The sequence below is a fragment of the Myiozetetes cayanensis genome, unplaced genomic scaffold, assembly GCF_022539395.1.
Source record: "Myiozetetes cayanensis isolate MyiCay16 unplaced genomic scaffold, myiCay2020 scf1, whole genome shotgun sequence".
NCBI classification, from domain to species: domain Eukaryota; kingdom Metazoa; phylum Chordata; class Aves; order Passeriformes; family Tyrannidae; genus Myiozetetes; species Myiozetetes cayanensis.
The window spans coordinates 135,938,041-136,045,982 of NW_026086604.1; the positions used below are offsets into that span (position 1 = coordinate 135,938,041).

Consider the following 107,942-nt stretch of genomic DNA (forward strand, 5'->3'; position numbering starts at 1 on the left):
GCACAAGCTTCATTTGTAAATGGTTATAGATGTTCAATCTGCTTAGTATTCCTTAAAAGGCAGGGCAGAACACCATTACTGTATAGGCAATGCCTTTCAGCATCACTTTTCTGTTTAGACTGTCTGTCCCTTTTGGGAATGGTTCTGAACCCTTGTCAGGGCCGCAGGCCAATTTCTGAAAAGAGGAGAAAGAAGCCAAAAGCAGTGTTGTAGCAATGGAATGCACAGGTGATTTTTTTTCAGATGTCTGCAAGTCCAGGGGGCTGAAGACCAGGGAGCTGCTGACTGAAACCTAGAGGCTTTAAGGATCAGCTCTCATTGATGATGTCAATAAGCCCAGTGGGCAGCTTTCATAGAGGAGGCTGGAGATGGAGGGCTGACCATGAGCTTCCCTAAAACATGAACTGTGTCTGGGAGAAGAGCTGAGTGATACTGGAGCAACTGAAACCACCTATGGAAGAGAACTAGACAAGAGAATGAAGATTTCAGGGAACGTATTTATCAAATCAAGAGAGATGGTGTGAATATAATTTCCTAAGGGCACCAGTCTTGAAGATAGAAAAAATCAATATGGTTCTGTCAGTGAAAACAAGGGTTGGATATTTGTCAAGAAAGGACTGTGGTTATGGTCTGCATTTGAGAGCTTGTTCTTATGGTCCAAAAGCATGTAAACAATGTCTCTGTGAGAGCGAGGCAGTAAGTTTTAGTTACTTCTCAAAGTTGGTGCTGATATGCTGTATTGTGTGGTGGGGCTGTTAGGGAGGTCACATGTAAGGAACATGAGTGAATTAAACACATTTTTGCCCCTCTGCCCCTTTCTCCTGCTGGGAATACTTTTGAGTGCAGTCTCACATTTCCTGGCTCTTAAATGGTTAGGGAAACTGAATATATTCAGAAGTTCCATGCCCTGAGAAAATACACTGCAAGACATTAACTTCAAGTTAACATTTACTGCCAGAGATTTTTATTTCCGTAGATGTTTGATGCTCGCAAGTGTTGCAGTCATAAGTTCTGCTGCAACTGCCACTGCTCCATCATTCCTCTGTAACTTCCTGGGAATCTGAAGCCTTGGCCTACAGTTGACTGCTGGGTGAGCATCTCTGTGTCATGCTTGTGGTGAAGACACAGTTGCCAAAACAGACTTCTTGGCTGGTAACAGATGCTCAATTCCTCTCCCTCAATTTCAAAGTACAGTTCCTGTCTGGGTTTCTGTCCTTTAGACTTGGAATCATAGCATAATTCAGGCTGGGAGAGAACTCTGGACCTAGTCCAGCTGCCTTTTTAAGCTGTATCAGCTCTGAGATTAGACCAGGACTTGAAAAACTCCAAGGATGGAGACTGCACAGCCTTTCCAGACAACCTGTTCCAGTGCTCAACTGTCCCTGTCACCCTGGTGGGCTGGGCTGTAACAGACTACCATATCCTTGTCGCTCTTCCTGGCTTCTTTTCTGATCCTGACAAATGTTTTCAATTAGACTACCATCCATTACAAATATTCAAGCTGCTCCTTTGTGTAGGAAGGCCCCTGAGTCTTCCCTTCTTTCCTTGACTTTCCAGAGGAACTTGTATCCATCCATCCCAGTGCTGCCATCAAATGCAAACCTTCCCACCGTAGCTGTTACTCCAACAGTGCTGTAGTAACAACACAAGGAGCTCTAGTTCCTCTTGCTTGTTCCCCAGGCTGCTACACATTTGTATCTGTAAATTAGAGGTGGGTACCTGTTAATAATTTTTTATTATTCTTGAGGTCCCTTTTGTTCCTGTCACCCTGTATCCCTTTCTCTCAATCCACGTCCACAAAGCTGGCGTAAGTGGAGGTTATCACTGCCCTCCCTTACTGTTATGACTGGATGCCTTGATATGGCCACTGCGCAAATCCTGCTTACAAAGTCCTCATGACATTCAAATCCTGACTAAAAATTAATTTCTAAGAGGCTCTGCAGGAAAATAAGAGTCTGTCAGTACCAGACTGGTATACTATAATGGCAGAAAAGCCCCAGAAAATACATTTATGCTGCTGTAGGGGAGCATGATGGAAACACCCAAGGTAGCCTCATCTGTGCTGGTGCAGCTGCAGAAAAGCACATAACACCATGCAGAGATACTGGTGCAGGTGTGGAATCACCTTAGGACACAGTGCTACATCTATAGGACCTCGTTGCTTCCACAGCTGCACTAGTGTGGTACAGGGTGCTGCTGCCTGGCAGCTTGTCCACTTGGATTTGGCACATTTGTGGTGCTGTGTGCCCTCTGCATCTAGAGCAGTCAGGCTCTCAGCTGCAGCCTCACTGCTCTGTGCTCATGCTGGGTTTGTGGTCATTGAGGAATTGTGTTCTTAGAACACCTAGTCTTCCAGGTTTGCTTTTAAGTTTAGTTTCTTTTATGTTCTCTAGCGGTACAGGCTATATTGTTTCTTAAAATTCTGTACCTTTGGGAAAAGGAAAGGTAGACAAACAGCCTTTATTGGAATGATTTTGCTAACAAACTAGTTAAAGGTCCATGCCAAGTTCAGCTGAAGCAAGTTTAGGATTTCCAGCCTTGGCTGCTTTGAAGATATGATGAATTAACAATTAGGAAGTTTTTAAAATTGAAATCATCCTGTTCATTGGAAAGTTCTCTCTTCCAAATGCTTTGCCTTGCTTATCACAAAATTACTGCCAAGGTTTTCTTCTAGTACAAAATTCTTCTGAACGTCATGGGTGATTTGGGGTCAGTTTGTTTAAAACAAGGGTTAGGATTTATACAAGGCTAACCTGTGCCTGGAGATAAAATCTCCTTCTCCATAAATCCTCTTAGTTGAAAGTCTTGATCCACTGCTTTTGCAGACCTGTTTCTCATACTTTCTTTAAGCAAAGGATTGGTTTGTTTTCTTTTGCAGGACCTCCCTGCTTCTTTTCCCTTTCTCCGTTGTCTTTTCATCATATCTCATCTGATCTGATCTGTAAAGAATAGTGTTTCACTTGGCCCCTAGTATTTGTCGAGCAATAGTGAATACAGCTGCATTCAAGAAACTGGTAGTTTTTAAAATGTGGCTCTCACATTGCAAAGTAATTTTTTTTTATTATTTTTAATTTTTTTACTGCTTCACTTTTGTAGACTGAGTCTCCATACTGCATTTCCCATGGCTCATAGAGGGATCAATTAGCTGGATTAGATGGGCCTCACCTATATTGACCATATATTTTTGGGAAGTCTTCTCATTTAAGAAATTTGTTTAACACAGTCTGTAGTATTAGAAAGCAGAAGTTCCCTGCAAATTTTTTGAGAGGTGCTTTATCCTTCAAGATTATTTCTGTTTTCCCTTGTTGTTATGGTGAAAACTAGGTTCAATTTGTTTCACAGAAGGACTTCAGAGATAGGTTTTTGTTCCCATGCTGAGCTCTCTTGTGCATACAGATTTGTAGTCAATGTAAACAGTGCAGCCCTGTACAGGAATTTTTGCATGGAACAACTCCCAGAATATGTCTTCTAGGTATTATCCTCCCAGCCCAACAGGGGAGGTAAAAGCCCCACAAATTACTAAGGCATAGCCTCTCATTTGTGGTGCTGACTGCATGGGATGGAACAATTCCCGTAATTCTGTATTGCTTTTCTCATGTTGGACAGAGGAAAAACTGTTTTCCTGCAGAGAAAAGGTACATATGTTAGAAGCTGGATTTTTTTGAGTGAAAAGTAATATTATTTAAATTCTTTCTGAATATTTCCATCTTAAGTTTGGTTTTTTAAGTCCTTCTCTAGCAGCTATTAGTAGAGATTTTCAGGATGAGAGCAAGAACTGGGAGCATATACAAAGGCTTCGTATTTCAGGTAATCAGATAAGTAGTACTTAGATTATCAAAAATAGTTATATAGGCAAAAACAATGCATATAACAATCTGGCAATAAACAAGACTGCCTTGTCTCCTTGCACCTCCTTGTCTCCTTGCACCTGCCTTGATTTTCTATAGTCCTTCCAGTGGTGCACTACTTTTATAAAAGGATGGGATTTGGGAGAGCATACTGAATGGAAACTACAGTATCCAATATGTGGGAGGGTGAGTATTTAGCCACTTTAGTAAATAAAAAAGTATTACTGACTCCATCATGAAATGAAATTCAGAGATTTTGTGACTTCAAAAATACAATATATAGAATTGTTCTGTGGATCTTTAGGTGATTCATAATTCTTCCTTTTGAAAATTATCTTTGGACACCAATCAAAAGAGGGTTTGCTGTAATTACTTGTTTTCTGAGCTTTCAAAGTAAGGTCTCATTTGAAACGACCATGATCTGTTTTGTTGAAACAGTAAAGATCTTAGTGATTACAGTTCTGCTCTAAAACCCATGTTTAAGAGGGTTTGCATTGCAGTTGATTTAGTAATCTGGAATATTATAATTTTCAGTTATCCTAAAAATGCAAACGCATTTAGCAACAGACTTTCACACTTCTACCACTTAGGCTGTTATGATTTTAGTTCCCCTTTTTTCCTGTAGACAGTATTTTCAATCCTTGAAATGTTTTGCAGTAATTAATTTTATATGTCTTCTATGAGATAAATAATAAATAAAAGCTGTCCTCTGTATTTGTTCAGTAAGTTGCTGTTCCATTGTGCTGTTGAAGTCCTCGATGAGGTAAAGAGTAACATGTCTGGTGCTCTCCTTCCTCAGATGAGGGCAGCGATCTGTTGCATACTGAAATGAGGATGCATTTCACAGAGGTGGTTTTGAACTGTTGACCTCTGAATGCCCCAGTGTCCAGGGAACTATGCCTACAGAGCTCACCAAAGAAGCAAGGACACAAAACCCTGAGAAAGCCAACCTCATTGTCAGCCAGCTTCGACCCACCCAATAGACATTTGTAACTTTGGGGATTTTCCAAGCAAAACAAAGGTCAAACCAAATGCTGTGGGGTCATGGTTGGAGATGGAGCAGTTCTTGCCTTCCATCATCACCTTATGATTAATAATTTGTTTAAGTAAATGGTGGTCTGTGAAGAGTACATCTCTGTCACTTACAAAACGTGGTTTCTAATGAAGAGAGCAGAAATAACATTTTGGATGTCTGACAAACTCTAAGAGATATCTCTTAATGGGGAGAGAAGAAATTTTTTCTAACTAGATATCTAAAGTTCCTGAACCCTGCCCTGGCAAAAAAATGTGCCTTTTATGCTTATAAATTATAAAGGGGGAATACGGGTGTCTCCATTTGTCTTGATTTAATTTTATCCCACATGTATAGGGTTACAAGTATGTGGCAGTTAGGCATAAGTGATAGGATTTTATGCTCCAAATGCTGGTAAGAGAGAAGCTTCAGATCACATAGGTTAATGCAGGCTTGATTCAAAGACACCTAGTCCAAATCTCCTACATTTTTTTCAGACCCCACCCACCATTGCTGCAGAAGACCATAAATATTAACCACTGCCAGCTGCTCGCTCCTGGTAGGGTGACTTCCCCTGGAGTGAGTCAGTGGGGACCTTTAATTGCCAAACCAGCCTAGGGATTTCTGAACCTGAGAAGGCAAAGAGCAGTTTGTCATCTCCATGCCCCATTCCTAGCAAGTTTTTTTCCTCCTGACTCCAGTAACTGCCGGACCTACCCCTAAAATTCTTCTCAAATACAGAAAAAGAGAACAATGATCCTATGGCTGTTTCTGTTCCTTAGGTTTGTGCAATTTATATATGTGTGGGAGATTATGTGTGCACATTTTTATCTAGCATCTTTATTCTGTTTTTCAAAAAAGATTGATGAAATTTTTTTGTTGTTGTTGTCCCTGGAGCTTAATAAGCTTGAGCTTTCAGAGCTGTGCTTCACTGGTTCCCATGTTTGTCCTGGCAAAGAGCAAAATTCAAAGCTGAGCCTTTTTCTGCTGGGTGTTTTTCTTTTCTGCGATAAACACAAAATATGCAGTTGGTGTCATGAGAGCAGTAGGTGCAGGATTCAGCTGACACTTCCCAGCAGAAAAGTCTCCATCTTGCCAGGCCTTTGAGAAGACATGATAATGATTCATTTTGGTGATAACACAGCAGGAACACAAGTCCAATTGTTTGCTATGTAGGTCAGAATAGGGTATGTTGGCATCTCTGTTTGCAGACTTTACAAAGATGTCTGGGAATGGGAAGCATGACAGGAAAAAACCTATTCTGATATAACTTAAATTGTTTCCCTGATGGAAGTAGGCTATGAACAGTTTTCTGTCAAAGACTTGCTGTCTAACTGGCAGAGCTGAACACTGTCTATATATGAGGAGGTTTAATTTTTCACATTAAACAGCTCGTTTACTCTTTATCCAAGCTCTGCAATTAAAGTCTGTGTCTGTGCCAAGGAGAAGGCCCTTAGAAATACTCAGTCATGCTGTTCCAGTATGAGTTCCTGACAGTAGTTGATGTACATATATATATTTAATGTACTTAAAAATCAGGGGAAATTGGCAGATAACTCGGTTAGCTCAGGACTTTTTTTACAGCCTTGTGCCTTTTAATTATTTGCTTCAGAAATGTTTTCACCCATCAGTGTGGGTTTTGCCTGTTCGGTCAAAACAGGCTTTGGGGACATAATTTTTTGTAACACATTACAACATTTTGCTGTACACCCCCTTGCACATCATGCATGAAGATGACATGTCTTCTTGTGGGACTCACCCAACTCTCCCCTGATGTCTCTTCCTTCCAGGAAAGCCTCTGGTTATTGAAGATGAAGAACCAAACTTTTACTCTTTCCCTATGTGAGTGCTCCAAGGGGGAGGGCCCTGGATCTGCTTTTGATTGGTACATTTGGGTGGTATCACTCACTCTTTGGGCCAAACATGTCTTTCTGCACGAGCCATTGCCAGCACCTCAGGTTCTTGCTTCAAGGTTTGTCCCTCTGATCCTCCGTTGCCATCATCTACATAAACAGCAGCATTGCTGCTAATACTGCTCTATAGCTAGGAGAAGCTGAGATACCTTCCTATTTTGGGGAGAAAAGCTCTTTCCTAAGTGATGAATCTCCTTTAAACTGACTGTCAGCTTCTTCTCATACCAGTGGGAGCAATGTGCAATACCTTACAGCATTTCTTGAATATATGTTATGACAAACACTACAGACAAACCCATACTTTTTTAGATTCCACACCACACACATCAAGGAAATGTATTCTCTCTTTCTCACGTATCTTGAGAGATGAATAGATTTTTGAAGAAGCTGGAAGCAGTGTTCTAAGATCAGATCATGTACCCTATTTTTTCTTCTGGAAAGAAGGAAATAAATCCTGAAGGCTGGACATGATGTTGTCTAATGATCATACCTTTTACTTGGCATGTTTATTAGCATAGTGTGGCCTTTTATGAGACTGTTCTTCTCCCTCTCAGTCCTAACCATTTACAGCAATTACCTTCTCTAGAGTTCTGTAGATTATCTTATGAAAATCTTTCTCATACAAGAAAGGTGTTAATAAGTTTGAAATAACTCTATGTGCAAAGATTTTAAGTTGCAACACAATTCAGAAGGGAAGTGGGTGGTAACTGATATTTTTATTTCAGTCTCATCATGAGAATTTTATTGAATATATTTTTTATTGCAGGTGAGGCTTAATTAAAAAACAAAGCAAGCAAACAAGCAAACAAACCCCAAAAAAACAAAACCAGGGAAATTCTGTCTACCTGCCCAAAGGTGAGATTTCTAGTAGGGCTAAAGCCCTAGATAATGTTTGTTTAAGTATCTGTAGCTTAATAGTTTTCAACAGTAGTCCCTAGCTGAGGATCTTGATTGTTCTTGATTATGAAGGAAGGCAAAAAGAATAATTATTGGAGGGCATTTTGATTTCTGCTACTGCAGTCATACGTGAAATGCATGCCAACACAGAGCAGAGCACCATGATCTGACACAGAGGAGCATCTGTATGGAAACGAACTTGAATTTTCAAAGGACTCCAGTGTTGAATCTCAAATCTTTTCGGCATCTTTGAAAATTCACTGAAAAAATCCATTACAGAGCAGCTTATGCTGGGAAGAGGAAACGGAGCATATCTTCTGCTGAAGCATCACGCTGTGATGAATGGCCAGTGGGTCTGGTGAGCCAGTTGTCCATTCCAGTCCTGCCTTTGTGCCTGTAAATGAGCCAGTGTATATCTGAAAGAATGGGAAGTCGTCTGGAAACTTGATCCAACTGACCCAACAAATAGCTCAGTTGTTGCTGTGATAAAAGCATAGATGACTATTTCAAATGCTAAAATAATGGTGATATTTTTAATTAAACAAGTTATTATAACCTTGTTTAATACTGCCACTGTTTGTTGCTGAAAGAAGTGGGGAAAAAAAGGGGTACAGATCATGGGCTACATTCTAATCTTCCCATTTAAATATCTCTAACACCAGAATAAGAGGCAGCATAATAGGATGAAAAAACCTCTATTGCTAAGCCTTTACCACAGACTGTCAAGCTTAAAGATTGTATTTAGATTTGGATGGTGTAATAATTGCTTTTATATTAGGCTATTTTTATATGGATCTATTTAATGCACTAATTTAAATAAGGCTACTTTTTAAAAGTTAAGCTTGGTCCGATTACTATAAAAATTAAGAGAAATGGGGTCCCCCTTGATTTGCTCCACTGGCACTAAGGGTGCAGCTGAGAAGATGTTCAAAATCCCCACAACGTTCAAAGCTGGATTTCTCTGTTGCTCGTGAAAGTTTTCTTGTTCCTCTTTCAAAATTCTAAGGTATTTTATGCACATCTACGGGAAAGACTTTTTTGCCATAATTAATCAGTGGAGGTAGAGTAGGGGAATTTTACCATAATCGGTAAAAGTAAAAATATTTGGATTAAATTCTGCTATAGTCTAACACCACGCAATTCTCGTGCTACCAGAGTGTACCTATGGCTATACCACTTCATCCTCGAGTAAACTGTCAACAGCAGAGGCTAAGACGAGAGAACATTGGAGACATGAGATTTCCCCCGTGCCTGTGGGGAGAAACTTGTGCTGCACCTTCATGAGCGACTTCTGGTTTTGCACACTCTTTAGTTGAGTTTTTACACACCCTTTAGCTCAGTTTGGCACCCTTTCAGCTGCGGCGGCTGCCGAGGGAGCTGCGCTCCCCGTGTCCCTGCTCCCACATTGCCCTGTGGAGCGGGCGGACGCGCCTGCAAGAGGGGCCACAAAAGTGTCCCGCACACAGCCCACATTCCCCTGCTCCTCCGTCTGCTTAATGAACACAGGAAGCTACAAACTTGGTTTTCTTCTGCTTTTTTGAGCTCTTGAAGCCTGTCAGCAGTAAATATCAGACCAGTTGCTAGTAACTTATGTTCCCTTTATGTTTTAGTCAGCAAAAGACTGACGTGGGCTTTATTCCTAAGGCAACCGCCCCCACCACGGCTGCACCATGCCTCATGCCCCCACAGCATCCCGTGACGCAGAGAACTTCTTGCAGGTTGGGCTTGGCCAGCTGCACTCCTCCAAGGGAAATCCCCCTGCGTAAGAGGGCCCTTCTTGTGCAATAGCACCGACCTTGCAGCTTTCGCTTTTCTGGCTGTAGAAGAGGTAGCATGGAAAGCTCTGTACTCATCCAACATGTCTTTGGAGCTGGTAATAATTCTGCTTCAATGCTTGAACAAGCTGCAGCTCTTATTGGGGAGTTTTAAAACTACTTGTGCTCTATCAGGAAGATTTAGAGTGCTGTGTCTTACACTGACCTTCCCAGCATCCTCCCCCACTGCTCTTCCCCAGGGCATCCCCTGAGAAGCTGCATTCCCCAGATTATCTGAAGTCCCCAGGGATGGAAGAGCTGGTTGCTATGCTTTGTATTGGCAGGGCAAATCACCCCAGCTTTACAAAAAGAGAGAGAGGAAATACTGATTACTGTCATACTCCTGGGTTTTGCTTCAATTCTGAAACCCTGGGCAAAGTGCTCCATTTGTACCTACAAATGGAAATTCCAGCCCAGAGAAGTTAATAAATCTGTTAACATGGAAAGGGCCCAATCCCCTCCTTTGCCTATCTCCTCTGCAAAGTCCATGAGTGTTTCTGTGCTGCTCCACATTATTAGGGATACAATACCCAGCATGTTTTCCCTGGGTATAACACTGGAAAGAGAAGTCCCTTCCTACATGGACAGTGTAAAAAGTGTGCTAACTCTGTTTTCTCCCTTTTAAGGCATTTACAGAGCTTGAAGAAATTCTCTTGTATTTCACAACGAGTGAGCAAAGGCAGGCGGGTGGTTGCTGTCAGCATGAGTTGCTCCGTACTGCACCAAGCCTGAGAGCTGTATGCCTGAGAGCAGGCATGGCTGATGGACTTGGGCTGAGAACCAGCTTGCTACAAGCACCTGGATTCCGAAACAGGTTGCAGTGAGTTAATTTTCTCACCATCCACTTCAGTTCAAAACAGGAAAACTTTTCATCCTGGAAAGTGATTGCTTCTTGAATGCATTGTGGGAGAGCCCACAAGAGAAGCCCCCTCTGCCTTTCAGAGAGGTGCTTTTTTGATATGTGAGATTTGGGGCAGTTTGTGAGATTGTGGTGTGTAAATGTGAAGCTTAATATTTGTAAGTAATCACCCTCACACTGGATAAACACAGGCCTTTTATCCTTTTTCATTCCTCTGTAGTCAGGCACAGAGCATCCTGCTCTGAGCGCTCTGCAGAATGTGCTCCCCTGGAACTCCAGTGCCCAGCAGTAGCTCAGGGCAGGCACTGCCCTGTGACCTCTTGTGCTTCTCTGGCTTTTGCATCACATCTATTCATCGTAATAAAATTGCACAAATCAGGGTCTGGGCTGTGTGCCATCCCCCCTTCTTCTGTCCTGCTCACACCTACCTCTGGACCTTACTCTTTTCTCTCCCTTGTGCTGGGAAAAGCCCTGGGTAAGCTCTTTATCGAGAAAAAAAAAATCCTACTCTCTGTCTTATTCTCCCTTACCTGCCAGTTTATTCAGTGCTGGATGGCTGCACCACTTCCACCTTTTTAGTGTTGAGTTCCCATCCTGGACAAATGTTGCCTCTCTTCTGCACATTCAGTAACTGGGAGAAGGGCAGATCCTGACAGTCAGAAGGCAGCAAAACACCCTCTCCTCTCTTGATTTTGAGTATATCCCCAGCATTAATAGAAAAAATCTTTTATCTGCATGGACTTTCAACATAACCAGTCCTTGATGATGGCAAATAGAATGTTGGAAAGCTCTCCATCTCATAGTGAATAGGGACAACATGGACTTGGCCTTGCAGTAGCCTGCAGTGCACTGAGGGAGAATTTGGGTGGTCTGGTCCCAGGAGTAGCAACTCAGTGGGTGGGGAGGTGCTGCAGATCATAATTTTGGAACGACTTCAGCACAGCACAGAAGACTAAACTTCACACTGCTGTTCCTTGTCAAAAAACATTTACTGCTTAGCTGAACCACAGCCGAGCCTCCTCATCGCTGCTTCGTGGAGTTACACGTGGCACCAGGGCGTGCAGGGCGTCCTGCTGGCAGGGTACAGGCAGTGCACCAGCGGAGCTGCAAGTGGCTGACGAAGCTGAGCACATCTCCCCGCCGGGCGTGCGCTCCAGCCAAGCCGTGACTGTGCTGATGGGCTCCACTGGAGGGTGTTTAGAAACGTTTCGCCACAAGTGCTTGGAAAACTTCGAAAAGCAAAAAAGGTGTGTGGCTCTGCCAGCAAAAACATCTCCTAAAAGGAGAAGATAAATTGCTTTTTCTATGTGGTAGGCCTCACTTTCCAGAAAGACAAATGCCACCAATGGTGGTGGGAGGAATAATGGAGGCAGTTTGTATAAGGAGGTGATTTCTTTCAGCATGAAATTATGCATCTGTTCCGCCTGCCACAGACCTTGCGGCATCAGCCCTCCCTCCCTTGGCTCAGCTTCTTTCTCTCAGCATGAGGCTGCAAGCTGCTGTGCTAAAAATACATATTTTTAACATGGAATAGCTGCTTCTGCAGGAGCACACGTCAAAGGCCCCACAGCACTCCTTGCAAGCTCCGAACCAACCTGCCTGGCCTTCTCTCCTGAGGCTGGAGCATGAGGCTATTGATTAGAAAGGGCTTTGCTGACGTCCCAGGCAAGCTGGGAAACCTTTCTCAATCTCTTCAGATTTCTCTAAAACTGAATTTGAAAAAGAGTCTTCCCAGAAGGTTTGTTCGCACTCTTGTAAGCATTAGCCAGAGTAATGATACCATTTGTTCTGTGACATTTTCCTACAATTTCTCATTAGTCCAGGGTTATTCTTTCAAGACCTGTTGGGTACATGTAATAGCTGCATTGTTTAATCCCTGTGAAAATCCCTGTACACTTTTCTTTTTGGGCTGAGAGCTGATAAAGTCTGATCAGATGCTTCTTACCAACTAAAAGCTATCATTCACTAAAAAAAGCCTTTCTATCAATCATTGAATGAAAAGATAAAATCGTAACAAATTGAAGATGGTAACGTTGGAATCATAGACTGATAAGGCTGGGTAAGACTGGTGGGGCCTCTGGAGATCATCTGGTCCAATCTCCTCCTCAAAGTAGGTCAGATAGAGCAGGTTGCCCAGGAACTCAGAACTGGATACAGAACTCCAGGTCCAATGCTGAGGAGAGGGGAAAGGCCATCTCCTCTGACCTGCTGGCAAACTTTGTCTCATGCAGCTCATTACATCAGTGGTCTTCTTTGCTGAAGCTACACAGATCTTATTGTTGCCTTTCATGAAGGAGGAGAAATATTTTCTTTCTTCTGGTCTTCAGGAATCTCTTCTGATTGCCAAGATTGGAGAGTGGCCTCACAATGACATTGGCCAGCCCTTTAGGACTCCTGGGTGCATCCCATGAGATCCCATGGGCCTGCATATGTCCAATTTGTTTAAATATTCCCTAACATGACCACTTGCACTGAAGGTAATTCTCTCTTGCTCCAGATTTCCCCCTGATCTCAGGATAGTCCATAGCATTTTAGAACAAGGATGCAATTTTCTATTAATTCTCTGCAGTGCTCACAGCCTGTTAGGTTTTTTTCCCATTCAGTTCTACAGCATTCTCCAGAATAAAATTACCTCAACAGCATGTTTTCGTGTAATTATAACCTCTATATCTACCTTCATTCCCTCCCTTTTCCTCCCACTCACCTCCAGCACCTTATTTCTAAATCATCCTCCTCCCTCATGCCTACAGAGGTCCATAGGCAGTGCAGGATGTCTCTGGACTCACATTTCCTGCTCTGAGGGGCACATGAGTTGCATGCTTAAGTCCTTGTAGTGCATGCTTAAAAATTTCAGCTTCACTTTGCAGAGGAAGTGAGCTCTGGTGAAGCTTTTCCATTAACCTCATCGCATCCCCAGCACTGACATCATCAAATCCCCAGCAAGGGGTATCGTTGCCGCATCTTCACAGTGAAAAGGTGATCAGACTCTGTTTAAACATACAAATTTAACTTGCTGCCCAGGGTGTGCTTTAGAATACTGCAGAATTTTCCTGAAAAATTAATGATGATAAAATGTGCTAATGGCAGCTGAGAGCAGCTTTTAGCTGTACATCTGTCAGAGGTGGCATGGGCTGCAGAACTGCTCCCTGTGCTGCTCCCCACTGGGGTTGGGGATCCTCACCTTGGCTGTCCCATGCTTGGAATAGCAAGACATGACATGGGAGCCCAGCGGCCCCACCCCTGTGAGCCCAGCATGAGTTGGTTATGCTCTTGACAAGCCTTGGACAGGCTCAGGGAAGTGTTCCTGGTGGTTGCTGTCAAGCGTGCCAGTCCTCACGCTTCCACAGAGCAGGCGTACCCTGAAATGACAGGGTTTTTTCCAAAGTGCTCGTCTGTCTTTTATATTTGCCTCCTCAAGCAGAAGAACACTCTCTGCATTAATATACCACTGCAGCCTTTTCAGAAATATTGGCCTGGCCTTTCCCTGTCCCTCTGCAGAGCCCCTCAGCTGGACAGTGGAAAGGATGAACCCCCCTTTCCATTTCTTTCTGTCTGTGCCCACATCACCCCAGCAACCTGCCGCAGCCCCAGCCTGCTCCCCCATCTTCCTGTCTGGTCTGGATGCCAAACCCTGCTTCTTTGCCCCACACTGACACTTTTTTCCTTCTTAGCTCTTTCAGTCAGACGGGATCCTTCTGTAGCTTCAGCCATGGTGTGCCAGTTGGATTTTGGACATTGCTAGCTGAAAAAATCTTCTATCCAAGAAAATATTACCCATGCTGTAGGACAAAAAAAAGGACAAAAAATTTAGCAGCTTACACTCCCACCTTGAGAGACCTGTTGATAGTGAGCATGGAGAGCCAGGCTTCATCTCCAGCTTGTTCCTGCACACCCAGATGATGTTTGCAAACCCAGAGGAAGTTGCATTTGGCATAAACCAGATGTCTAAAGCCAAGTACACAGTCAACACGATGGGCACATTGAACCCCTAAACAGACATAAGTGAGGGTCTCTGATTCCAAGTCCATGCCCCTGCCAGTTTGGGATTCTTCCGAAAAGATTGCAATTAAATTTCATGTTCTGTATCATATAGTTTTAACTTGGAGAGAGGGTAAGTCCTACTTATAGGCTTGGTTAGAAAATGAGATGCATCCCATAAAGTACTTTCTCTTTTGGTTTGTAACAGAAAATGAATTACCTAGTGTCATTCTCTATTAATCTGCCTACGACCAATGAATGATTTCTACAGAACCCAGTGGGTTAATCCCACTGCCAAGGCCCACCCTGCTATACACCTGTCCAACAGGGCACAAGAAACTGTTGGTAGGTCACTGATGGGGCAGAAACCAAACTAACTATGCAAGGGCCTGCTACTGAAGCCCAACCATGATAAGCCAGGCTGTTCTGTGGCACTGCTTCCAGAGGAATGGACTGGATCCACACACAGCCTCTGTTTTGCCCCTGACATGATAAAGGAGAAGCACTGCAGCAATCACTTGTGCTCTGAGGTTGATCACATCTGACTTTCTGCAACCACACTCACTGGATAGAGATGATTAGAGTAAATTCTGGTGCTCTTTGGCTCTCTGCAGTGCCAGGATGCTGATGAGCAGTGACAGTTGCATGACTGCTGTCCTTTTCCATGGTGGATATTGGAGATGGAAGAGTAGAGACACGGTGGTACATGCTGCTTCTTGCAGTCCTGTTCTGGGAGGCTTTTGCCCCTGAACATCCTCACTGTCATGGAGGAGAGATAAGGACTGCAGTGGAAGATGCCTGGACAAGCAGAATATTTGTGTGGATCCATAGACCTATATATCAGTATATTTATCTGTATTTCTCCAAGGAGATGTGACAGATTAATCATTTGCTTTGGAAGGGTAGGGAAGGTCAGGCTGGACACCTTGTCTGGCTGCACCAGGAACCAGGCTGTGTCTTCTCTGTGATACTCTCTCTTCAGACCTGTATTACCCTCCTAATGCCACCAGAGCCAAACTGCCCCCTGGTAACTTGCATTCTCCCAGTTCTGCCCTGCCAGATCTTCTACCTGTGCAATCCCTTTGTTTATCTAATGATACAGCACAAACCATGATCCATACACCCATAACCACACACCATTCTTCCGGAGCCCAGTGGGAAATAATCACCCCTCAGGAATGCAAAAAAATTATAGCAGCCTGCAAACAGTTGTGAAATCAAAGAGTGTGCATGTGTTAGAACCGTTTGTGAAGGATGCTGTGGGCAGGCAGTGTGCCTGTGTGGTTCCTGCTACCGGAGAGCTGCCTGGAGACTTGTAGCACATGCTGCTCAAGGTGAACAGAGGCCCCCAGCAGTGCTGTCAGCGTGGTGGTGTTTGGGCTGAGGTAACAGGTAACTGCAGGTGATGTCAGTGCTGGCAGCAGAAAGGCAGTTTCCCCAACTACTTGGGTTTTGTTTACAGAGCATTAGTCTCAGTCAGGGACAACCATGTTGACATGACCAGTGGGAAGGTGGCTGTATTGCAGGCTTCAAAAAACTAAGATGCCATTTTCCTGTCTTCAGAGCCACTGAGCTGTATAATAGCAGCTGTGTTTGCAGGACACTCTCCTCTTTAGAGGAGAGAGCTGTTAGCACTATAGGTCGGTGTCATACAGGACACTAAGCAGCAAAAGATGGGACCAAAATAAAGGACATGACATTTTGGTTTGAAGTTTTCAGTAACTGGTTTCAAAGAAAAAATAGTTTTAATGTAAAGTCCAGCATGTCCAGATTTGACAGTGGAAACTGTCTAGTGGAGTTTTACCTGGTTTACATATTTAAGAACAGATGTGAAACCGAAGTTCTGTTATTCCTGGGCATTTCTCAACAATTCTTTGTCATGAGACATTTCATATGTTTTATACCTCAATGCACTTCCCCTCCCATTGCTATAGTCCTGAAGCATTTACATTATAACTTCATTTTGCAGAAGTGGAAAAAGATAATACATTATTGCCTCTCCCACGCGAAGTTATTGTCCCAAAGGCTTTTCTGGGCTCTCTCTTGGTCTTTGTCTTGCACAAGGTGGAAGTTCGGTGCTGAACTTTTTTGTTCCAGCAGAGATCGTGGTTATTCCCACTGTCCACTTCAGCTGTGCCAATGCAACTGTTTTTGAGTGCTGTAGCATAAACTATAGCAACAGCATGATTTGGACTAAGAAACAGCAAACCAAAGGGGGAAAGCTGCATCTGTTTAATATATGTTCAAGCAGAGCATATAGTTTACTTTTCTTACCCATTTTAAGAAGTGAAGTGACTGCTGGCAAATGAGGCGAGACAATGGACTAGCTGTGGCCAACAGTTGTGCAGTCCTGAGCACAGAGGTTCCATTCTGGAGGCCACTGAGACCTCTAGGCACACCTTGGGATAGGGACAGGTTCTGCTAATGTGGTAATGAACTGATGCCCCAGTACATGCTGGCACCTACAGCTAACGAGGAATGGGTTAGAGGTCACCAGTTCCAGGAAACCCTCTAGTAACACAGTCTTGGGAAATGTGTCACCCCCAGTGTGGCAAAATACAGAGTAAAGGCATGAAAATAAATGCCTCTAAGGAATAGGGGCATTATGGGGTGTCATGGTTCCTTTTTGCTCCTTCCAGTGTACTCCATTCACAGGCTGAGACTATATCCTGCACTCAGCTCCTTTCTTGTGTATCACCAAAGGGTTCTGTGCCTGGCCACACCATCAGCCAGTGCCACAGCAGTGCCTTTATACTGCCTCTTTCTTTCCCCTGATCTAAACTTCTCTTCAAATGTTGCCAGCTACTTGATCCCACTGTCATGAACAAAACCGACAAAAAATGTATTTTCTAACAGCCAGGAAGCTGGCATATTTCTAGTTAGAACAAAAAAGTGGCCATAGCCTGTTTTGTACAGATGACTTCCTTTAGTTAGTCCCAAAAATGTGACTATTTCAAAGCTGATTTATGTTTCTAACTGAAGTCCAGGATCTTAATCTCTCTTACTGTTTCCCCTGTCTGAACTGTGCTTGGCTGTGTGCAGAGCGAGGAATTAGGGTTAGAGGTGGAAGTCAGAAGGAAGAAGGATCAATTGTTCCTATTGCAAAAGTAAATAGCAGTAAGTGCTTAATTGTTTCTGTATTTTCTAATCAAGTGGATATTTCAGACCACTCCTAAGAGCCCTTGGTGTGTGCAAGGAGCACTGACTGAAACCAAATCAATCACATCCTCCTCCCCTCTTCAGGCTCTTGTTTTCCTTGTCATCAGTCCAGGATAAGGACAAGCTCCTCCAGTGCTCCAGGCCTCTGCACAGGAGAGGACAGCAAGAATCACACTTCTCAGTGGATCAAAGTGGTGATATCCAGCCCCAAACTGGGACAGGTCTGGAGAAATGCCCTGGTCCTGGTGCTAGCCATGGGGATGTCTGGATGGAGGCAAAACATGCAGCTTTGCACTACATGTCAAGAGTGCACACTGTCTGTGGCAGCTGTCCATCATGGGAAGCATCACGCATTTTGGAACAAGTTCTCATCCCAAATTAAGCCACAGGCTAGGCTCCTCGCTGCCCACAGGTTTACTTGTCTTTCTGTTACCCTCAGGCTGCCCAGCAGTTTCCCCTCCAGTGGGATTTTTAACTGTTCCCTCCTTGCCCTCCTGGAAATATGCTATTTATTTTAGCCCTAGCATGTGTCCTTCAGGAAAAAATCTTCAAGGAACCAAAGGCCAAACTGGGTTTTGCTTCAATCTGATTTTTAGAAGATTGGCTGCCTTCAGCAGGAATGAGCCCCTGCTGCCCACACCAGCCCTCACTTCATCCCCTCCTGAAGAAGCTGAAGGGTGCAGTTCCACACAGGGATGTTTGATGCTCTGGGACTGAACTGGGCTGTCATGTTAATGATATTCCTGTACTTGAAATGGCTTTGTGAATAGTGAAATGGAGATGGGCAAGATGTGTTTCCCGAGACTGGCTGCCCTGTAGGTGCTACAGATGATTTTTTCTCCCTTTTGTACTTTTTTTCCCAAGGTTTCATGTGTTTTGACAAACAAATGTAAGCAGGATGCTGAAGGATTAATCAGGATTGGAAAGACTTTCTTGTCTTGGTGATTTGGACTGTTAATTTTTGGTCTGCGTTTCTCTGAGTCACTGGAAGGCTGCAGTGTTCCTGTATGGGACACAGTGGGCATTGCCCTAAACCCAGGCTGCTACACTGCAGGTTAACTGTGAACAGAGCAGAGATGAAGGAAGGAATTTAGCGTGGGCAAGAGGCACACCCTCTATTTTGGCAAGAAGCAGTTCAAATTCCTACTCTGATTTACGCTAGTTTATAGAAAAGGCTGTACTGAGTTCTTCAAGCATGTGGTAGTGTTTAACTGTATAAAACTTGGAATCAGCATCAAGTACTGCATGTGGGGAGATCAAAGCTATTAAACTATATATTCTGTATAGGGAATATCTATGATGAAGAAATAAATTCATTTCAGCAATAGCCAACGGGGAGAACTCTCTTTGAAAACAAAGGCTGGCGCGGTGACATCCCTCTGTTTACTTGTTTTGCAGGGAGATTGATTATTAGAGCTCCCATTTTAACATAAACTCTGCAAAAGCTTATGGACTTTGCACGAAGGCGCTCATGCTCCTGAGTCTGAGGCCAAGGCATGCAGCAGATATGGAGCTGGGCTCTCCAGACTCACAGCTCCTGGGCAGCAGCTCTGCCTTCCTGGCCAGGGAAAGAACGGGGGCTGCACCTTCTTCTCAGACAGTTACACTGAAAATACTTTCCTCCTGGTGTACTCATGCTGATATAACTGCCTCTGGCCATGTTCTTCCAAAAGGCAAAGAGGGAGTACAAAACCTTTGCTTGGCTTTATTTTTTGGCACATCCAACGACCAGTTGCCTAGTCCCAGATCAAGAGGAACCAAAGATGAACTGCAGTGGCTGTACTAGAGAGCCTGGGAAAGGTCTGGGTCCTTCTGTGCTCCGCGGCACTGCTGCTGATCTTCCAGCTGTTGCCATTGACCTTCCAGTTGACCTTCCAGTCCTTTGCCATTGAGGATGGCAGCAATTCCCTCCATCATCCTCTTCTGAGACCTCCCCTCACCCCCTCCCTGCTTGCTCTTCCTCACCTTGTGCAGTTCAGCTTTCATGTTCTGGTTATTTATCTGAAGCCTGCTCTCCAGGGCTGCCCCACGTGGCTATTTTAGTCATTTCCTCCAGCAAGTTCCTGCAATTGTTGGGCTGGCATTATGTGAGTCACCCCCCATGCTTCCTCCCACGCTCCCTCCCTGATGGGAAAAGCCTCCTTCTGCTAGTTTTCCTTTGTTAACCAAAGCATCCTGAAGCAATTCCATCTTTAACAGCATGAAGACCATGCTTGGCTATGGCAACCTGATGTTTTGCAGGTACCTGCATTGTCAAGCAGAGCAGAGGACATCTGAGCAGAGGACATTATGAGAGCAGAGGACATCACCTGCCTGTTGAGTGGCACAGGGAGGGAAATCCAGCTGGGCTGACTTGCCCCTTCCTTTTATTGCTGCAGGTCCATGTGGTCACTTGGTCCCTGGGGCTCTTGACTGGGAGTGAAGCCAGATTTCAACCAGAGAGGGACCCAGACCTGTGGCTTCACTCCTGCTCAAAGGCACAAGTGTCTGTAAGCAGAGCCCTTTTGGTGACAGGGATGCTCGGTGCTGACTGTCACCACTCTGTGATGGAGAGCAGGGCTGGCAGGAGGGTATCCTAACACATCCTAGCCCACCCTGCATTTGCACAGGCAGCAAAAGGCTGCAATGGGTACCTGGGCACCACATGGCCCTGGGAAATTGCAGCTCACACCTGGCCAGGAATGGTGACCTGGCTTCTCCACAAATGAGCTGCTAGCATGTGCACACTGAAAGTTTCAAAATATATGTAGGGCAGGTATATAAATACATGAAGGAAGCAGCCCAGCATATTTCTTTACATTCTGTCATGTTTATTTTTGCCTGTTTGTTTTGCTTTGCGCTTTTTGATGTTGTCGTCCAAGACAATAACACATTTTCCACCTCTAAGAACCAAACTGGTATGGGACTAACATTTCTGTTCCCATAAGAGTGGCAAATGTTGGCAAGTTTGAGTCTAGCAATTCCTTCTTTTTGTTAAATGGAGACATAATGGTTTTCACCTCGTGCTGTGCTGGACAGACTAATCCTCAGGAATGCCCCTTGCCCACATTCAAAGAAGTCTGGCATTATGTTTGTGGGAATGTTACCTTTGACCAACGGTCCCCAGTGGAGGTGCCCAAGGACACACTCACCCCAGTGTTGCTGTCTTGCACTGTGGGTGAGATGCAGCAACACTGCATCACTTACTCCTTTGGAGTAAGCCTGTGTGTGCCCATGGGTGGGTGCTGAGCAGACAAGCTCCACAGCAGCCAAACAGACAGCTACCCAGGTAAATGCTCTTCTGAAACTATCCCTGAAAGATTAGGGACTGTGTGTAGGCTTTATACAGCCCTTCCTTTATACAGGAGGAAATCTGACATTTCTCCCTCGTTAGTAGCTGAGGACATTGGCTCAGCTGATGTTATTTCTGCTGCTTGTTAGGTTTGTTCTTCAGTAACCAGTGACACGTTTCCCACTGGGAAGATACCAAAATCATCATCCAACTGCAGGTGATAATTATCATTTCTGCTGGAGCAACTCTGATGTTTCTTATTAGCACCAGAGGTATTTATGCAAACCTTCAGAGGGAGCAGATGGTGAAAAGGTGCCCTAAGAGCACTGGGAGAGGAGGGAGGCTGGACTGCCACCACCAGAAACATCTGCCAGCTCTGTGACTGGACAGCATAGCCCTGGACATTGCTAGTCTGAGGCTTTTCTAGTACACAGAGACCCGTCAGAAGGTGGGAAGAAAAGGAAAGGACTAGAAGGAAAGCTCTGAAAAAATGCCTTGTGAACAAAATCTTAGGACTTCTCTTCATGGCTTCACTCCAGATGCACTGATACAGTAGTGATGTAGGAGGAAGGTCCAAGCTGGTGTCATCTGGAGGGATACCATGAGCCATGGGTTGGGCTTGGCCTGTCCTTCAGCATCTCACAGGACAGGGCCATGGAGAACAACTGGTTTAGGTCTGAGGGAAGGTGCATGGGTTCTTTTTCAGTGCAAGTTCCAGGGCCCAAATTTCCTCTCCTAAACACTGTATCCTTGCCCTGCAAGGAACACAGAGCTACCCTGCACATATGAAAAGGCAGGCAGCACATCCAAATTACTCTGTTCATATCCGGAGACATTACTCTATTCATTCGCCCTCTACCAGACAGCTGCAAGGAAGCTCTTGGCTCTGAGCCTGGTGCAACAGTGCAGCAACACAGAGGTAATATACCCAGACCTTTCCTTCCTTTGTCATTTCTCAAAGCATCTGGGATCTTATTTCCTAAAAAAACAAACCAAAATCTGAAAATTACCCAAAGCTCATCAAAATCAGGAGATTGGGACGGCTGAAAGTGCCACCTCACAGGTGTTTTGCTACACCTGTGGGCTATCCCACTTTTTAATTCATTTCTCTAAAGCCTGTTGGAATAGTCATTGTTGCAATAGGCTCCTGTGAGGCCCCAGAACCACTCCCCTGAATTTGGTGCCACACAGGACCAGCTGATTCTTGCTGAACTTCTCTCTGCTCTCTTTCAGTAGGGCTACTGGACTGTCACAGGAGCAAGGGCATTAAGGAGTCTGTTTCCTTCTAAATTTAATAGGCTTGGAAACCCTGAAACCCTGGGGTTTGAGGTAAAGAGATTGGCAAGCTGGAAAATGTTTGTTTTACTCCTAGTCCTGCTTCCTCTGACACTTGAAACAGCAGAGAGAGACAGTGAAAGTTTCATTGCCTTTATATTCCCTACACCCACAACCTCATATCCTTGTCTTCCCCAGGGCTATGGAGAACATGATCCCTAGAAAACTTTTTTTTTTTCCCCAAGATGAGCTTCTCCAGTGCAGCCAGCTGTTACCATGAGTTAAAGACCAGAATATCCAAGAATCTGAGAAGTCATATGCCACGCCTACCTCATACAAAACGCTAGTTTTGGCCTGATCCACACCTACTACCCAGGTCAGTAGAGCAGGTGTCTTAACTGCTCAGGTAGTCACATTTACTGTAAGACCAGAGCATCTCGCAGTGCTGAAAGTGGTTCTCACAAAAGCTCCCTTCTACAGACATGAGTGAAAAAATCATAAGGGTAAGTGACTTGATGAGTTCAAGCAAATGTTTGAAGCAAATTGGCGTCTCCTGAGCTAACTGTCACCAAAGACACTACAAGACCTCAGCAGCACTGCACTTGCTAGGACCAGGATGCTCAGGGGTGACTTAGACCCCTTACAAATTCTGTGCATTTTGAAATATGTGACCCTGCTCTGCTTTAAAGTCAACCCTTTGAGCTTTAAGATTTTCTGGCACTGGCACAGGGATGCTCAACCTGACCTAATTTTACTGATCTTTCTCATCTATAACCTCCATGGTTCATTGACTACAGGATTGCTGGGTTTCTCATTAGTGGTTAGAAAGTATTTTTATGCTCTCGTTCACTCAGCACAGAACACAAAGCAAAATCTTCCAGGTTATTCCTCTCCGTTGGTCATGGCTGCAGTCCACGGAGAAGCAGAATCCTGCTGCAAAATCACCCCTTTTCCCTAAAAAAGATGCAACAAAGCAAACTTGAACCAGACCTACAGTATTCACATATAAAATTCTCCCTGTGTTGATATCTTGTTTTTTATGTAGGCTGCTCAGACTTAGGACTTCTTTAGGAAGGCAGGTTCTCTGAGCACGTAGCCCTGAATGTTCCATCTCTTGTTGCACTTTCAGGTGGTGGAGCTGCCTCTCACAGGTTGGCCGTGGAGCTCTTACTGACATGTGTGATAGTTCAGGGGCTCCAGGGTGTTTTTCCACCACCTCACCCTCCTTATCGATTGTGGCAATCCTTTCCAGGCCCCTTGGCACCGGCACGGGTGAGGATGTGCACTGCAGAGGGAGCAGGCAGTGTGTCCTTCTCCCCAGCCGTCCCAGGTGTCCCACTGACGCCTTTCCAGGCTTGCACTGGAGCAGCGTTGGGATCCTGCTATCTCTGCAAGGGAGTGAACGCCCAGGCGGCAGCGAGGTAAGCGGTGGGGCTGAGGTTACCACGGACCTCCCTCTCCAAGCAGCCAGCAGGCAGCAAGGTAATGTCCCATCTCTGGGACAGCGCTATTCCCAGCACGCCCACACCTGCGGTCCGCTTTCCAGCCAGGGGCTGAACCCTGTTGCTTCTTGTTAGTCGATTTTTCGGCTTCCTTGCTGCCCCTTTTGATGTCCCGTGGCTACCCATAGGCAGGGGCTCTGCTGGGCACTCTCACCCACCAGCTGCCAGTGCGGTTCCAGGCACCACGTCGCAGATCCCACAGGGGAGTGATGAACAGAAAACACTCACCTACAGCCAAGACGCCCTGTGGGGTATTTCCATTCTTCATACACCACAGTGCTTCTCTTAATTTGCTTCCTCTTGAACACTGACTTGGTATTTCTTAAAGCGAAAGAAAAGGAAAAGGGAAAAGAAGAAAAAGAAAAAGGAAAAGGAAAAGGAAAAGGAAAAGAAAAAGAAAAAGAAAAAGAAAAAGAAAAAGAAAAAGAAAAAGAAAAAGAAAAAGAAAAAGAAAAAGAAAAAGAAAAAGAAAAAGAAAAAGAAGAAGAAAAAGAAGAAGAAAAAGAAAAAGAAAAGGAAAAGGGAAAAGAAGAAAAGATAAACGAAAAAGGAAAAGAAAAAGAAAAAGAAAAAAATGAAAAGAAAAAGAGAGACGGAAAAAAAGGAAAACAAAAAAAAGGGATGACTATTAATTAAGCCTAGGATTTCACAAATACCTTCTCAGAGGCTTTTGGTGAAGATCAAGTGTAATATAATATTAAATATTTAATGTGTCCTCTCAAAAGGGATTTGATCTTTACATATGAAAAAGGGATGAGACGTAAAGATTAAACAGATCTTTTTAATATCCAGCTTCAGTGACTCAAAATAACAATGCAAGCTGCAGTGACTGAAGAATTTGCATGTGGGGGATTAGGCACAGTGATTAGACATTAGGGACAGAACACAGGTCTAGGGAAGCTGTGCCATATTGAGGGTGTCACTGAGGGAGACACAGAGATACCTGGGAGTAGAAACAGTGACAACCAAAAGGAGATGGGCAGGAAAAAAAGTGACCACATACATGAGAAAGGGATGTGTAGCATTCAGCTGTGGTGGTGTCATAGTTTCCAAGTTGGCCATCGAGTGAACAACCTGTCCTACTACACTACTGTGGGATCTCTCTGTATACAATGAAGCTCAGAAGTCTTCCCAAAGGACTCTGAGGAATCCCTCCTGCTAGACACTGGATCAAAACTACCACTTCTGCCTCAGATAGTATATTCAAACAGAAGGCACAATGTCATAGGTATGTATATTTATATATACACTTGCATGTGTATTAAAAAAGAGAACGAGTGAAATGTGCTTCTAAAGTAGACAAAAAAAATATTTCAAAAGGCAGAACCATAGAATGGTTTGGGTTGGAAAGGACCTTTAAAAGTCATCTAGTCCAATCCCCCTGCAGTGAGTAGGATCAACTTCAACTAGATCAGGTTGCTCAGAGCCCTGTCCAACCTGGTCCTGAATGTTTCCAGGGTAGGGGCATCCACCAGCGCTCTGGCAATCTGTTCCAGTGTTTCACCATCCTCATCAGAAAACACTTCTTCCTTATATCTGATCTCAGTCTACCCTCATTACTTTAAAACGATTGACCCTTGTCCTATCACAACAGGCCCTGCTAAAATGTCTGTCCCCATCTTTCTTATAGACCTCCTTCAAGTACTGAAAGGTCACAAGAAGATCTCCTTGGATCCTTCTCTTCTACAGGCTGAATAACCCCAGCTCTCTTTCCACACAGGAGAGGTGTTCCACCCCTGTGGATGAAGAAAGGGAAAATCACAACATGCACAGATTGATGAAATTAAGGGTTAAAAGAGAGAGATGCCCCTGCTGCCACAAACCCTTCTCTTTTTGTGTTTTTAAGCAAGTAAACCGTGAGATGACGACAGCTCATGTTAGAGCTGGCAGTTTGTTTCTCTAAATGTCTTTAGGAGAGCTTAACTAATGTGATGTGGCAGTGGCACGAGGCACAACACAGAGCTCTGCCTTGGTAGAGACCAGCCAAACACAGCCAGAGCTGCACTTCACTGCTGCCCTGGCTCAAGCCCCTTTTTCACTTCAGTCTTTCCTAAACAATGCATTTACAGTGTTTGGCCTGTAAAAACATGCTTGTCTGTGAATCAACTTCTTTGAAGTTGATTTCAGCCTTTTTCCCAAGTACAGCTCTGTGCCATTTTCATGTCTGAATGAGCAGTAACTACCTACATGGGAAAAAGGTGGGGGTGGCTCAGTCAAGAAAATAAGCATTCCCCAATCTTTCCACAACATCCCAGTTTCAATTGTGTTGCTTTTTTGTTCTGTGGAGCAAAACCCTGAATGATTTCAGACATTTCCCTTTCAAAATAATTGCTTTCCTGATGCAGCCTTGGACAGCCCAAGCAAAGAAGTATTTTTCTTTCTAGCAGACCTGGTGAAGGAGTGACAGATACTGCGAATGGAGCCCTGGTGAGCTCAGCATTACTAATGCCCATCAGATCCAGTTCTCATCACTGTACTGCAGCAACTTGTAAATCTTTAAATGTACTAAAGCTGGTGAAACCTGTCTTCAGTTTGCCATTTAGATTTGCCAAATACAGAATCAGAAGACACTGTTATACACATTGACTTACCAGGCAGCTCAAGCCAGAGGTTCTCTAAATTAATTTGCCTTTGAACTAGAATATTTCTGTTTAAAAATACATTGTAGGAAAATTTCTGGGGTTTGAAAATCCACCCCAGCCTATGGTAAACCTTTACCATGTTTGGTTAATGTCATTCCTAAAATGCATTCCCTTTGATCTAAAAGCCCCGTACTCTGACATCCAGCTCCAGATTTTGCTGCACTTTGTGGTCCCTGGTCATATTTTTATTCTCTTTAACATCACTTATAGTGGGGTTCTTTCTCATTGCCTTCCTTTGGATAACTGCAATGAGGATGTCTCCAGTAGAGCAAGTCACCACAGGCTTTTTATACTCATTTGAGGGAAACAGGTACTTTGAGGATACGTCTTTGTCACCTGTTTTTGACCTCTCCTTTAGCAGAAGGAGAATTGCACCCTTAAAGTGCTTATTCCTCTGCATTGACTTCAAAGTGAGTCTAAAGGATAGGTTTAAATATATCTGTGCTTAGTCAGATGAGAACCACCCAAGCAGGCAGTGATCCCAGCCCTCAGAACTCATCTCTGACAAATTCCAAAACCACTCGGAGAGCCTCAAACACTGTTTTACAAAGCACAGTTATCACTCCTTCTAGATACACCCATCATACTTCCTCAATCCCTCAGAGTTTCCCAAACCCTTCCTGCAGTGGTTGCTACTGTTATTCATAAGATTCCACTACATCCCACTAGCCCAGCATTCCAAGCTGGGGAGTAAGCTCCCTACCCATGACAAGGGTATGGCATTGTCACCTTTTGGGGTGAGAGAAAATTGGCCCAGAGCAAACCCACGACAATTTTTACTGCCTTGCCTCTGTCTGTGGAGAGCTTCAGGGTCCATTTGGCATCTCCATATTGCAATGAGGCTGACACCTAAATAAGGCATGGCGTGTCCCTTCTTCCCGTGCAAGACAGCTCTGCTGTGCCACCCCTAGCACCTAATCCAAAACACTGGGATGCACTGAAGACATGGAATAAAAAGGGAGACGTTGTTGACTCAAGGCCAGAATGGAGTTTCCTCATCTGTCAGAGAGAATAGTCTCATTAAATGGAAAGCCTTCTTCGTTTGGCCAGGAGAGCCCCGAGGAAGGATTAACTGCTGTGAAAGAGTTTCTGCAGGAAAATGCTGTTTTCTTGCTGGCAGAGAGGGTGCACATTTGGCTTCCTCCGTGGCCCATGGCAGAGGCAGACAGTTCTGCAGCTACAGTGACACCAGTGCTGGCTCTGGCCACTCTTTCTGCCCTCAGGGACAGGCACTGGAGCTGCTGGGCAGTGGTGGTGTCTCCCTCCCTCCCTGGTTTCCCCAGACTGCCATATCCCCATACTCTCTGTTCCGGATCTTTATTTTGGAGAGCCTTTTTCCTGGACACCCTTCACCTGCACCATTTATGTGTACTTTCACCTCATCCAAAAATGCCTGTTCTCTCTTTGACCTTTCTCAAGGACACTGAGGACAAGAAGCAAGCAAGCAGACTGACAGAGACCAAAAAAGAGGGGGCCGTTTTCCTTTCCCTCGTCAGCTCTTGGAACTACTTGCTGCTTCTGCAAATTAAGAGAAGTCCTTGCTTGCTGTGGGGCTGTGTCTAGGTCTCTGCTGGGTCCCCAAAGTGCCTGGCATTCCCCTGGCAGCCAATGGAAGGAAGACAAGTTCTCTTCTTTCCCAAGCAAAAGTATTTGCCTACACCTTACCCAGCCTGCAGGAAAACATCCAGTCTCTAAATGAGGGAGTTGCCACTACTGCAAAGCAGTGGAGAAATGTGCAGAGCAGAAGGGAGCACAAAAAAAGACAATGTTCCATAAGTGGATGGTTTGCATATTTGGAATGATCACCTGGAGAGATGGCTGACACACCATCTATCCAGGCAGCTTCAGGCTCTTCAGAGCAAACAGCACAGATCCAGCACAGAGATAGCTGCTTTCCTATCCTGGAAAGCCAACCCTGTCCCTGCCAGTCCTCTCCCCTCTAGCCCTGACCTGATAACTGCTTGGGCTTAGCATTCATACCTCGGAAAGGGGGCTTGGCTGAGCCTGACTCACAGCCAGCTCATGCTCTGCAGCCCAGGAGGAGACAGGCTGAGAGCACCTGCTGTGCCAGGGACCTCGTCTGGGCTGGCCCACCCAGCCCCCAGGCCCACAGCACTGCAATGGGGACAAGGCACTCACAGTCCTGCTGTCTTGTCTCCCTACCACTCGTGTTCATGTGGGCAAGGAGAAACTTCATTCTGTTTGCATATTCATATTGCTTCACAAGTAGTAGTGAATTATACTAATATTAATATAAGATGATATTACTGTCACAGAACTGTTTTTTTATTTTCTTCCTGGCTTGGTTTTGACAGAGATCCATGTGTTTAAATTGAACTTTTTCTCCATTTGGTTTACTACCAATTCATCCCACACTGATTTTCCCTCAGCTGTGTCTTAGCTTTTGCTTCTACGCAGTTCATCAATAGCAGAGAATTTCCTTAAGAGGTAAACAAACCCTTCGTTGTCTGCAATTATTGTTGCTATTTTTTACCATGTATTATTCATCACTGGTCCACGCAAAAGTGGGTTGTTTTGTTTTTAAACATGTCTACTGAAGTAAATCTAAAAGGAAATCAAACAACCTACTAGGTAGAACTCTTAGAGGCAATGAAGGTTCCCAACCATTGATGCTTCTTTCCTTGCTAAGGAAATCTCCACCAGTTCTACAGCTGTTGAGCACAAGTCTGGGGAAATGCATTATTCCAGACACATCAAAATACAGATCTGGTAGGTTTGAGCCTTTGGTCTTCCAGCCATTTCCTTGTGTGTGTAATTAGCATTGATCCTGAAATATAAAGCAGTCCTTAAGACGGACAATACCTGATAACCAAATTGCATTGTTACACACAATTATGTATGTCTTTCTCAAGGATATACCTTAAGGATTAATTTATGCTTATATAAAGACATCATACCTTCTTGAATAACTGGGGAAAATATTGGTAATGAAACTGTTACTAAAAGACAACTAATTTAAAAAAGTCTATCTTTGTTCTGATGCCTGGTGCAGAGCACAAACACGCTCATTGCAGGCACTGAGACATTGAGACAAGGCTTTGGGTGAGGGCTGTTAAGTGTGGCACAGACAGAAAAGCATGGGTCAAGGGAATTATGAGCAAACATCAAATATCAATATGGGTAATATGTCGCTTTGCAAGAAGTGTGTCTGCCTGTTTCTAAGGCAGAGTCCACAGAGGTGAAGAAAATGCTCTTTCTTATCTCCATTGAACTGCATATACTGAAGGGCCATTCAAATCCATCTCGATTGTCAAAGGCATTTTCTTTTCAGATAACCCAAGCTAATATAATGCAGCAGCCTTAGGCTGAATCCAAGCCAAGAGCACAGTCAGGTCAGTTATGTTACTTCAGCTTGTGATCGTCCTCGTAAGTCCTTCATAAAATAATACTACTGTATCTAAGGTGTCATTGTAGGTGACAATGCATGCTGATTTGTGAGAAAGGATTTTCATGCTAAATGGATTATATAGAAATCCTATCAGCAGAGAGACGGTGAGAGCTCATCATTACAATGTCCCTGCAACCAGTGGGTCAGGTAAAGCTCGTTAGATATTGGCCCTTCATTATGGCTTGAGGCTGTTTCTTATACACCAGCTTTTATCTTACTCTGTCCAGAGTGACCCACAGTGGCACATTTCTCAAGAGATCCCCTGCCTGATGTGACCAGCTTGGGGTGGTGGCTCCTGGCTCACAGGCAGTGAGCCCTGTGGCCACACTGACAGGGAGAGCAGGATTTCTGCAGCATTGCATACATGCAGCACTGATGCCAGGCAGCTTAGGGCAAGACAATCAGTATCTTTGGTTTAAGGCTCTCAATGATCTGGGCTTCTCTCTAATTAATTGTCTATTTAATAATGACAATAATAATTAATAGTGGACTCTTATCCATTCTTTTCATTAGTAGAACAGAAAGCACAATACAGAAATGTTAATTATGCTTATTTTACATATGGTGAAACTGAAGCAAAGATGAGTGGATTGGCTTCCTCAATGTAACATATCAGTTTACCCTCAGATCTCTGAATAAAATCTCTGTTTTCCAGGCTTTGGTCCATCTTAAGCGGCCAGGTCTCTTGATAGGGTTTTCTGAGTGGCCATGACTGCTTCAATGATTTTTCCAACTGCAGCACTTCCAGAAACTGGAGGAAATGACTTCTGAACCAGGGTTCACACACTTCAGTTCAAGGTCACACTGAAAATTGGCTACTTGATAAGGATTTTCTCTGGGGGAGCTGATCAACTGTCTCTCATGGCAGTACACAGAGCAAACCTGGCTCTCTGGATGGTTCACAGGCTCTCCAAGGGATGTGTTTTCTATTTTGAAATGAACTTCATTTCTGTCTCTTCTTTCCCTGTGTGTGCCCTGTGCCACTGCCCAAACACAAACCACAACATATATTTTTTTTCTTTCATGACCCCTTTTGCTGTTGTAGGCTTGATACCCTCCCACTCTGGCCCCTCATTTTATGTCAAGATCCACTTCTTTCTTTTCAGCCTCTTCACACTTTCCCTGGATCTTTCTTTATGAATTTGCAGTGTATCCTCAGGTGCATGTCCTGCAACACCTCTCCAGTGAGTGTTTATATTCATCCCGAGGCCATGAGCAGAGGGTGCCTTTATGGAACCACTCTCCTCCATCCACTTGTACACCATGAGACACTTGTTAAAGTGTGTCTGACACCTTGTACACCATTTCTGTAGCACTCAATATCACTGTCCCTGACATGGGCGTTATGGGTTTTGTTGAGCTTGTGTAATGATGGCAAGACCTGCAAGAAGCCTGTTACCCCAAAAGGATTCAAGGTTGATTAATTGCAAAGCTATATTTGCATTTAGTTTTTTTCCAGATAAGATTTCCTGTATTTCTCAGATTTGAATAGCTGAATTATTATTTTATAGAGGGGCCCAACTTTACATTCCAGTGAAATACTACTTCCATCCTCTCAATCAATGAGTGAGATCCCACTTATCTGTTCTCCAGAACCAAAATTTTTGCAAAAACTCTTTCAGACAAGGCTGTAGTGTCCTGAAATACAAAAGGTTTAAGCAATCATTTTGTACCTGGATATTCCTCAGTTTCCCTTGCATTCTACAACTTCCTCGTGAGAAGAAGAGGGGGACAGACAGTGATCTCTTCTCTGTGTTGACCAGTGACAGGACCCAAGCCTTGTTGTTTCAGGGGAGGTTTAGGTTGGATATTAAGAAAAGGTTCTTCATCCAGGGAGTGGTTGGGTGCTGGAACAGGCTCCCCAGGGAAGTGGTCACAGCACCAAACCTGACAGAGTTCAAGAAGCATTTTGATGATACTCTCAGGCAGATGGTGTGACTCTTGGAGCTGTCCTGTGTAGGGCTGGGAGTTGGACTCGATGATCCTTGTGGATTCCTTTCAATTTGTCATATTCTGTGGTTCTGTGATTCTATGACCTAACTAGAAAGGAGAGGTGAGGAACAGCTTTAAAAAACTGGGAGAAAGTGGAGCATTTCTGTATTAGCTATTAGCAGGTCAAAGGCTTTTCCTAAGGCAACCTGCCCATTTAAACAGAAAGCTGAGAGCACACAGAGTTTTTTCCTTCATCTTCCACTGAGAGTGACATGCAATCTAGGCATTAGTGCTAAATTGTTTTCAATTTTTGTAATGGCTTTACATAAGTAGCTTTTTCTACTCCATGTCAGTACATTTGACAGCTGTTAAATGCCACTCTTGTCAAAATGGGTCCTTGTCCCTTCAGTCCTTATCCTGGTAAAACTCCCAGTTCCCAGCTGAAATCATGAATCTTATGCTGCAGGTGGGCTGTTGCACTGATCTCTGTGGTTCCTGTGTGTGGGCAGGCAATGAAGCATCTGCAGGGTGTCAGGGATAGCCATGGCCAGCCTGCCCAGCCCAGCCAGAGGCACTCTGAGCCCTTTCTAGAAACCCCATCTTGCTCTTGTTCTCCAGAGAGTCTATTGAAAAAAAAAAAAACCAAACAAAACCCCATGCTGTTTCATACTCTTTGTGTGCCTGAAGACAATAACCAAAATAACTCTCTGCTCCATTATAGCAACCAGGGCCTCTAATGGTGCAGTGCTACAGGCTGTTCAACAACCAAACTCTCAACAAGAGCAGCTCCGAACTGATAGGTTCAGAAAGACATATTGAAAGTATAAAGGGTTGAATCCAGTTGCTTTCATTATCTCACATCTTCTGAGCACTTCATAAATAACCTTTCATTCCTGTTTGAAATGCTAAAGGACCCTAATGCATGTCAGGCCCCTCCCAGGGTCTGAAGGGTCCCCTGAACATGCCAGGGGAGAGTCCCTAGGCAGAAGTCAACACGGGGAACCCAGGGTCAGCCCCCAAACCTTAGGGATAGACACCAGGTTCATCTACAGCAAGGACACAAGCAGTGTGTTTGAATGTAGCATTTGTGAGGAAAGGAGTGGAGGCAGGTGAGTGCTCACCTGCTGCAGTGTTGGCAGCACATTTCAGCTGACTGAGCATCTGACTGCTGGGCTGCCCTCCACTAAACCCACCTTTGACCCCACCAGGCTTTGACACCATTTGGTGTCCATTCAAAAGAGGAAATGCACTCGGGGGAGGTAGTTCTTGGTCCCACAGGACTGGCTTTCTGATGCTGAGACCAAGCACCTTCCCCCTCTCATTGGCAAGGGTTAACTATGGTGACAACCAGTTGTACCAGTCTCCTTGTGCCCAGGCAAGGGGCACAAACAAGCTACGAGCAACCAGGTTTATCACCGTCAGCTGCTGCTGCTGCTCCCTCCCATTGCTACCATCAGGACTTAGATGCCAGCAGAGCTGTGGCATCTCTGGAAAGAGGAGCACAAAGGGCACCTGCAGTCCACTACTGTCCTTCAGCTATTGAATAACAAAGCATAAAACCATACTATACTTATGGAAGTGTCTGCCAACATGCAGACATCGTGTCCTCATAGTGGGAAGGAGTCCTGTAAAGCACATAAGAAAGACCCTCTCCAGCGTGTCCTGAATTTCTGGGGTTGCTGCAGTCCCCTTGCAGGAGGAGTAGGTAACCCTGCCTCTCTGGGTTCTTCTCATTTCTGTGGCACCAGGCCTCCTTCCAAAACTTCTCACTTCTCCAGGGGGTGAGATTACCAGCCTGGCTGGACGGAGCTATTCTATCTCCAAAAGCCTTATCAACAGCAATTTCGCTAATTTGCCCATTACACCAGCAGCAAAAGGAAAATGTTGCTTGCCATTGTCTCCTGGTGTTCTTTCTCCATTATTTTCTTCTTTTTCCTCACTGTAGTCATTTAAACAATTTCCAGTCTTCTGTTGAGTTGAAGTCATTTTAAGACGGCTTCCTCCTGTTTAAATTAGGAGAAGAAAGAAGGGAAAAAGGAAATCTTTCTTTGCTTTGCTGTCAGCCCTCCAATAAAAGCTAGTAAAAATGATGTTCACTGGAGGTAAGTCCCTTCACCATTCTGGCAGGAACACTTTGCCTATAAAGGTACTGTCACACTGCAAATCTGAGATACAGACTTGCAAGGCAGTCCCATGAGCGTAAGTGCCAGGCCAAAAATATCTACCAGCTGTTCTTTCACCAAAGTTGTGGTGGTGGTTATAAGCTTTCAAACTCAATATTTTCATTATATTGATATTTTCTAATCCTATGTTGAAATATATTGGTAGTTAGAAATGCTGATATTGGTAAGAGAAACTATACTTTTCAAAACTATTAATGTTTTCCTGAAAGATCAAGAAATAAAATATCGAAGGAAACACATTAGTTTATCAATGTGGGACAATAACCATCAAATCAGAAACAGTCACCCCACAGCTGCAGCAGCAGACACCAGCCAGGACACACTCCCCAGAGGGCTAGGACCCACAGGAGGGGATGCCCCTGCAGTGCCCAACACTCTTTTGTTTGTCAGCTACAGGTGTGGCCAGTGGGACTACTTGTCTTTTTGGCCCTCTTCCTCTGGCTGATCAGCCCGGCCACGTCTGCTTCTAAACTGGTAAAACTTCTTGGGTCAAATTTCTGGAGATTCTTTTTTTTTTTTTTCTTTTTTTTTCTTTTTTTTTCTTTTTTTTTTTTTTTTTTTTTTTTTAATATCACTGTTAATTGATTCCTCGAAGAGATGGGAGAGTGAAAGGATTTACACTGCTAATGCTCCAAGTAAGCAGGAGAGAGTAAAGATGGTTTTGGAAGGTGCAGCATTCCAGTGCTCCTCCATAGCTTCAAGCACTACCACAGCAACTAATTAGTATTGTTTATTAGTGCTGCATTCCCCTAGCAGGGCATGTTGCAAACTGCCTCTGTTATGCCCCAGGAAAAGCCCTGGAAGCAAATGTGCCTTGCAGCATGCCCTGCAGGTCAGCTAATCCTGTCCCTGTGGCTTCAGACAAGGAAACCTCATGCAAAAATGCATCTGTGCAAGGAATTGATCAAGGCTTTTCACCTTCTCTGCAGTGAGATATTTCCTGCTGTCTGATGACACCAGCCTCGCTGGGGATGCTGAAGAGGTAGAAGCTCAGTGATGCAGCAAAGTCCCCTTGCTGGCATAGCCTGAGCAGGAGCTGGTGGTGTGAGCCCGTCCTACACCCTTCTGAGCCCATTCCTGCCTGCAGCACAGACTCCCCTGCATGGCCAGCAGCTCACAGGGCAGCCTGACTTCACACCACATGGCTGGGAGCCCAGCAGGCACCGCTCAACAGAGATACCCAGGAGTGAACCTGATGAGAAACACCACATGCCACCAGTGCACCATGAGCATCACGCTGCTCCAAAGATGAACAGCATATCAATGGCAACATCTGCTTACACCACATCTAGTGCCAGCTCTTCTCTGCAGTGACCACCAGCTGAGCATGCAGAATTAAATGCTCCAGGGGGAAATTAAAGAGCAATTTGGTTTTGTCTGGCTGAAATGGGATAAAAGAAGATCCAGCAGACATCCTCCTGTGTCAGAGACTCCTCTCACAGGTGGGAAGATGGGACTTTGGCTGTGTCTAAGGCTGAACTGACATTCTGGAGACACCTCTACAGGGTAGTTGGGAGAGTATAACCCTGCTGTCTCTCCTGTGTAGCCTGTGCTTCAGCACCCTCCTGTGCCATGTCCACTGTCCTCACCAAGTGGACTCCTGCTGAGGTCACTGCGGTGCTCCTGCTGCACACCTTACTCCTCGTGCTTCACTCCTGGTGCAGCACCTCCCCTCGGCTCAGCCTGTGTGTGCCCCTTCCAGCACAGCCGGTCCTGCAGCAGGGTGCCAGTCTAGCCTGATGACGACTTGTGAATTACACATTGTGTTAATTGGAGTTCACAGGAGAAGTGCACATGAACTGTGGTTCAGAGAGCTTCCTAACAGGCAGATGAAGCACTCACAAGTGAGAGACCACCTCATGAGCAAGGGCACCCTGAGGGGGAAGCTGAAAGACATCATCCAACAGCTCTTTAATTTACCTCCTGGATTTTGATCTCCTTAGTTTCATATTTTTGAGCTTTTCTCTTCAAACAAGAGAGCTGCTAATATTTTCCTTAAATAAACTTTTGCATACGGCATTTTCACATAATCAGATTATTGCAGGAGCTGGAGTATTAAAGAAAAGCCAAAGCCTGTTACAAGAGGTGCGAACACAGAATCCCCCAAACATCACAGTGCTGTCACTTGGATGGGTGGGAGGCACATTTTTGCAGGGGGGATGGTTATCCTTTATTTTCAAGATTCTCTCTGTGATCCAGTTAGCCTCTTGAACATTCAGCAGCCCCTCCCAAATTTTCTTAGAGCCTCAAGGGACCAGTGGTGAGAGCACAGTGCAGGAGGAGGAGAACACACCACGACAGCACAAGACTGCAGCAGATGGAGAGGAGAAGCTGTGAAAAGAGCAGGGTCACAGAAAGGACAGTGTTCAGATCCTGGATGTGGCAGGGATTCTCTTTAGTTTGATGCTAAATTCTGTGAACTTGGTTTTTGCCAGTGATTTTGAGCAGGTATGGATAAGACCACCAGCACCAAACGTATCACCCACATTATTCTGCTGTGAAATTCTGAGGTAGCAAAGTCAGTTGAATCAGGCACAGGTCAAGGGTTGCTCTTTGAGTTATCAGTCTGACAATGACCCACAGTGTGTCTTAAAGCCAGCACAAATTGCATAAAACCTCTCATGTTTCTGACCCTCTAAGTGTAAAAGGGAGCAAACAAAGTATTTCACTCATAAAACCTGAAACTCATGTTTGGGTGACATTCTGTAAAGCAATGTTATGATTAATCTCATATCTGTGGATGCTTAGGAAATGAAAATAAAAAAATGCTCTGGTCTCTGGTTTCCTAAGTTCAGAATGATTTTATCTTCAGAATGGTGCAAGCAGCATTATCTTCCCTTTCTTTAAGAGGCATGAAGGAGCAGTAGAAAGGGAGATTGGGATGTGAGTGTTCAATTCATGCAATTTTTTCTCTGCTGTTTTGCTCAGCAGTTGAGTCTAAATGGGAGGAGAAGGAGCAGGTTTACTTTCAGGAAGCTTGGTTTCCATGGGACTTTGAGTTATCGATCATCATCACCATAACAGCTGATGTGGACTCGCTGCAGTCACATTCATGGCACCGCCTGGGTTTGCTAACGCACAAGAGTTTTCTGCCTTAGTATTCCAACACTGGCTGTGGTTCATTGTTAAGTTTCCTCTTGGATTAATTTACTTGGGAAAGCTATGCCAGCCTCCAGTGCGTAAACAGTGTGTCAGTGCAGCGCACTGTGAGGACTAGATCCAGTTGGATATTTTCCAGCTGAATATTTTTTTTCTATTTGAAGATACCAGTTGGTCAAAATGGGAATGTTCTGTGGGAATGTGTCGATTTTGATAGATTGCGGCCGCTAGGGGAGTTAAAACCCATTAGTTCTGTCATGGGAGCTCTCAGTACAAAGCCCCTCCTCACCAAAGGGCCCCAGAACGCTACAGCAGCTCACAGAGTTGCAGGGCTGAAAACAAAAACTGGTTTCACCTAAGGACCCCCTCCCCAGTTTCCTCCAAGCAGCCTTCCTAGGGAAGCTAGGCTTGTGCAGGCAAACCAGGCAGGCATCTCTGTTTCCTCACAGCAGAGCTTTTCTAAGCTTTTTAAATCACGAGTTTTCCCAGAGTGGAAGTTTGTTTTGCTGCTCTGCCTCAAATAAGAATCCTTAAAAAAACCCTGTTTATAGGCCATTCTGGAATACCAGCACACAGAAATGCATTGGAATAATTGACAGTTAACTACTTAGCTTCTGAGAATTCATAACAAGTGCAGCCATATCTCCTTCAAAGGAAGACGTAAACAAAATGGAAAAGAAATATGTAATGAGACCAAGGAGACAAATCTGAACAATAATGGAAAATGCTGTGTGGGCCTGAATTTTGGCAGCACACCACCTTGCCTTTCTCTCACTGGACATCCTTTGGCCACAGCTCGCTCACACCTGGGCCGGGGAGCCACCAAACAGCAGTGGGGCACAGCCTGGCTTTGGGCCCAGAGAGCTAGTGGTGCTCTGAGACTGAAGCACCTGTGATATCTCACTCATCTCCTCCTATGAGGACAGAGTGCAGAGGGTTTCTCGCCCCATCTGCAAATAGGGATCAGGATGCTGGCTAGTGCTGCTGCTGATCCTGCTGTGACAACGTCACATCTTCTGGAGCCTGGCCTAATTCATTTAATTTGAGCTGCCAAGTAGTTCTGAGAAAGTAAGAGCTTCAAACTGCTCTTGTCTTAAATAGATTTGAAGAGATTTGCTAAAAGCAAAAGACTCTGTATCCAGGCTACTCCCTGCATACAGCCCAGAATGGTCCAGCAAGAGTTTTTTTGTAGAGAACTGAAATGCTTTGCAAAGGGGGTGGTAAGGAATGAAACCCACATGGTTTGTTACTCAAAGTTTAACAAAACCAGCTTCAAACTCAGGAGCATCTGTATAAAGGGGTAACAGATGAAATTAAGATATTTGGACTTCGGTTTTGCTCAGGTAAATGTTCCCATTCCTGTCTTCATAAACACTTTTATTTGGTGGGAAATTTCACTGGATCAGTGTCCCTTCCCAGGAGTCCTCCCTGACTACATCCAGAATGGCAATTCAGCACTGAAAACTTGTATCTGTCAGCCGCTGCATTATTTTCTGTAATTTTACCATGCTTTCTTGTTACTTTTGTTACTGTGTACTGTTTGGTATAAATGCAAATCCAAGTCGGATTATCAGAATTTTGTCAAAAATATCCTTATTTTTTTCCATTGTCTCTAAACACTTGTGCACTGCCAATCAGTGCACATCCCCAGTGTGAGGCTTGGCTTTCTGGAACATGAACATGTAGGAATGAGTTTTGATCTGCTAGGGGAAGTGTATAATTTGAATACAACTACCTTTGCAGCTTTGCTTGTGAGTAAACTTCCACAGGACAAAGGAGCAGTTCCAGCACTTGAGAAATCCTATGCTAAACACAAATTTCAGAAAAAAAAAAATCAGGAATTGCTGTGGTCATAAAATTGAGGAAAGTTCAGCTTCCTCTGACCTTAAGTGCAGTTTCTTTATCTTTCCTGGGAACTCCTGGTGTTTTGCTCCTTCTGATGCTTACCCTAGAGAGAGTAGGCTCATCCTTGTTCATCTTCCTCACTAAAAATGCAAAGAGGATTTACACTGTCTTTTGCAAAAAATGTGCCTTCTAATCCTCCAAGTGTACACAGCAGAAATAGGTGCCAAACATCCAGCATCCTACAGGAGAAAACAGATTAAAGTGCATCAAAGAGGAATCTAACATGATGTTTTATTTCCCTTTCCGTTGTCCTTCCTCTGTGCAGTTTACTTCTTTAAGTTCAACTTCTGTTATCAATGGCATGTATTTGTCTAACAGGGGTAGGTAGATATGTGCCAGAGGTTTGTGCCCTACCATGAAAGACAGGTCAGGACACCTCACATAATGGAGGTCTCACCTCCAGGAACTCATGCTTGGAACAGAAAAACCAGACAAAGGGCTCCAAGGAAGGATAGTTTCTTCCAACATGCCTGTAGGAATAGAAACAGAGGTGTGGGGATAAAATTTCTTAGGAATTTGAGGCTGCCAAGTACAGGCAGGTTTTCAGAAGAGCTGAGCTCCCATTAGCAAGTAAAATAATGGGCTAGTTCATCCAAAGAACTCTGGACAAGGGAAAATGAGCTCTTCTGGGGATCTTGCCTCATATAGCTATTATAACGACCCAGTCTTAGTGCCAAGTGTATAAAAATCCATCACAAGGTGATTTGCCAAAGTGATGCAGGGAGTCTGTGATAGATGTGGGGATCAAATCCTCATCTCTGACACAAAGTACATTATTCAGGCCTCTTACTTGTTTGGAAAGCACAAGATTTAGCCTTGGCTTAGCTGTCTTGCTTTAGACCAAAAAAAAAAAAAACCAGAGCTAAAAGCAAATCTTGCAGATTCTTAGGACCCTTTGGCGTGTTTCCCCGGGTGAGCTCTGTGGCCAGCTTGGATGGGGCCTTGAGCAACCTGGTCTAGTGAAAGGTGTCCTCTGCCCATAGCAAGGAGGTTGGGACTAGATGATCTTTAAGGTCCCTTCCAGCCCAAACCATCCTATGGTTCTATGATTCTCTGTAAGAGGAAATGTCCTCAGGGCTGATATGACTATGATGAGGTAGAGACAGCCCCACATGGTATTACCCATCCTGGACAGTGCAAAGGGCTTTGAGCCTCAGTACAATTTTAGGTACTGAGGTCTTCCATGCACACTTCATAATTTTTGACAAATTCCTCTGGGGCTGCTAAGTGAGATGAAGGCTTTGAGAATGCCTGTGAGCAGGTTGGTGAAAGATCTTACCTCTTTTCTTTTAATATTATGTGCAGGAGTTCTCTATGGGCTGCAGGTGGATATTTGCTCCACTGTGGAGCTGCAGGGGCCTGTAATAGAGCTTCACACACTTCATTTAAGGGGAAGTTCTTTGGTGGAATTCCCTGGATTAACCTGCATTTATCTGTAAACTCGTTCACTTTTAGCTTGTCAAATCATTTGGTGGTTTATGTTCACCGATGGTAGCGATTGATGTAATCTTACAAATAGAACAGAAACAAGCACTGCAATCTCAAAAGAAAATGATTCAGATGCATGAGATTAAATTCCATTTTATTTTTTTAGTTTTGTTTTGTGCTTTTTTTGTTGTTTTTTGTTGGTTGGTTGGGGTTTTTTTTAGTTTTTGACAACTATCACAATTTTGTTTCCTATAGTCCTTGATACTGGGGAGCAGCTGGTTCAGGGCCTCAGTTTCCTGGTGCACTTTGACTAAAGAAAACATTTGCTTTCTTTTACAACAGAATTAACTACCAGATGTCAAAACTGAAGAGTAGAAGTATGAAAATGTGGTCTGCTACCATTCCCAATGGGCTTTTTTTCCAAAAAGCTTGTGTTTTCTAGATCAATCATGAGGTTTTGTGTGAATCCTAATGGAAGATCTTTTAATAGTGTGGGTTGCAATATCACTTCAAGAAGCAGTTCCCTAATTCAAAAGAAATAGAAACTTTTTATTTCTAGTTCTCAGTTCACTTCATTAAAAAAGGGAGAAAAAATGCAAAATAGAAACTATTTGAGTTTATATAACATGTAATCTCCCATCTACCATGTCTATTATGAATTTTTCATCCCATTATCTCACAATGACTGGCCAGTGTAGGAGTTCTGGATGCTGCAAAATTGTACTTCATTGTACAGTTCATTGTGCTTCACATTTCCTTTCATTTGTTGCCCAATTCATATGAATGCTGACTAAAGAGCAAAATTGAATCCCTAAATAGTTCTAGTATGGGCTGTGTTTTGTTCTGCAGGCTTTAATGAGAGGCAGGTGAGCACCACAGTTTACAGACCTCAGCCTGTGTGATTACAGTGCAGAAATATCCAGCATCGCACAGAGGGTGCTGAAAGGGGATGCTCCTCTCACAGATCAGGAATAGTTTGTTGCTGTTTACACTTGGAAAACAGCCATTTCAGCTAAGAACCATCATGTTTGGATGGGATGAAGAGGGAAGGAGCTCTAGGAACCTATGTGAAGCTGACTTTGTTTTGGAGGCAGTGGGCATGTTTGTGGTCTGTACTGCAGCAGGACACATAAGGCAGGGAGCAGATCTGAGCTGCCTCAAAGCATGAGAGAAGAAAAAAAAACAAACTTCATCAATAGGCAGGCGTTCAACTTCCAAATACAGGATGCTATCTCAGACCCTAACTCTGGCAAAGGTTTCAGACCGAATGTTTTTTGTTTTTATTTCCTAAATAATACAAGGTTGAGGGAACAGGTGGTAAATTTGGGTCCAATTTGTTGACATGTCTAGAAGGAGAAAGGAAACAAACACTAAACCCATCCCTCTGTTATAACTTTTCTGCACATCCCAAAAAACAGGAGCAATGTGGAACACTGAAATGTCTTGCCTTGACATTTTAGAAACAAACCTCTAAATTTCCTTTATGTTTGTTTTTAAAGTGCTGGTTCTTTGTAAATTGAGTACAATCTGACCTAAGAGATAAGCTAGAGGAACCAAACCATGCATTAGGATCAAAAGCTTTCACTTAATGCAAAATTATTTTTGCTTTCCCCTCTCCCACCTTTTTGTTTTCAGTTTCTCTGGAAAAATGGTCTTTTTTTCAGGTCAACCTGCAGAGCAACATCTGCTGGCCTCTCTTCCTCCTGCTGTTTCCTATTGAACCAGCTAAGCAAAAATGAAAAATATACCCGTCTGCAGCACAGAGACTTCCCTTGTGCATGCAAAGATTCCACATCCAGGTGCAGCAGGGAGCACAAGAGAAGCCCTTTCTGGCAGTGTCGGTGCACAGGTCTGGTGCAGATACCAGTATTTGCAATCTGGGAGACCTGGGCTCTTCCAGCTGGGCCTTCCCCCAGAAGGGCTGTAGCAACACCTGTCCCTGCCCTAGGAGCATTTCTCATGCCTGCTTTCTTTGTGGGGTCCCACGCAAGGGTGAGGTAGAACCTGTAGTTGGAAACTATCAGTGGAATTGATGTTATGACAATTACAGCAATGCCAAGGAAAGCCCACTTGAGTGGAGTGAGCTGCTTGATTGGGGGAAGGAGAAGTTTTTGGTGAGCCAAGGGTATGTTGATGGGAGGTTTGGGAACTTTTTTGGGACATTTTCCTTCTAGCTCAGGCGCACATCCCTGCCTGTGGCACAGATATTTGGGATCTGTCCTGATTTCAGCTGGGATAGAGTTAATTTTCCTCCTAGTTACAGTGCTGTGTTTTGGATTTAGTATGAGAATAATGTTGATAACATTGATGTTATAGTTGTTGCTGAGCAGTGTCAAGGACTTTTCAGTTTCTTATGTGCAAGAAGCTGGGAGGAACCATAGCTGAGACAGCTGGCCTAAACTGGCCAAAGGGATGTTCCATGACCTAGAATGTCAGGCTCCATATATGAACTGTGGAGAGTTGGCTGGGAGGGGCCAGGCTGCTCAGGACCAGGCTAGGCACTGGTCAGTGGTTGGTGAGCAATTGTATTGTCTGTTTTTCCTATTATTATCATTATCATCATCATTGTCATTGTTGTTAACTTTATTTAAATTATTAAACTGGTCTTATCTCAACCCACAGGTTTTGCCTTTTTTCAGTTCTCCTCCCCCTCCCACTGGGGAGGCTGGAGAGAGGGAGTGAGCAGCTGCTTGGTACTTACTCATGGGCTGGGGCTAAACCACAACAGGTTACCTACTGCCTACCCCACAAAAACGAAGCACCCAAGATTAGGTGAGCTAGGCTGAGCCAAGCATTGGGGGTAACTTAGAGAGCTCGGTCTGAGCACTGGGAAGCAGGCTGATGACATCTCTGGAGACGCCCCAGTCAACTCAAGGAACTGCAGGCTGAACTGGGTGACAGGCTCTGAACCACTGCTGGTTGTTAAAGACACCAGACCTGTTCACCAGAGTGAGCTCTCTCAGCCATACCTGGGTGACCCAAAAAACTGCCTCCCCGTGCTCCTGGTCAGCACCCCAAGAGCAGAGCAATGGCTGTGATGCCCCAGCCAGCTGTCAGCTCCTGCCGAGGAACAGGAGTTGGCCAGACTGCCACGGGATGCTCTGCTGCTTTCCTCCTGCCCAGCACGGCCCCCGATCCGCCCCGATCCTCCCCTCCAGGGCGGGAGCTCTGCCCGCGTTTTTCAGAAAGGATGATTACATCTGCAAAGCACTCGGGAGCGCTTTGGGATGAAGAGTGTTATGTAAGTGTAAGATAATGTTATTTATAGATCCAGGTTTTATCCAAAATGGAATTAAACTTGTGTTCCTGAAACCTCTGCTATCAAAGACAAATTGGAATTTGTCCACTAGCTTCCACTACTTTGCATTCAAATTTTTTTTTCTTAGCTTAGCCCAAAGTTTAAGAATGAGTTTTATTTACAAATCACACCTCTCAAAAAGTGAAGGGATCTCTTTCCCATCAGCTGTGAGGTGACTGTGGAAGCCTGGGACTGTAGATGTGCTTTGCAACCACTTCAGCTGTGGCACCGAAGTGTCATAAATGAGGAAAGGAAAGCAGAGTTTGAGCTGGATTAAACAAGAAAACCACAAACAAATGTCCTAGGCACGATATTTTGCCTGCATTTAACACTGTCCATGTCAATCCATGAGCTGCAGGGAGGGTATCCAGCTTACATCACTGTTGGAGGTGGCACTTGTTCAGTGGACTAATGTTTGTGCTCCCTCAGAACTACAGACCCCGTGACCTTTTAAAGTCTTGTATTATTAACTTAGAGAGCTTTATTTGCTCTTTTGAAATATTAGATTCAAATCTCTCATATCTGTACTTTTTACAAGCCATGGAAACCCATGTTGCTGGGATGCCTGATGAAATCCAGCCTAACAGGTGTTAGGAATATGGTTTTATGAGGTACAGCACCTTGCATAGGTTAGTTTGTGCAGTTCATCTGCTGCCCCTCAGTTGTCATAGTATCTAGCATGAAATTCCACACATGCCTTTTATTTAGGAAAGAACACAAAAGTATGTTATCTTATTCCTCTGGAATTTTCCACAGTTATTTAGCATGTTAGTTTAAGCATAATTGGTTAGTGGGCTCTTGAAATTTATAACTTAGCAGTACTTATTTACATCAGGCTAAAAGTAGTTCATTTCTGTTGAGGTAAATGTGAAGCATTAGATTGCAAACGTACCTAATCCATCTCTCCTCCCCCATGACTAGAAATCCTGTGGTTAAAATAACACAGCCTCTATTCAGAGCACAAACTTAGAGCTGCTAGCAGGAGCAGGCTTGGGATTTAAACAACTCTCAGCAGATGAGTCTGTTCAAGGGTCTTTTTCGGGTTTGTTTTTCATCCTACTTCTGATCCATGAAAGGAAACCAGGCTCTTTCCTCTGGGCAAGCAAGGTAAAGATTTTCTGCATTCTGTATATGGTTGCATGTGCTTGTAAAGGAGCTTATACATGTGAGTGCAAAAATGCTGTTGCAAATGCAATTGTAAAAATGTTGCTGTTATAAAGCAAGAAGTGTTTGGCAAATGCCTTCACAACCTTTAACTGTTCTTTTGGTCTGGCTATTTTCACATAACGGTGAAGTGATGAAATGATAAATCTTGCACAGAGAAGCAAAGAGCAGTGATTCTTCCTCACACATTAGAGAGGCTGAGCATGTAGGCAACATAGGAAATAGCAAATCCAGGTGCTATTGCAATCAAGCCAGACTAAAGCAAAACTGGCATTTTGCTAACTGCCAGGTATAGTCCCTCCTGGGTTTGTCCAGCTGCTCTAATCCCTTTTGGGAGGCTGAGGCTGTGCAGGAGGATGGCACTGAGTCTGTTTACAGAGTGTATGCTAATGCTGCTCCAGTGTGACTCGTACAGTAACAGCAGAACCGTGCTTTCAGAAATGTTTGGATGCAGTGTGCCAGATAATTAACTGCCTTTATTTGCTCTTATTGCTTTCCAAGTCATAGGGGATGTAGAAAAGCATCATCTTTTCCTTGAATCCTTATTTTATTTGAAATCCAGGAAACAAGCGTGATGTCTGTGCTAATGCCCGTGGAACTGTACTCCCAGTGCCAGAGTCTGTTAACTCTCCCAGCCCTGTGCTGTGATTCACAGGGGATCCCAAGTACCAAATCAGTCCTCCTGCACCACGGTGTTCAAACAGAGCAGGTCGAGCTGCTGGGTAACATGGAAACACTGTTACTCAGATTTTTGCTTGATTTAAAAAAATGCTGCCCCTCTGTGCTCCGAGGCATGGGGCAGTGTGGGTGCGGTGGCAGAACTGAAGCACCGAACAAACGCTGCTCCAGGTGCTACCTTTCCAGGGCTGGAGAAAGCCTTGTTTCCCAACCAGAGATGCTCACTTTCCTCTTTCCCTACTTTCCTCTCCCTTTACCCTTCCCTGAGTGAGACAGGATGGTTTCACACTGTCCTGTCTGCAGCCACTGTCCTCCCACCTAGTCCCTGCTGTCCCACAGCCATGTCACCCTGACAGCAGGCACTCCACTCCTCTGCTCAGCCAGAGAAAAGAGGAGGACTCTGCTTAGCACACCGGGTCCCTCATAGCACGGAGCTGCCACACTGAGGGGAAGCCTTTCGGCTGGCAAAGGTGCCCTCGTCCCTTGAGCCAACAGTGCTGCTTTGTCCTGAAGGGAGAAATGCAGCTTTATCACTTGGGTGCCCGGCACAGAGAGTGACAAGCAGGGCTGTAAGGAATACAAACACTCTGCTTTTCCCAATACTCGTGTAAGAGCACGCCGTGGCAGAGAGGCAGCTCAGAGGAGAGAGAATCTGTGCAGAACAAAGAAATGCGGTCAGGCAGGAACTATAAAATTCCAACATAGAAAGTGGAGCTGATGTCATTTTAACGTCCTGAGCAGTGCCAAGAATTCTAAGCTCCGTATCAAGATTCAGTGCAAAACCCCCACAAACTCACAACTTGTTCTTGTGGAAAAATTAACTTTTATGGAAAATATGCATGGGAACATGCCAGAGGAGTGTGTTGCTTTATTTCTTTTATTAATTTTGAATACATTAGTTCAGAGAGCAATCTCATTTTAGCATCAGCTGCCTCTATCCAAGAAGCTGAAGCTGACATATCCTGCTCGGAAATACTGGAGGCGAGGGAACTGTGGTTTTTCGAAGGATCAGTTGTTAGTTGGGAAGAGCTGTTCGAGTAGGAAGGGGTGTGGGAAGGCTCAGTGGGATGACTGAGTTAACGCTTTTTTACTGGTGACAAATCTGAATCGTAATCAGATGCACCTGAATGGAACAGCATCATCAGCTATTATAACTCCGAATGCGTCAGCGGTGGGATCGCATGCGGCTCCTGTGATAAAGGTTACTCATGTCTGTCCTGCTATAGGACTGTCTTTGCTTATAACTTTGTCAGACTTGAACAGTTTAGACTGAGTTCTTCCAACTTGATTGTCTGCCTTGGGCTAAGTTCTTTTCTGGAAAATTTCAGCCAAAACTGTCCAGCCAGTTTTGTCCCTTCCAAGAATGAGCACAGGGAAAAAGGAATTGTTGTCCAACTTGAAAAAAAAGAAAGGAAGAAATGGGAGGGGGGAACCTGGTGATCCTTTCCTTGGATAGTTCTTATCCCTCTGCACTTTGGAAGTAAGATCTGAAATTTGGCAGCTCTGTATTAGGAATGTGATTTTTTTTTTTTTTACTTTGTAAATCTCCTCCAATTTGGCTTAGTGATAGCCTTTGAAGGAAAAAATAGCAACTTATTAGGGACGTGCTAGGGCTGAGTAGTCAAAATCCACTGAGATTCCTTCCTGCATGAGCGAGCTCAGCCCAGCATCCCAGCAGCTCCCAGTGCCGACCCTAGTGCTCCTGTGCAAGCAGCCAGTGCTACCAAGTTTCTACTGATCCTGCTGCTTCCCCGCAGATCTGCAGGGACCAGGCTACCTGTGTTCCCTCTCTGCAGTCCAAGAACTATCCCCAGCTCCAGAAGCAGAATGAAGATGGGCTGTCCATGTAATGCTGCTCAGGGCAGAGGTGTTGGTCAATGCAAAGGCAGGCAGGGAACAATACTCTCTGATTCTTTCCTGGCACAGCCAGGAGGCAGACAGGGACCCTGGGGACACTGGACTAAGCAAACCTCTGGTACTAGGATGCTAAAGCTGAAGGATTGCATACGACTGGGATGGGGTCACATGGGACTGGGATGGTACCTCACATGGTACAAGTGAGGAGTCAGGGGGCTTGGGAGCAGTGTAGGAAGGTGTATTTTCAAGGTGTGAGCCCTAGGGAGAGTCTGGACATGCCAGAGCCTGACATGAAACCTGAGATGCTCTATCCATGGTCTGTTTTCGGGACTGTGACTGCTGCCTCTCAGAATTGTCTTCAGTCCCACTCTCCCTGCAAGGTCTTCTGTGCCAGGTCTTGCTGAGGCTTTCCCCAGCCTGCTGTCAGTAGCTGCAGGGTGTGCCCCCCTGTCTGCACATGCCATAAGACCCTGCTACCTGATGTCCACTTCCATGATGGGAGCTGATGGAAGCTCTGCCTCAAGCAAGTCCAGTGTGCCTGATGCTGAACACTTTGGCACAGCCCCAGCCCCAGCTGTGGCTGTTGGTCACCCCTTGGTCTCAGCTCACGGCCTTGAAGCGCTGCCCTGTGGGACCCATGAAGCCTGAAAGGGTGGATGTGGGCATGGGTCTTGCTGCAGCACCGTGGTGGGATGAGCGACCAAGGCTCTGATAAAATGATGCCTGGTGCAACCAAGCTGTTTGCTTACATGCCTGTCTCTGTTTCCATTCTGTTCAAGTGGCTAAAGAACCACCACACACTTGCTGGAGGTACCAGAGCATCCAGATACTACAGGTAGGTGTGTCATTGTAAGTCCCAGTGTTGGGAAAATCAGTAATTCTTACTAAGAGGAGGACTTGGGAAGAAAATAAAGCCTAGGACCGCACTGAACTCTAAGGAAAAAGAAAAATAATTCTATATAACATTGCCAGTGAAGACAGTCCATGCTGTACCATGGGATAAAGTTAAGGCCTCTGGCAAAACACTGTGTGATCATGTAATAAAGGTATCATAACAGATAGCACAAAGGAGGCCTAATTCTGGCATTTCTTCCCTCATGGATTTTTTCAGTCCTAACTGTACTCTTATAGCCTATTTTTATATGCAATGCATATGCAACATTTGGGGACAGATGGTGAAATCTCAGTGTTCATTGTGCCTCTTGACGTGATTTCCACATCGGAAGGTAGGGATCTGCAATCTGCTTGTTTCCGCTCCTGCTGAAGTGTCAGGGAAAGGTGATTTCCTTCACTTCTTGTATGACTGTAGACTGTGGAGCATCCTGGACAGCCTCTCCTTCCACAGAGACAGACAGTGAAGTTTCAGTATCCTGGAGCCCCATGCACACACCAAGACTCAGCTCTGTAAAACTGTGTAAAAACAAAGATCAGAAGAACAGGAGCTGACAATGTGAGAAGACCAGAGCTGCCTACAGACAGCTACTGGGAGAGGAAGGAGTTCTAGGAAGCTGTGAGACAGTGCTGGCCAGCATGTCAGGCAGTGCTTGCTTCACACCAGCAGCCTCTCCTTTGTCAAGGATATCACAAACAGGAGTTTTAAGCAGGGATTTGCAGGAGAACTGAAACAGAAAATGAAAAGGAGTGGTGGATACTTATGGGCTTCTGCTCCAAGTGCCATGGAAGAAAATGTATATCCGTAACCTTTGATACTGGAGGAATGCGGATGGGTGGAGTGGAGGCTGACAAAGGACCAGAGATGTTTATGGGGGATGTCATTGTGGAAGCTGTCACAGAAGTAATAAATGCAGGAGGATGTTGCTGTTACAACTTTGATGAGATGATTACAAGTGGGGAACAACATCATGAATGAAGCAGACAGGTCTGTTCATAAAATTTCTCACACAGATCCAAAAGAGCTACATCCTCCTCATCTGCACCCTGGATGGTCCTACTTCATACAGGGGATCTGCCATGTCTTCAGATGCAACCATGAAATACATGGCACCTGGCCTGCATGACCTTTACAGAATCCTTCAAGTTCAGGGACACTTTGGAAAATGTGATTTTTTTGGTGCTCTGTTGTCTTTCATCTCAAATGTAGAAGGGGATTGAATATGCAGTCATATCAGGGAAAAAAAGCTCATTTCTGATAAGGCAAAGGCCTTACCTTTTTCACAAAAATGTGATGGGTCATGCATGCCCAGCCATACCCACCTTTTTCCCCCTTCTCCTTGGGCACACAGTCCTGCTGCTGCATGTTGGGTTGCAGCAACCTGCAGCTAAACCTGCACTTCCATCCCCAGCCATCTCAACAGGCAAAATGCAGAATGGCTTTCTTACACAGCACATCCAGTGCTGGGACTGCCAGGGTTTGCATCCCTGTTGCACCTCGGCACTAGGCGGAAATGGTGTTGTCAATAACCTATTTCAGAGAAAGAGAATCAAAGGAAGTTGCATTCTCCTCCTCTGACGCCTTTGCTTGTAATGAATTGTTTGGCCTCTTGCATATGTGTAATCAAACGCTGCTGCTTTTCACATGCTACAGCTCACTGTGTTTAAACTGAGAGGAATCTCCCTTAAATATTTATTTAAACAATAACATCCCCTGAGCTCTTTATAAATTGGTCTGCAAGATTGACCCCAAATGCTTTTCTAAAAATTTATTATAACTGCTTTTCTGCCTGCCCACTGTGCTGTGGGCCAGCACCTCCTTCTTCCAGAGCTCCAGATCAGAAAGCCAGTGCCTGCTCCACAGGACTTAGGAACCCATCCCTCAAATAGTGTCAGCAGCTCCCAGAGTCATAGGGCAGAGTTTCAGCAGTCATATTGTTTCTGGACTATGAACTTAACAATCCTGTAACTTCCAGGAATAGGCTCCTTTCAGGCACAGATACTCCTTTTCAGGTGCTCTGAGAGCCATTTCTTCCTACTGGTACCCACACACAACAGCTGAGGCTGGAAACACAGTGATGCCAACCCTCTGTGGCTTGCAACAGCCGGAGAAGTGGGGGAAAGCTGAGGCTACTGACACCTTTCAATATCATTTAAATTATAACTTCATAACCTGCAGTTCTGGGAACTTTCTGAGCAAAAGGCCCTAAAGACACCTAAAACACACAATGTGCTCTGTACTATTCAAATCTGCAAAGGAAGGACTCACCATCCAAAATAAAAATATTTTTATATTGTACATAAAAGAGAGGATTCAAACTCTTCACTTATAGACCATTTTTTTGTATTTAATTTTAGCTAAGTTACTTTCACCAAATAAACACTTTCACCAAAGTGTTGGTTGTATTAATGTTATTTGTTAAAAAGTTTGCCCTAGATTATCAGTGTTTAAGAAAAAGTGGTAGAGAGCTACAGTCCTTCTTCTGCATTTCTAATTCCACATTCTTCCAGCATCTTGATTAATCAGTTACAGGCAAAATCTTCATAGCCAACATGGGTAGGAACTGTATTACTCACAAGCTAAAGTAAGTGCAAAGAAGATAATTCATTATGCTGCTATTTAGCTATAATTGAGGCTCATCTCCTCATTCTAGGCTCTGTGTGGGTTTAGTCACAGGAGCTAAACTGGGGAGAAGCACCAAAGCTTCTCTGAATAATTTGTATTCTTGCCCCCGTTCTTTCTTATTAATTACATCAAGGCATATCTCCAAGGAGACCAAGGGTGATGCCATCAGTCTCTTAGGTCCCCCCTAAACCTGCACTTGCTTTGCTAAGTGCACCACTCTTTGGCTGGTCCCTTGGGAGGAAGAGGAAGGCTGCATTTTGCTTCAGATTTTTCTTGTTCTGAGTGCAGATTTCAACAGACTAAATGAAAAGGTACAGCATTTTGAGAGTGAATGGTACTGGTGAAGCTGGGAGATAATCAGAATTTTCTAGTGGCTGAAGATGATTGCAGAAACAGTTTTGAACATCAGGAGGACACAGTGTTACTTTTCTCCCATAGTGAATGCAATATGTGGAACATTTGCCTCAGACATAATTTTCCTTTTTCCAGGCTGAACTGGAAAGATCTCCTTGTACTTTTTTCTCCATTAGACAAGGCCATCGTCAGCAACATGGATGAAGTATCACAGTTCAATAGTTTCAAATCAATACTTCATTACTTTGTTCTGTTCAGAGAAAGCACATTTTTCTCTGCATGGGTATATAGAGCCTTTATCCAGCTCGCATCCAACCAGCCATCTTGTGTCAGTGTTAGGGTCAATTCCCTCCTTTTAATTTCCTCTCATTCTTTATTCACAGCATCTGGAATGAATGTGTCTGAAAGCGGATTTCCAGAATAAAGTGAAGTTGTTTTTTTTTTTTAATTTCTTGTCTGTACCAGTCAATCTGAACAGGTATTTAGTAGCAAGAAAGGGATCTTTCTTCCTCTCCTTCCAAACTTCTGCCTTGCATAGCCACTGGTCCTGGTATTTCCATTTCATGGGAACTTCTGAAAGTCATACCTTTGTTCACAATCAGATCAGAAAGTCAGATTGCAGAAAATTTGAGGGAACTGCTTCGTCCTGCAACTGTTGTTTCAGACATGTCCAGGTCACTTAATTCCAGAAGCAAAACATTTTGATGGTCCAGAACTGAAACAACTTGTTTGCAATTTGATCTGAATGAAAAACTCTGACTTCCTCTCAGTTTGACACTAGTCCATACCCTCTCTTTTTGGCTTTGGCATCTCATGTGGGCTTATGCTTGTCTACAGCTATTTCTCACCAGCTGAGCTGCAGGCACCTATAAGCCACAGCAATCATACTCCTGTGTCATCCCACTGGAGATGGGAATACCTTTTTCACCAAGGATGAGGCTTCTCTCATGATCATACACAGCTGTAATGGAATGTATTCACCCCGAAGAGGGACTTTGGTGGTGTGACCCAAAGCACTGCAGCAGAACTCCCATCTCCTTATGGAAACCCCTGGAGAGCTGCAGGAAGGCACTGAAAAATGCAAGACTGAGGAAACCATTCATGTACCGTGACCTGGAGCTGTGCCAGAAGAACCATAAACAGCCATGTACCATGACCTGAAGCTGTGCCAGAAGAAGCAAGCCCACTGCTTTCGCTGTACTCTTGTAAGGACTGGAGCTGCCTCCTCGACATGGTGATACTCACTTCCCAACATCCATCCTCCTAGATTTGCAGAAGGAGCTTGAAGTGTGATGCCCCGCATTTGTGTTGGCTGTCCTACCCACGAAACCAGCTGTTTCCTTCTGCCCAGTAAGTGCTGGAGGGTTGTGGACAGCCTAGGCATAAGTCAAAAGCAGAATCGGGAACTGTGACCACTGTACCAGGCACCCCTGTAGGGGTCTCAGATGTTTGCACGGCCAAGGTCTGCTCAAAGAAGCATTGCTTTAATCCAGCCATGTTCGTGTGGCTTTGTGAGCAATGAAACAGCACTGTTGTTATTTATTAGGTAGAATACTGCCCAGTCCTGGGCCTGAACTCTCCAGAACAAAGCCCAGTATATACAATCAGTCTTGCCTCTCTCCAAACAGCATTCAGCATCAATCACAGCACTGTAAATTGTTTACACAAAACTGGAGACATCATAACTTATGAAATAGCTCTCTTGTCAGTCAGATAAGTAAATATTTCGAAAGACTGTGAACATCATGGCAAGCTCGAACTGCCCAGACCAGCTCCAAATGGATCCAAGTTAACAGGCGACCAGATTTGCCTTGTCTTTGATGTCCCTGCTCCAAATCAGCTTGAGAAGGGATCTGAAAACAAGCCTCCCTAAGGGAGGCTAATGCAGTTTTAAAGATGCTCAACCTTCTGTAGAGATAACAGAAGGAAAAAAATCATGAGAAGTGTTTGCAAAGAGAATGCCTTCTTGAAGCTGTAAATTTGAACTTGAGGGAGTCAGACCCTCCCCCTCCTTCTCCATGTCCTCCTCTCTTAACCCAAACAAACAAAGTGAATGCCAGCAAGTTTCTTCTGCAGAAATGATCCAGCATTCATTCCTTGGGCCATAGCTAGAGGCTGCTGGGGTGGGTCCCACTCTGTTGGTGAAATGGATCCTGGAAGCACCTTCACACAACCATCTCTTGTTTCAGGCAGCCATCCCATGGGTTTTGGGCATGAGAAAGGGAATAGTGTTTGCATCGACTCCCATAATTCCATTACCTGCCCGTGGTAACTCTCCCTGCTTTTGGAAATAGACTATTTCACAGCTAACCGCTTTGGAAACACTTGGAAATATGTTGTTTTATGAGATATTTGTTTCCAATCATTTCCAACAATTATTTGGGATCTTTTTCCTTTCGAGTTCACTGAGTTGTACCAGTTCATCTCCTTTTCAAAGGGATCGTGTTACAGGCAGGAATGCAGAGTTGAAAGGACCTGAGTCTTTGCAATAGGAATTTGTTTTGGAAGCAAGCGAGTTGGAAGGAGAGGAAACGGGCAGCCCACCAAGGGCTTCGGCAGGATTATCCTACCCTTTCAGCAAGCCACAATCAGGGCGACTCATGAACTGAGGCTGAGCCTGCTTCAAGTTGGGGGTAGGGACAGACAGACTGCTCCTACCAGCAGTTTAATACAGCAGAGGATCTAGTCATGTTTTTTGATACCTCGTCTGAAAAATCACTCAGGCACAGACCTCACTAAGGCAAATCATAGAATTGTAGAATAACCTGAGTTGGAAGGGCCCCCCAAAGATCACTGAGTCCAACTGTGGCAGCCACTACAAGTGCTGAAAATATTCACGTAGGTGAAGGTGGCTGTAGGGTACTGCTGTTGGGTCACTGAGGTGCTGAGGAGGGCACTCTTCTGCACAGAGCCCCACTGAAGGCCAGGCACAAAATTCACTATCAGCTGGAGACTCATAGACTTGATGTTATCCTGATGCTGAGTCATTGGCTCAACTGCATGTTTGGCATTTATTCACTTGGTACCTGGCTGCCACCTCCTGTCCTGCATTTTCTTTAATAAGATTTTAGTTCTTAGTCTTTTAAGTTACTTCAACACCTCCTGTTGCTGGTGCACTAGGGTAGTTGTCTTAAAATATGTGTTTCCTTGCAGTGTTTGTATTGCTTATTTAATGTCAGAGGCATGTGTGAGGCTGTCCATGTTTGCAAAAAGACAGGGTTTTCATCCCAGGACTAAATCAAATGCTACCAAGACAGCACAGGACAGACATAAATAAAACATAGGTTGTAGAGACCAACTGTCAGTGGTTCTCAGCTCCTTAAATATCTGTTTCTGATTGTGCACAACTGTATTTACTGGCATGCCTCAATGTATTCAGTATAAACTGATGACTGATTGAGAAAACAAGTTTACCCCCCCCCAGAAAACAAACCAAAAAAAGAGTAACTTCTTACTGTGGTAGCACAAATGGGTAGATGCAGAGGGGAGATGGGAAAAGGCTGCAGAACTAACACTGACTTGGTGGCACACAGGCCAGTGCAAAATACTATCAATATGTTCATGTACCACAGATGCAGAGAGGGTTCACACAGTGGAGTAAATGTTTCCCAGTTCCTAGATATACATGATAGAAAACGACAGTATGCAGAAGGAAATATATTCCAGGAATCTGCCAGAAAGAAAGGTGCTACTTTTCAAAAAAGAGCTGGAAACACTCCAGCTCTGGATCCATATCCAGCTCTACCCTCCAGCCACGATTATTAAACTGCACTAATGCAGACACCACACCACCATAAGTGCCACAGCTCTTATGGGCTACATACCTGAATAGCATTGCTTATGTGGCTGTCACTGAACGGGGTGTCCCAATATGCTGGAAGTACCTGTGGACATTCCAGGAGGAATAGCCTCCCACCACCTGGAGCCTTAAAGCCCCAGGACTCCTATACTGTGCAGGACCCCACAGCAGACACAGCCCATCGCAGTTGTGTCCCTTCCCCCATTCTGGGGCAAGGGGTGGACCATCTTTTCCATCAATCACTGGATACATACTCCGCTGTCTTCTTTCTGAGCAGGTGATGTGTTGGTAACTGCTACTTTAGGCTTTGTTGTAAGACGAAGGTACTATGGAGCTGTCTCTGTGTTACTGTTCCTATTGACCAGCACCTACAACAGGAAGTTTGCAGTGGGGGTAGATTTGCCCTTAACTAAGTGCATTTCTTTTCCCATCTTCATTGCAACATGTCACTGTTTTTTCAAGCATTAGTGATTTTTTCCCCCCCTCTTAACATTGTCTCTGATTTCTGTGTCATGAGGGGGAGTATTGTCAGATTGCATTCTCATGATGGGAGAGGCAGAAAATCCGTTCTGTATATCATGTGACCTTGGCTTCCAACACCACAAAGGATTTCTTCAAGCCCTGCTCATTATCTCGTTTTATACTTTAAAAGAAAAATGAAAATGCTGGTGACAAATGGCCTCGTTTATCACATTTAATTGACTGACTGTTCTTTTAAGCCTCTGAAACACACACTTTGCGCCAAAGCACTGGAAAAAGAACATACCATTTACCCTGGACTGCTGCCAGGTCACATTAAAAAATGGTCAGGAGGTTTTTTCTAGATCAGTACATGGAGCAGGAGTGAGTGGGTGCACTCTCACCCCAGAATCCTTTCCTCCTGGTTTCAACCAGCTCTGGCAGTGTCAATCCTTTCACAAGCAAGCAGCAGAAGTGGGGTTGCAGTGAAACTGTCATGGGAAGGGCAAAGCCATTTCAGAGTTGTATGTGAAAGGTATCAGTACTTCCCTGTTTGACTAAAGGAGTGCCTAGAATGGACTCTGGGGGTCTCCCTTCATCCCAGAACTAACAGAACTAACCAACAACTTCAGTGACAGCTTGGGCAATGGGAAAATGAAGCAATGAGCTTGTTTCAACTGTGGCAGGTCTTATGCTGGCTGTAGGTTGCAGGAATGACAAAATGGAGAAAAGGATTGAAAACCCCAAAGATACAGTTTGGAGGGATGAATGCACACCTCTCCCCAGTGTCGCTGAGCCATGCTGGGGCTGACTGCCCCAGGCTGCTGGTCAGCTCTGAGGACCTGCAGATTGTGATGGGTTATGGGCTGCCTGAGTACCTGTAATGTCATGCTATTGCAAACAAAAAACCTAAACACCATTTTGGAGTACATAAATAGAAATGCAGTGTATAAGACATCTCCCTTCCCTCAGTTCAGCTCCCCTTCCTACTGGGAGACTGCACCTAAAGATTTTTTTTATGGATGGAGATGTTATTCCTCAAGAAAAGTTTATACAGGTATGAGTAGGAAGGTAGGCTAAAGAAAATGGATTTCATTAAAAAAGAGATGTCTAAAGGGAGAAAAAATTGCTTTCAAGCATATAAGCTCACAAGCTGAGCAACAAGAAAATTAATAAACTGTTCTCTGTCCCTGCTGTAGATATCAGCCACATGCTAAATTTTGAGTAAGAGTGTGTACTGTGTCTGGCTGGGAGGGAGTTAAGAAAAATTTAAGACAGATTTAAGAAACGTTCCTAATAGTAAGTGTAGTAAAACACTGAAATACATTGTCTCAGGAGACTGCGGAGGTTCTGTTATTAAGGATTTTTAAGAATAGGTTATCCAGACACCTGTAAGGACTGACCTAGGCATGTGGTGGAAGGATGGACTGGAGCCAGCCGGAGTCCCTTGGGTCTGTTTACATGACATTTTCATCACAGTAATGTGAACACAAGACTCTTCTTATAAAGTACTAAAACAATCACCCCGATTTCTAAACAGCCCCCAGGAAAGGCGTCAGTCTCAACTTAGACTAGCCACAGTTTGAAGATGGAAACCTTTTGACTTCTTTCCTCAACCCACCCTCAGACAAACCTGTTCAAAAGGGCCAATGAACCTGAAAATCACAGAAACCTCTCCCTTCCTGTTCTCTGCTGGCCTGGGATCCCCAAGCTGGACAGTACAGTGACAGGACCTTTGTCCCAGGACACACTGGGGTCCCATGCCTTGGGAGAGCTGTTCCCACATTCCTGCTCCTTGCCATGGCAGCACACACAGGGTACTCCAAAGCCCAGTGCCATCCTCCAAGGCTGCTCACCCCTGAGGAGATCTGGTCCCTCTGCAGCCCCAGCCGCCCCACACTGACCACCAGGGGACTCAGCCTTGCATCCAAAGTAAAAGATTGGCACAAATCCTGCTGTCCCAATTAGCCACTCATCTAATCCTTGTGATGTCAGCTGGGCTTCTGTGGCAGGATCTGGCCCACTGCCGAAGAGTTCTGGGTTTTATTCTCCTGCCTCTGGCCGGTGGTGGCAGTAGGAGCCTCCAGGTGTGAGCCTGTAGTAGGAGCCTGCTCTGGCATTGTAGGCACCCAACAAAATTCACTGCCAAGTTTTGTTCATCTTGGTGGGAAAATGCAATAGAAAGGTGTTCCCTGAAGAATGAAGAAGAATCCCACCATGCAGTTCCTCTTTGACTCCACAGCACATACATATATATGTGTATGGGTTTGATTATACCTATGTATATAGATGCAGATATAGATATATACTGCAATTATACTGTTGATATGTTTTCTACAAGCACAGTCTCTGTAGCTAAGACATGTTACATGTGTGGAATGGGGAGGAAAGGAAGAGAAGGAAGGAGAGGAAACCGCTGCTGCACACAGCAGCTCTCCTCTAACCCCCATTTTTTACACTGATGGAATGCACCCAGCGACTGTTTCTACTATTTAAGGAAAAAGGTTCCTATACAAAATCCTGTGGTTTTGAAGTGATCCTTTTATAGGCATAAAAAGATTTTTCCACATCCCTCTATTTGATTTCTTTTTTTTACTCAGACCTGGCTACTCCAATAGATATTTGCAGAATTTCATGCACTGGAATAAGACACTTCATTCCTATTCTTGGTACTAGAGATCAAATATCCCACCAATTTACCACATAAAGCCATGGGGATGAAAACTGAAGTCAGTTTAGCTGTAGGGCAGTGCAAGAGAGTTGAATTTGGTCCCACACCCATCCCCAGGGATTTTGAGCTGGCAATGACCCATCACAGAATTGAACATGCTGTATGTCCTGCAGAGGATTCGCCTACTCCTGGGCTTTTCAGTGGTGGTGAATATTAATGGCATTTGTAATTTGGAGTAACTATATGTTAACCTTGAGTTAATAATACAGGGTTTTAGGGAGCTTATCCTAAACAGAAGTTGGATGCAATTCACAGCCTGCACCTGGAACAGGACCTGAACAGTCATCTCTCCTGTCCCAGAAGTGGGAGATGTGGCATTCACATCTGTTCAGGCTCAGAAAGCAGTGAGCACATCCAGCATCCTGGACAGTGGGTTGCTGGCAATGGTCTGGGACAGGGCAGTGATGTCTGGGGTGTAGTTTTGGGCTCTCCTGCAGGAAGACTTGTGCAGGCAGCACACATCATGTGCAGGATCTTGGGTGGGACATGTACAGCCCAAGGGCAGATGCTGAGCTTCTTGGTCCAGGTAAAATATTGGGATATGACAAAGCAAAGCAAAGCTTAGGGATTTAGAAGCAAGTCCATAGACACCTGAGAGTTCCCTGTCTCCCTCTTCAGGCAACAGCATCCCTGAGGGCATCTGGGTACAAGTGCTAAGATGGGGATCCAAAAGCAGTGTTACACAGCTCAGTGCTTTGTAAGGACCAACACAATCTTTAATTTATTCTTCCAGACTATACAGTCATATACTGTGCAGGAGGTAGCTTTTCTGCACAAAACTACAAGCCAAGGGATTTACAGAGCTCCAGTAGCCACTCAGTGCCAGATGTCTATTATCTCATCACATACATATGCTGCACAACGATGCTGGTGCTAATACCTTCCTTCACCACTGCAGACACATGCCTGGTACCACCAGTTTGTGCTGACATAAATAACAACCTGTCCAAGCATCTCCTCTACAAATGTTGGGGGAAGGGGAAAGAACGTACATTCCAGATGGAAATACAACCAGAGGTTGTACCCTTGGTGGCTTCAAGTTATGTAATTTTATCTCAATGCAACCTGAGAGAGAGTGATTCCTCCACAAACTGCATTGTATTTGGCTGCTTACACTTACTTTTTTATGACTTTAGTGGGACTGGTAATAGGGATGATGAAAAAAGTACTGCAAAGCAGCTGAGACCCCTGTATATTGTAAAAAATTAACCTGCTAGGTGGTTTCCCCTTGACAGATGAGGTTTGTTCACTTATTCCTGCTTGAAAGTTATGTAAATCTCTCACTTCAGAGGAATAAATTTTGATTTACTCCCACACTGAATGAGTGGGCAATTCTGAAGCTGAATTTTGGATCAGTGGTACAGATCTCAACTCTACAGGTTTTCAGGATTAGCAGTTTGAAATCATCTTTTAACTGTATATGCGGCCACCACAGAAAATTGTGTGATCCACATATGATTCCAACCAATCTAGCGGGAATGAGTAAGCCCAGGCTGAAGATATACTAACAGAATGGGGATGAAAAACTAAATGGTGCCTGCTCATAGAGGGACAAACTCATAGCACCCTCCCAAATCGTGGGTGGTCTATTGTGCATTGCTCTAGTCAATGAGAACATTGCACTCATACACGCAAACGTAATTTGAAAAACCATTATATAAACGAACAAAGATTGCATTGTAACCTCATCATTTGCACACACTGAGCCTTGGCCCTCCATTCCTCTTGAGTACATAGTAGCCTCTTCAAAACCCTGAAATTTGATTTTAAAAAAAGAATGCTGTGGGTGTTGAGTTAGCATAGAAGTACACAAGACCATTGATGACTCTGTTTTCATCGACACAGAGCATAAGGCAACCAGATGATTTATTTTTATTGGCACTGCTGGTAGATAAGCTTCCACTATTATGAGGGAGAGAAGTGTGGGTTGGCCCAGGCTGTCAGTCAGAGCGTGCCCAGCAAAACACCCAATTCAGTAAGTACATCCTCCCTAAGGACATGCTGTGGAGGAAGGCTAGGATCCCTGCTTCTCCCATGGCACTCAGAAATAACCAGAAGTGCTCTGACTCAACAAAGGGCTTGGACCGTTGTTGATTTTTGCAAATGTTGTGGCATTTCACAGGACATCGTGGCTATGCTACAACTGAATGAAAAATATTCAAATTAAAATAACAACTAAACTCTGAGACTGAAAAATAGAAATTCTCTATCAGCGTTCTGAGACCTGGTGCCACCAACCCCTTCCCAGACTTCAGTGGAGTGAAGGAAAGCACAAGGTGGAGTATCTTCTCTTGGAGAGTTGCAGCCTGAAGAGACTCACCAGCTCCCAGGGAAGCCCACCGGCTTCTCCCCCTCCCAGGCAGACACAGCTCCATGTGCCCCCTCCCCCAGTGGCTATCAAAACTGTTTGCAAATGCCAAAATCTGCCCTGCCCTTCCTTCCCCCCACCCCCAACTACCTCACTGCATCACTTCCCCTCTTGCCTGGGAGAGCTACTGTGGTTATTCTCATTTCTCCCCTGTGCCCACTTCAGCAAGGGTTTCTGGTGTACAGCAATGAACTTTGACTGTTCCTCTCCTGGTTTCTACAAAACTAACACTTTGGGATCACCTGGACTCCAGAATTAAGAGGACAAACTTTTGACAGATATTCCCACTCTTGCCAAGTTGCGGCTAATTTATCCTTTCTTTGAAGGAGACCTTGACTATCATGCAAATTACATTTTTACCCCGTTCATCTGAGATCTCAAGTGGGAAAGGAATTTTTTTTTATTAAGACTGATAGAGAATTCTATCAAGTAAAAAGACCATGAATACAAATGAATGATCAGGGAAGAATATTAAATGATATTAACAGCCCTGCAGAATTCCTCCATAGCTTTAAATTTCTGTGCTGTGGGTTTGTGTGCCTCCACAGTAGCTGAGTAGTACTCACACTTCCTGGACAATAGCAGCATACTTTGAATTCACTTCTGCTTGGAAACAAGGCAACTCTTCTGCAGCTTCAAGGACAACAACAAAGAAATCTCAAAAAAGAGCAACTCGCAGTTCCATATGCACAAGCACATGCTTTGGGCAAGTCTGAAAGCATCTGCAGTGGGGAGCAGAGCTACTTGGACTTCTGAGACTTAAAAATGTTCTTCCCAAAACTAAGATTTTGTCACTGTTTTTTTTAAAGTCAATTGTTGCAGGAAAACGTTGCTTTTGAACAAGTGTTCTGCAGTGTATTAAAAAAAGTTGTAATTTAAGTCTGCAAGTTTTAGAAAACAAAATACCTTAAGAAATTTGAATGTCTTTTGTCCAGCTCTGGTACCAAGTACATAACAATTCAAAAAATATCAAATGGTATTCCTTATATTTGGGGTTCTTTTTCATCTTGTTTGTCCGTCTCTCTTGTACCCCCAAAGGCTGGGGGTACCTCCTGCCTTTTCTGCATGCCTTACTGAATCATCTCATCTTAGTGGCCCCAGCACCTCAACACCAACATCACTCTGGTGCAAATTGCATTTTGGAGAGGGGTGAACATCCCCTCATGCCTGCCGGGAAGGAGGGGAGCTGGACCACACAGAGGCCCTGATGGGACACCCCAGGTCAGACCCCCCTGTGTGCAGGGATGCTCCTGTGCTCCTTCTCCTTCCTGTTTCACAGCCAGAGCTTTGCAAAGGTCTGACTTTCCTCTACCTGGCAGCTGGGCACGCTCAGTGCTTTCTGCTGCTGGCATTGCAGAGCAGGCTTCAGAGGACAATGTGCTTTCCCTGATGAAATCTGTTTGGAAACGGTAAAGATCTGAGGGCTCCCTCAGCCAGAAAATCAAATTTGGCTTACCTGAATGTCAGGTCATCTGGGATGGAGTTAATAAACAGATGGGGATGCACAGGGACAAACAGTGATGCAGTGGCTTGTGGGAGCCTGTGAGGTCCCAGCAGGGTCAGGCCCTTTGAGCTGCCTCAGCACTGCCTTGTGTGCCCCACTGCCCTCCCAGCAGCCAGGACTCACCTGGGCAAAGGGCAGATGGTGCCAGGGACAGACCCAGCTCGTCACATGTCCTAAACCCATGGGGATTTCATGGCCTTGAAACACCACCCCCATCAGCACTGGGTGACAGTGGCCAGCAGCACCACATGCTGCCCAGTGCAAATGGACAGACAGCACAACCTCACAAGCCTCCTCCTGCTGGGAAGCACAGCTAAAACATCTCACTGGTCACTTGTACCTGTCAGTCAGTGGGTCAGGCCCCACTGCTGCTGGGCTTCCAGTTCTGGGGACAGCAAAATGGACTGTCTTGTGATCCTGGTCTCATCCAACCTGCATCCCTAACCACATAGCCAAAGTCCTTGTCTTTTTTCACCCTCTGAAAATATCTGTAGAGGTAGAAAAAAGTGGATTAGGCAAGGAAACCTTCATGTATAGTAGTTCTTAATATGCTGAACTGCTTGAGGAGAGATTCCTGCTCTGTTTGCCTACCCCCCACAGTGAATCCCACACATCCTCTCTCCCTGGGCACATCCTGCCCAGTCTGGAATCTGAGCATCCCATGCTGAGCTCAGAGTTTTCTTCCAGCATGGGAGAGGAAGGCAGACCCCCCCATAAGCAGTGGGTTTGGCCTAGGACTGCTTGCACAGGCAAGGCTGTGCCCACACTGTCAGGAAGACGTGCAGTGAAATACCTTGCTTTACAAGAGGGGACAGGGATGAAGACGAAAAACGAAAAACTGCTGAAAATGTGACTCCTGGTTGCTGTGGCTGTAATTCTTCTCATAGCACCACAACACTGCAGCTGAAAGAGAAAGAGAAGTCAGGGAGTCTGCCATGGGAATTTCAGAGGACACCTGGGGTGACGGCAGGAGTTGCAAGGTGGTCGTCCAGGCAGGCATGGGTTACAACAATGCTCCTTTCCATGGAGGTTTTGGGGTCCTGGAAAGCCTAGGTTTGGACTCCTGCTGCTGCCAAGGCATGAGTGCCCCCAGAGACCCCACCACTGCATCCTCCACCTCTCTCCTTTGGGGCATCACACCCCAATGGACCTCTGGAAGTCCTCTTGGGATTCATGTCACCAGCTCTCACCCTGTTTGCCCATCTCCTTCTAGTAAAAAATTATATTATTCCCTTCATCTGCCAGAGGCGGAAAAAAAATATGACTCAGATCTGATTTTGTGTCACTGCAGTCAGATTTTCTGTGCTGTGCAGGGGAAACAATGAAAGGTGAAATCCCTGTAGGGAAGGATTTGCAAAATTCTGCGGGAAATTGGTATTACAGATAATTGTTTCCTGCTGAGGGGATCTAACAGAACTTTGCAGAAAAGCTGCCCTTTTCAGCAATATCCACTGCAGCACAGCCAGGCACAAGCATAAATACCTGTCTCTAACATAAATATGCTCTGCTGCACATTTTCCTCCTGCACCTGAAATTTAGTATTGGTTAATTCCACGGGGATTTCCTTTAAAAGAGACACCTTAGTGTAAATGATAAACCTGTTATATTGCAAATGAGGTGAGATGGTGGGTGCTTTGGCCTCTGGAGCACCAAGGCTTTGATTCTTAATGGCATCTGTTGAGACTTAACTTGTTGAAAATGTGCATGGATAATTATTGACTATTGGAACAACATCAGCAGGTTCATGATGCCAGAAGGTACTTTTTTCCCCGAAGTTTGGCTGGGCATAAAAAAGGACACTTATGAACAGCTTCTTTTTTGTATTTGATTCCCAGTATTTTGAGAGTATGTCCTTTATTTCTCTTTTTTGATGATACCCCTTAAACAAGTCAGTATTAGTAGAATATGACCATTAATGTGACTCTAGCTTTTACCGTTGTATACAGGGATGGATATGCTTGCACATAGCCAAAAAAAAATCCTTTTTTTTTTTTTTCTCTAAGCCAAGACACCCTTGTTGGGCTACTCTGAACTGCAATAGTGTTAACAGGGTATGGGAGAGTAGGTCCTCAGACAAACTCTCCTCTTCACTCTTCCACTGACCTTACCAAAGCAGATTGATGGCACTTGCTGGATCAGATACTGCTGTCCACTGCACGAAGCCTTCTTGCTCAGCTGTCTCTGACAGCCCTAAGTTTGAAGCAGCAGAAACTTTGACCAGACAAAAAAAAAAACCTTCTGCTTATAATTATCACAACAAGAATTAAACCAAGAGTACTGTGACTGTTTTATTACTAGTGTGCTTTGCTGCTCCCAACCTTTGCAAAATCTGTGTATCTAGCTCTCCAAGAATATTACTACTTGGACCTCTTTCATATGGATCATGAAGGATAAAGACATTCCTGAAAACTCACTTGCCAGCTCTACTGCTCTGCCAGCAGTAATAATTTGAGAAGGAATCATGGTCCCTTTGAGATATGGATCACAACATGGCTGAAGGATGGGGCCCAGCCAGACATAAATGTATGGACAGATCTACAGGAGATTCATTTTCTGTCCCACAGTAGTCCTCATCTTCCTTCTTCTGCTGTTCTGCAGTTTTCCTGCTGAGGACACATGTAGGCAGAAAAGACACAAAATCTCATCTTTGAAATCATTTCAGAAACATGCCTCCACATCGGGCTCTGCTCCTGATTGTGGGAAGAGACGCCAACAGCAGAAGGCTGGAGCAGGAAGTGGCTCAGATCTCATGTTTTCCTTACATGTCTCAGTAATAGCTTTATGAAGAACTAGAGCACTTTTGCAGAACTGAAGGGTGCTGATGGCATCTGGTTTAACATGATAAACCATGCTTATCATCCTACATTTTCTGGCTATCAGCTCAGCTCATCTGTTAGATGGGTATAGTGGCTCCCTGACATCATCAGGAGTGAACGTGTTACATCGATTAAGCCTTTTACAGTCCAGCTTGGAATTAGGTAAACTGCAGTAACTGAAGGGCTTAATGAGGAAAACAGCTTGTGCATGTAGAGCCCTACCTGAGATATGTATTTGAAAATCTCAAGTGTCTGTCACACTTAACTGCTTTATCAGACAAGAGGAGAAATCTGGCAAAGCTTAATGGTCTCATGGCAAGACGTGAATGTGGTTGAAAGATGTCTATCAGAGCACCCAAATGTGGTCAGGCTGCCGGAAGGGGTGCTGCCATGCCAAATAACCAGTTCCCAGCACGTGTGCCTCAGCTTTTCATCCACCCAAGGAGCTTATTTGGAAGTAATTGCTTTTTCAGGAGCAGGGTGAATAACCTGTAGTAGAAGAGCAACTATGCTCTCTCTCACTCCCTGTAAGTCACTGCTGTTTGATCACTAGATTTCTGTAACTAAAAATAGATACAGAAGTTACATTTTTGAGCTCTATCTTGAGTAAAGAGGCACATGGACAGATATGGTCTGCAATATAGTAGAAGAGTTGGTTATTGGAGAAATTTTATACCTTGTTAGGAATGCCTTTAAGTTGTTCATGCATAGATTTTTATGAGTGGATTTGAGCCTGGCACACCATGACCCATCCAGCTTCTACAAACGCAGCAGGTGCCAGACCTGAATTCACCATTCCTTGTCAGGCCATCAGTCGCAAGGGCAGTGGAAGAGAGATCATCCATCTTTTGTGAAGGATATGTTAATCACTTCTATTCTGGACCCCTGCTAGGAAGCAGGAGAAGGAGAGTGCTACATGGGGGAAAACGTACTCCAGCCAGGCTAGTGGCAGGCTCTTCCCTCATCAGCATAAAGTCACCTTTGTGCCGTGCTCTTTGTGACTCTTTGGCTGTGAAGAGTCAGTCAGCACCACCCTCCTCCATGGTAGATAAGCCAAAGGGGAGGACCAGCATCAGCCACAGTCTGAGCAAGAGCACCTGTGGTTGCTCAGTGCAGAGCTCAGAGCACAGCCACAGAGCATCTGAGCGATCCCAAACACAGCCACTTCATCTTCAGGGCTGGACAGCCGAGACACAGGAGGCAGGCTCTGTTGGCCAAACTCAGTCAAATGGCAGCACCTGGAGTCAACCCACTGCAGGTTTTTAAGGAGGTTCGGGGAAGGGGCATACAAAAGGAGGAACCTAAGTCCTTAGGCAGCTGTGAATCGCTGTCTTGGATTTAGGCACCTAAGTGCTTTTTTGGACCTCATCCCAAACACTTCATTGAGTGAGTGTTGCATTAACAACAGCCCAGTCAGAGGATAAGCAGCAACAGAAATGCTCCAAGCTGCTCTTTTAATGCATCCTAGAATGTGAACAAATGATCACTGCAGAAACAGCTGTACTAGGTTACGGTGTCATTGCCCCAAGCTATTTCCTTCATCACTTGTACAAGGAAACACCCTTCAGCAGAACTTCCCTCACTGGCTTCACCGCAAAACCATCAGCCTAGTGAAGTCCAGAAATCTATCCAGGCTCATACCACTGACTTGGTGTTCTTGGTGTTGAAATGGGTGTGCAGCTCCCACTATCCATGCATCTGATCCTGTTAAAGGGGAAGGTGCCTTCTGACAGGTAGAGGAGGACAGCATCTTAAAGTAGTATTGTTATTTTTGTAGGGATTGTTTGCCTCTATTATTAAATATAGCAACTTGTAAGGACCTGAGCCGTGCGCTGAGATTTGCAACTCACTCTTCAGCTTCCCTTCTGAGATATGTCAAGTACTTACATGGTTAGTGGTGCTGTGCATGAGCACCAAGTTTATGTTGAATAGAAGAACAGAGGCTCTTCTAGAAATGAAGGGAATTAAAAGATAAGGCTGTGTGCCATTTTTTGACTTTAGGTAAGTACACTCTGACTTTGGAGGATACATGTTCAGGTGAACACTGCCTGCAGGGCACAACAAAAAGCAGAGCTGAAGTAAGAAGGCTCAGTTCTATTTTAACTTTCTCCTTGGAGTGGATGCAGCTTGACTTCTCTGATGCAGTCTGCCTGGCTGTGGGTTGCACATACAGAGGAGGGTTTAATCTCCTTTCAACAGCCATTCATTCGAAGGCTGCCTGGCTGCTTTTCTCCCAGAGCATTCCAAAAAAGCTTGTACAAAGGACCTCCTTCTAGGTTCAGGTCTTCGTCAGGTGAAGGGAGATCTTGTGAGGTCTCAGTCCATCTAAGCAGGGGGATGTGGGACCTCCAGAATAGGGACTTGCCTGTGGGAGTGACTGGGTTTGGGCACAGTGGCGATGAGATTAAAGAGTGTGTGTGGTGTAAATGTCCCACAGCACCCCGGTCTTTTAAACAGCCTGTCTCCTAAGGGGAGCCTGCATGATGCTTCTGTATCACAGTGCTGCAATATGCCCAAATATCAGGGGTGAAGCCTGAGCCAAGGGAAGAAAGGATGTGATAAATTATGGTTTCAATTGTGCCTGTTTCTGATCTGAAGTACAGAAAATATAGTGAGATACAGGTGTAAATTTCATTGATAAGTCTGGAAGCCCTGTAGCGAATTGGGGGCTGTATAAATTGTGCAGAAGGTGACCACAGAACTAAACCACTTAGTAAAATACACATGGATGCCTTTTGATTAATCTGAATAAGGTTTTGAGTATAAAAAATCTTCTATTATTTGGTGCTTGGTTCCATTTTCTCTCTGGTCCTGGACAGGAGCGAAATGGAAGAATTCAGCTCGACAAGGAAAGTGTTTTGGTATGAGAGTTTGAACTTCTCTGCCTTACAAGCAAGATTTTTTTTCTATTATCAGTACCAATTTCTACAAGATAATTAATACATTCCAATGACTTTCAAATCCAAATACAGTCCCTAGAGACCTGCAAACCTTTAAGGTGCAGGCTGAGTTTCCGGTGTTGGTGCTGCAATCCTTTGCACGGTTGCTGTAACTTAAAAAACTTTTGAGCAAAACTTGTGTTCCCATAATGCTGTTCCGGTAAGTTCTTAGTAAAAGTACTTTCCAAAAAAAGTGTCTTTTATCTCTCCAAAAAGCAATTTCAGTGGACAGCAGGTAAGAAGTGGGGATGACATCAGCATCTGCAGAAGTGCATACCCTGCTATAAAAGAATAAGAGAGCAAATGAGAGTTAAATTCAAGACTAAAATATGCACGCACAAAGCAAGTTTATTACTGTGGGGTTAAAACATATTCCCAGTCACTCCTGAAAACCTGTCCACCAGTAAGTGGGAAGGAGGGAAAGCAGCTTGGCAAGGTGAGTCTGTACAACAGGGATGTTCTGCACAGCTGTATTTTTCTTTTTTTGGTTTCCCGCATGAAGCAGAGGTGGGTCTGTACCACCCCCACATATAACAGCACACTCCCTGTGTGATTTCATAGTATAGTCAGGCATTTGGAAAAGATTTTTCTATGAAGAATGGATTTGAGTCATAATCCTTTGACCCCGTGGCCCATTCGAGACGGCCGTGACATGTCACTGCTCCCTGATAACGATCCTCCACGCCGCCTCTGCCTGCTCCCGTGGCGGTGAGCTGCTCTGGGGTGGGAGCACGTCCCTGGCCTCCCTCCAGAGCTCTGGGATCTGTGCAATCTCCAGTGTCAAGATGTGTTTGGATATGGAAAGCCGCGACACTCTGTTATATATCAGATAGATAACAGGAGCATCCCCTCGCCTGGGGAGACAGATGCCTGATGCTGGGTGTTGAGCGGCCAAGGGCCTGTCCATCTGTGGGCTTTCTGCCTGCTCTTTGACCCTGGATGACAGTCACATCTTCAAGAGGCTGTTCTTTGGAAGAACATAGCTTTTCTGGTTCAAAAATTACAAGTCATTCTCCCATTTTTTTTTCTTTAACTGAGAAAGACTGTAATTTCAGCTTTTCGGGTGAGGCTCTTTGTGGGAATGCACTGACATGATGGGGTCTTGCAAACTCTTGTTGAACTTTTTGAGTGCTCCCATTACAAACATTACTCTCTGCCCCTGCTACTGTGCTCAACTTCTCTTGTGAAAAAACCCAAACAACCTACTATAGATAGCTTTCTCCCCTTGATCTCATAAAACCAGGTCCACAGGAGGAAGGTGGTATTTCAGAAAGGACAGTGCTGCCTTTTGAAACCTAAGATTTGAAAATTTATGTTACCACAGCTAAAATTTGGTGAGTTAAATAGCTATTAATTCAGTCCTTATGGAACTAATAGAAATTATGACAAAAAAGAATTAATAAGAAGAGCCTTTGTGTATTAAAACACTCTATTTTAGGGGTGTCCTCCCTTCCCCAGTGTGAACTTGCGCTCCCCAGGGAAGGGCTTGCTGCAGAGGCTCCAGCATGAGTGGTACCCAAAGCCACTCTGCTCAAAGCACAGCAAGTGCTGGGGGAAGGACAATCACTCAAAGACATTTATCTCCTGCATTCTGAAGGCAAGCAGGAGGACCACCATGCCAATAGCTAGCCCACAGCCTAGAGCCACAGATCTGACTGCCCCTCCTGCTGCATGCCTTTGTCAGGCTGCACACAGGTCCCTCAGCACTGCTGTGCCTCTCTATAGGGCAGTGACATGGGTTGGGGGAAGGGGGTAACATGCCCCAGGGCAGCTTTCCTTTATTTTCCCACTAATGACAGTCTGACCAAAGTTTTGAAGGTATAACCCCTCTAGACTCTATTTCTTGATATTTACTGCTGTAACTGTAGGTTCTTCTGCCATCAGTATATGCTTTTGTTTGTTCCTAGTAAACCTCAGGGCTTCAGTTGCTTCTTACAGCAATGATTTTCACAGCCTAGACATATCAGCGTAAATAAGCAAGAAACTTTTTATCTGTACTTTATTTGCCATCTTCCAGCTAATTATTTACGCATATATGTCCAGGAAAGGCAGGAGACATTCCCAAATGACCTCTACAGTTTCTACATCACATACTTATCACCCTGCCACTTGTGCTTCTCCTCCCCCAGATTCTCTGCTATTTCAGACTATTCTCCCAGACAAAGACCTGTTCAACACCCATTATGCATTTGCAAGTTAAATTATATTACTATGTTTACAGCTGTTTTGAAAATGAAGTTGCTTTTTTTTCCCCCCCAAAGTAAATTTGAAATTAGTTTCATGAAAAAAAAAAAAAAACCCACAAAATTTTAGCTAATGCCAATGGGTAACCCGAGTTTGCTCTCAGTCTTCACTGTGACTCCAACAGGTCAATATCTGAATCTGACACAGTAAATTGACACTGGAGTCACAGTGGGATGGTGCTGAGCTGTAGCTAGACAGGTAATGGGAGGACAGGAAGGATCCCACTGCTTGGGTCTTGACTAGACCTACACTGGACATCAGGCATGGTCCAATGGGCTGCTGAGTGTTGGCCTGGAGCTACTGAGCACTCACAAGTAATGGTGAAGTGGGCATTTTCCCAAAGATTATCAACACCTTGTGGTAACATGAGACCTGAACAAACACTGCTTTTCTTTCAGCTTATTTGAAGTCTGTTTTCCAGCACTATCCATGCAGTGATGTTAATGGCATCCACAGCTCTTGCTGATTTCTTAGAGAAATCAAGCTAAAACCTTGCGTGTGCTTGGAACGAGACCCTTTCCCAGCTGCACACATCTCAGCCATGACTTCACTTCCCAGTGTCTGTGAGACTTCACTCCTTACCAAGGGAAGCTCACATCACTCGCAGGAGTGACGATGTGGCAGCCACAGCCCAGCCTCCATGTGTAGCTTCACGGAGATGGATGGAGCTGCTGTAACATCCGCACTGTACCATTTGTGTACCCTTGTACATAATGCATCAAATCTATATTACTTCATTAAGCAAATGTGGGGATTAGCCTTCTCTGGAGTAGTAAGCATTCAAATTTTAAACTAAGAAAAATAGGATAGATCCAACATCAATATGCTTTGCTACTGCGCAACTATTCTCCCTTCATCTTCCCCTACCTTTGGGGATGACCCTCTCCCTCCCCTCGACACCTTGCTGGGAGGCTGGCTGGAGCTTCTAACCCTTCTCAAGAACTTTTCAGCTGAACGACTGTCCAAATATTTTGGTCAGGAAACTCTCCTGAAAAACAAGGCTTAACTGTTCTGTTTCTCAGTTGGGTGACAGGGATAATTACTGTGATAACTTCCCATCTCTCTTAGGTGTTATGATGAGAAACTCATTAGTTATTTGCTGAGTACCCTGAGCCAAGTCCTTGAATGAAAGAGCTGTAAGGATTATTTTAACAATATTTAGCACTTCAAAAGTTTTGGAAGCACTACCTAATTTTCCCAAATGTAAACCAGGTAAATCTGCAGAGTAATTTGTGCGCCACACCTCTTAGTCTTTTCAGCAGTCTTCACAGTGTTCAGGAACTCACACGGTATGGGTGTATGCTTCCTCTGTGTTAGCTATTCTTTTATTTTTTAGCTTTTCCCCCCCATTTTTCCCTCCCTCCAGCACACTTTCATATGTCATACTTTAGGACTCTAACATAGTGTCTTTAGTATATCTAACAGACACGATAGCTGAGCCCTTACATTTAAAGGAAAATACTCTCCATCAGTGCACTACTTCTCCTCCCCAGCAGCATGTGGCCCAACACCTCACACAGACACCAACTGCTGTGAATTAAATCATCTTTGCAGAATGGTCACCACTTGACATAGTGAACTATTTCCCTCTATTCAATACACACCCATCCCATCTGCTTCTTTGGGATGCTTAGAAAGCAATAAAAGCAGTTCAAGAAAAGAATCCTCAAATACCAAGTTAAAATACAGTGAAAGAAGCACCAAAGAACTGGCAAATGAAAACATCCCTTCTCCACAGCAATGCTTAGTGTTTCCCTTGATGTAGCAATAAAATATATGAAGCTTCTCTGTTGCAAGCTAAAAAGAGGTGCCAATTATATAAACAGGTGATTACTGTCGGAATGGGCAACGTGAATGTTTTCTTGCAAAAAGGTAATAGCTGTTTTGTTTATGACTAACATCTGTTCTAAGTAAGTTTAATATATCATGGCTGTAACATGCCATATAGGATGGACAAGAGGAAAAAATAAGCAGGGGTTTAATAGCACATCTGTGGCTAGTTAGTTATGGTAAACTTCAGGTATGTGGTGATTTCAGCATATGTTCCTAAATATTTTCCCAGCAACTGGATCTAAGACAAAACCTGTTACAGTCTTTTGGGGAATAATTAATGCACCTAGTCACTTCAAACCACACCAAATTATGAAGAAATCTGCTTGATTTCACTGTAAAAAGCACTGATGAATGATCACCTCCAGAAATGAGACTCCAACTCTGCAAAAAGCTCGGTAGGAACGGCAGGAAAGCTCTGGCCCTGAGCAGCGACACTAGTGATGGGACATTAAACACAAACAAAGGACTCCCAATCAGGGAGGTTTTGAGGCCAGAGAGAATTATAAATAAATAAAGCAGCAATAACTTGCACCGAGCAGAGTAGGACTTCCCATTCACTTGTCACAGTGATGACACGCTGCAGTGCTGTTGCTGAAGAGCTGGCTGGCATGCAGCATATCTCTGTTTTTCCTTTTCCCTTCCCTATGCATTAATTCATCTGTATTTACCCCACCTGGCCTGTCTTGCTCGTGTTTGTGTCTTTCTGTTTTCCACAATTTCTGTCCACAATGGCCACTTGCAGGCACTGGTCTTCATGTCCCAAGGAGCCAAGGCCTGGTGTTCCCTGCTTGCCCCGGCATATGGACCTGCTCTACCATGTCCCACAGGCTGCTGATCTGAACCTGACCGCTGTGACACAGGGGATGCCTCTACTGCTTGCTGGGTTCATGCAGCCCCACCAATACCCACATTTGCTGCACAAAGACACTGTTGGCTTTTGATCTGTGTTTTCTTTGCACTTCTGATGTTAAGCCATCATGCCTCTCTGCTCCATCAGACTGATTTTCACCCATCTCAGGAGTCCTACGTGGCAGGGCAGTGGCTTTAGTGTTCTTTTCTCTTACACAAACTCCATCTGTATGCTTCTCACTCAGCCACATTTAGTTCTTTCAGCCTTTTCGAGGCTGAAACACTAAAATCAAGAATGTCTGACTGTAGTCCCCTTCTCTGGAAAGAGCCAGGAGACAGAGATCTCCCTAGGTGGCTGCAGGACTGTGGGCTTTGCAGGGGAGCAATGCTCCATCAGTTGTGTACATTGACCACCAAAAAGAAGAACTGCCTTCCTGCCTCCACTGCTTCCCTTCATCTTTACCCTTCTCCTGGCAGTCACAGTCTGCATTGCAGCACAACCTGAGACCACAACCCCACTGATACAAGCACAGAGCAAAGGCAGAGCGAAGCAACATCTGCCCAAGGAGTTTGCTCTCTAACAAGAAGAGGACAAGACGCAGCAGAAGCAAAAGGAGTCCCTGAAAGCTGTGCTGACAGTGAGGAGCAGAGCCCTCAGACCTCCCAACCCACAGACTTACAGCTTCATGTGTTACACCAGCCCTCTGGACAATCCTGCTTGGGCATGAATTGGGGTTGCCAGCCGTCATTGGTCGTTAATTGTGAATCCAGCCCAAGATATCCCTTATGTTGTCTCAAAAATCATGTTTGCTCTCTGATGCCCAGCTATGGAGCTATGTTCAACTCAAATTTTCAGGTTTTCCTCTGTAACAGGAGAGCTAGATGCACAGGTATTGTTGTTGTTTTTTTTTTTTTAGGAGCTTTCACTCTGTTTTTCAGCTTAAGGCCTTTTGACTTCGCTCAGGGGAAATCTTCAGTGACTGCAGGACTCCAGACTAATCTGCAGAAGTGCCTCCTTCCAAGGGTTTCACCTCCCTTTGCCGTCCACAAAGTGTTCTCAAAAGAGATGTAACAAAAATTAGCCCCAGGTGCAGAGAGACAGATCCAAGGTGTGTTCTCCTTTGTGCTTTTGTCATGTTCTCCACAGGCTGTGACCTCCTGAAGATTAAAAGATGTCCCTTCCCTTCACCTTGGCATTATTCAGTAAATGATCCAATTTCTATGGCTGAAGTGGCAGGTCCAGTCTGTCCCCACAACCTCTTTCCATCCTCTAAAGCCAGCACAGCAGCTTTCCCAACAGAGAGCCGTGAACTCCAGGAGCAAGGACCTGCTCTGTGTGGTGCATCATGAACTACACAACTGGGAGCAAAAGCTTTTGGCTCAGGAAGAAGGGATGTAAACAGGACTGTCTCCTACAACCAAGGAGAGCAAACAGCTCAGAGCTGCAGCCATGCAAATGAAAAAATCATCCTGGAATTTTTTTCATACAGCACAGCGGACACAGGGATTTAAAAAACTCCAAACTCCCAATCTGCCTGTCAGAGCCAAGACATTCAAATAATAAACCGTAACTTGTGCCAGCATGGCTTCCTTGATGGAAGCCCTTGCTATTGTCACACCCACATGAAACTGCTCTGTGACAAGACCTAAACTTTCTACTGATTGGCTGTGTCAGCTACTAGGCTTTACCATAGGAAAATGTGTGCGTTTTCCAGCCAGCAAAGCCACAAAAAATTCCACATGTACCCTTCAGGATCAGGGTGTAAGGGGTCTTGCTGAAGGTCCCCTTGTTGATGGTGGCATTGTCTTTGGTGGCTATATCATGTGTCAACAGCTGGAGGCTCAGATCCTCACTTCTGGAAGACAAAAGGAAATGTCCATAGAAAAGCAGGTCAATGACGATTACTCCCAGAGCCCTGCAAAACCAGGGCACTGGGAAACCTGTATTCAGTTCTGGCCTCTCCTGCAGATTTCTCCTGTGACCTTGGACTCATCGTGTAACTTTACTGCCCTTGTTTTCTCACTATTAACTAGAGCACATATTGAATAGGACTCAATTTATGAACATGCGTAAAGCGCTTTGATAGCCCGGGGTAAAAGTCAATTAAGACATGGCGAGCAGCTGATGGGCCTAAGCAATTACTGAAGTATATGATTCACAAATCCACTCTTTTTGAGAGTGTCATTAAACCAAAACAGATCTGCATATTATTCACCTGTTTCTAGAGGCTGAATAAATCATGGGGAGGGGAGAGGTGGGGAAGCAGGTAAGAAGCAATGCTTCAAAAATGTTTGAAAACCATGTTGAGGACAAGCCCTTTGGGCGCACGGCTGGGCGCCGCCAGGAACAGCAAGTTTCGGAGAGGTCTCTTCTTGTTCCCCTCTATCCTTGACGGACCCCTTCTGCAGATTTTCCTTGTGCTGAGCAAGCTGATGTCGCTCATCTCAGCTGAGCCGTGGGCTGAGCTCAGCTGCGGACAGAGAAGGGGCAGGAGGTGCCCGCTCAACTTCCCACAGAGAACTGCGCTCCCCGCGGAGCTCGCAGCGCAGCGGAGCCGCCCGGGCGGGCCGGGCCGGGCCGGGCGGGGCGCGGGGGGCGGGCGGTGCGTTCAGCCCGTCCCGCCCGGTCCCGCCCGCTCCCGCCCCGCCGTGGGCTCGGCGCCTCCCGGCTGCCGTGGCCGCTCAGCGCGGCGGCCCCCGCCGCCACCCCAGGGTCTGAGAGCGGCCGCCCGGAGAGGTGAGTCCCGGCAGGCCGGGGAGGGGGCGGTGGGCGGCTGGAGGAGGCGGGGAGGGGGAGGACGGCGGCGCTCGGAGGTGTCCCGGGGCGGGCGGCGATGCGCGGCAGCGGGGGGCACATCCCTGGGGTTCCCATCGCTTTGCACCTGCTCGTTCTTCTCTCTCCCCCGCGACCCCGCGTCTCTCTGCCGCTTAGCAGAGGTTCCAGGGAAGTTGGTCGGTGCCGCTCGCTGGAGCCGCTCCCCTCCATTTACCGCTGTGGTCCCCTGCGCCCGGGACCGGGGCACCGGCTGCGGCTCGGGGCCGGCTCCCACCGACCCGCCAGGATGTGCCATCAGGGTCTGAAACAAGTGCCTCCCCTCTTGGTGTTTATCCGTACTCCGGTATTTACACAGCAGTCAAATGGATCTTTGGGGTTTTTCCCTTTTTGGTGGTTGTTTCAAAGCGTGTTCGTTTGCAAAGGAGACAAAACCCCAGCTGTTCTGTCAGAAGGAGATCTGTGCTGTTATGTCATTTCATAATTGCCTCAGAATTGCAAATTATGGCCTTAGTCTGCCACTGGATCTGTGCCAAAGGACTCTTGCATCTATTAAGGATGGTGGTGTTTGTTTTGGTTTGCTTTTTTCCTTTTTTTTTTTTTTTTTTTAGGTCTAGAGTTGAGAATAATGTCTTTTTAATGGCATGGACATTACATGTTAAGTTACTTCAGCCCATGTGTTTAAGTGAACATACGATGTAACTGTTCCAAGTAGTCAGTCTGATCCACACAGTCAAGCCATTAAATCTTGGCTAGTGACAATGAGAATTGTGTCCTGCTGAAAAGTATTCAAATGCACTTCTTTGCGTGAGCTGAAGCAGTTTCTCATTGTTTCTTCACAAGTTCCGATTCTGCCCAAAAATGCTTTTGCTGTTCGTGGGTAATAGACACATGGAAAGTAGCAACCTTTCAGCTTCAAACTAAGGAATATCAGATGATAGAGAAGGGCTCTGCAGTTCAGAGATGCAGCCAATGCAAGACTCTTAATTTGTGCCAGCACTTAGTTTGTAATCACAGAGGCTAGGTCTGCCTTACCCTACTATGCTCTTGCAGTTCTACCATTCACTGTGGTACCACTTGGAGGAAGAAAGTGTGGCCCTGCCAGCTATTCCTTTTTCCAAGGATGCTGAAGGCAGCAGGTCTGGAGGAAGTTGAAGCAAACTGCTGCTGTGGGGTAGAGAAGCTGGGCACAATTGTGCCACTCAAGGCAGAATAGTCTCCTAAGCTGCACCATCGGGGCATAGTAGAATACCAACTAAGATACCTATTTAGTGTGTCATTTTGAAGGCTGGGCCCTTCTGCATTCTCTCTTCCTATGATGATGTTCAGTATTTCTCCATGCTGCAACATGTATTTGCTTGCTCTTAGAAAAGATGGATCTTTCAGGGTCTGCCAGGCTGTGTGTATCAAGTGGCATATTACAGTGCTATATTGTTCTTTAGATGCATAATTTCACTGGCCTCTTATGACCTAAAAAGCACACAGAAAATAAACAAGGGCATATTGTTCAGTGGGAAGGATGCAGAAAGTTCTTCTGCCTTAGCCGTTAGTTAGGGAAACATTACTTTTAAGTGTTTCTCGTGATTGTCTGAGAAATGACATGGCACATGTGAGCTTGTTTTTTGCCAAGCAAACTCTGTTTGGAAGGTGAGGCATTTCTGAACTTCTTGGTCACCTTGGAACTAGTTATGAGTGCGTAGCAAAGTCCTGCCCAAATCTTCCCTTCTAATTAATTTGGCCAAAGGCCATCTTAATTAACCTTGAGGGAGTTCAGGGGTGGGAGAGTTTGGTATGAAACAATTGTTCTCTTGTAATTTGCTGTTCACAATGTGTTGACCAAGCCACGAGCTGCATCTCTAAAATCCTCTGGGTCTCTTGTTGAAGCCATTACATGAGTTTATTTGGTTTTTAACAGATGTTGTTTTCTACTTCTTGAGTGGAAAGGGTTATCTCACTTTCTGCAACCTTGCTATTGTGCTTTGTTTCAAGGGCCAGTGGACTTGGTCTTGGCTGGGGAAACTTACTCACCAGTTCCAGCTACGAAGGAAGGGGTTGGTCAGCCTTTCAGCAGTCGTGATGCGATTGTTAAGGTCTCTATGTGAACTGATGGCATCTTTTCACATCTACCTAGAAATAACCCTCAGTTCTGGTATTGGCAGTGCCTGCAGGGAACAAAAAGCAGCAGCAGCCTCTTTGCCTAAGAGTATTACAGTTAGGATATTAATAGAATTTGTCAGCCATAACTTGGACTGTCTCAAATGGCGGGGCAAGGGAAGGCATTCTGAAATCTCAGCTAGTCGAGAAAAAGAAAAAAGTTAAAGGCTGGGGTCTGCTTTTTGGAAGTGCTGAGGGCACCCTACAAGTCACCAAGAATGTGATGAAGGGGGAAGAATGAACAGCCCCTTTCTGAAATTTCAGGGGGGTCTGTCTTTCCCCATTGTGATGATGGCTGCTTACCTTGGTGGTCCAGGGGCCTTGTCTGTGCTCAGTAGCTGGGTCACCTTTCACCAGCCTGGGCTTACCTTACTGGGGGGGCAGCCCTGCCTCAGCAGCACAGTGGCACTTGTGCGTGGGCTTCTCAAACATGTCTTATTTTTTTTCTATGCTAATGCATAAAAATGCTATTTTGGCATTTATTTTCTGGTAGAGCAAGGGGTCAGGGAGAAATCCTGCAGAGACTACTAGTCAGGACACACAGATCCAAGAAAGAAAGATCAAAGGCATCTTAATACAGGAAGAAGCAGAGGGTCAATCCAGAAGAGAGGGCATTTGATTATATGTACAAGGGTAATATAAAAGGGATAATGCACAGGAGAGGATGGTAGTGTCTGAAAATGAGTAAACAAACAGATGTGTAAGACTATGCTGAGAATTTATTTACTCCAGCAGACACAATCCTTATCTCTTTGAAAGAGGAGAAGACCACACCAACCTTGGAACGCCTCTGCTCCCAGCCACGTTTGTGAGCGGGAGAAAGTGTTTGTTTACGGATCACTCCTCCATGAGTCCTGGCCTGATGGGCCAGCCTGTCCTGCTGTGATTAGTAGGATGCTAATGCGTGTAATCCTTTTGATCACAGAGCCCAGGCTCTATAAGTCATGTCACTGTCACCTCAAAGAAGTTCAGCTGTGTGATAGATCCCTTATTAAAAAATTGTGCTTTGAGAGATTTAATACAGTTATTATTGAGATCATTTTTTTCCCCCTTTTCTTTTTGGCTTGTACATATGGAGAGCTTTTCTATTAAAAAAATACAAACAATAATACTTATCCATGTAGGCCTAGCGTGGGAGCAGCTTATTAGCACTCTGCCCATAGGTATTTTAGGTGGCATGATTAGACCATAGTATCTTGATTTTAAGATATGAGCAACAAATGTAATTCTCTGTGCTTTGTCCCACCAGAGTGGATTTCTCCATACAAAACTGTAAACAGCATGGAAACATTCATCTGAGTCTTAAAAAATATCCACTTCTGCAGTTCCTTTTAGTGAGGGAAAGAGTTGACTAATTACACTTTGTTTAATAAATGTACTATTTTCTTCTCCTGTTGTGACAAACAAAAGCTGTCATTTGAGGAAATACACCATATGCTGCCAATTGGTGTAAGGACTGGTTATATCTGGAGCACAGAGTAGCAGTGACTACTCTTTTACAGTTGCTCCTTCTCTGAAAAAAATCTGGACCAATTTCAGTGGAGTAATGTGCTGCTCTGTCATCAGTGGAAGCAAGCTGTTGACGTTTTGAAAACCAGCTAATACAAACAGCGGTATCTGTGCATTCTTGGATATATCCTCTCTCCCTGTTATGCCTTTGGATGCTTATGAGCCTCAGCGAATCAGTACTCAGTAGGGGCCGGATTGGTCCATGACATATTTAAAAATCAAACTTATTTTGCATACCAACTCCCATCCATGCACAGTCGGACATGTTTTTCAGCATTGAGTGAACCCACTACTCAAACACCCACATTAATTTAAAAAAAAAAAAATCTATCTCTCTACCATTTTTTCTTGGCAAATCTGAGAAAGCAAACTGTGAAGTCTCCTAACTAATGGGGCTGGCAGCACCTGGAGAGCACTCGGTAAGGTCTCCCCCAGGAGATGCTCTGCCCTGTCTCATGCCATCGTGGTGGGTTTGCATATTTATCTGCATGGGTGAGATATAAGACAGGAGTAACTACCTTCTCAGAGTTAAAGAAACTCTTTAAGACTTGCTTCTCTCATCCTCCTCACTTCCTAATTTTATTGGAGACACATCGTATCATTAATTTATTCTCTGGCACAGTTCCTCAGTGATTTCTTTTTGCTCAAAGAATGCAAAGAGGATGTGAGCTGTAATTTTCACTGTCTGTGAATCTTTGTGTTAGAGAAAAAATGTGAACTCTCCTGCCCACAGGTAATGAGGGTTAAACACAAAAATTCACAGATTTCTTTTTATATTCTTTGTGATGAATGGGAGAGATTGGCCTGGGAAGACCTGCAGAGCCAGCATAAAGTTGGCTTATCTTCCAGCAGTGACTTTGGCACGTCTTCCTCCCATGTAGAAATGATTATGCATTTAGAAGTAGTGGCTTTGAAGCCTTTAGTATGGTGTACTTTGACTGTAATGGGAACTTTCTTGAAGCCTTACTTGGTGCATACCTGTGATCTGATTTGAGTCCTTTGGTCAGGACCCTGTTCTGGTGCCTCCACTCAGCTCATCTGCTGCCTCTTCACAGCTCAGGATCCTTCCTGGGCAGTAGTGTGTCTCTTGTATCTCAGGCTCTCTATCCTTCCCATCCCTGGAGGAGAGGAAAGTTTCTGTTCCTACCCCTGTGCCAGACCTGTTTCCCCTTGGGACACCCCTCACTCTTACCCTGCAATGCAGAGGATGTTGGAAAAGGGGGTACAAGGACAGTTTTAGTGGGGGAAGGGGGAAAGCCACATTGTAATTCGGGTGATGTGGCTATTTTATATAAGACTGGGAGACTTGTACGTAAGAGTTCTGATTTTCTGGTAATGTGTGGGGCATGCCAACAAAACAATAATTTTCTGGAGGGGAGAGAGAGGAGAAATATAAAAAAGTTTAGTTTCCATCCCAAACCCTTGGTTCTGAGGGTAGGATCTGCTTCATCTGCACCATTTCTGATAGATCTCTGTTGAGTCTGTTCTTGAAAACCTGTATTGATGGAGATTCACAGCCTCCCAGCATAAACAGTGGATAACTATCTTTATGGCTAGACAGTTCCTCCTAATATCTAACTTAAATCTCCCTCACTGCCTGCTAAGCCAGTCCCTTTGGTTTTCTGCATCCGCAGTCAGAAGGACAAGATTATCATTGCCTTTTAGCAGCCTGACATATTTAAAACTTGTTATCATCTCTCATTCTCTCACCCTCATTCCTTTTCCCTCTTCTTTCAGCTAAACAAGTCTGCTTCTTGTACTCTCTTCTCTAAGGGTCACACTTGGCTAAGCTTTTTATCATTCCTGTGAGTAAGTGGCAGTGAACAGCATCTTGCTTGAGGTAGGGCCCAAACTGGATATAGGGCTGAGAGGGGTAAAGAGCCTGACACGTGATGCTCCTCTTGATATGTCTCCAGGCATATTTGCCTGTGTATACCAAGCCCTGCACTGCTCTTACTATAAAATCATGGAATTGTTAAGGTTGGAAAAGGTCTATAAGATCATTGAGTCAAATGATGTTTTCTCTCTTTGTGGCTCTAGCCCCAGAGCCCCAGCTGTACCGCCCCATTTTGTACTTTTGCATTTCATCCTTCTTCTTCAGCATGGTTTTTTACACCTGCCTTTATTGAATCTCAGTCATTCATTTCAGACTGGGTCTCTAATTTATTAAGATTTTATTCTAATTGCAATCCATGAAAATGCTCACAGCACTCCCTACAGATTTGTAATTGTAATCTTCCTTCTAATTTACAAGTCATTAATGGAAATACCAAATAGAGCAAGACCCCAGGCACAGCCCTTACGTATCTTCTCAGGTTGACATTGAATTCCTTGAATACAGATTTGAAGCATTTGTATACCTGCCCAGAGTAAATTATACCTCAATTGTATTCACCTGGTTTGCATATAAGACTATCACATGCACCCATCAAAAGCTTTCCTCATTCCAACGTGTGACTTCTACTGTTTTTTTCTTCCCTAGTTACTGTGCTCCCAGCTCTGTCAAAGAAGAAAATTAAATAGATTAGACTTAATTTGTTCTTGACAAGTCTGTATTTTCTGTTTTCTCATGACTTGATCAAGTGGGGGGGGATGCAGTTGCAGTGCGTGGTGGGGATCAGGGCGGGGGAAACTCTTCCTGGATTGCACACCCTCTCCCTCCTGCTCCAGGATAAATGAACATGTGTTATAAGCATTTACAAGTGGATTGAATAATAATTTGTCTGATTCGATGTCAAGGCAAGGCTGTTTGGTCTATGATACCCCAGATCTGTCTCCTTCCCCTTTTTGTTTGAAGTTAGATAATATGTTTGCCCTTCACCAATCCTTTGAGAATTTCTAGAAGGGTTTTTTTTTTTCACTCATGGCTTGGAGGCAGCCCTGGCTAATTCCCTACTCCTTCCTTAACTCCTAGCCTATGCTTAATTAAGCCCCACCGAGTTGAAGACATCCAACTTGCATTAATATTCTGTAATCTCTTTCTCCTCTGTTCTAGAGAATCTTTGTGTTAAATATCTAACATTTGATCATAGTGAACATTATTGTTGAAGGCTCTTCAAGCACATGAATTTTATCTTTCCCGATGGAGCGTGTGTCTGCAAGTCAGTGGATGTGGTAGTGGTTGTTTCTGCAGCAGAGGGCAGGGGCATGGCACAGCAGCACATCAGCCTGCCATTTACAGTCCCATCTGACTTTATTGTCCCAAAAAGATGAAATTAGCAAGGTAAAAGCCTTGTTTAATGTGTTTTTGATAAGCCGTCTTATCTGCACACATGCAAAACCAGAGTGAGAAAACAGGAGCAATTAAAATGGCCCAAGCCTTAGATATTCTCCTGGGATGTAGCTCAGGGTTATATTTAGATGGAGCAAGTAGCACCATCTAGTATTAAAACTTCAACTACAAGAACCTGTTTTCCATTGCTGTAGTCTGTCAGGCTTTTATCACTTGATCTGAGACTTTCAGGTTGTGTGTCTCTCTCAGGATAAGTTTATTTTAATATTGTCAGCTAAACCAATTCAACCATTTCCAAGAAAAACTATGGAGGAGGAGAGAAGGAATGTTGTTTGCCCACATTAAAAAGGGGAAAGAAGATAAATCCTCCAGCTTTTTGATTGAGAGCTGCTGTGCCATCATGTTCAGGATAGCATCTGTGGTGACAAGGCTCAGAGACGTCTGCGCATGTCCTCGGCAGACTCATCTCTGTTTCCGGCTACTCCATTTTCTCAAGACTCTCATACATCAGCATCTCCCAGCCTCTGGTGGTGAGCAGCCCACTCTTGACCCAGTCCTGTGCAGGGATGGTGCTGGTGCCATAAACTGCTGCAAGGGATGTGCCAGCAGAGCATGTGCTGCTGTGGGGGGATTATCCCTGTAAAGATGGCTCTTGCTTCTTGCAGGTACAGGCGAGAGGGGATCTCGAGTCTGGGAGCAGAGAGCCAGCCCAGAGGTAATTCTGCTGGAAATGTAGACAGGACAGAAGGTGTACAACAGGAGGGAAAGGAAGAATATGGGCTGATGAATGCAAACAGAGGACTGGCCAGGAGAAGCTGTAAGGGATGCAGGAGAGTGGAATGGGCTGGCTAACACAGTGGTGGGCTGTGTGGGAAGTGTGACTGAACTGGTGGAACCAGAAGACAGGAAGGCAGGGAAGGGATGCGGGAGGGATGGCAAGAGGGACAGATGGACAGTGGGAAATTAAAGCACTAGGGTATACGGTGGTGAAGAGTTAACAGGGTGGGGGGGGATACTGGGCTTCCTGGACAAAACTGTTGGTGTGGATTAGATGGGCAGAGGAATAGGGGAAGGCACAGTAGACAAATTACTGTAACCAATTTTTTGGCTTATCCCATGTTTTATTATGTGGACAGCTGATTTGCCACACGGGTCGATGTGCAGAGCTACTAGGTTCTTGCAGCAGTTGTTTTGAACGTACCTAGTTCACTTTTAAAGCTAAGTCTTTTAAAAATCAGGTTGTAGGCACATCAGACAGAGTGCCTAGAATGGATGCAATTGTTTTCACTTTAGTCTGTCTGTATAAATACTTCTGTCTGGCACATGTCTGATATGAAATGGGAATAATGTCACCCAGACGTGAGTGAAGATAAGCTAGTTTAATGTGTGACCCATCTAGATAATGCGCTTTGTAATTTAGATGCCTGTTAGTAACTCTGTCTTCAGAACAGTGTTTGGATAACTGCTGTAGATAAAACCTGAGAGGACTAGCATCACCTAGTCTGCACATCAACCAGGGCAGGAGTCCTGCAGAATTCAGTAGCCTCAAGTCATGTAATTACAGACTGCAGCAAATTGTGTGTCCATGCGGGGTGCCTTGATTTTGGCAATTCTTGATACTGTAGGCATAATTTTGCAATATGAATCATGTTCCTTCTGTGTTCTCTTTTCTATAAAAAAAAAAAAAAAATCAAGTAGCAGAGAGTGGAAGAGATGTTACCGAGGGCAGCCAGGGCCAGATTTTCTGTCACTTCTGGTCTCCCAGACCAGTATGTGGCTACTGTGCCAGGATGCTCTCTGGAACTTGGGCTAAAGGAAGGAGCCTGCCAATGGGCTGTTTGGAACACTGTGAAGGGAGGGTTCAACAGCATGCGAGCCATTTCAGAGCATGGAGGTAAGAACTGCTAGCACTGGTCATCATACAGATGGTGGAACCCCCCCAAAATAGTAAGGCTTGGGAACCCCTGCCACTGAAAAGAACTACAAACCAAGGCAGGTTATCATTAGTAACCTGTGTGTTTCCCCCACTGAGAATGAGCTCCAAAAGCAGCTCTGAGGAAACTCTAGCACCAGACTTCTTCAGGGTGTTTTTCAGGAGTGCTTTGGGCTTTTCTCGGTGCCAGCGATGAGATCCTCGCTCTTGGATGGAGCACCCCAAGACGAAGTGCTCTGATGACGTTTCCATCTGGTGGTCCCATTGTGTCCCGCTCGCTGAGGCTGTGGGTCCCCATTGTGTCTGCCTGCACGGGGGCTGATGCTGATTTCCGCCATTCACGCTTGTTTCTTTGCATCTGAGAGTGCTGCTGAGCAGTTTCCAGAGAAAAACTTGGCCCCTGTTTCTAATGTAATGCAGAGTTGTACCGGCTGCCGGGGACAAGTCGGAAACGCTGGCAAGATAGCAGGCATCCTCAGGAAGCAAACCCTATCAGAAAGCACTGATGTCATTGGCAAACAAAACAAATGAGCACTGGAAAAACAAACTGTTTTCCAGCCTTGTTGATCTTCCCTCAAATTAGAAGCTCTGCACAGCCTCTACTCTGCGGCCCAGTCTGACAGATTATTTACATGACAGTGCAGCAGCAATGGTTTTGTTACTCCTGCCAATCCAATTCCTTTGATTTTATTTTTTAGATTTATTTATCTTAAGGGAGGGTGGGGTGAGTGTCCCAGCACTGAAGCCAGATTTGGAAAGCTGGCCAGCATCCTTGCAGATGCTGGTGCTGACATGGTTGATGTCCTGCAAGCTTTGATCAGGCAGGACCTCCGGCTTCCCTACCCCCAAACCAGGTCCAATGCAGGGCATGCCACCTCCCCACAACTTCTGCACAGCCCTTCAAGGCATGTGCCCTACCAGTGTCCTGGCTAGTAGCCACCTGCCACCACTGCTACTGGCTCTTCAGAGCTTTTACCATGAGCATTTTTACATGTGGTGAGTCTGATTAGAGCTCGTCTGGGGATTGGTGCCAAGGGCACCATGGCAGGCAGAGCGGCGCGGGCTTCACCCCCTTGGTTGTTCCCATTGCAGTGTTGTGATGGGCACAGTGACAGCATCCTGCTCCCAGATGGGCCTCCCCACCACCCGTAGCACCGTGGGGTTTTCCCTTCCACATGTGATAAGTTTGCAGAGCAGGAGGAGACAGTTGCACCAGTTCCTCATGGTGCATTTCCACTCGTTGTCCCTCACTGCTGATGCCAGGAGGAGGATCAGAGTAAACCCTACGGGCTGGAGGTTTCTCACCCACTCATCTTTGCCTCTCTGATGCCACCATGGCTGCAGTGGCAGCAGAGAGGGGGTTAAGCTCTGCTCCAAGCCAGCCTGATAATAGCAGGAAAAGCACATTTCTTCCTTGCACCTGTGAGCGCTTTGATGGGCTTTCTGCTGTTTATGGTAGTCACATTGGATCTTACTCTCCTTAGAAGCTGAACAGCTCTAGCAGCCAGCTGTTCCCTTTGCTCTGCTCATACCTGGCTCCTTGCACGGTCCAGGCAGAGGGTGGATGGAAAATCAGCTTTTTAGGTCAGCATTCAAAAATAACCCACAAAGCCTTCCCTTCCTTCCACGAGGAAAGGGTCCCAATCCTCCTTGCTTTCTGTCTGCTTGTACTTACTGCTGGCTCGCCTACTCAGAGCTCTTACTGGGAATTTGGAGTCCTGTTCTAGCAAGGGCTACTCCTAAAATATCTTCAGCACAGAGCTTTATTTCTCTGTTTTTAAAGGGTGTGTAGTGTTACATGTGTGAAAAGGGAAGAGATTCATTAAGCTCTAGAGGCAAACCGGTTTAAGTGCTCAGCAGACTCTCAGACTGAAAAGCCACTTCTGCAGCATTCCAGGTTACCAGTTAAGTTGTGGCTCTGCATAAAAATTCTGTCTGTTTTTCCACACTGTGGGCTCTCCCTGGGCAAGTGCTGTGGCCACTGTGGGCAGCGCAGGGCAGATGTGGCTGGAGGTCCCTGCATGCCCAGGAGCCGCACACCAGGCTGACCCAGAGCTGCTGGCCAGAACAGCTCTGTAGCCTGCAGAGCACTCAGGAGACAAGGCAGCACAGAAAATGGGTGAGGTGCTGGATAGGCAAAAAGTGGCCATAGTATATAGGGGGCTGCAGCACAGAAACTGGTTTATATAGTAAGCCAACCAATCCACTTCTGTGTATACGTAGCCTGGGAGATTTGGTACTAATAAACACACAGCATCTATCTCAGTAGTTGCTCCACTTCAAGGAAATCATTGTCAACAGCAGTGACCAGACTTCTCCCTTTTTGCATGCCCAAGGAGCAATTAGAGACCAGTGTATAAAACGTACTTGCTTGTCATGATCTTTGCAGAGACAGTCATCTCCTTTTGAGCAGCTGCCAGTGCTGGGCTCATGATTCTCCGGTGGACCTGCTACTACTGAGGACACACAGTACTCACTAGGCATGTTAAATGAGCTCCTCATGCATGGAAAATCATCTAGAGTTTTATATTTTACATAACAAATTTATTTCTGTGTGTTTTACCTCTTTATCCACCTTTTTTATATTTCTTTCTTCTGGTGACAGTTCAAACAAGGAGGAATGTATCAGAGCAGGACCATTGTTTTGCAGAACCTACAGAACAGAACGTTACATTCCACTCGCTTTAAAACTCGGGAAGACTGGGTGTTCTGTAATTGCCATAATAACCTGTGAGAATGGTATAGACAATAGAGATTGTTTCCAGCCAACTAATTCAGTTTGCTGGATCTTTGCTCTAGTGAGTGCAGAATGGAGGGCTGTCACTGGGCAAGAAAAATCTTGACCATCCCGTGTCTTGGAAATCATTGAGACACGATAGACATGGCCATTGCAGGTTGTTTCCAGTCGTGTTACTCAGTGGAAATGTGCTGTAAAAACAACATCTTAAAAATCTTAGGTTTTGTGTTATTCTAGCTGAGGACTGCAAATTTCCAGTGGGCCAATGCAGGGAGAACAGAGTAAGCTGTAAAAAGACTGTTTAGCTGGGGTATTGCATGATATTACCTGGGCTTCTCATGTGGTTGCATAATTCAGTTTTGTTCTTATGTATATTTCGTCCTTGTTCATGTGAACTTCTTTTTTTTAATTGGAATATGCAGAGCTGTAGGGAGAGGCATATTGCCCTGTAATCCACCCCCTCGTCCTACAGCAACTTAAAACACAATATAGAACACGCCTCTCCATGACTGGAGAAAAATAGTTTTCTAAGGAAATGCCTGCTCAAGTTGTGGGCTTACCTTCAGTGCAAAGATCTTTTTGAGATCACATTAGTGAAATCTGAAAGCTGCAATCACCAGTGAATTCTTGAGTGAAAGGGACTGAGTCAGCAGCAGCAGCGCAGCATCTGCTGCTTGGCTGAGTGCAAGGAGATGTATTGTCTAGGGAAGGCCATCACATGATTCATCAGCATCTGCATGCACTTTGCTTCATCTATTTTATTAAGAGAGTGGAAAACCCAGTCCAGGGGATGAGACTTTTAGCTTCAGTAGCCTACCAGCTGATCAAAGATATCTTTCCTTGTTTCAAGCGGTCTGTCTTTCCTTGTTTAAAGCCTTCTGTTTATTTTTGGTTTTGTTTTCTAGTAATGGGTCCAGCTGGAAAGAGCTTTCTGATGGCACAGCTGTGAGTGAAACCAGCACAACATGTTCAGTGTCGAGGACCTCCTGATTTCTCATGGATACAAATTGTCAAAAAATCCCCCTGTTTCATATGAGAACAGGTATGATGGATACCGGCACGAAGTCACGGGGAAGAGATCTGCTCAGAGGTCAGCACTGAACGGGTTTGAGGCAGAATCCAGAGCTGGGGCCTACAGCAAGAAACCTCTGGTGAAAACCAACTCGAGCAGCACTGAAAGCAGCCATGGGAGCCAAGGGAGGCAAGCAGGTCCTGGTTACCACCATGACCTTCAGGGTTTGTCCTCTTTTCATACTTCAGAAGGGGGGTAAGTTTCAGCATCATGCCATGGCTTTGCTTTCTCTTTCTTTTGGTCCTGACAGATAACTAATCACAAATCTAACCCTTAACACCATCTTACTGTGATCCTTTCCTGCTCCCATCCCAGTGACCATTTTTGTGCACTGGATGTCCACCTGAAGCAGTGGCATCCATTCACCTTCTACTAGAGAGAGGCCTTTGGGAATACAGGAATGATGGGAAGTGGCTGCATGTGGGAAAATTTGATTTAATTATGTGGTCTGTATCAGAAGTGCCTTTCTGACGGGCTTAGGAAAGCTCAGTCCTAGTATAGGGAAAAGTAGGGGGAAAAGTTAATTTTCTTCAGTTTTAAAAAACTGAACTCAACTTCTCCTGCCACATACACACCCCAGTTTTTGTTGCAGATTCAGCCATGTGCAGCGTGGTGGGTGCAACACACCCACTTCTGGTGGGTGTTCCTATATGCACTGAGGACTTTCTTGTTTTCCTCAGGTGGCTTTAATGGAGTAAGCATGAGAAGGTGCCTGTGCACTTCTTTTTAAAACGTGCCCAAGCCAGTGGAAGCCTCTTGTCGTCATGCCATAAAACGAGTTTGTACAACCGTGGTTGCTCAACACAGAGTACGTGCACACCGGGGCTGGGGCCGGCTGGGCAGGAAGAGCTGTGTGTACACACCGCTGCTTGGCCATTGTTCTGCAGCTATTTGAGTGCTGCAGATGAACAAAGGAAAGGGGCTCGAGCAGGACTGGAAGCCAGCCCAAGTATGACGATGGTTTACAAGGAAAAGCCCCTTCCTCCTGCCGAGTGGGCTTGAAACTGAAAGCAGGGCAAAACACTGTCACCTTGGGAGCTTATCCTCTTACAATGTCCTTCAGTAACATGTGGCAAAGCCATGTGTCCCCTCACTGCTGGGCTTGTCTGCTCTTTCCCTTCATATATCTTCCCCTTGCAAGCCTGTTTGCCTGGAGCAGGAATGGCTGCTGGTTGCCAGTTAGGATAATAGGCAGGAAGAGATGTGAACCCTGTAAAGCAGTTGTAGGGCAGCAAGTCTCAGCTGAGGTGAAGGTTTGCAGGTGGAACCATCCATTCTAAAGAAGGAAGGAGAGGACACAGGTTTAAAGGTAATAAGGAGGATCCTTCCAGGTGTGTTTTGGATGAAGTAAACTGGATGGCAAAAAAAGTGAGGGAAGATACTGCAAAAGAATGAAAGGGAAAAAGGTTTTGAAGCAGGATGAGAGAGTGTGCAGTGATGCTGAGGAAGCTGGTCTGTTTCTAATACCTCAAAATGCAAGGGGTGGAACCTGTCAGTCTACAGGATAGTTAAATATTATATCCTGGCTTTTAAAAGTGGCTTTTCCACATAAAATAGGAAACACAGCCCTGGAAATGGCTTTGTCATGCTTTCATAAAAACAGAAATATTTTCTTGGTACCACTGTTACAGCAAAGTCTGCTTCCCAGTGAGCCTACTGGGAACCCTTGCAAGGCACTAGCATCTGGGAAGACCTTTATATCAGGCATTGCTTCCTTTCCATGCCTGAGTTTGTGGACTGCCTCCATTGCGGAGCGTGACACAGCCGGGGCCCTGCTGGTCCAGGAAGGGAGGAGCAAGCTCCCTGAGCCAGATCCAGGGAATCTGCAGCACTGTGGCACCTGTGTGTCAGCTCTTGAGTTCCAGGGTGACAGTCCCCCTCCAGACTCACTCCCCTGCACCTGAGGCATAGGGCTGCCATGTGAGTGTGAGCTGCTTTAAAACTGACGAGGAGATATTTCTCGTGTGTTTGAGCCTGTGGACTCCACCAAATATTTTGATATTGCTGCCTGGTTTCTTGACTGTTGTGGGAAATAGGCTTCTGGTTCTCAGGCTGGCAAAGAACTGCACACTGCAGAGACCTGGGGACCGTTTGGGCCCGAAGGGGGTATGACCACCCAGCAAGATACTCTTTGGGCATTACAGGCTGGTGCTGCTTTCCCAGTCAGCACAGTAGCAGGAGAAGGCCTGAACAGGTGGTGTGGGTGTGTCCCAGCTACCTCCACAGACGGTGACCAGCTCCACAGCAACTCAGAGCATGGCTCAGGCACCTGGCCCAGGGAATTATGTACATCACACTGTTGTTTACACCACTGGTATAGAAGAGCTGATCACCTCCCGTATACCACAGAAGTGAGTGACGTTGCCAGCCTCGTGGCTGCCTTTGCAGGCAGGTTTGCAAGGCTTGGGGTGTTTTGTGATGTCAGGGCGTGATGCTGTTGTCTCTGCTTATTAAGGTTGTTCTGCTAATTAAAGCTTGCTGAGGAGGAAAGAGGCTTCATAGCAGCTGCGTGTGGACACATCACACCACTCGCTGGTCCTGCTTCATATGATGGGGGATGAAGCCCTGGTGGAGTGGGGTAGTGGAGTTTTGCTCTATTCTGTTGTTCTTCAGGCAAAGCGTGAGGGAGCAGATGGTGGGAAGGCTGTCCTGGCTGTCCTTGCTTAACTGAGCATTCAGAGTCCACACAGTAAAGGTTTGGAAGAGGAGACAAGTCAAAGAAAATGGGAAAGCTGACCCTTTCTGGGTGGAGAGGAGAGGAGAGGGTTCACAGAAGGAGGACTCCCTGCTGATTCTTTTCTGCATGGAGAGAAGAGGCACTTTGCTTAGCTGTTTGTGTGGGAGGACTTATGTTGGTAGGTAGCAAATTTAGAGATAAATAGATCATGTAGTTATGAGATTACTTTCTGGAAAAATTAGAAAAGTGTACTGGTGTTCCCCAATGCTGGGTCTCAGAAAAGTGTATGTGAGGAGAGGATCCCAAAATAGAACAGAAGCTGTCAGTGTCAAGAAAAGCCCTCTGAAAATTTTTCTACCTTCCTGCCTTTCTAACGGTGCCTCTTTGTTGGGCACAAAGTTTGTGCCAGTGCCTGCAGCTCAGGCAGGGTTAGGTAGTGGGTGCCCAACACCTACTGCTTGCATGCTGGCAGCCAGTAACAGGGACAGACACTCTGTAGATACCCCTGCATTGACCTCAATCTGCAGGGTTTGGACTGAGAGGCCTGTGCCACACTCCTGCACTTTTGACCCCATTTTCTGCATCACGTGAGGTCCTGCTGGTCCAGTGTCACCTTAGGGAACTGGGAAGCTTCAACCCACTGCTCTGAGCATGACAGCTCAGTGAAATGCAGTCATGCAACCAGTGCAGGGTGGACTGATGGCTTCACTTCTTGTAAAGGGCTAAAATTCATAGAAAGCTACAAATAGTTTGGGGGTTTTACACAGTTTTAATTAGATTAATTTTATGTAGAATCAATTCAGAGCACTTTGACAGCAAATGTACTATTCATTAGAAGCAGGCCAGTTAGGAAAGAGTTCATACTATTAAAATCCACCTCCTTGGTCCCGTGGGACCACTCTGTCCTTGACAAATCTCCACAGATGGTCCCATGGGACTGTTCCATCCTTGGCACCTCTCCCAGCTGTGAGGCATCTGCAGGCTGCTGTGTCCGGGTGTGCATTTCTCTGTGCATCAGTACCAGCACATCATGGAGAGACTGAACTGGGTAGAGGCACAGTCAGAGACGAGCTGCTGCTAAGAGGGACTGTGTGGTCTTTTCACTGATAATATGTCATGGTCGCAAAGACCACACCATGTCCAGTACTCGCCATCCAGAAATGTAGCATTGCTGAGACTGTAGTGAAGCATATTGAACTTGGAGTGGCTCTTGGAAGCTTCTCCTTCCACCTCTTCTCTGACTGCAAGACCCAGAAGTGTTACATGTCCTGGAAGGGGGCACTCTCTGCTGCATTTGAGGCCACAATCTGTGGTCATGCTGTGCTACCCCACTTCCTCCTGCCTGTCTGCTCCCTCTGCATGCAGGTGTGAAGGAGCTGCTCTCCCAACACTGGGAGCAGAGGATGGAGCTAAAGTGGAGGGTCCTTGAAGCATTACCTTCCCACTGTGCAGTGCAGTCTCATCTTTTCCAGAGATTTATTGGGTCCCTGGTAGAGACTGTCTGTTTAACCATTTCTAGTGCCTTAGCCAGGAGCTAGAGAGGCTGATAGTGTCTGCCCTTTGAATAGATCTTAGAAAAGATCAGGTTTAAAATGCTCTAAATACTGTCTCTTAAATGTCTTTTCTACATTTGTGTTGCAATGATGACATCGTACAGGGTACATGGTGGTTTGTATCATGTTCTGAAGTTCATCACTGGAGCATACTTATTAACCTTTAAAAATAAATTTAATCTTTTAAACAGCTTTTAATAAGCTGTTGGTATGTATATCCTGTTGATAAGAATTTGGGTTTACTTTGTTGGGTTTTTTTAAATGGTGAATTAAGCTTTGCAGCAACATCTCTGGAAATTTAAAAATCAAGATTTTTAGATGCTTTTCTAAGAGATGATAGCACTGAAGCAGGAATCATTTCAGAGAAGTCTGATGGCCTGCACTGAGCAAGATGTCAAACTAAATAATTGTAATGGTCTCTTCTGATCTTGGAATCTATGACTGTGTACTTCCTGCAGTTTCTGTAGACCCTTTTATGATGATGGATGAAATCAAACAGAAAGAGCAGCCTCTCCCTTCCCTCCTCACTATTGCTAGACCCTGTTTCTCACCTCATTTTGTAAACTACAAATGGTGCCACAGCAGTATGGGGGTGAGATGAAAAGGTAGGAGACAGCATTAGTCCAGCTGTATGTTTCCACATGAAAATGTTCATTGTTACTGCAATCAGCTCTTCGATATAGGAGGTGTCCTGTCATATCTCACTGATTAATGAAGACGTCTGTTTCTTCATGGGGTTCAGCAATCAAACTGTATTTCGTGCTTCAGCAGCAGAACATTTTGTTCAGATGTTCAGTCTTAATCCAGTTGAATTAATAGGAACAAGATGCTCCTTATCACAGTTTGGTTTTAAAACTTTTAGACTCACAGGATGAACTTAATATGCATTCAGAAAAATTGCTGTGGATCTGGATGGCTTAATTTTCATTCTGAATTTCAACTTGTATTATGTCTTCACGATCTCCTATTTAAATAGATCATTGTTTTTAGTAAAAAGAGCCAGATGACACTGTTTATATACCTTGGGGTGAAGAGAAAAGAAAGAAATTCTTGAGTTCTAACTACATACTTGTCCTATTTCTGTCAATTTTGATTTTTCTTTCCAGTCTTATGCTGGTGGCAGCCACATAGTGTAAAGGCAGTTATATTGTTGGACACCTTAGGTACAAGAATAGCAGAATGCAATTCAGGTAGAAAATTAATTATTTATATAGAAGGGTACCAATTTAGTTCTGCAGTAATGTATAAAACAGCTTACACTCTGTTCTGAACACACAAAGAACCTATTCTGTTCATGTAAATCTGTGTTCTGAATTTCTAATCTGCAATAAAATGTCCACTGTTTTCCACCTTTCAAGCAAAAGAGGTAATCCCTATTTTATTTTAAAAAATTATACATCTTCTGATGTATTTTACATTTTAAATTTTGGTTCCATCTTATTCAGAACCATATTGATACATCACTATTGTTGTGACATGTCATTAATCCAAAGCACTTTGAAGAATTTTGTTCCCTTTGAAAGATGAACTAGAATCAATTCTGGAAATGACATGTTTAATTTCAGCACTTATACTAGGATGCAAATCATGTTGCTGACAGAACGTATCTTAAATCTTACAAAATAGCTATCTACCTGTTCTCCCTACCTGTGCTACCTGCATCATGGCTAGGCTTCGCGAACGAAGATTTGAGAAGGGCTCTACCCACGCTTGCTGCAAGCGTGCTTGCATACCACAGTAGTCTTCTTGACATCTATAGATTTTGATTTATTGGGGTGCAGAAGTAAGTTCAAGACAGTAATTTCTGGTTTTAGAATGGAATCAGAGAATCAGAGAATGGCCTGGGTTGGAAGGAACCTTCAAGATCATCTAGTTCCAAACCCCCTGCTGTGGGCAGGAACAGTTTTCTAGTGTCCATCAAGGAGGACTATGCATGTTAGCACAGCAGGTAACTGTGTGCGTTTGCCTTTCTTTCTTTCTAACAGCTTTGCATAGCTAATAACATGTCAAAAGAGCTTCTGTCCCTTCCTTTACTGATGTTAATGACTGACTTTTAAATCCTCTCATTAAAATCATAGTCACCTGGTTGCAAATAGATTACACAAACCCCATTGGCATAACTCATCATTTGACCTCCTAGTGGCCTTATCCATATGAGAAAGAAAGGGCATCTGTGCGTGCTGCCTCTGATGCTGTGTTTTTCTTTTCAGGGTTTGTGACAGGCCTCATTTAGCACGATCTTCCCAGCCCAAGACTGATAAAGATCTTGCCTACTGGAGAAGACGAGGACAGGACTTCAGTGTACTACTAGGCTATTCCCAGAAAGCCAGCGTGGAAATGAAAAGCCTGGCTGCAGCCCCGGGGGCAGCCCGGCACCCCAAGGAGAATCAGCTGAAGGTAGGGACAGGCGCAGGACATGTCAGAAGAAGCGGCTTTCAGGAGAGCTGTGAAGTGCCCAGCGACTGCAAATGGCAAAATCTGGGAATGGAAAGCTGGAACCAGCCAAAAAAGGTAGGGAGGCAAATGTCCGAGGGTGACAGGGAGAAGCTACTCCAAGAACTCTATTCACTGACCCTGGGAGACAGCGTACTCAGCACCCACAGCAAGGGGAAATCACAGTCATTGCCGAGGGTCCTTTCACCTGAGAGCATGAGGTGCGTGGAAATGCCCTCCTTAACCAACAGTAACAACTCGCTCAGTGTAACTAAAACTCCCTCCTATTCCCCAAACAGACTGAGTGTGGAACCAGCCAAGCACCATGGAACAGGAGGCCATTTCCTTCCCCTGGTGAAACCCAAGTATGGGAGACCTCTCAAGCCTCCATCCTACGAAACACAGCGGCAGACTAGGGCACCTGCAGAAACCGTGGGTTTCCAGGACCACTACCAGAAAGATGAACCCACCTCCTACTTAGCCAAAGTTAATGAGCCAAGGCAAGATGTTTCCGTTCCAGACTCTGGTTTGGAGCCCCCAGTGTACGTACCTCCTCCTTCTTACAAATCCCCACCTCACCAAACCATGCCCCCACGTTCCCCCAGTGAAGTGCCTAAAACCGACACGTGCACCAGCAGCAATCCACAGGGTGCTGCAGAGCGGGTCGTACCCTGCCAGCGACCAGCCATGAATACTTTTGAGGTGGTAGGTGACCCTTGCAAAGACAACCCTTTTCCTCATGGGAAGCAAAGCCATGCAAGGCGCCCTGCTGACCACCTGCGTTCTGTCCAGTACATTCCCTTTGATGATCCTCGGATACGACATATTAAAATTGCACCACTGGAAGGTCTGCAGGACAACGCTAAATACACAGAAAATGCGTGTAGTCCCAGTTCTGGTGCTTTGCAAGAGAGAAATCTTGAAGTACAGTACAACAGTGCCTTTGTGGATGCATCAAACTTGTCCAGTTCTGCAAAGGGAGAAAGAACTTCCTACAGCTCCACCCATAGCAACAGATGGTTGGCACCATCCCTCCGAGATCAGGAAAATTGTGCCTTGCCGGACCAAAGAGACAGTTGTAGTTCAACTAATCACAGCCCCCGTAACGAAACCAGCACAGAGTATGTGAAAGGCAAACTTTCTGTAAGAAATTCACATATGGACAGCACCTGTGAGACTGTTACAAAAGTGAAAAAGTTTGAACCTGGAACGGGGATGCAGAGCAAAAAGAGTTCAAAGAAAAAAATGAATGAAACTATATTTTGTTTGGTCTCTATCCCAATTAAATCAGAATCCAATCTGCCAGATACAGATAGGAACAACAACATAACCCAGGGTCCTGATAAGAATGGGTTTGATAACAATGGGGCTTTGCAAGAACAAAGTCTCTTAAGTATGTCTTCAACGGACTTGGAGTTACAAGCGCTTACAGGAAGCATGACCAATAAAAATGAGTTACAAAAACAAGAGCTGTGGAGACCAGAAGAGTTCAAACAAATGAATGACCTCAGGTTTATTCAGCCTACAAAACACAGAGAGCTCAAATATTCTGGCTCCTGGCCAGGTGATCAGTACAAAGACCAGCAGACACAGACCAGTTTCAGTGAAGAACCTGAAAGCCCACAATTTTTACATGGTACAAAGCCTGGGCAGCTTGATAGTAGCAATCAGCTGTCTCCAAAACGCCTGGGAAGTACAGCATCCATGATAGGGGCAAAACAGACAGGGTCACCTTCTGAAGAGAGAGACTGCAGGCAGAGCAGTTATGGTATGAAGGGTCAGATGTACCTCAGCCAGTCTAGCAACAGTGCATTTTCCAGGACTGCCACCTCAGTCCTTCAGGCCCCCTCCCCAAAAGCCCACCACAGCCAGCCTGTGCCTGCCCAGGAGAGGGAAAATGGCCTTCTTTCCAAGGGAGATATAGTTAAGGGAGAACCAGGTGCTCCCTGCAACAGTAAAGAGCTGTTTGGGCAGTTCCTATTGAAACCTGTAAGTCGTCGTCCGTGGGATGCAATAAGTGAGCTAGAAAGTTTTAACAAGGAGCTGCAAGGGCAGGAGGAGAGCACAAGCAGTGAAGAAGACTTGGAAAGTGCTGCAACTTCTTTGCAGGCAGGTGCCCTCATGAAGAGGAGGACATCCAGAAATGAGAAATCAAACGAGGAGCCAAAACGTGGTGGGAAATCAGAAATGGTTGTGCCAGAGGTGCCTGTATTTAGGTCAGGAAGAGTTAAAAGTAAGTCCGAAAGTTGGAGTATGGGGACAGAGGATGGTGTCGAGCCAGGCTGTCTTGGCTCTAAACGCTCCTTGCAGCCAGGAGGGAGCAGTGAAGGAGTCAGGCCAGCAGATGGAAGTCTGATAACAGAAATGGGGACAGGGGAAGCCAAGAGCAAAATGAGCAAACAGCCAGTTCATGTTGGCCCTGTCAAGAGAGCTTTGTCCAGTAGCTCAAGCAGTTCATGTCACAGTAATCCTTTCAATAACCCTGTCTTGCAGGAGATGAGTGAAGACCAAAATTATCTAGACTTTGTTAAACTGAGCAAAGGTGCAACTCCCACAAATGATACGGTATTAGAGAGAGGCTCAGTAGGATATTTGTCACTAACAAAGAGGAACCAAGGGTGCTCTGAGCCAGATTTGAGGTCAGTGGGACTTGATGTGGCTCCAGAACCTGGTGCTAGCAACTCTGATCACTCTTCAAATGCAAATGCAGTGGAAATCCCCGTGAATGAGTCATTGCAGGCAAGAGCTGCAAGAATTTTAGGTATAGATATAGCAGTGGAGTCTCTCCTTCCAGATGACCACGTTGGGCCCCACCCAGGCACTAGCCCTGCAAACGGTGCTCAGGACTTTGAGTCATCATCAGTGGAGAGCACAGTAAGTGACAAAGAAGGAAAAAAGGAGGATTCTTATGAAGGCAGACGAAAGTGTGGCTGGACAGAGAGTGCTCTCTTTGTCAGAGCCGGAGGACGATCTTTACACCCTGATGACTGCCAGACCACTCACCAGGAAGCCAGCGCTAAAACACGGGTAACTGAGCAAGCTCCAGAACAACCTGTGAGTCCCAGCCAAGGTGAGGACCAAAACTTGGTTTGCAAGTCACCTGTGTATCAGCATTCAGAAAAGAGGGTGAGAAGCACCTCAAAGGTGATAGAGACACTTCAAGGCAAGCTCACCTCTCCTCCGAGCCGGACTGCCGTGGATCGCTTAGTGCGGATGAAAGAAGTTGACTCTGTGTCCCGTATGAGACGTCTGAGCATTAAGAGTGCAGACTCAGGAGAGGAGGTTGATGAGGAGAAGCTGTCAAAGGTACAAGAGGAGAGAGGAATCAAACTGGCAAGCTCAGGGGCTGTTTCCAAGCGTGTTATCTCTCTCAGTGAAAATGGATGTTTAGGTGGAATGGACAAGAAGAAGATCAACAGAGATTTTTCTTTAGGTAAGACCCTATTGTGGGAGATCCAGATGGATACTCTTTTCTTATGTAACGGGCATGATCAGTTTGCTTATGCCCACGTATACTGCTCAAATAGTAACAGGCTGTAGGTGGTACTACCCTCATCTGGGAGCCACCCACTTTGCTCTCCTTGTGGAAAAGATGAGTGTTCTCTGATCCCATTTTAGGAATAGTTACTGTAAAACTCACTTGTGATACTGAAACTCATTCACAGAGACTGGAGTGCTCCCTGAGGTCTCATCTCTGTCTAATTGTTTCAGGGAATGGTCAGGCTGTAACAGTGGAGTTCAAAGACAGTCACTCTAGTGCCAGTGTTTGGGAACACGTGGTGATTTAATCATAACCTCTCCTTGAATGCCAATTTTTTCCCTCCCTAATACTTAAATAGACACATACTATATCATAGTTCATAAGAAACTAAAAATAAAAATCTGATGTTCTTCTATGAAGCCTCTGGGAAATGGCTACATTCAGGGGCCTGGAAAATTCTCTCTCTCTCATGAATATTTTCCAGATCAGTTTGTTGAGAATAACTGTTAACCCCAAGTCAAATGGAAAGTTGACTTTTTCAGTGAACACTTTTTTTCTCCCTATTTTTTGGTGTTCCTTGTCTCTCGAAAGCATATAAACTTGTGTAGTCTGTATGCATCCCCAAAATAACACGAGCTATTCTCTCCCCGAAACTGTTTTCGTACAGCATTGTGTTGAACAACTGAAAATCAGTTGTTGCCATAGATCTCTGTAAAGGGATAAATCTCACAGGCCACCTGTCTAGTCCATTAAATTAATTGAAGTGAGCAAATGTATGGTGTGAAAGTTGTTAAATTAGTATTAATCTCCTCCTTCCTTTTTCCATCCTCTCTGTAACAGCTGACACTTTACCTTGAAATCTGTACAAGTTATTCATTAAACCTCATCAATATAAATCTGTTCACAGTTTTCCAGTACAGAGGGACTGGAATTAAATGGAGTATACTTTAAACTGGATTTAGACATTTCCATCTGAAGAGAAATGCTTGTATGAGTTCAGAGTATTGACTCCTGCAGTCTGATAGCCTTTCCCTTCTTGTCTTTTTCTGTATCCCACATCTTTGTCTCTTTCTACTCTGAACAGTATTTCTCTAGACCAGATTTTCCAAACAGGCTAATTCAGCTTTCTTGTACCCATCAGGTCTAGTATGCCCCACATGCATTTCATATGCTTTCCTCCCTTGGGGTTTCTGCTGGAGTGAAGAAAATATCTGTTGTGGTGACATGACTTCAGGGATGTATCAAAACAGACTGCGTGCATTTTATTGGAGAGTTATTCTGCAGTAAATTAGGTCTAAATTTATCCCTCTTGCTGACAATGCTAGGTCTTGCGTTCTGCAGAGTGTTCCCATTGCAGCAGTTCCCTCACAGCCATAACAGCTCTCCCCATGTCTGGATGGCATGGATTTCCCTTCCTGCTGCTCACATCCAGTACCACAGGGTAACACACTTGCGTGGGGTCGGCAGGCAGCTCCTCCACTGGCCTCTTCCCGTTCAAAGAGACCCTAATTTGTCAATGCCCCCAAAATCTTCACCTTATCTCAACAGAGCAGGGCTGAAGATTCATGTTTAGTGAAAGGCCTGATGTTGTGTCTTCCTCTGTTAAATCTCACTTCAGCTTCCCAGACTAGCCCATTGGTATAATTGAAAGCCCAAATGAGAATTAATCCTAGAAAATCATTATATTAATTGCTTTTAAAGAGCAAATATTCCATTCCAAAAGGCCATTCTATTTGAAATGAGGTAGGGTTAGTGTTATAATTGCAGACTGGGCCTGTCGCAGAGGCTGGAGCCCTTAGCAGAAACAGGCTTTCACATGTATAATGTAGCTTGGCAGAGGAACAGTCATCTCAGCGTAAGAGCTCTGCCAAAGCTCAGTGCGAGAAACTCATCTTACTATGCAAATACTGCCATTAGAAGAACATCTCGAAGTGTTCCCAAATGCATTGGATGTCTTTTCTCCTTTGCTGTTTGAAGACATGGGGCTGCTAATCTGGCTTTGTTTCTGTAGAGAGCATTTCGAATGAGCTTAACCAAATGTTGAATAAACATTTCTGTTTCAGTGCTAGAACTCCAATGTCTCTGCCCCTCAGAAGGATGACATAGCCTGGCAGTTTGACACTTTTGTGTCCTTGTTTAGGTGCTGAAAGCATGAGTAAGCTTTCAGGGAATAAACTGAGCCATCCAGAGGCTCCACGTCTTGTAGCTTGATTTTATCCCTCCCTCCCCACCCCTACCCCTGTCCCGCCACTCCCTGAAGCAGTGAGCACCTGCAATTTTGTGGGGAATTCTCATAATGTGAATGTGTCTGGCCTTAGGAAAATCAAGTTTCTGAAATGTAAATTTATTTTTATTCTTAGGTTAACCTGTCACAGAACAGTTCAGAATTTTTGTATGTTCTAGTAGTTTAGATGGCAAAATATTTACAGTAGAAAAAGTGTTACTGCTTTAGAAGCGTCTTCCCACACCATCTGTGCATTAAGCTTAGAAAGATGCAGCATTATCCTGGAGCGCCCTAGCCCTCAAAAACTTTTTTCCTGTTGATTTTTTTTTTTGCATTCATATGGTGTCTGTTTGGAAATACCAGAAGAAGCTTAGCAGTGATAAACAATTCTGAAATGATTGGTGTTGCTGACAGAGACGCCTTTCTTGACCAGCCTAGCAATTTGAGGCGGGTGGCAAGAGAAGTGATAAAGGATTCTGCACTAGGAATCCACCCAATGGGGCCAAATCTAGAAGTCCTTTCTTAGTCAGTCTCCCCTTGACATGAGTCTGGATGCTGCAGATGGACACTTGCACACGGAAGCAAGAATTTCCCTCGGGGGTTTTTATGCTTGTTTGAATGGAGACATTCACTCACATCAACATGAAAGTCCTGAGGATGAACGTTTTACTCCAAAGTGTGATATTTATGTGTGGAGCTGTTTTCATGCTCAACTGTTTAAATGCGAGTGCTGTGGGAGTACAGCCCACGGGAGGGACGTTTAAGGTTAGCACAGATACTCAGGTTGCGTAAGCACGGGCTGCAGTGCCGGTTTGTCGGGGCCCCTCTCGCCTACAGAATCCTCTGTAGGTAGCCGTGGTTCCTCCAAGCCATGACTGTGCATCCCAAGGGTAAGTCAGGCACCTGCATGATGGCACTGGGCAGGAAGACCGCACAAGGCAAAGCCTTTCATTGCAGTCTTATTCCAGAGTCACAAGGGTGAAGGAAAAGGCTCATGTCTGCTGACTTCATGGCAAACACTGGGATAAATCCAGTAAAAAAATCTGATAGAGGAGTGTCCCTCAGGGATTTGGGAGAAGGAAAGCCAATGTGTGGTATGTCCTGTGAACTGACAGGAGGTAGGCTGAAAATAAAGAAGAGTGTCAGTAAGCCAGTCCAGTGCTTCAGTGAATAAGGTTCAAAATGTGAGCTGCAGTTTTGCAGACTGAAGTGAGACAGCCACAGTGATGAAGTGCAGCTGTGCTTTCCTATTTTCTGTTAAATTAATCTGAAACCAAGGATTTGCAATCAAATGAAAAGACCCTGATGACTGCGTGGCATAATCAGTCCTTCAGCTAGCCTTAAACACCCTGCTAGGATTTTTAAGGCATTTACTGGTCCTTAGTTTTCAGTACAAGTGGGAGCAAATCTTATGTCTTTTTCTCCCTGTCAAAGCATCTGAGAACTAGAAGTAATCTCTCAGCATTCAGTGTGCTTGTTCCTACCTACCCAAAACCTCCCAAATTCTATCTCCGTGCATTTGATTAAAGTTATTCCCAAATTACATTGGTATAAATACAGAATTTTGGTCAGGAATGTGGTATTTATCTTTAAGGTGGTAAGTCCATTATTATAATCTTTTTTTTTTTTTTTTTTTAAATAAAAGCTAGGGAAAAGCTGTCTCATTTCCACAGCTGGTAATATTGAATAGATTTCACAATACATTATTAATAGTGCTTTCTTGTTTTTTTCTCCAGATACCTATGATCCCACCAAAGTTGAAAAGGTGTGACATTAATGAAGAGGAGAATAGAGAGATTTCTGCTCTACTAAGAATGTTTCACTGATTTTTTTTTCTGGGTGCTTTTTGTTTGGTTTTTGTTCTTTAATGTCTGGAAGTTGTCTCCATTTGTGATGTTCATGGTGTACTGACAATGCCTTTACCACTGCCACTAGGAATTAGCTATTCATATCTGAAACTGTTGTGGAGACCACAGAAAAATCTGACTTCGACATTGAAACCATCTGGCTTTGTAGCATTTAAGACAATACCTACCATTGGCAAAGAGTTTTCATCTGAACTGTATTTCAGTCTTCAGCAGGGATAGTGAAATGTATAAAGTGAGGCGTTACATTGGTGTAAATGTAAACGTGTGAGATTAGGGAAATGATTTTTAAAAGAATGTGAACCTATAAGCTAAACTTCTAAGTATCTACATTCTAAATTTTGTTTAACTTAAGGGAGTTAAACATACTTAAGGCCATAAGTAGAAAGTGCTGCTGCACTATGTGGGGGAAGGAATGTGAAAGAGTAGCGAAGACTGATTGTGAAATTATTTCTGACTTCCAGAGTTTGAACTTACTTTGATTAAATACTTGCCACCTAGAGAGAAGAAAAGCAAAAACCCAAAAGCTTCTAAAAGATGGAAGACTTTTGTAGTACAGTGTACAGAACATGTAATTATAGTAGCTGGCAACTAGTGTTTCAAACCAATGCAAAGTATACCACTGGCTGTTTTGCACTCAGTATTACCTATTTTTGTTTTGCTGTTTAGAAATTCTTTATATGAAAGAATAGTAGCTGGTTTAAAATAGCCCATTTTAACAAAGTAACTATATTTCTTGTTACAGAATACTATCTATTTTTCTACGATGTAAACAATTGCTAACAAGTGGCAAGTATAAAGAAGTATTATTATTATTATTATAATTATATTTTAAGAAGACTTATTCCTCTGAGTGAAGGTGCCCCAAGCAGATTTCACTTGTATATCTTAATGCACACACCATATTGCCACTTACTCAGTTGTGCTACCTTATTTTGTTCTAAAAAAGCCATCTATGTATGTATGTATGTACTACAGGGTTAATTCTATTTTTTTCCCACTCAATCCTTGGATCGTTCTTCTTGGAGCCACTTTCTGAAACACAGCTGAGAACTGTCCAGACTGGTGTTGCTGACATTTCCGTTCATGGGCCATTCATTACCAAAAAATGAGTTTGGATCTTTGTCCCAGTGTCACTGAATGGCTCAGATAAAATACCAGCTTTCTTTCTTATACTTTGTTCCCTTTTGCAGATTATGAGTTTGGATATGGCCAGTGTACAAAAATAAGCAAAACTGGGTTTAATTCTTCCCTGAAGTCAACAGGGGTTGCTGGGGAGATGTTCAGGTGTCTTCTTGATGGCATTTAAATACATGGCTTTAAATATATTTTATCTGCACACACAAATGCATGAATGACAGAATTTATAATAAAGCCTATGCATTCTGCCCTTTGATCCTGAATTAGCCTGCTTAGTATCTGTGTCTTAAAAGCCTTTATGTCCATTCCTGTATGGGTTTTTTTGTAAGTACCTGTGTACTAACATTCTTCTGATGATTTGTTCATGTACTTCACCAGTCTATTCTACTGGCATTTTCTGGTTTCTAGCATAATCTTAATTTTTAGAGTCTTCTAATTTCTTGAAATATTTTTTCCTAAGTCTGTAATTTGGAAAGAACGATGGGGAAAAACACTCATCCTGTGTTTTGGCAGTAAGAATTTCTTGTCTGTAACACATGATGCTGTTACATATGGACTATTTAAAGCTTGCTTGAAAAGAAAATGTGGTGTATAATTTATTTTATTAACTCTTGTGCATGACGTGCAGCAATACTTGTTGACAAACTGTCCCTACCACTCTTACTATTTTCACCTTTCTTCGTCACCATCTAGGACATCTAGGGGCTTGTAAATAGCTACAAAGCATGTTTTGCCCCCTCCCCCCAGCCAATACCCCCGACCTGAATTCTGCCCAGTTCTGAAAGAACTCCAACTCTTGCCATCCCACTTACCAGTAAAGCTGAGATGCCTAGCAATTAGTTGAAAGTTTTAATTTATCCTTGATTTCTGGAGAACTGTAAATGGTCCCATATAACCAGTCCTGCTACCTTCTGTTCATGTCTCTGTGGAACAAAAGTTTTCTGTGCATTTTATTTCCTTCTGGAGTGGGTTAATTGATTCTGCAGCTTATCTGTTTTATCAGTCATGTCAAGTAATTACTTTTCAATGCACATAAAGAGAAAAGATTAAAAAAAAAAAAAAAGACAATATTGCAGGGAAGGTTTTACTGGCCAAGAGTAAGAAATTAAAACGTAAAAAGTGGGTAAGCTTTATTTTGCAGTAGTATGTGACTGACCAGAGGATGGAAGAGTAGAGTTAGTGCTGCTTTAAAAATGGTGTATTGCTCCAACAACGCTGGTAGTTTCATTTGGTACTATGATACAGACAACTGAGAAACACATGGGGTACAGTTTTCTGAAGGATTGTGCCTCAGTGTTTCTACAGTGCCTATGCCATGGGTAAATACCAGCTGTTGGAGTGGGCTGGATGGTACTTAAACCACCTTTCCAGAAACCCTTTACCAGTTTGCAAACATCAGTGAACAGAAAGCCCCTTTTACAGCAGATGTGGTTCAAAAACAGTAAGTGGGGAGTTTCAGTGCCTGTCACGATGGGTGCATACATTGTCTTGGCAGCAGCTGTCACTGGAAGTGGCAAGAGCAGGAGCTCAGGGCTGGGCAGGTGCAGAGGTGGAGGATGCAGCAGGCCAGGCTGCTTCCAGTGCCTCCTGCAGTGCAACACTGAAAAGCGAGGAACTTTGTTCTTAGGAGGAAGAGCAGAGCTAGATCCTCAGAAATGATGCTTTTACAGGCTGCTGTGTACCCAGCTCGTGCTGCTGCTGTGCTGCTGCAGCTGTGGAAACGGGGGTCAGGGGAAGAGACTGGTTTCATGAGCATTTCCAGAAATTCATGTAGAAAAAAACCCACAAACCTGCCTGTCTTATACATTTTTAAAAAATGTTTAATGGAGAGACTCCTCAGGAGCTGGATAGCTAAAGAGGACCTGCCCGTCTCCTTCCCTTACCCATGTTGAAATCCGGAAGGGACAGTCAGCCCAAGGGTTTGGTGGCAGGGAGATAAGCAACGAACACAAAGTTCCAGGGTCCTATCTCCTATCTGAGGAAGAGGAGCCAGCGGTGAACTCCGGGTCTGCTGAACGGCCCTGGCTCCGCGGGCAGGGCAGGATGGATGGGAAGCGGGAGCGGGGTGCGGGCGGGCTCTGCCCGGGGCGGTGCATCTGGGGCGGGGAGCGCGCTCCCTCCTGCGGTTCCCGAGCGCCAGCGGGAGGCTGGCTTCGCTCGGGAACCGCTCCTTGCGGACCCCCTTCCAGCCTCCTTGCTGGAGGAGTCTGGAACGAGACAAAGCGCGGTCTGAGCAGAACTCTTCATTGTTTCAAATCCCGCCGCCACCACAGCTAAAGGAGGCGGGAGGGACAGGAAGGCAGAGGAGGGAAATGCGTCCGAATGACTCGAGACCTCCGTGGTGGAAATGCCCGGTGAAACCACACACCTGACCAAGCGTCACTCGCCAGTTATTAACTCAAGAAACCATCCCCAGGCATAAGAAGGGCTGATATATTTCATACCAGAGGTTTGTCTTTATTACAAACAACAGTATCATGTATCAAAACCATCAAGTTTCCTTGACTCCACTCCTGGTGTTGGGAGTTGGATGTACTGAAACATCCAGTGACTCTGGAAAAACAGGAAGGACAGCATATGCTTAAAGTGGTAAAGCCACAGAATTAGTCTGTCACCCTTAGAAAATAACCAGTCCCATCAAGCTTATTTACACATATATATTGGAATTTAGTAAAATATTTCTGTTTAATATAATAAATCAGTATAAATACCTAGGGTCAACATTCTGCTGCCTTTGCCACATGCAAAGTGGCAATGTTAGTTTTATAGTGCTCAACCTTATTTTTGGTTTAGAATGTTGATATCTTCTTCACTGACCCTTTTCAAAGGAAAAAAACTGAGTGATTGGAAGAAAAGTAGAAATGAAATGTTCTGGCATTCTAAATGGCAAAAGTTCTTGCAATTGCTAAGTGGGCCCTTTTGTCCAGATTCAAAATCTGATAGAGGCAAGTCTATGTGAGAAGTGAATCTTTACTTGGCAGGAGCCTTCAGTTCAAAGCAGACAGACAAAACAGTGCTGAAAGGAATGGAAAGGACTGACAGCTTGTCACACTTTTGAATGTTTTCTGTGAAGCTGTCCTTTTGGAAGACATTAGTATTTTCTTGGTTGAGGATCAAACAATTCCTCAATTTCCCTCCACTGGCAATAAGCCACAGTGCTTGCAGCCCTAAATTATGGGACTGATATTTAATTACAAGTGGAGTCTACAAAATTTAAACTTCTATTCTTCTGCATAATCCAAATAAAGGATCAAGCTGAAGATTTCATGAGATGATGACTGTATCATTGAATTCATTAGAAAAATTGTGAAATTGTGATTTCTTATTCAAACTTGCATGGAAATGTTCACTCCACCTCCCCCTGCAGACCAAATGAACCCTGATTACCATCAACTCTATTTTTAAAGAAAAAAAATGTTTCAAACAAAGAAAAAGGAAAAGCCTGATATCAATAGTAAAGACCAAAACCACAATGCTACCTCCCACCCATGCTGAAAAATGTGTTTGTAATATGACTTGCAGAGCTGCACAGCAGGGAGAGGGTGAAGGGAACTTAAGTCAGAATTGACCAACACATGGCTGAGATTAGAAATAAAAATGAAATTTCCCAGCCAAGAGAAACCACAATAACATACAGATTATAAAATGAAGGAGGAACTTTCTACACTTAACAGCCACAATCTCAGCCTTCTTTAGAGCTCTAGACCAGCAGAGAAAATAATCAGAACCATTCTGAAAGCCATTCCTGACCTAGAAGGAAAACAAGGGGATATATATGCTAGACAGTGTATCAGTATCCATGTGTCTGTCCCTATACAATACAGATAATTCTCCACACCAACTTTTAAGATACTGTGGCCTATCTCCAAAACTAATACTATGTCACTGCCTTGGTTTTCTTCTCTAACTAGCCCACAGACAGATTTAGCAGGATAAAAATAGAGGAAATAGGGATAAGCAATTACAATGCTATTTATATGATATCAGAAGATGAATGTGTTTTAAGAATTGTCTTTGTATTTTTTTCTGGACAATGCAAATACTGTTTCTGGGCTTACATGTAAACCAAAGGGGTGCTGTTATTCAAGAGGAGACATTCTCCAAATAAAGATTTTGCATGGGTACACTCCTCTGTGATGTTGATGTTGTTATCATGGGGTAAAATGGAGCATGTGCTCTGATGTTTGCATTGCCTTCAAGAAAGATAAATGTATTGGTGAAGTGTTAAAAGGCTGCAGTATTCTCCAGGGGACTGCTGCTTCCAAACCTGGCGTCATGACTGACCTGTTACAGCATCAGGTACAGAAATCATGTTTACTTTAAAGAATTGTTTTCCACATCCGCAGTTTCTCAGATCAGCACAGACTGTAGGTCACTCATGTCCAAGTTGTGTTCTGTTTGTTTGCTACTTACAGGGTATGTTCTGCCTCTGTGCAAGAGTCAATTCCTTCTTTACTGCCTGGCAACCAGCCATCTGCACTGGGCAAACCAAAGAGTGTCAGAGCACTTTCCACTCCATGTAAGTGGTTTTCCCTCCCTTTGCAAAAGTTGATATGGCACTGGGATAGTTTACTTTGGCTGTGTTGCAGTAAAGAATGGCATGCTCTGTATCTCTGCTGATAG

General features: G+C 44.7%; 1 protein-coding gene across 2 annotated transcripts; it reads left to right on the plus strand.

Moving 5' to 3' along the window:
* Positions 1–44,367: 44,367 nt before the first annotated feature.
* JCAD (junctional cadherin 5 associated) lies at positions 44,368–107,445 on the plus strand. 2 transcript variants are annotated; one of them, XM_050311100.1, is made up of 4 exons: positions 44,368–44,531; positions 87,780–88,141; positions 94,387–98,042; positions 102,051–107,445. In XM_050311100.1, the coding sequence occupies exons 2-4, from the start codon at positions 87,840–87,842 to the stop codon at positions 102,083–102,085; spliced, it is 3,993 nt and encodes a 1,330-aa protein (XP_050167057.1). In that variant the 5' UTR covers positions 44,368–44,531; positions 87,780–87,839; the 3' UTR covers positions 102,086–107,445. The 2 variants fall into 2 exon arrangements, with proteins under 2 accessions (XP_050167057.1, XP_050167066.1); XM_050311109.1 differs by lacking the exon at positions 44,368–44,531 and adding an exon at positions 75,168–75,273.
* Positions 107,446–107,942: the final 497 nt, after the last annotated feature.

Coding starts and splice junctions, on each gene's coding strand:
- JCAD (XM_050311100.1), top strand. CDS start 87,840: ATGTTCAGTGTCGAGGACCTCCTGATTTCTCATGGATACAAATTGTCA. Junction 88,142..94,386: donor TTTCATACTTCAGAAGGGGG/GTAAGTTTCAGC, acceptor TTTTCTTTTCAG/GGTTTGTGACAGGCCTCATT. Junction 98,043..102,050: donor CAACAGAGATTTTTCTTTAG/GTAAGACCCTAT, acceptor TTTTTTCTCCAG/ATACCTATGATCCCACCAAA.